This window comes from Thunnus maccoyii, chromosome 12 (genome assembly GCF_910596095.1).
Source record: "Thunnus maccoyii chromosome 12, fThuMac1.1, whole genome shotgun sequence".
Taxonomy (NCBI): domain Eukaryota; kingdom Metazoa; phylum Chordata; class Actinopteri; order Scombriformes; family Scombridae; genus Thunnus; species Thunnus maccoyii.
The window spans coordinates 13,632,720-13,768,665 of record NC_056544.1 but is presented as its reverse complement, the minus strand read 5'-3'; the positions used below and the strand labels follow the sequence as shown (position 1 = coordinate 13,768,665).

The following is a 135,946-nucleotide window of genomic DNA, read 5'->3' as shown; positions in this document are numbered from 1 at the left end:
AACAGAACCGTTCACCAACGCTGGCACCTCTCACCTGTACACTTACATGTAAAGATGTAACTCGGGGTAACCATAGATACCTCCAGGTGTGTGTGTGTGTGTGTACGTGTGTTTTACTAGTCAGCTAAGGTGGTGTGTGTAGCGGTGCTATACCTCACACAGGGAGGGGAGGGGGGAGGGGGGGATTGAGAGCTCTGAATGACAAGAGTTTTGGATGGCTCATGGTCAGTAAAAGTCACCTTTTATTACAATAGGTGTTGATAGACTAGAGATATTGCTGTGAATATAACTTTATGTTTTTGTTTTCTTTGTTAAACCTGTATTTAAATGTATATCTTTCTTGGTTGCATATTGTTTTTTTTTCTGTAACTGAGAGCCCCAATTGTGCACTTTGACAGAATCCTGTTAAATGTAGAATTATATGACGATGATTTCCTTTTTTTTTTTTTTTTTACTGTATCAGTAAATGTTCTTTGCTTTCATGTGACGTATGGAAGAGATAGTAAATGGGCCTGTCAGCTCCTCCTGTTGGCCGCAGCCTGCTATGGTTGTGATATACCAACAAAAACAACAAAGACCACTACAAGAGAGCAATGTTTAGAGTGAGTCACCTTTCCATTTTAGGGTGAAAAATAGGAGTTTGTATGTTTAACCGTCTAATCACGTGCAACTTGACATCATAATTACAGAACAGAAGGTGCTTCCGTCTGTCAGTTACAATAACAAAGACAGGCAGGGGTATTTCGGCTTAAACCATCCTCCAGGCGTTTTCTTAGAAGCATGAGTTTAGTGTGAGGTCTTCAACAGTAACACCGGTTAAACAGAAAACACCCCCAGGCCCACCTACACTCCTTTACAGAATAACTCAGGAGGCCAACAAGGGGAGGCTGATGGGCAATAAAGTGGTAACTTTACAACACAGAGGGAGTTAGATAAATAGTGAGAGAGAGAATCTGAGTGTGTGTGCGTCTGTGATTTCACTGAGTATTTACTCAAAATGGGACACAAATACTGTCCTGTTATGTTGATTTTTAACTATGTAGAGGTTTCATACATTGTTTGCTTTAAGATTATTCATTGTTTTTGTGTCTGTTGATGTTTATGTTTATTTTTCTTGTTGTGGTGAGTTGTGGGACTGTGTGTGATATTGTGACTTCCACATGTAAATGGCATGCCCTGAGTTAAATTCCCAAGAGTTGAGTGTTAAAAGTTGATAGATGGATTTTAATAGGAATGCAGGTATAAGCCAAAGTGGATTTGATTTAATCCCAAAGGTGACTTTGTGGGAAATATGTCCATAGGTAAATTGTGCATGTAAAACGGGTGGGTGGGGGGGCTTTATTAAAGAATGTTGCCCTATGTGCCTTAATAAAAGAATAAACCAGCAGGGGAGTTAAATTGGATCATTTTGATATCAACTTTTATTATCGTATGTATGATGTGATATTTTAACACCACTTTCTCCTCAGATGCTCTTTGTCTAACTGCGAGAGAGCTTTGTGTTGTTTTTTTTTTTTGTAAACTGCAGTATGTTGAGTTGTAATGGTTGACTTGTGTAAGAGAAACATCAATAAAGTTTTTCTTTATGTACCAAATTTTGTGTACTGTCTGGTCTCATCACAAAAAAAGGTTTAAGAGTGGAATAATGTAAAAAATATTTATAGGTATTAGTAGAGTTTAGGGGACAGACTACAGTTTTTTAATTGCACGAGGAAATTGTATCAAGTTTTAACTGTTTATTTATAGATGTACAGTACCAGTTGAGAAAGTGTGTCCAAACTTTTGACCAGTACTGTGTGTATTTTTTGTCTGTTATTTTGTGATTCATTTTACACTTCTCCAGAATGCATTATTATCCCTTTTAAACCAAACATTGCGTTTTCACTCAATGAGGAGAGAAATAAATGATTTAAGATTAAAAACAGCTGTGGCACTGGGTGTGATAGATCAGCACGTTGGTCTTCACACCATAAATATGTGGAGAATTTAAAAGTGATTTATGCTAGCTACATGATTATATGGCCAAGATTGAACCCATTACTGTTGCCACCACCACATAACACAGATTTTTAGTTAACCACCAACACCAAGAGATACAATATAAGGTCTAATTAAAATTGCTGCAATCTGCTCCATATAGCTCATTGAACCTCCTTTTTCATCAATCATGTTGATGATGCTTTGATTAGCTGCTGTGTTGAATAGTATTATATAAAACAAGCCACATTATCTGACACTACCATTGAACTTGTGCTGTAACGAACATTCACACGGTCTTTTTGTCTTGTACTATATTATGGTTTTGGTCTTGTCAAAACCACCAACAGTTTTACAGATATCAAATTGGCACAATGTCAATTCATTCAATTCATGTCAATACATAAATTAATCTTGCCCATAAGGCATTTGGCCCTTGCAGCATATGCTGTTCTTTTTTTTCACACCTGCCAGCTTGTGGCCTTGTGAAGGTTGGTTTACTCTGCTCTCAAAAGCTTTAACTTTACATGTCAAACTGGCCTACTTTTGAATAATATAGCTATGTTGAGATGTACACTGACAAACATCAGACAAGGGACACTGTAGTGAAATATCTCTTGGCAAATGGCAAATTTTATCAATGTAAAAACAAAGTATACACTTTTAAACCTGGCTGGAATGAAGATGAAGCTAAACTCCACACTGCTGCAACAGAGGCCTTAAAACATGGATGGTTGGAAAAGGGATGGGTCTTTGTTTGAGCTTAAGGAAGTACCACATATGCTCTCTGCATCAGTACAATGATTGGGTTACTGATTTCTAAGATGTTGCAAAGTAATTATTATGTATCCTTTTGGAAAATGTTCAGAATAATAAAGTCAGTTTACAGTTCTGAGCGACTCTGATGAAATTTCTGGAAAATTTACTATTAATTGTTTAATTGTGTACATAACAAAAAGTCAACTGCTGTTAATGTGGACTCCATTTAGGGCAGCTAGTGAAGCCTGATGAAGTGTGGAGCTATACAAAACCTAGATGACGGTAAGGCATGAGAGACCTCATCACATTCCTGATTATCTAAAATGTTCTAATCAGAAACTTGTTCCATGTCTTCTCTCATGCTGGCTTTAGTTTGTGGCATACTATCTGACTCTATGATCGACATGTTGTTAGTGCATGTCATAAAAGATAATACTCTCAGGTCTCCAAACATGCAATAGCTACTTTTCATCTCAAAGTAACTGAGAACAGGTTCAACAGGTTCAAATTATTTATCTTCACAGATGACAATAATGTGTTCTTTAAAGCAAGCATATGCATTGCAAAAAAGGAAATTCAAGAAAGTTATAGTATCTTATTTTAGGATGCTTAAACTTTTTTTTCTTATCAAAGACAAATACCCCTGTCAAGCACCTTATGCACTATAGGTTATTAGACTTGTTTCAAGTTCTTAATTTGTCTTAGTAAGTTATTCAGTCTATTTGTCAGCTAGAACTGAAAGGAACAAGTCTGAAAAGTGGATTGCACTGTAATCACATGGTATCCCACATCCCTCATCTATGATGAGAAAACAAGATTTTTAAACTACTTTTAAGGTTAGATCTTGTTGGATAGTGGCTAGATTTTTATGATAGTTTCAAGAAAACCTATTTCGTAATTTTTGCTTATCCCATTAGCAGGTTTTCTTGCTTGATCGAATTTCACTAGTTCAAAGAATATATTGTACTGTTTTTGCAGTGTACATTGTTGCTCTAAAAGAAATCACTTCTGGACCATTGTCACCATTCTGCCATACTCATGTGATGCCTCTAAGGATTTCCACTGAACCAGTTAATGAAAAACTTATGAAGTGTTGATGGTGGAGTAAAACTCATGAATATCTACTTGCTTGCTTGTGTTAACATGCAGGTTGAAAGAGGTGATGGTTTGACAGGGTGCCATCTCCATTCGTGTTTATGGATCAATTATTGTAAAACTGGTTGTGTGTTTGATAATCTCACAATATATATAATACATCTTGTTTCCAGACAACAAAACCACAGAAAGATTAGTGGCATCATCTATTTTGCAGAACAGCGGGCCCTGGTGGTTGTTTTGCTGAAATACAAGTCTAACTATCCACTGTTTAGCTTACTTGTCCACCTCGAGATTTAGCAATTTACTAAACACGAGTGTGTAAAATGAAAATAGCATAATGCAACGGACATGCTGTCACTGAATTAAAACACACGCATCACAAAGAAACGTTGCTCCACAGCACAGGGCTCTCCAGTAAGTCTGCATTTCAAAATAGACTTGAGTCGGTGTTTGGAAATGTGTGCTAACGTTAGCTAACTTAGCAAAAGCAGGGTAGCGGTTGCTAACGTTACAGAGCTGCTGCCGGCTGCATGAACGACAAGCGGCTGTGAGACATAATAGTTTGGCGTAACATTTAATATGTGTCGTTAAGTTAGCTTCACTGAAGGCTTTCATTTTCGCAAACATTGGTCCAGCAGTATGAAACAGTGCTAGGGTGGTAGACAGTCTGCTAACCTGTATTAGCATAACTAGCCGTGGGTATTAGCTACTCAGCTAGCCGGCTAATTCAATGCTAAGTAGCATCCCAATTGGGCAATACGTGCATTGGTATTGGTTACCTAGCCTGTTTTCATTTACACTTTCCTGCTATATTTTTTTTCCTAACAGGTAAACATGTCAGGAATTAAAAGGAAAATAGAAGGCAGTGATCCCGACTATGAGGACATTTCGCTGGTCCAAAATAGTAAGAGAAACAAAGCGGCTGAACATAATGGTAAGTTCATGGTCTGCACCCTGACACAGTCCACCTGCTTTGCATGTTGTGACAGCTAACAAGTAACTGCGCTCAGCTGGTCTTTAATATGTGTTTGTTCTGTGTTCCTACTTTTAACAGCCCGAGATGCAGCCGTGCAGAAGATCGAAACCATCATTAGAGAGCAGTTTTCTTTGGAGATGAAGAACAAAGAGCATGAGATAGATGTGATAAGTCAGGTATGTGGTTAATACTTGTGTCTTATCAAGTTTTTATCATATTATAATTCACTTGTGTTGTATCACATGGAGTACACATAACCTATAATCAAACTTAAAGAGTAAACATTAAAGCAGTTACCAAAGGAGGGCATTTTGGTTTATTGTTTTTTTTTATGTTGTTTTGTAGCGACTCAATGAAGCCCGCAGGATGATGGACAAGTTAAGGGCATGCATAGTGGCCAATTACTATGCCAACGCTGGGTTGTCAAAGCTCCCAGAGGTAATTTCCATATATTCACATTCAAGACAGCTCAAAGTCAGTGGTTTGGTTCGGTATGTTAGCAGCAACCGCTTTTGTTGTGTGTCCTAGCAGGCCTCCAAGAGTGACCCTGCAGTGCTGAACCATCCAGCTATCCGGCGATTTTTGGAGTCCCCATCCCGCTCCTCTTCCCCTCTCAACCAGGGCTCTGATACTCCATCTCTGGCCCACTCGGAATCCGAGTCCCTCTCACAGCATGGGGAAGGAGCTGAGAGGGATGGAGAGGGCGCATGGAGGGAGGACAGCAGCGGGCAGGAACGCAGACCTGGACGCAACACGGGGAAGGTGAGTTAACTGACAGAGATGACAGGGTTGTTGATTATTTGATGAGTGGGAAGTGGGTATCAGCCTTATTTTTTTTTTGTCTTTTGTGAAGCTTTTTATGTTCTTCATTATTTGTTGTAGGATACATTTGGTGTGCCATCGATCTTGGGAGCAGAGCAGAGAGTGACCTACCACACCACAGGAGAAGAGGCATCCAGACTCTATGCAAAGAAGACAATTGTAGTTGGGAATGTGTCCAAGTATGTGACTTCTCAGACTTATATTTTACTTACTCACCCAGTCATTGGATTAACTCAGTATTTTGTAGAGCAGTTATTTCCAGTTTAGAGGTCAGGAGCCGCTCAGGAAGTCATGAGAATGTTTATGAGATAGATAGATAGAAAATTCATCATGTGTCATACAGCAATCGTCAGACAAACAAACAGACAACTGTGATACCAACAAAAAACGACAACAGCACCACCAAAAAAAAACAAACAATAGAGCTCCTCCACCCAATTACAGATCTATACTCAACATATCACCAAAGTGCTCTACATATTATAAGTTACGGCATCCTCACGCACAGAGGTCAAGTTATTTTTGTTTCACAGTTTGTTCAGCAATGCAATATTGGTAGGCACGAATGATCTGTGAGCCCGGTTGGTTCGGAGGGATGGCAGCCTATGTTGTCTGCCTGATAATAACAGCTTCTATACGCTAAATAGGGGATGTGATACATTTCTAAAAATTGCCTGCCCTTTCCTCACCACTTGGGACTTGCAAGTCATCATCAAGCAGTTTTGCAATTGTCCAGCAATCTTACCGGACATATTGCTTTTTTTATGCGGTTTGTTTTCATTATTCACTGACAATGAAAAATACCAGGCAATGGATCAAAAAGTTAAAATACTCTCCACAAAGGAGCGATAGAGGTCCAATATATCTCTATCAACTCTAAACTGTCTCAGTTTACGCATGAAATATAGATGCTGCAAACCCTTCATATAGATAACATCTGTGATAGAATTCCATGACAGTTTTGCATCTAATTATTGTTTCTAAATATTTGTTGTCATCTACCACTTCAATACCTTTCCCATCAACAGTCATTTGTTGGTGGGTGTTGTTATCATTCCTAAAATCAAAAATGATTTCTTCAGTTTTTTTGGTGTTCAAATGAAGAAAACTGGACCTGCACCAACCAACAAACTAATCTACCCACACCTGGTAGCTGGTTTCTTCATCATCTCGAATCAAACCCACGATTGCAGTGTCATCAGCAAATTTTATAGTAACATGGTCAGATGTGTTACCTCTACATTCATTTGTACATTTCTACATTCAGTGTAGAGAGTAAATAAAACTGGGGAAATAGTGCTCCCTTGTGGAGCCCCAGTGTTATTAATAATAGGAGAAGCCATTCACTCTGACACGCTGTGATCGGTCAGTCAGAAAGGATTCTAACCATCTGCTGATGTTACCATTTACTCATTAACTGCAGTAATCTCTCCATTATAATATGGGGTCTGATGGTATTAAATACCGATGGAAAAACCTACAAAAAGAACACGAGCATATCATTTTTGGCCGATCAAGATGACAATAAATATTATGCAGCATATACAAAAGAGCATCCTCTGTATTTCTCCCATTCCTGTATGCAAATTGTAAGGGGTTATGTTCATGTTGCACTTCCCTAATGACATTTAGGTTAAAAACAATCCTCTTGAGGCTCTTCATTACAGTTGATGTGAAAGCATCTGGGTGATAATCATGTAAAACCGACTGTTCTGAACTATGAAGTTTTCCATGCCCTTGAGATATGTATGGTGCGTCATCACATTAGTCTATATTTGTCTTGCGTTAAACACTGATATCACTTGAAGTACATAGTAGCGCAGTGTTTTTCGTCTTAGCTTTTCAGAAAGGAGTTGAGCAATTTGACACTATGTGAAACCTATGAATGTGTTATAAGCCATAAAATGACTTAATCTTTGGGCAGGTATAGTTGTCCTAGAGTTGTTGTTGTAAATGGAGATTTTGCTGCTTACTTCTGTGTCTGTGTTTTCACAGACAAATTAATTTTTATCATCGCAGCCAAATTGTATGAAAGTTCAAAACTCTTTTGAAATATAAGTATGGCACATAAATTACTCAAACTCAAAATGGTGGTTGAATTAATTGCCTGAAGTCAATCAGACTTCAAGGAGAAAAGTTGTGTATAAATGAATTTGTTGACATGTGAAAAGGTTATATGCAAAACTATGTGAACTGTGAACTAGATGGGTTGTTGTTGTTGTTTTGAGTCAAAGCTTCTCCAGAACAGGTATGTCCCTCCCTCAGAAGTTTTGCACCTGTGTGTTTTTAAAGCCGAGCCTTTCAGTTGACTTTGTCATGTTTTTGCATGACTCTGCAATGAAGAGCTCAGCCATAATTCGGGTATGCGACAAGCCCAGTCTTGATACAGGTTGAAAATTACTTTTTACCTAATTTATTTCCTTCTTGGCCCGAGTTGATTGGGATAACTGACAGTTTCTTTGAAACCACTTGGTTCAGTGAACTACAAAGAATATGTTAATTCCAGGAAAGCTTGATTGACAAGGTCCATATATCTCATGTGCACCACATATCTCTGAGAGGTAAATGGGAGAGTCATTTCTCATGTGCTGCAGTGCATCGTTATACATAAAAAAAAAACAGGTTTAAACTTGACACAATCACAGTTAATACAAGATAAAGGGGTTAAGACAAGTTTAAATTCACCGTGACTGCCAAAAGGCAGGTCTGTTGTAAAGAGGTTGAAATGTTTGCATTGAATGTTAATGCATGTTTTTTTCTATAATAATCTCTGTTTTTCTATCATTTTTTCTCTTTTTTCCTCTTCAAAGAGGTTTTAATGAAATACAAAGAAAACCTGTTCTTTAGTGTTTTGCCTTCCCACCTTCCTATCACACATGCCCTAGTTTTATAGAGTTGAACTCTTATTTTTTTAACTTATCTTAAACCACCAAGTCCTAATATATTATTCCTTACATTTTCTCAAACTAACTCTGGCTGTTTTTGCTCTTGGTCTCTCACCCATAGGTACATTCCCCCAGATAAGCGGGAAGAAAATGACCAGTCAACTCATAAATGGATGGTGTACGTCAGAGGCTCCAGGAGGGAACCCAGCATCAACCACTTTGTGAAGAAAATCTGGTTCTTCTTGCATCCCAGCTACAAACCCAATGACCTAGTGGAAGTCAGGTTTGTGCCAGTTTGGTTTTCTGCACATTTGAGACAGACAAGTTGTCAGTAAGCATTCATCCATTAGGTGCCTGTTTTTTGATATAGGTATGGCTCTTCTGTTGTTTTAAAAAATAGCACGTGGGTGCTGTTACCTCAGGCAACAATAGAAGTTAGAGAGGCAGGGACAAACTTGTTTCAGTAAGATTTGTCGTCATGCTGTTATGCCCATAGACACAATGTTTACTTTTAACCTTATATTGTTATTTCATTTATTTCCATGCATCACTTGCCAAACTGAAGGTAGTAAGGAAGTAGAGGAACAATTTTGCATAATAACACCATGATGTGTTATTGTGTTCAATTTCAGGAAAACATTCAGATCAACTTTGTCCTGCAAAACCTTTCTGCTGTTATTCATATTGTGCAACATACTGTTTCTCAGAAGTAAACAGATTATGAAAACCCTTTACTAAACACTGCCCCCTTGTGGGTATTTAATGATCCTCCAGTCTGGTCCCCATTAATCATACCTGGAAAGTGAAAAACAATATTTGTCACTCCGAGTGTTACTTACTCCAGCTGAATCTAGCCGGTAGTTAGTATTTATAGAAACTAAGAAGAGAGATGTTCATTATGCAGACTTTACACACACATTATTAGGTGGGGTCTGTGAGCTCATTTAGCACATAATGAGTCAGACTAGGAGTCAACATCAACATGGCACACCTAAATCATACACACTGTGTAGTCGCTTGAAAAAACATGCGTCTTTAAGGGCTTGCCTGAGCCCTGAGGTGCGTAGGTTGGTGTCGCACAGGTAATTTAGGAATCATATAGAAGGAGAAGAAGAAGATGTCTCATTTTATCCTCTAAAAGTGGCAAAGGATTTAAGTTTGCCCATGGCTTTTGAATAAATGATCTTTTTCATCAGTCAGCAATCCTTATCCTGAGCCGTAGCCTCCTGGCTGTTTCAGCTGACAAGGCGATTACGTTGCCGTAGCAGCACCACATAAGCTCCCCCTGACTGACTCAAGTCTTCATTCCCAGTGAACCCACACAGACCCACTACTCTCTGCTGACTCTCAACACATCCAGAATGTAGATGTAGGAATGGATGAAAGTAAGAAAAAAGAAAATGTGCCACTCATATAGTACACTTGAATAGACACATAATTTGCATGCACATACACATGCTCTTGTACATGTTGGCAGTCAGATCAGTGTCTATTATGAGGGGATGAAAACCTCAAGCTTCAAAGGGGGAGAAGATGAGAGAGGAACCTTCAAGTCATTGATTTTAAGGGATTATTAACTCAGTCTGAGTCAAAAACCAGGGTGGGAGCTTAGTATTTTTCTACAAAGTCATTGTGATGCATCCTCTATACATTTCTCTCCTCCAGATTTGTATTTTAATGAAGTTACATAAGGCTTTTTGTGCCTGTTTTCAGTGAACCTCCCTTTCATTTAACACGTCGTGGTTGGGGTGAATTTCCTGTGAGGATCCAGATCCACTTCAAAGATCCTCGCAACAAACGTATTGACATCATCCACCAGCTAAAGGTCAGACCACATCACAGACCACATCATCCCTCAGCTTGTTTCCCTCTTTAGAATGACACAGTATTTTTCCACACGCAGGTTTCAATGAGTTCTTGTGGACGTCCTGATGTATTTATGATGTATTTTGTGTTTGCGGTTACTTTTGTGATACTATTAGTTATTTATTTACCCTTCAATTTGCTTGTACAATATGTGCACACAAGGACTTTGACCTGCTTAATTAGTGCGGACACATTACAGTAAAGTTAAACAACACAGAATTCAGAAAAGACAGACTGTGATCAGATCATATATGAATATGTTGTATAACAAAAATAAAACACAAGACAAGAAACTACAAGTGTATATTAAAAGCCCGAATAGTTAGCTTTTATAGTTTATTGGACTTAACAAATATTAATGGTGATTTTAACAGCTTTATTCAGTTCACTACCCCTAGTTAAGTTAAAGTCTTTATTTTGACCTCTTTTCTTTTCCTACAGCTGGACAGAACATACACTGGGCTTCAGACACTGGGGGCAGAAACTGTAAGTTATGCTCTTACCCACTCTTTTTCCCGCAGTGACAACTTCTCAGTGCTTTAGTTTGACGATGAGCTATATTTGTTCTAGGTGGTGGATGTGGAGCTCCATAGGAACTCGCTAGGGGATGATTACATCCCTCAGCCGTCTTCCTCCAAGGTGACTCACAGAGCAGCCAGCCCCATGTCGGCCTCCCTTGCCCAGACTTATGGACGCTCCAGTTCTCCCATCTCACATGATTCCGGTTTAGAGAAAGGTACACACACAGAAACATTTGTATTTACATTGTAGACAAAACACCTGCCTGTTGGTGTGTATAATGGACTGGTGAGGAGAACTTCAGATTTTTGTGGAACTTTCCATAGCCAGTAAGCCATCCTGCTTCCTCAGTTACAATATACAGTGTTAATAATTAGTGAATGATAAGCAGGGTTCTCATTTACAAAAACAGTTAATTTAAAGGGGTTTTGGTTGGCAAGTTCATATTCATGAAGATAACCCCCAAATTACTGAGTGTTGATTCAGAAACAACAAAAAATAACTCCTAAGATAGGTTTCTAGTAGAGGTCTTCACAGGTCCAAACTGTTGACTCGATCTGAAACAGACCAGTGAAAAACCTCCTTGTAAATTGATTTTCACAAAAGAGAGTCCAGATTCAAATAGACTCACGGATAATTAGACCCGATCCAAATATGTGGAAGAGCAGAACAGATCCTAATAGAGAGAGAACACCAACACTGGCAGCAGCATGATGTGCTATCAGTTAACAAGCAGCCACAGTTGAAAAAGAGCAGAAGTTTGATACAAATGTCAAGTCTGATTCCAAAAATAAATTGTTTATATGCGTCAAAGACAAATTTATAGAAATAATTGAAAATTTAGAACTGAGCAACAGATAGACTGAAGATAGCTATTTTAACACATTTAATATGAATCAAATTCCAAATAATAATGGTCATTTAATATTAATATTTTTTTACACAGGCTTTTGATTTCTCTAAAATATTTTCCCCCACAGTGAGTATGAAGTACCACATGATCAGAACTGATACAAAGTACGCTCAGATTCATTTATATCCACTCGGGTATTAGACACACAGACCAGAGACCTGTGGCAGTTAAACGAGATTCTACCCAACCCAATGAGACGGAGTATAATTTGGACCAGGTCTCACTCAGATCCCGTATCAGGTCTTGGTTCCTCAGAACAGAGTGGTCCTATGAGGACCTCTAGGTTCTAAGAGTTCTGAGCACAATATGTCAATTTGATCCCAACAACTGTTGCTATTGTTCTTCTCCCAAAACTAAATTAGGCCAGTTTTAACTTGTTTTGCAGTCTTTCTTGAGTAAAAAACCTTGTGCTGAAAGTTAGAATTGGATACATTGTATTCTTACATCTGTAACTCTGACTAAATGTGAATCTGAACTCCAGGTGAGGTTGAAATTGATTATTGGTGATTAATACTCTGACCATCTCCTTCCAGGTTACATCAAAGCAGAGATGGGGAGATCTGCAGGGGGTCATAGCTCAGGCCTCACCGCTGGTGAACGCACCCCAACCAGACCTAAAGCTAGTGACAGGATCACTCTGGGTTCCCATGGCAACTCCGCCTTCCAGCCTATCACAGCGAGCTGTAAGATCATTCCCCAAGGACAGCCACCAAGCCCCGCTGAGTCTCCTGGGAAATCGTTCCAACCAATCACCATGAGCTGTAAAATAGTTTCAGGTAATTGTCTCCACCCAGTGGCCATGTCACAGCGCTTTTTCTTGTCATCACTTTTTATTCTTTCCTCAGGCACAATAAGATATTTTATGAAATTGGTTTGGATAAGTTGCTGTCCTGAATTGAACTGAATGATAAGTTTGCAAAATAACAGCCTACTTTAAAACAAATGTTTGAAAAATGTTTTATTTCATATTTTAATGCAGGTGCAATACCTCCACCACTAAGAACACTTAACTGTCTTGATATTAAACTTTCTCATAGTTCGAATACTCGTTCTGTTGTTCTGTCTCTTGTGTTTTGCACACTTTGTTCCCTCGCGTTGATGCTCATTCTTCACTTAGTTTAGTTATTTGGAGTGCATTCATTTTCAGGAACATGCTGTGCTGTTCAGGAGGGATGAAATGAACAGAATTGAAAGGCATACATTTGTTTTATGGATGGTTTAATTTGGGCCAAATCACCACAAATTCAATCTCCATTAAATTCAGTGAATGTCTACTCGCAGCAATGATGTGATTGATATCACTGGTCAGCTGGTGGCACAAAGGTTACCAAGAGTGAAAAGAATGGAGATCATTTACATGCACACATACACATAACATTTTTCATATATTCAGATTTCAAAGCAAATACATGATCCCCAAGAAAAGTAGGCGATTTAGTTTTATTGTTTCATAAAAGCTTACAAAAGTTGAATCTGTGATTTATTTTTTTAATAATAATTTTTTATGGTTTGTTGTGGTGTTTTAAAGAGTTAATATTAGATTTGCCTAGGCCCTTAAATTTGACAAAATCTTGACAAACCCCAAAGCATTTTCGTACTTGAAGCTTTTTCCTTGTTAATTTGTTATTAACACCCTTGAAGAGAATTATTCATCTAACAGCTGAGCCCATGTACTTTTTTTTTTTTTTTACCCCACAGGATCACCCATCTCCACCCCGAGCCACTCACCGCTGCCTCGCACACCCACCACCTCCACCCCTGTCCACAGCAAGCAGAGCTCTTCCTCAGTGCTCAACAACCCTTATATCATTGTTGACAAGCCAGGCCAGGTGATTGGCATGGCTTCCTCATCTGCCGCCTCCACAGGTACATATCTCCTACTTACTGTCAAAGTGGCGCTTGAAATCGGAAGTGGACCTGCAGCAAAATCGAGAAACAGCGTCTGAGCCGCCCACATAGAATATAAAAATGGCTGTGAAGAATGTACTCTATAGCGGAACAGATGATGAACAATATCCCCTAGACTCCCCCTTTCTCTCTCTCTCTATTTTTGTACTTTTTTTCTTGTTTGTCCTCCTTTTACCCCCTTGTACTTTCTTATCTAGCTCTTTGTACTCCCTCCCTTCTGTCTGTTTTTTTTCCTGAGTCTTTCTATCCCTTTGTCTCTCTTTAGTCCCTGTTTTACACTCATAAAGTATGACGTGTGGTGAGCCAGCAGGATGGTTGCTGGTTGAGAGGTTACCATGGCGACTGAGCTGCTGTGTTTCATGGCCAGATTAGGAGAATGGTGAAAATCGGATGAGACCCCAGACTCAGATCAAATTTTGTGTGTTTGTATTAACCTACAAACAAGGTGTGCAGTTTTCTGCTAAGATGATATTTAGCTGTCGGATAGAGAAAGTTTGTACTCCTATGTGTCAGCATCACCCCAACAAGGAGCAACGGCGTCATCTCACATCACCAAGGCTGTTGCGTTTACTTCCTCACATCAGCAGTGTCAATTCACATTCCACTTAGGTGCTCTTTCCCCTAGATTGCTCACTCTTTCTCGCCCACTCAGTCACTCCCACACTTCCTCCACAAACTCACAGCTCAACCAGATCTGGCAGCAAGGCTGGAGTGTTATCAAGTGATGTTTTGTCAAGCTGGATGAGGTTGATGTGGGTGTTGTGGCTGATTTGCCAATTTCGGGTTAAAACAAATATTGATGCAGTAGATAAGGAACAAAACTGTAGCACTGCTTGGCTCTGTGAGTAAATGCAGGGCAGCTTCAACACCTAGGTGGAGTAACTCGCACCACAATGGCCTTGATGTTTTTGAAAAAGATAGCAGGAACTGCAGTGAGCCATCACCACCGCAGTCCTCTCTTCCATGACTTATTGTGTGTGTTTATGTGCATATTACTCCACAGGAAGCCCCTCAGCCAAACAGTCTGCTGCTCAAGGCACTCGCTCTCCAGCCCCCAAAGTTCACACCGGCACCTTCCTCTCATCAGGGGTGAAGGTGAGTTGGTAGAGTCTTGATGGTGTCATCGTTAACATGAATTCACATGAGCTAAAACATCTCTTTGTACTGATCTGTCCCCCCGCAATGTGACGATAGTTTGTCCCTGTAATATCCGTGTCTTTAACGAAGCAGTGTGGTATTAATAGTAGGCCAGGGTGCTATCTTCAGCAGATGTGAGTGCCTTGGCAAGCTGTTTAAATGGGACATCACTCTGAAGATGGGAGGGGGGTGGGGGGGGCTTTGTGAGAATTGCATGGTTCTGTTTCACTCTTGAACACAAAGTGTCAATACACTGCTGTAATCCTCCCACTCCCACATACTCATCATCCCATCACCATCCACGAAGAATGAAATACAGCTTCTCTTAAAATTTCTGTTTCATCACAGTGACACTCGTCACTGGCCTATATTCTACAGTTTTCTCTGTTGCAGCCTGCTGGTATCTGCTGTAGTACTAAAGGCCAGGGCAGAGGGGACAGATGGGGAATATAAAAACATTTCCATGATAAATAAATGATGATGCTGACTTCAAAAATCTGTTTTAAGCAACAAATCTCTTCACACTCCCCTGCTGTCTGCAGCCTGTTGGAAAATAATAAGGGGATCTTATTTTACAGTCAAAATATATCATATTAATCAGAGAGTAGCATTTACACTAAATACAACAGCTCTAATATCTACAACCTGTTGAGATTTCAAGGCACTGTGGCCTTCCTGTTACTGTTCTTCACTCCATGCGCACTCATTTCTTTTGCAGGTTATTATCAAGCAGGAGCCGGGGGAAGTTTCGACACAGCAGCAGCAGATGGTTTCCACAGTAACCACCCAGCAGCAACCTGCCGCTACAGCAGCGCACCAGTTTGTCGCAGTGAAGGGAGGTCACATGATCTCCATGTCGGCCCAGAAACAGGCAGGAGGGGCCACAGGGGCCACAACTAGCAAGGTCAGTCTCTACTGCATATACCCACACACACTTACACAGAAGCACAACAGTCTTTTACATGTCAATAGTGATATTAATGTGTTATCTAAAGTTAATGTCATTCAAAAACTATATTGGAACTCTTCCCATTTCTAGATGTTGGGCATCCCTGTCAGCTCAACACTTCAGTCTGCAGTCAAACAGGTGGCTATCAGCAGTGGACAGATTCTGGTCGCCAAGGGCAACCCCTCCGTCTCCAAGGTGATGGGTGGCAAGCAGGTTTTGGCTCAGGGAGTTGCAAAAGCTATCGTCAGCGGAGCCAGTAGCATCTCTGGTCAGCAGGCTGCTGCCAAGGCAGCTGGTGGTTCAAGTGGCAAGAGTGGAGGTCAGAGTTCACTCACACACACACACACATACACACACACACACACACACACACACACACACACACACACACACACACACACATTTTGATATTTAATTTATTATTTGAAAAAATCATTGGGTCTCATCCAAGAACATTTTCACATTCTCATCCTGAATGTCTTGTTTTTCTGTGAGATTTGCTCATACCAGTGTTCCAAGTAAGATTCACCAAACTCTCTTAACTGCACAAACTTGTTGTTAATCATTCATTTCAGTCTGATGAATCAGATCTGATTCAAAGTTTCATTCACAAAAATGTTGCCCAAGAGCCAGAAAAAAGTACTTTGCTGAGCTTTACGCCTTGTTGTTAGAAATCAACAGACAAAAACATTATTTGTTTAGCAGTGTCGTTATATTAGGGGACCCAAAACAAAATTGAAACTATTGATACAACTTTCAATGAGGTGTCAGGCTGTCCTGTACAGAAATGACAGAAATAAAGAGTGAATGGTTTGACAAGCTAGATAAAAGAAATATGATAAAAAATGTCTTGCTAAAGCAAATTGGTCCACGACGTAGATGGGAGAAGGTCAGGGGGACATGACAGTCATCGTGTTGATGATGTTTCCCTGTACAACCACCTGTGTATAGACCCTGAAGCAGCTGTTTCTCCTGAACTATAGAAGTTGCCATGCCAAAATATAAGATAAAATCATAGAATATCAGAAAATATGAATATTTATTTAAACAGTTGTTTATTTTAGTTCATACATGTTATTTTAGTTGATTCGGGGAACATATTTAAACCTTAAATTCATTCAGATTAAAGCTGGAGCATGGGACCATTGTCTCCCCCTTCTGGCAGTGACAGTAAAGGGGGGCACTCAGCTGTGACACAGGCATGCAGCACCCTGAATGACAGGCACACAGACAGGATCAGTAAAAATAGATATGTTTTGATGGTCAACCGGCCCAAAAACATATTTTTTGACGACCCACCGGCCCACTGAGATTTGGCCCAATATGCCAGATGGCCAGTACACCACTGGCCACTGTTGCAGCTGTAAAACAGTGGATAAATTGTTTTGAGCGTCACACAACCCCCGTGAAATGACTCATTTTACTATCAGAATTTGATCCATTTGGTCTGATAACATTTGGAAAGTCTAGATGAGCCACACAGTTAATGTCCAGCGCGGGAATGTCATACTCAGCATGAGATTTAAAAACTCCATTTACTGTGAAATACAGAAAGATTTATCTGGCATAGGCTTAATCAGCATTGTGTGAACTTGTTTGGCAAGGGCTTGAATGTAACGGATGTTCATTTATATGTAAAAGTTTCGTTCTGCAGGTTTAAGGCATTGTAATTCATTATAAAAGTCAAAAAAGTATTTCTCCCTTGTGGAAGAAAGTAGACTATCTGTTCATGACTCTAATGACAGCTCTAGATCATGAATAGACCGTGAATGTCGTTTGTACCAAAGAGAAAATTCTCTTGAGAAAACTCGTGAATGCCACAAATTCTGTTAAATTACTCGTACCTGCAATTACAGAGCAAATCTCTTTAAGTGGTTCTTGCATGAGGCCCAAGGGCACAGGACGTGTAGAATACGAAAGGTTTTACTACTACGTATTTGAAAAAAGTCATATTCAGGTGTAAGGCAAGAAAATGTACCAATCTTTTATATCAAGAATTATTTCCAACATTAGTACAATTTATATAATTATTTTTTCTTTCTGTGTATTTTCTTAGTGATGGCTACTCTTCAGCTGCCTGCAAACAATCTGGCTAATCTGGCCAACTTGCCTCCGGGCACCAAGCTCTACCTGACCACCAACAGTAAGAACCCCTCAGGGAAGGGCAAGCTGCTTCTCATCCCACAGGGAGCTATCCTCAGAGCCTCCAGTGCTGGTAAGTTGTGTACCATTTACTTCTTTTGAAACACTGGCTGAAAAAGTGAGACCCAATAGGGATTTAGCGCCCCCCCCCCCACCCCATTCTGCTTCTCAACCTCTTACTTGACACTCTCTTGCCAAGTTCTTGGAAGCCGTGCCATCTTTTAACATGACATTCTGTGACATTTTACATCTAGGTCGCTTAGCAGATGACTGTCAGGTCAAATTTTGCAGTAAAGACAATTTCCATCATTAGGAATTGTTTTCCTCTGCAACAGCAAAACATATAAACTGTGCCAGCATGTTGTGCAGGTTAAGTTGAGCTAACTTTTAGGGGCTCACTTCCTCAAATGCTGCAGACACACAGGTAGAAACTCACTAGCTTAGCAGCATTAAGGCTACAAACAGCCCTGCAACAATAACAGCTACTCAGTCAGTTCAAGTAGGACATCTGTTGTTAATACAGAAATATCAAGCCCTCGAATATAATACAACTCGCGTAAAAATGTTGTTCTCAGGAAAAAAATATTGTATTCAATTGAAGTCTATATGATCTTTTGATGTTTAAGTGAGTGTGGAAAGCCTGAGAACAGTTTAGTGCCTTGCTACTCATAATTTCTTAGCAGTCATGTAAAAATATGAAAATCATATATATCGCTAGGTGTTATAAATGAATTCTCCTTGTGTATCTCTTATGTGGAAGTTTGAGATTAGTAGCTTTGGGAACTGTTTTGGTTCAAAGTAAAACTAATACATGATTGTGTTGGTGACTCAGTATCTGGGGTTAGTGTCCCAGCTGAAAGCCTTTCGCCCTGACATTTTCCTCCACGTCTTAAGTTGAAGTCAGTTGTATTAAAAGTGTTATTGCTCTTTGCTAACATTTGGAAAAAGTAACTTTATGAAACCTACTTTTAAAGTGACAACTTGAAGGCATACTGCTGGCGGTTAAACATCCTGACTACTACATTATCTTCTGCACAATGATTCAGTCACTGTCATCTATTTTTTCTGCAGTATACTTACGGTGCACTGCGAGTGAGAATCCCTCACACTGCACATTTCCTGTCCAATTGTATTGCGCTTAAAGGGACAATTCACCTCAAAATCAAAAATACATATTTTTCCATTTATCTGTAGTGCTATTAACCCATCTAGATTGTTTTGGTGTGAGTTGCTGAGTTTTGGAGATATCGGCCATAGAGATGTCTGCCTTCTCTTGAATACAATGGAACTGGATGGCACTCGGCTTGTGGTGCTCAAAGCACCAAAAAATACATTTGAAAAACTCAACAGCAATGTCTCTTTTTTCTTTTTTTTATTTTCCTTCTACGTCTTGATTTCTGGAAAGAGACATCGCTGTTGACTTTTTCAAAAGTATTTTTTGGTGCTTTGAGCACCACAAGCAGAGTGCTGTACAGTGCCATCCAGTTCCATTGTATTAGAGAGAAGGCAGACATCTCTGTGGCCAAAACTCAGCAACACACACCAAAACAATCTAGATGGATAAATAGCACTTCAGATAAGAGAAAAATATGTAATTTTGATTTGGGGTGAACTGTCCCTTTAAAGAGACTTAGTATACCACTGTGTTATATTATCTAAAATACAAATTTCATCACAGTAAACCAGCATTACTCTGCTTCAAAAAACCATTTGTCTAAGTAGAATATGCTTGTGTTTAATTGAAATTACTCAAATGAATGAATAAGGGATTATCTGTAATTTGGGATAGAGAATAACAGGATTGTTTATCAGATTTGAGACTGATGTGTATGTGGCTGTCTGTAATTTAGGTCAGCAGTCTCAGAGCAGCTCGTCGGCTGGCGCTGGGGGATCTCAGACCTCCTCCTCTTCCTCTTCAAGCAGTCTGCCTTCCAACCTCTCCTACACATCCTATATTCTTAAACAGACCCCGCAGGTGGGTTGAAACACATTTAGATTATAATACAAATCTCACAGACATACTTTTGATGTAAAATGTTCTTCTCTTATGTCTTTTGTGTTGTTGTGGATTCTCATTTTTGTTTGTTAGAGCATCAGTATTTGGTTGCCATTGCGAGTTTTGAGCAGTGTTTGAAGTCTTTTCATCAAAGTCTGTGGGAAACTTGGATGCTTTGCACATCTTCGATCCAATACTCATCGCCACAATTAATGTAAAACCAGCTTTTCGATTTTATGCCCTTATAGCCTTACAGGACTTGTATGAACGGTTACAAATAGGATTTCTTTCCTTGGTGGATTTTTGTATACTAGTACACAGCTAGAGCCTGGCGTGTCCGTAATTAGACACATTCATTACAGCAGCATTGATCCTGCAGCCAGCTTTAGAACAGTGATATCTGTGCAGTTAGCCAGCAGCATAAAATAAAGCAGTCTTAAGAGGTTTCCTTCTAAATTTAATGTTACTATCTGGGCCTTGTTTCCTAATAATGATCAGTCTTTAACGGTTAAAGTTGTTTCCAAGTGTGATTTCTACAAACTTGTTCAAACTTAAACTTGTTCTCCGTCGCCCTAAAAGCTTGATTTAAAGAAGACTGATACAGTATTCTGCAAACAGTATTTTAAGTAAAAGTGGAAACACTTGACACAGTAAAATCATCACACCGTGTACACTATAAAATGTAGTGCACAGCATTAAACAGATTTTATGATTACCTTAGAAGAGAAATCAGGCTCAGAACTGCACCCTGCTTTCAGTTAATGCTGCGTAGGTTTATCTAGCTGGATTTAGACTATGATAACTCTATTCATTTTATCACTGTAATGTTTTGTGGGATCCTCACCTAACCTCCAACCCTTCTTGTCCATTTTCCCCAGGGCACCTTTCTGGTTGGCCAGCCAGCGCAGGGCTCAGGGAAGCAGGGGGGTTCTAGTTCAACAGGTCATGCAGCATCATCTCCAGCAACTGTTACCCAGCAGGCCATCCGGGTGACAGCTGGACAGAAGGCGGCTATCCTGGCTCAGGTCAGTATAGGGAACAAGACTCAGGGCAGAACTTTACTTTAACCTCTACAATGGCTGATACTCGTGGAAGCCGCTGTTGTTAGCACCCTGTACTGTTTGACTAGCCCAGGTTTGAGAGAGTTAAGAGCTGCAAGCACTGCTTGATATTAACTGGCAGGTCTTTGGAGTGTAGATCACAACAGGTTGTCAAAGTCTGGGTATAAAAAATAAATTAGAATTTGGTATTGATTCACTGTGCTTTGATTTTTCTTACAGTTTTAGTTTGTTCATGTGAACTTTTATAAATAGATGGTTGCTCTTTTTCTATGATTGACAGGTGGTGGGAGGCTCCCAGGGTGCACAGGTGAAGTTGTCTGATGGCTCTGTTAAGACGGTAACAGCGGCGGCAGCAGGACACTTGTCCAAGCCGGGGACGACCACATTGAGGATGACAGGAGGAGTCATCACCGCCGCTAGTTCCACCCCCAGCTCTGCCAGTGCTGCGACAGCAGCCAGCCAGCAGCAGGCCAGTTTCACAGTCCTCATATTTTTCTCCTTTATTCTGCCTGACAGCTGCCAAGTCAATCAACAATTACATAGAAATTGATTTAAAATATTTCTTTTATGCTTGCAAACTGGTTTTGTGTTCTAGTATCCCAAGTTTCCAACTATTTGAATTTCTACCCAATTCAATGAATGTTATGTTTAAAAACATCAGATTTGCCAATTAAATTAATACTAAATTGGTTTTAATACTTGGTGATTTAAGTATCGTTTTTATTGTTAAGTGAAGTACATACAGTTCAAAAGGCCTTGAAGTAACTGGCTGTAAAATGCCTTTCAATTAGGAATAATCACAGTTGAAGAATTTTCATTGATTTTACACTTTTATACAAGTCGTGTAAATGTTCCTGTGATGCAGCATTTGATGCTGCAGTATGAACACATTGAAAGTAGGACTGATGAGTGTAGTGTGAGTGCAGTAACAAGGTCAGTGGTGTATTTGTCAGAGAGAGCAGAGTTTAGATGGTGTGTGATGAGCCCCAAGCAGTCCATCAGCAGTGGTCTGGGTTGGGGTGATTACAGCTTCAGAGTCAGTGGCCAGGGCTAATTAACTTGAGAAATGAAAACACACAAAAAGACTTCCTAGAGGTTCCAACACACAAAAACAAATATGTATACAGCATCTAACAAACTGAGAAAAACACTCAGTGATCGGGAGAACACAAAAGAGCAACACATCGCTGTTTTCTCTTTCTGGATTGTTAATTGAATTATGAGGGCTTTCTGTGAAGAGAAATGGACTCTTTGTCTTTGAAAATTCCATAAAACCACTGACCTGATTGGCACAGCTCACTCTGGGAGTTGCACGACACTGGAAAACAAACGTGAGCAGAGCGAGGAGTGAGCAGAGTCTAGTCACAGAGAATTTCATTTAGCAGCGCTCCCGCTCCCTCTCTCCCTTCTAAACATCAGGGTGAATTTGTAAATGGCGTTGTCACATAAATAATTGACATGTCATAAACACTTTCATGTCTTGTCACGTAAGTCCATATGTGAGGAAGAGGATGTGAGATGTGCAGCCCATAAAATATTTTTCGAAGCTGTGGCTTTATAAAGTGTTTAAAAGGAAAATAAGTGGTAAAGAAATGTAGTTGTCAACCACTGTTTTTGAATTAATTTGCACGTTCAGAAATCTTTCATTGGATCATTGGTGATGGTACATGGAAAAGTTGTATACACACTATAGCAGTTTGTTATCAGAGTAGCATCTCATATCAGGACTCCATGTTGATGGACCCACACAGTGTTATCCAAATATTACACCCAGCTGTAAAATTTTAGGCACATCTAATTACTATACATATATACATACTATGTGCTTCTTTTTATTTCCTATTTAACAGCAGGGTTTTATGTGTTTCATGCAGGCTGCTGATGGCGGGAAGTCTGCCTCTCAGCACCACTCTCTCCTGGTGGCAGCCAACCAAGCAGCAGTAATCAGTGCAGCAAAGAGCGCCAGCGCTGCTGCCGGCGGCAGCCTGTCTAAGACTGCTATGGCCACCTTGGTCAAGGGTGCTGGTAACTCGGCCACTATGACAAAAAGTGCTGCTGGTTCAGCTGGTGCTGTAGTAACAGTTGCCAAAGGCATCACCAACATGCCCGTCCTCAGCATGTCCAAGGGTGCAGGGGTGGGGACTGTGGTGGGTGTGCCCAAAAGCAGTGGTACATCATTGGTCAATGCAGCGTCACTGGTCAGCGGGATGGCAGCAGGAGGAGGGAAGACAGGTGCAACTCTCTCAGGTAGGCAGAGAGAAAGCCACTGCATGTGTCAGTTGGTTTGAAATTATGTGCAAGTCATATTATTTGAACAAATATAGTATATGTCCAGTCAGAACCGCTTTTCATCTGGAATGTTTTGATTTTTTTTTCCAGGTATGCTGAAGATCCACTCTGGAGGTTCCAGCTCTCAGCAGACGGTCTTGACCATCCCTGCCAACCAGCTCAAGCAGTTGGGGGTTGGCACTGGTTCTGGAGGGCTGCAGACCATACTCATGCCTGTTGGGAAAGGTAAGTTATCTTTTGTGACAAAAAAGACAACATGTGCATTGCAGATAGAAAACGTTGGGTGCTCAACCTCAAAATGTGAATCATTTCTCAAAGTGGATAAAAGCAGCAGTAAAGATAGTTGAATAAAACATGAAGCTGCATTGAGATTGATTTTTTGACTTTGGACTTTGTTGGTTTGTTATATTTTTATAACAAGTTTCTGAAGAACAAATGTTAAAACAAAACATCTTGTTCTCTCAAATGACTCTAACAGTGTTAGCGTATAGTAGCTTAACTATACACTTTATTTAGTTTGTCCTTCTAATCTGAGTTTATTTTGACAATACATATGACTACTGAGGCACTTAAACACACTGTAGATTCTCTTTTCTCCATTGTAAGGCCCATCTTCTTCTTTCTCATTTTTCATCTAACTATTAAGCCCATTTACCTAATGGGCCATTGATCCATCCTGTGTGTGTGTGTGTGTGTGTGTGTGTGTGTTTTCTTCTGTGTAAAGTGGTGTCTAAAGGCCCAGTCTCCAGTACTCCTTCCTCCTCCTCCTCCTCCTCCACCGCTCCTGGAGCAGCTGGAGCTGGAGCCTCTCCAAGTCCTGCCAGCCAGGCCTCCCCCTCCCTTGCCCTGCCTCTGGCACAAGGTGAGAGGGATCCATCCCCACCCCACCCAGTCTCCCATCTTCTCTCATTCCTTCACAACTTTTATTCACAACCTCAGTTTTCTTTCATTCCGTCAGTCAGGATTGGGTATTAAAAAAAATAACGATGAAAAAGTAAATTTTGTCAGTCGGTGCCAACATATGATACCTATGATTTGCAACTGATAGTATTCAGCACCTTATTTCACTGACTCCTTTTTATACAGTACCAGTCAAAGGTTTGAGCACACATTCCCATTCAGTTGAATGAGAAAATGTGTCCAAACCTTTACCTGGTACTTTATATTTAACAATATATGTTAAACTTCTCAAATGCATCTGTGCTTAACACACAGAACAATAGAATAGTTTTGCAAACATAATGTTAATTATAGATAAAGTTAAATACAGTAGAAAATTAGAATATAATGTAAATAAAGTATTATATGATGTAAATATAAGTAATTAAGCCAGAATCTGACTGGACATTTGGTACCAACAGAGCTTAACAGTTCTTGAAACAGATAGTACTTAAGTACTGAGGTTTACTATGCAGCCCCGGACATGGTACATCCCTAGAGTCATAGGGACCCCAGTCATAATACAATTCTCCTCCTCAGACTAATAATCTAGGTTTAATGAAATGAATCTTTGTCTCACACTTGATTTTCTGCTGTCTCTCTCTTTCTCTCTCTCTCTCTCTGTCTCTCTGCCGCCTCAGTGAAGACAGAGCCAGGTGCTGGCACAGCTGTCACAGCTGGTCCATCACCCCCGGTGACTGCTCCTGTCCCCACGTCTGTCCACGTTTCTACTGCGGCTACCATAGTCAAGCAGGAGCAAGGGGCGGATAATTCTGCACACGACCTCATCAAGTAAGGACAAGTTGTAATGCTCCTTTGACTTACATTAATCGATTCCCAGATAGAAAAACAACATTGTCTGTTAGGAGGAAAGGTGCAAGTGTAGAGACAGATTGTTCTCTGCATCTGCACTGACACAGAGTTTTTACCACCTAATTGCTAACATCTCCATTTTTAACTCGCTGAACTAACTTCTCCCTGATAATTAGTGGAGATTCATTTATTAAAGCCATCACATAAGCACCTGAATATGAATTGCTTTCTCCTCAGCACTGAGCACATAGAGACCATGATGCAGCTGCTGACAGCTGTTGTGAAGAAGTACCCTCTGATTGTGCCAGATAAGAGTAAGTGTGTTTTCCTTTGACCTCCAGTTGGCATGCTTAAAAATCAACTCTATGTATAAAAACAAACTGAAAGCGAATGGATTGTGTTTTGTCAAGCTGTTTAATTTTCCGTCTGCTTGTTTGTTTGTTTAGCTGAAGACTCCCATCCATTCTGCGCCTCTTCGACAGAACAGTATTATTCCTGGAATATCGGAAAGCGCAGGGCATCAGAGGTGACTTTTTGTTGTGTGTGTGTGTGAAATACAGCCCAAGCTACTGACAGGACAGTGGAAATCTACATTAGTTGTGAAAATTATTTTTATTATTTTGTTGGGTAATACAGATCTTTAATGGTTCAAATATCTTTACAATTTCTCTCCATATCATACAAATATTGTGATGCACTTGCTAACTTGTGTCTGTGCTGTGCTTACAAAAAGAACAAGCAGGGTCCTGTATTTTTAAGTGTCATATTGAACACATTTAAGTTCTGTTTCCTGAGATGAAGATTTAATTTAACCCCATTCATATCTCAGAGTGACCTGCTAACAAGCTCTTACGCTCCCGGTTCCAGGGTGAAAGCCTCTGTAATGTCAGTGATAATTTGCATTGTTTGCAGTTTTGTTGTCTGTGTGATCTGTCTTGGTGCTCAGTGCTGGACCCCTGACTCAGCAAGCTTTCTGCTTGCCTCATGTCGTCTGGTCTATCTGGTCAGATGTGTATCTCTTCCTGGTTGTCTCCTCTCATTTCTTCCTAATGGGTTCATCAATAGCTCATACAGACCAACCCATGTCTGTCTGTTCTCTTTCGCTACTACTATAAAAGGCTCTCAGACGAGCCCAGGTGTGGATATTTATATATATGGGTCACTAATTTACTTAGGTGACAGGGCTCAAAGCACATCATTATACAATATGAGGAGAAGGGAAGGTTGTCTGCCTGATAGCTTAAACTGCACTGTCGAGAGTTTGTTTGTGCCTAAATATATGTTCATCAAAGCTTTGCAGTCACAAAACATTATGTGTCTGTTTTAGCTTCAGCGAGCGGTGGCGGTAAAGCGGGTCGTCCAGGACGTGTTGGACCACTCGCCTCGCCTGCAGGCCCTTACTCCCCCAAAAACCAGAGAGGTGGTGCAGTGGTGCCGACAGAGGGGCTACACGCCACCTGACCCCGAACCCCAACGCAAGAATGACGACGAGTCCATCGAGGACATCCTCACACAGATCGACAACGAGCCCGGTCAGTTTCTGTGTGTTTTGGTACATTGCTTCTACATGGGGCATCGTTTACTTTAGCTTGTTTTTGCGATTTCACAGTCGACTCTTTTCTGTTTTCAGCAGCTCAGAATGAATCAATATTTTGCCTTCAGTGTTCCAGGGTGTGCAGAGTGTGGGTGTAGTGCTTCTGCAGTTACCATTTGGTCCAGTAATGTGTTTGCCGTCCACTGGTGTGTGAGGGCAGCTAGCGCACAGCCTCTGTGTTTTTGTTCAGCCATGTTGTTTTATTCACAGGGAGTTCTCATTAATTCTGTCTTTTGTCTGTAAAGGGTGAGAGACGAAGCTGCTTAGCTGAATGAGTCACACATTTGCCTGAGCCAGACAATACAATAATTTGTGTTGTTTGTATTCCTCTCGTCTCCCTCCCTCTCACACAAATATCTTGATTTATAATTGTCTGGTTGTTGGAACTGGTAAAATGAGCCAATATTGTGCAAAAGTAATCTCCTTTAAACACACAGCCACAAATCAAGCAGCTGCTTCAGTCTGAGGGAAATATTGATGCAGTTGCTGTTTCTGCTGCTGCTGCTGCTGCTGTGTGTGAAATGATGTGTTAAATGTGAATTTTTCCACAGAGTGCCCGTCGACTCTGAGTAGCTGCGATGAGCTGATGCTGCGGCTGGAGCAGATGCAAGCTCTGCTGAAGACCGAACCAGAGGAGGCAGACGACGAAATAGTGGACATCGTCACTGTGACTCCACCTTGTCAGAAACTAAAGGTCAAAGAGGAGGAGCAGGAAGCAGACGTGGAGCCCAAGTTCTTCCTGGGTCCCTGTGTGTCCGCCCAGTTTGTCAGTGAAACAGCTCAGCAGGTCAGGAAACTCTCCAGGATGAACTTCAATGTTGTAATTACTAGTATAGTGTGTATAATGATGACTTCTTTGTGTCTTTCAGATCGGGGTAACCTTCCAGCCGGTCGAGGTGGAGAAGAATCTGTTCGCTCCAGTGGTCGAAGCCATGATTCTGAAGGTCGGTCTCTATACAGGCCAAAAAGTAAAAAAGTTGTCTGTTTGCAGTAGCTCATCATTACCTCAACATACCCTTGACTAGAATGATGAATATCCAGTATGCATGAGATGAACACCCTCACAGTATTGCATGTTTCACCTTGTATGTGAGAGAGTGGGTTTCTCTGTGACTAATAGTGTGTGTGTGTGTGTGTGTGTGTGTGTGTGTGTGTGTGTGTGTGTGTGTGTGTGTGTGTGTGTGTGTGTGTGTGTGTGCGCGCACTGCAGGCTACAGAGCAGTTTGCCAGTGACATCCTGAGAGAAGCTCTGGCTGGGGCCTACGCCAAATCCCCTCAGAACAGGTCAGCCTCTGTTTTTTGTTTTTTTTCTCTCCAACATGCAACCTGCTTAGTGCTCCATTTGTACATTCCTGCGTCACATCTAGAGCTTTTCCAAACTACCACTTTGTTACTCAAATTATTCCAAACAACAAAAAAGATCAATAAACTACTTACTGAATATGTATTGTAGAATAATTCTTTCATTTCATTTCATTGTTTCCCATGTTTTACACCATATGGGTTAGACTATGTCAAATCAGACAGTTTTAATATTTGTGTTTAAACTGTTTTTAAAAAAATGTTTAGCATTTTTATTAATTTTAACATGTTCGTATGATTCGTTATATTTTTCTTATTGTGAACAAATGCAATGAAAACACTAAAACCAACAATGAATTGACAGGTATTGTTAATATATCCAAAGCCTGATATTCTCCAAAAATATTAAAAACAACATTCCTTCATTACCACAAACACAGATGCTGTAGATTATTTTGAGTCAACCCCACATACAATGTGTCATAAATACTCACTAGACCACCAAATGTGTATGAATCCACAGCTGAAAATAGTTCCCAAGAAATGCAGTATTTCCTGTTGTTTGAGTGATAAGCCCCAACATGATTACTTCCCAAACATATGATATGTACGTCATGTTTATGCATTCAGCTATGATTGTTTTTATTGTAAACAGTAAAAAGTAGCACTGGTTAATGCTAAATTAATAACATTTTCCAGTTGCTGCAGAGTGTGTTTTGTTCTTTACAAATACATCTGGAATACTGGAAACATCTTTATGACAATCTTACGTCTTATTAGAAATCAGTAAATTACTGTTCTAGCCTGCAAAGTATTTTGTGCCATTTACACAGCAGGGTGCTGAACAGGCATAGTTGAATATTCAACACATTAGTGAAATGATGAACATTCATGAATATTCAGAATACAAGCACTGATGTCCCAAGCTGTCTGAAACATTTTTCTAGTGTGTTGAGCCATCCTCAAATTCCTCATGCTGTTACATGCTGTTGGGGTTTGCAGGGCTCCGAGAGAGATCACAGCCATGAACATCCACCAGGCGGTGTGTAGCGTCCCCACCTGTGACTTCCTCACCAACACACACATGGGTTACCTAGCGAAGGACAACTGAGGCAGAACAAGACTGACTTTGACTGGTAACTGACACATACAGGACTGAGTGCTGAGGACTGTCTGAACTCCTGGCTGTGACAACAGATGATGAGAGAGACTCAACTGGAACTGACATCTCATCTGTGTGAACACAACACTCACACCAGGATTTCATCCTGTTGCCTCAGGTTGTTCAGTTATTACTAATGTACTGTATTCATTAACTTGATCATAGAAGGGCTCAGCTTGCTTCTAATAGCAGCCGCACAGCAGCGGAATAACAAATGTTTCTGATACTCTGGGTATATTGTAACATTTTAGTCCTACTGTGTGGAGAGAAGCGGCACCGTGGGACTCATTTGATTTTGAGAGGCAGTTGTGCTCTCGCTTACCTCATAACAAGATTATTTTAATGATGAAGTGTTTCCTGTCAGACAGCCAGCTAGTCATCGGGGGAAATGAAGCCTGAGTGACTTACAGGGCTAAATAATAACAAAAGACAGCTGTCCCACTGCACCAGTCTTCATCCTGCTGTCTCGTCCCCTGAACTGGGAACAAGATTCAGTTCACCAGCAGAGGTGAATCCACTGATTTACAGGAATTTGGAAACACTAATGAACATAGTATGTGTTATTAGAATCCCCCAGCATTCACATTGATAGTAATGTCTAGAGGGTAGTTTTGGCAACGCAAACACAAATTCCTCCAAAAGTGTCATTGCCATGGCAACCAATATTCCGTCATTATGAACATCCTTTGATGTATTTCAGTTAACCTGGCAGACAAAAACAGCTGGACAAACATGCAAGTAGCCGCCGTTATCTAAGGCTCTCTATGCTCTAAGGCATAAAAGGTAACTGATGCGTGTTTCTTATTTTTAAGTCGCAAACCTGATTCACGAGTCTTTCAGATCACAGATCATCAAATCTATTGAGGGAACCTAGTATTGAGTAAACTGAAATCATAATTTTTCATCAAGAATTCAAGACACCGGTCTCAATATTTATATTCTCTCCTTCATGAACCAGGCTAACCAGTCAAAGTGCTTTTAAGTGATCTGTTTAACAACCATAATGTGTCTGTCATGTAATGTACACAGTGTATATGACCAATATGAAAGATGGTGTTTTCAAATCCTGTTTTATTTTTTTATCCAATATCAATACCTGCGAACAGTAATGCCCTAACAGTAGTGTGTGTGTGTGTGTGTGTGTGTGTGTGTGTGAGAGAGAGAGTGTGAGTGTGTGTGTGTGTGTGTTTGAACTAATTTGTGTGCATACTGGCTGTAGTCATCGCACAAGTTAATGAATTCGGTCATATGCGAATGCTTGTGTGTGTCCTGTCGGCTGATATTGTGTCTGTAATTCCGTTTAATGTGGAGTTTTGCATTATGTTAATGTGTGGAATACTGGATGAGTGGATGTGTTTGGGCTGAGTGGTTGTGACGCCAGTTCAACCAAATTAGTGTAGAAGATACCCAAACATTGTATTTTCATGTTTCAGTGCAAACCAAAAATATAATCAATATTCTTGTAATAAACAAAGAAAAAGTCTGGTTGAAGTAGCAAGCTGTCCCTTTCTCAGCTGTTGTCAGTTTATCGCACAAATACACTCATGTTGAATATGATTGGTTTGTTTTTTGATAAACACAATTAGGAGCAATTGTGGACACTGAGAATCTCTTGACCAACCGGGGATGGTGATGCATACATATTAAGGGTAAAACGGTAAGATTGGCCAATTCCAAAAAAAATATTGTATTTTTTCACTTTACCCTAGTGGTCCCTGCCTATGCAGGTATAGTTTTAATTTTACTCGGCCAGTTTGTAATAGAATGATCCCTATGAAAACTGTTGATAGGGCGGCCTGTGTATTAACTAGAGTAATGGCAACAACGTTTCTGGAAAAATATGTTGCTTCTGAATTTTTAACGATGCTAGTGGCATGGCTCTAATGATGGCTATGTCTCCGGTCAGTCTGCTGCGTTGATTGTGAATAAATTATCTCAGTAATTATTGGATGCATTACCATGAATATTTGTACAAATATTCATGGATGAATGCTACTGACTTTAGCAGTCCTCAAACTTTTCCTCTAGTGCCACCATGAGTTTGGCATTTTTAGTTTTTAGTGAAATATTATTAGTATTATAGTATTATTAGTATTGGATGGATTGGCATTAAATACAGTACAGATAGTTATGCTCCCCTCAGGATGAATTGTATTAAAGGACCAGTGTGTAAGATTTAGTGGCATGTAGCAGGGAGGTTGCAGATTGCAACCAATTGGATATCCCCCCACCCTCCCCTTTCAAGCATGTAGGAGAACCAACAGTGGCCGCAAAAAACGCAAAAGCCCCTCTCTAGAGCCAGTGTTTGGTTTATATGTTCTGGGCTACTGTAGAAACATGGGCTCTGTGGAAGGGGACCTGCTCCCTATGTAAAGATAAAGGGCTCACTCTAAGGTGACGAAAACACAACGATTCTTATTTTCAGGTGATCATACACTAATTAAAACATACCTATGAATATGAATGAATTTCTGCCAAGTCTGTTCCGCTAGATGCGGAAATATTTTTCTGACTAAATGCCTGCAAGACTAACGACATTCCCATCAGCCTCAGCTGTACTTTGTGTTTATTGGTAATTAACGAATGTTATTGTGCTAACAAATTGAACAAGGTGGTGAACATGGTGGACAAACTTGCTAAACATGAGCATTTTTGGATTGTCATTGTGAGCATGTTAGCATGCTGACATTAGCGTTTAGCTTAAAAGTCCAGTGTGTAGAATTTAGTGGCATTTAGCAGAATGGACTTAGCAAAAATGGAATATAATATTCGTACGTATGTTTTATATAAGAATTGTTTTCGTTACCTTGAATAAGCCCTTAAATCAACATAGGGAGTGGGTCCTCTTCCACGGAGCTCACCAGGTTGTGACGCGAGTTTCGCAGCCACCGTAGGTTCTCCTACATGCTTGGAAGAGGAGGGGGAGGGGAGGCATATTCAGTTGGCTACAATCTGCAACCTCACCGCTAGATGCCACTCATTCCTACACACTGGTCCTTTATAAAGTTTCACAGAGCTGCTAGCATGGTTGTGGATTATAATCTCATTTAAATTAGTCTTTTCAGTGCTGTAATTACCATTTATGGTTGTTTTTCATCATTTGAGTGTACTGATCCATTGAGCACTGACTATAAAAGAGAACATCAATTTCCTGTTATGACCTTAATTACACGTGTCAAGCAGCTGGTTTTAACTCAAACTAATTTTTTTTAAAAAGTATGACACTTAAGAGATTTTTAAATATGTACTTTTGCAATGAATATTTTCAGTTAATTGCAATCAGCGGTCTAATCATACAATCCTGTAAATGTAGAATAACATCCAGAACAGTTCTGAAAAAGGTCTGAGAGACATCTGAGAAAAAGCGCTAAAAACCTATATATTCTTTTATTGTCATTTCACTTACATGATATATTTTCTCTTCTTCTTGAACAATAGATTTACAAAATAATAGACTGAACAACACTTTCCAGAACTAATCCAATACTGCAGAAATAAATAACTTATTTTGCTTTTTTGATTGATAAAAGTCAAGCAGATTTCTAGCAACACCAAAGGGGCAACAAATTACTCTAAGCATACACACTTCTTGGAGCAGGCTCAACATTATGAACAATAAAATGACTCACACACACACGAACACACACAGCAGCCAGTTTCTTGTGTGTCTATAACCGCAAAAACAAAACAAGCTTGCTTTAAAACTATTTTTTTTACATGCATATTCATTTCCATAGCAACGGGGAGGGTGTAAAAGGGGGAGCTTCTCTATGTGACTTCTGTTCACTGGGATACTTCCACTTGGGATACTGACGCTGCAGCTCCGCAGGCTTCACAACAATACATTCCCTTGCATAGATTCTGGTGTTGTGGAATGGACTGAAAACATTCCCCTGTTGATTCCTTTCAACTGAACCGGCCAATGTGGAACGGTTGGTGGTGATCTGCACAGCTGTCAGATGTTGAAGACCCTCGATCCACTTTGAAAGACAGCAGAAGGGTTTGGAGGGAGCTTGGTCCTAACCAGATGTTCCTGAGACAAGAGAGAGAAAGAGACAGAGTGATGGATATAAGACGAGCTTTTAAGGTGATCAGAGAGATGAAACCAGAGAGGGCAGCAGCTGTGGTGCTCACACTGGAAACCCATGAAATGAGAGGAGACTGGTTGGGCTGTGCCGTCAAAAAGCATCAAGCCTGCTGTCAGAGTGCTAACAGCCAGACTGTAGTGCAGTTTCCTGCTTAGGGCTGCTCTGTTCTGCTGATAGTAGCTCTTCTCAAACCTTGACCAGATTGTATCTGGGCTGTGCCGAATAAATGGCCCGTAACCCTGAGAAGTCGCCTGAATACTAGTCCCAGTGAGCACCAACTGGGATTTCAACATAGAATTCTAGTTGAAAACTGGGTGATATTCGGTCTGAACATCTTAAGACCTCTTTTTGCCCTCTTTTCAATCAACTAACATGCAGTTACATCAACGTGTCCCACAACACAAACTTATTTAATCTGTTTATGAATTTGTTTAGTTGTAGCTTGACAGAGAAACACAGTGGATTACTATGGATTATTGCACTGGTAGGTGATGCAATCTCAACGCATTTGTTTCATATAATATGTGACAAATATGGAACTATATAGTCAGGGTGGAGCTGAATCCGAATACAGTATTTTGTATATCATAGCATGCATACGTCAGACCTGCAATAAAACATATTTTGCAAGCTTTGTGACAGGGTGGAAAACTTCAAAGTAATATGGCCGAAATTCTCTCTGTGCTCAAAGCTAACAGCACACTTAGTATGCAGCCAAATGAAAAAATTAGGTTTTATACGAATACATTTTGAAAGTTTCATTAGAAATTTGTTTTCCCCGTGTGTTTTGAATGACAGGGTGGATATGTTACGCTTGACAGAGAAGGTTTTGAAAGAAAAATGTATGAAAAAATAAAATCAAACTTCACCAACATTTGAATTCTTTTTCAAACTCTTAAATTATGTCATTTCCACTTAGTGATGTCAGGAACAGTACAGTATTTTGGTGGGATGGGGTGCAACATGAAACTTAGAGCCACACATAAATCATGCTATTTTAACCAAAACATGTTTTTAAAAAGATTGATTAACACATTACCCATTAAGAGTGAAACATTTATGCTCCTAAAAACAAAAAGCTCCAAGATTTATTGAGTGTTACCTCACATGAATATGAGAAATGGTCAGAACAGACATGAGAAAATGACTATAGTTTAACATAAAACAAGTAAAAATATAAAAATTGTAATTTTATAAATTTAATTTTATTCTACTTCATGTTAATAAGTACACTTGAATTAGTGCCTTCAGCCATTGAAAACAGCATTGACAGTTTTATACTGCCTTGTTTTTCCCTTTAAATGTTGGGGACCCAAACTTAACAGTTTTCATGGAATGACTAATGTGTCATTAAAACTGGTCCAGGCTATTTCAGTTTCCTTGCATAGCAGTGGAGTGAGGGAGCTTTTAACAAACAATCAGAGGAGCACAAGTCTTTGGAGGTTGTGAGCTTGCTGTCCCAGCAGTGCTTTGAATGTGACTATACAGCGCTGTGGGAGGCGAGGAAGGCTGTACATGTTGTTCAGCAAGTCAGATTGGTGTGTGCGCAAGTGTATGAGTGTATTCACCTCCCCCCTCCCCCCTCCCACACACACACAAACTCCGTCTTTTCTGTTCTGTGCAGCAGCCAGGTCTGCCTCTCTCCTAAATTAGATTGGTGCCAAAGAAGACTGCAACCCTGTGCAACATCGCACTTTAACAGATAATCCATCAGATGATGTGCTCCAACCCCCCTCCTCCACCTCTCTCCCTCTCCCATTCTCCATCACCTACATTGTCTATCACACGCTGTATCTCATTCCTCTCTGTCCTCGTCTCACTCCCTTTCTTTCTCTTTACCCAAACCCTTCTTAGGCCTTTCCCCCTTGCTCTTAACACAATCCTCTTCTCCCTGCCAGAGCCCTGCCAATTTGGCACAGGACACTCCTCTGTAGTCCCGGGCAGCGTGGGAAAAGGGAAGAGGTCCAAGTGAAAGGAACAGGGAGAAAGCCTGGGGGATGTAGATGGAAGGGGGAAGGAAAGGGGAGAAAGCAAAATAATAGATGAAGGAATCTAGGAGGTGACTAGAGAGAGAAAGAGAAGTGTGAAAAAGAAGGCAACAGGAAAGTAAATTTTTAGGATGCATGGTCCCTGCAGGCTGTCTAAACCTTTTTTTATGCAGTTAGAAGCCTTTGTGAGCAGCATTTCTATTCCTCCACTGTGCATCTGCTGTAGGAAAACAGAGCACTTTCACACATAGTCAGACGTTAAGCATGGCTATCCAAGAGTACGGTCTCAAACCTCTAAGCTGACTATGAAACAACCAAGAATTTGTCATAACAAGAGTCTCCTGCTGAGGTTTCCACTCTGCATGCTAAATGCGCTCCCCATTCAACGGTTTTTGTCTTGCTCATCCCTGACACACACTGCGGATTATACAGGCCGTCCTCGAAAATCTGTCTGCCTTGTGTTGCGGCCGATCGCCAGGCTCTGCTGAGAGTTCAGAGCTGCCGTTTGCTTCAATCATTTAAGCCAGAGTGGCCGGGCTTCAGGTTTAACAGGGGTTTCATTCTCTCATCTGACAGCTGACTACTACCTCTCGCTGGGATGTTTTTAAACAAGAGGTTCGATGAGTTCAAGAAAACACGGCGCTCTCTCTCTCTCTCATCGCAAAAAAGCATCAGCATGTTCTAATCAGACAATTGTCTGCTGCATGTCATAAAATTAGAGACGGCTTTTATCTGTCAAGATGGATTTTCTCTGTCATAGGTGGGGGAGCACACAATTTGACAAATTGATCTGAGCAATAATGAGGTTTTCATGGCTGCCCGACTCTTATATCATCAAGAGCAGATTGATTTTGATTTCAGCCGCTTATTTGGGACGTAACCATTAAATCTTTTAATGATTAGATACAGTCTGTCTTTTTGATTCGGCTCTTTTGCTCCATGCTAAAGGAAGGAGGAAGTTTTGTCTGCTGGTGGTAACACAGTTTTGCAGAATGGCAACGAAAACTGAGAATGCCCTCACAGACAAATACCAGCAAAGTGCTATGACCCAGTGTAATGCATACTGGAGTGGGATGTGTAATGCTTGGTCAGACACCTCAGCGGGGGGGCTGGTGAGTCAATAGTGAGTTGGCAGTGAGTGGGCCGCCAGTGACCGGGGTGGGGGGTGGATTATCTAAGATCAACTTGATTTGCTGCCAGGCCGGTTTGTGTCGCACTGGCGGATTGTGGTACAACTGACAAAACTGCACAATGAACATGTAATGTATGTGTGTGCATGTGATTCTGTACGTGCGTATAATAGTGAACACAGTCCCACAGTGTAACATACTGCCAGCAGCACATCCTTTCTTAATGTGCTGTGAAGTCTCACTCCAACTGGGCCAGTGATATTAATAGAGTCTGTGTCCTGCCATTGACATCTCTCATTTCGACCTCCATCACCATCACACAGCACACTGAGGGACATCACAGCTTAATAGAGCAGTCATTATTGAGAGAATTATGCAAATAATCAGATGATCGTCTTTTATTGATGCATTCATTTCCTTTTCCTGAAACCGTTACTTTAAAATCCCACATTCATCAGCTGAAGGGCGAAATTTTTCATATTTATAGATTCTGGCATTTTGGGGGAGAAGGAGTAGATGCAATTTTAAGGAATTTAAAGTGTTAATTTTTAAAAAAAAAAAATTTTGTGGAAAAACCATATCAGACACACATTATTTTTCCAAGCAGGGTATTTTTTATATGTCTTAATATGTGTCCTGAGGGGATCTTTAACAGGCTAAAGTTGAAGAAGAGATGGCAAACACAGGTTTTCACACCCAAAAACACATCTACCAACCTTTCCGTATGTAGCTTTATGTTGCTACACGGTGCACATACAGACAAACTAGCCTGACCTGGTCCAGCCAGAGCAGCCCCAGCTTTCCACTGGCAGATGGCACAGAGTGGTGTGGGGGCGGGGAAAAAGGGATGCCACTAAACCTCTGGAGATTCCCAAAAACTGCTTCACTAACTGTCATGCAACAGCTGACCAGAGTCACAGCACCCATGGAGGGGAGAGAGGAAAGGTTAAAAATGTCCCCTCACCCAGTTTATCCTACGATAATCTGGAACAACCTGACTGAACTGATGAGAGCAAATCCCCTCGCCTTATTGCAGTTAGTTTTGTTTTCAAATGTCAATCTGAGTGTACATCTGTCTCTTTGTGTGCTTGTCTTTATGTCCCATATGTCCAGAAGCATGAATCTGGGACAAAATGTACAATAGCACGACTATTTTGGTGAGTTTCAACTGTTGTCATTTTGCCCCTGGACAATATCAAGGACATATTTTTATTAATTAATTAATTTTCTATTTTGGGAAAACTCACTTGACAATAAAATTAACATGTATTTTAAAAATAATAGCTCAGTCACATGATAAAGCTGAGTTTGATCTCTAAACCAGACCAAAACAATTTGACCTTGCATTAAAGTTTTGTTTTCAGGTTTGTATGCTTTTTCCACTGAAATGATCATGTGACAGAGGAGCACATTTAATGCTAACCCCAGAACTGATGCTGTAATCGATTTCCTTAAATCAATGAAAATTTTTGGAGAAATCGATATATATAGGATTTAATTTTTGGAGTGCAAGGTATGTCTAAACAAGTACTATTTTGTGGTGATGGAAATAATTTTCCAAAGTATTTCAGAGCAGCCATGATTAGACTATTTTACAACAGACATTTGTCCACAGGTTTGTTTAATTTTCTGACCAAAATGTACCACAGTTGAAAAATTATCCGTTCACTTTTTTTGGCTCATCAAGCCTGCTCTATTCAGGTCAAACTAATGAGTGTAGCACCAGCAGAGTGTTACCTAACACAGTATGTGGCCTGTTTAAAACAGCTGGGTCACTTTGAGCTGTTTTGGGACAGAATGCTGTATCACTTTTCTGAGGCGCCCCAACAGCAACAGGCCGCCTGGGAGATGAGAGAAGATGACTTTTCAGGAGGAGCTTGCTGCAATTCAGACCTGTGGCTCTTTCACTGAACTCTTTGAAGCTGTGTATCACTTGAAAACAAGATTCTTTTAAGATAAGAGCTTTTTAGCCTTGCAGTTACAGTTATGGTACTCTCTGTACTCACATCTCCCTTGCTTGTTCCACTGAGCTCGGTCCTCTCAGGCAGGACGCTCTGCTGGAGGCTGGAGGGGCTGTGTGTAGGGCCGGCTTGCAGGACAGTGGGGATGGGCTGGGGGACAGAGGCAAGCTGTATGTTGGTGCTAGCAGAGGGGATCACATTCTCTCCCTGATGCAGCCCTATGGACCTGTGGACCTCCCCACTGTAGGCAGCCTGGTAGCTGGTCTCAGGGTGGGCATGGGTAGCCTCTGTCCCAGGGCTGGAATATTGAGCCGGAGGATTTTTTCTCGCACTTTTGGCTGGTCTTACCCCCGTCCAGGGCCTGTACTCTTGCCTGGAGGAAGAGAGATGCATCAGTAGGCAGATGAGGGGAGGAGAGTGGATAACAGTCAGTACAGGAAAATGTTTTTACCAGGCTCGGTTTTCAAGTGATGCGGATGGAAACCTAGTGCTAATGATGATCTTGACTTGTCGTTGAGTACTTCTATATAGTGTGCTGTATTACCAAAGACTAACATAAAGGGGCACTCCACCAATTTTACACATGGAGATCAGCTTGTCATGGGAAGTACTACTCATCCTGTGAAAACAGTTGTATAATGTCTTCTGTGGCTCTGGAGGGAGTTTCCTGAAGTCTGATAAAATACCTGTGATGATGTCATCACGGTTGTCTTGGATTGGTTGTCAGACATTTTACAGATTTTACAAACAGCCTGTGTTAAACTAGGGATGTAGAGTTTGAAAGACGAGGGCATTTACCAGGCCAAGAGGATCTAATAAAAGATGCTCTTGAGTTGCATTATTTGAAGTGTAGGATCCAGTTTTTTACAGCTTGACCTAGTGACTACAAGTCCAGATATCTAACCTGCTGCTCTTTTGTAACTTTATGAAAGTACAACACTAAATCACCAGATATTATATAACTCAACTGGCGGGCCTGACCACCCATAGGGTCATTAGAAAAATCTGAGGGGTCACAAGATGATAAACAAGACAAGAAAGAAATCTGAATGTGAACATATTGCACATATATTTAATTTTTTTCTTTGTTTTTTTTTTGTTGCTTTTTTACTGGGATACACTGGACAATTTTACTTCCTCAGGCCCAGATTCAAATGAAACAATGTCACAAGAGATTAATTTGAATCTGCTTATAACTCATAGAAACCTATGAGAGGGCATTGTAAATAAACATTGCTTCTCTTTAAAGGTCCACAGAAGGTTGAGAACCATCGTTCTGAGTCATAATAAAATGCAAAAAAACCAAATATTCATGCATGAGCTCTCCCATGTATGAATGTGAAATATGTAAGAGAATTATTGATGACCCCTATTTCCAGGCTTGCTGGGTCGACCCTGGAAGTCAATGAACTATTAATAAAAACGCATCCAATTAAGCATCAAAGCCCTTTCCCAGTTTTCCTGACTGGTCCAGTACTCAGATGGAGTGGACAGCGACAGGTGCTGAAACAGGTGAAAGACTATATATGACGTATCTTACCTGTAGGAGCTGGTTTTGCTCTCCTCCATCACCTGCTGCTCCCCCCACCTCTGCCCCCTGCCCCGCTCCTCTCTCTCCCCCCGGCCCTCCCCCGGCTGAGCCTGGCTGTGGTGGTAACTGTTCCCGGGGCTGTCCGACACACTGTCCGCCCTGCTCCCCCCGTTACTAATCCAAGGGAAATTATCCTTCCTGGGAATGGGCCAGGGTTTGAAATCCTGCTTGTACTGAGTGACGCTGGGGAAAGGCACGCCGGGCGGGTGGTAGTCCTCCCGGGGCTTGTAACTGGGCTCCTTCCGTGCCCTGAAAGATCCTCGGGTCCCCGGGCCATCTGCGGACGCCTGAGGGGAGCCGGCAGCGCGCGGGTCTGGGGTTGAGTAGTTATTCCCGGGTGCGCGCTCCGAGGCTGAGACCTGCTTGGTGACAGATCGCACCTCATGCTCGGCGATGTCCGAGTAGTTCTGGATGGTCAGCGGGACGGAGAGGTCCGATTTGTCGAACTGGTTCCAGAACCGAGCCAGGCAGCACACTCTGCTGATGCACGGCCAAGCCATAACCCCCCTCACTGTTTGACTTGTGGAGGAAGAGGATGAGAAGAAAGAAAGAAAAGAAAAAAGAAACAATCAAACAAAAAGAAGAGAAAAAAAGATCAAAGGTTACATTCAGACGGAGTGTCGCCCTCCATCCGCGTCCGTTTGTGGGAAGCTGAGAATGTGCAGAGTCCAAGAGTCCATGTCAGCAGCAGAGGAGCACCAGCAGAGATGAACCGGTCTGTCGGGGACCGTCATTGAATATTCTTCTCACGTGGTCTGTGATAGTGCCTCCACTATGCAGAGGAATCTGTGGCAAATTATTCTCCGCATCTCCAGCCGGATCCCGAGAGTCCGCATCGGTCTCATCGGATTCAAAACTGAAGCAGCCTCATTTTTTTTCTCTCTCCCCCCTTCAACACACGCATCCACTTGTACAATTAAAAATCTAGAGCCAGAGATGTGTAATGGCTACTCCACTTGCCATCACTGAAATGAACGCACCTTAATTGTTGCTTGTATGCTGAGGTTACATAATTATGATGCAGCGTCAAAACGTACAACATACAGTACAGGTTGGTACAGATTATACAACATAAACACACTAATTAGCTGAGACCAGCTGGAGAATGTGTGCAGAATATTTTTTCAAATGGCTAAGAGATGTCTCAAGGTTTGCTGTGTGTTGCATCAACCATTTTCATGGTCATGAAGTTCAAAGGAAACCTATATAACTACTACACTCAAAATTAGACTCATTGGTTACTTTTTACTGTAAATCAAACGGCACAACAGATTTCTATATTACGGTCTGCTGCAGAATTTCTAGTAAGTTATTTCTATAAAATGAATAAATGTCACCAGAGAGAAATAATGAAAGACGAGTAAATAACTAAATGAATGATGGCTGAATTCCGTTTAGCTGCTTCAGTTTTAGTGTCCTTGTATTGTGCATCATTGTCACACTGTGATGGTTTACTGGGACACTTGAACAGAACAGACAAATCCTGTGCTTTTCCTACTGTGACAAGTCAAAATGTCTGTTGTGGAAAAGGCCTATTGGTGGGAACAAATATCTTAACACATGTTACTTTCAAGAAAAGCAACGTCGAAACAAGTGCCGAACAAACTGCCCTTAGGCCTTCCTCTCGGTGTATTGCAGATGATGTGTGCAGGGACAAACTCACAGTAATCCCACGTGTGCCTGTTCTGTTTGATCTGTTTGCTCATATAAGACCCTCCATGACATTCCTCGTTAGGGCCTCCAATATGTTTTCCAGGCAGGATTGCGTGCTAATTCGCCCTGTGGAGAGGGGTACAAAGTGTTTGGCTTTGACAAATAGTCAAGTCTTTGTGACTGAGGTTTGCGTTCAGTGACTTATGGCAGTCAAGATTGGTTTCATCAAACTATGACAGCAATCTCAAACTTAACCAAGTTTTAGTTGCATAAAATTAACAATTAGGCTATACCGTTCAAGACGATCAAGATGGCACAACATAAATCTTAAGGATTGTTTTAGAACGCACTGGCAGTAGTGCTCCAACCTATTTTGCCGTCAAGATATAAGGACTTTTGATTTTCACTTCTGGCTCCAGGCACAGTCTCTGTTGGTAGCCAACACTTGGCTTACCCCAGTTAACCTTTCTGGCCCCCCCGTGTCTCAGCCCACTCTGTGCCTGGTCAACAGCAACCTGACACAAAAGTAGAATATGAATATTAGACTCCTATAAGCATATTGTATCACTGAGCCACCAAGTGATCCTCAACATCATAGTGGTGTCTGTCCTTCAAGTGGAATTAGAAGTGGATAAAGAGACTCAGAAGTGCTCCGGTCCTTCTAAGATAACTGCTTGTTTGTCCATAAAAGCCTTACAAAGACTGCAATGGAGAAAAGCTCTTGGTGGCAAAATTACAGAGAATTATGGTTGATTACAGTTCAGTGAGTGAGAAATGAAGGGATATATTGTACATTAAGTTGACGTAGTGGCATTTGATGCACTGAAGGCATAAGAACTCTCCTCTGTGAGACGTTCTCAGAGAAGGAGGCAAGCTTAGCCTCTCACAGGGAAGCTGCAACACCACTTAGGAGGGTTTGACAGAAAAAGCAACTCTTGTTGATAAAGATGAACGAGGGCCTGCTGCCTGAAAATCCTTTTAACCAAAAGTTCAGGTTCTCTCTGCTGTTGTTCACACCAGAAGTTACTTCATCACTGTACTTCCAGTGATAGATAGTGAAGGCTTTGTAGTGTGAGCCAAACGGCGAGCTGCAGTTGACTTTTCAACAACAGAAAACGAAATAGGATGACCGTGGTTAGGTTATCAGTGAATTTGTGGTAGCAGGTTATGAGCATTTGCCAGGAAGTAAAAACCTTTGAAAATAATAATGTGACACTACCATCTGCTGGAGAGACATGACACTACTCTCCTGCACAGTGGAGTGTATATTTTAATGTAAATAAACTGTGGTTGTGTTTATTTCTTTTGCATTATGCATTATCTCCCAAAAAACAGAAATGTTTATGATTTTGCAGTGTGATTTCATTTGTACAACAACTAAGACCAACACTTTCTCTTCCTATACCCTTTAAAACCCCAACAGATAACTGCTACATTTCATCCCAGATCAAATTGAAGAGCAATACAGGAAATAACCAAAGTACAGTTGCTGAGAATTGTGTGTTGACATCAAGGATGGAGCAGCAATTTTAAAAGTATTGGGGCTCTAGGGGTGGGACATGAGCACTGCTACCCCCCGCCTTTGGCCCTCGTTCCAGTGAACAGACCCAAAGCTAATATCCAACTTTGTCTTTTCCTTTTATGATAATTTGTATACGTCTGAATTCAATTACTGTTCCTGTGAAATTTTTATCAGTAAGGTAAAGAAACATATCTCTGCTATTCTGCTACCCTAAAATACTTTGTGATTCTGATCTGACAATTAATTAATTTAAAACAGCTCTTTTCTCAATGAAAAGGGGAAAATTGCCAGGTATTGATGGTCTTTCAGATGAATTTTATATTAATTTTTGGGTCCTTATTCAGAACCCTGTATTTTGTATGTACAGAGAATGTATCGGTCGGAGAGAGATGATCACAACTATGAAACAAGGTATTATTTCCCTTATCCCAAAACCGGATAAAGATACTTAATTAATAAATAATTGGTGGCCTATTACTCCTCTAACTATTGATTATAAAATTTTGGCCATGACTTATGTGAACAGACTAAAGACAGGACTTAATCATATTGTTGCTGAAACACAGTCAGGTTTTATTAAAGGCTGGCATATTAGCAATAATATCAGATTTATCTAAGATTTGTTGGACTATGCAGACTCAGTACATTCAAAAGCTTCTTATTTTAGATTTTTACAAAGCCTTTGATACCATTGAACATAAGTTTCTTATAGAATGTCTTAAGTTTGGGTCAGGAAAAACTTTTATAGAGCTATTGATATGTTTCATAAAGGAATCAATAGCTCTGTGATTAGTAACTTCGACACCTCCCATAGATTTGATATAAAATGCAGTGTTAGACAAGATTACCCTATTTCATCCTTTCTATTTATTTTAGTTGTTGAACTATTATCCCAAAATATTGCACATGACCCAGATTTTAAAGGCATTTCTATATTTAATAAGGAAATAAGAATTTCACAACTAGCTGATGACACAACTCTTTTCCTAAAAGATACAGATCAGTTGCTGAAAGCTATTGATCTAGTTGTACAGTTTTCACTATCTTCAAGTTTGAAGCTCAGTGTATCTAAATGTGAGTTATTGCCCATATATGATTGTGAAGATACATTATTGGAAAATGTTCCTGTAAAGAACGCTGTTAAGTGTTTGGGCATTTATATAACTAAAAACCTTGTAGCCAGACAGCAACTGAACTTTGTTGCTAAATGTCTTTAACATCTGGCTTCAAAGAGACTTTATATACGGCAGGGTTCTTTTATCTAAGGCTGAGGGCCTCTCTCCCTTCGTTTATCCTTCCCTTTCTCTTTTTGTTAATGACCCCACGGCTAATGAAATGAACAATTTATTCTTTGACTTCATTTGGAAAAATAAAACTCACCAACTGGCAGTACTTTCTAACAGTAGGATGGAGAGAGGTCTTGATTGTCTTGTTCATTTCATTGATACTGTAAACACTTTTGAAATTAAATGGCTAAAGAGTTGCCTGGCAAAGCCAAATTCTTTTTGTTTCTTCATCCCCAGCCATATTTTTGATAAAATTTTGTTTTAACATGTAATTACTCACCTAACAAACTCCCTGTTTCTTTATCTAAGTTTCATCAGCAATCACCTCTTGCCTGGAAGTTATGCTTCATCCACCGTTTTTCTCCTCATAAAACTTTCTCATGGAACAATGATAATATAACTATTAGGAATAAATCTCTTTTTTATCCCAAGTGGTTCCAAAGAAATATTATCAACATTTTGTCTATTTTTGATTAACATGGCCTTATACTGTCCTACAATTAAACACAACTTTCCAATTCCTATTAAAGAATACAACTCAGTAATCAAAGTCATTCCTTCTCGATTAATCCATGTTATTAAGAGTCACTTATGTTTCGGAGGAGGAAGCATCCCAGATGCTCCATCTACATTGCTTTTGAATGGTATCAACATATATGACAGGAAATGTAATAATAAACATTTTTATCAAATTCTCAAAGTGAAAACAAAATCACTCCAAGAAGAAAATTTGATTGGAACTCACTTTTGGTAGAAATAAACTGGAAGAAACATTGCTTTAACCTAATAAATTTTGTATTCCTAACAAAGTCAGAGAGGTTCATTTCAAAATTTTGTGTTGTTTATTTGTTTGTGCCTGATATAATATGTACTTTTTTTGTTGAATAAAGTTTTATATAAAAAAAACAACAACTTTTCCCTGGCCTGGCGGATTGGTCAAATGGCTGTGATTGGCTGGATGGCTGTTAAATCAATCTAACTTGACTAACGGGTTTTCGTGTATGGGGAGCTCGTTTCATTACATCAATGACCACCTCAGGAAAAAGTGGGGGGATGGAATTTCTGTGAAAGTGCAGCTGTCACAATACCTGATTGACATGGTCCTTTCTGACCAAAGACTTGCCTTACAAGCTGGACAAGTCTTTTTAGTTTTGCAGTGTGATTAGCCAGCATGATGGGAACAGTATATTTGCAATAAAGTAAAAGATGTTGCTGTAGGTGAATAGGAACTGACATCTTTTTCAAACATGTAGAGCTGAAATACATTGAGGTACATTATCTTAAATTGTGCAGAGTACTGAAGAGAGTCATATAACAGCACAGGTATAGAAAAAGTACACCTCATTCATACAACTCACAACTCATTCATCAACCCATCAACATGAGTTTTGTCAATATTAAACATGTACTAAGTGTGAAAACCCTCTCAGTAAATTGGCAGCCATGATGATGATAATATAGTAAACAGAATATTGTTTTTGCATTAAGTTTGTTTTAGTTATATATTTATTTTTGTTCATTTCGGTTCTTGCATGAGGCCCATTGTTTTATCAATCACTTCCAGTTGAAAGTTTTGGTACTCTGATCACTGTTGATTGTACTGACTGACTGCACCCTGAAGTACAGCAATACATCACTACGGCAAGTTGAGAACTTCACCGAAGCTCAGCAAAACCACAGCAGTATCAGCATAAGTAGGACCTCAGTCAGAGAATAACATGAGGAAGAACAGGTTATTTCATAAGTGTAGCCTACTACATGCACAATAATTTGGCTTCAGGTTTTTCATTGGATCAACTGAATTCTAAATAGGTTTCGGTAAAACTTTAGTGTGGCTGCAAGAGGGGGAGGAGAGCTCAGCTGGGCCGTCCCAGATGAGAAGGCTGTTCAATTCAAAAGGTCACTAGAGAACTCAGCTGAGGAGATCTGAAGTGCAAAAAAAAAGGATTTCACCTCTCCCGTGTAAAAACCTTTTTAGATATGGAGGATTTAGGTCTAAAGTTTGTCCGTCAACATGGAATAAACAGACAGAGTCAAGCAGACCATGTGTCTGTTATTTACAAAGATACTTTATATACTTATGGTGCAAAGTGTCTGAAGCGCATCAAGGACTGGCTCCCAGTGGATTACAAGAATGAAATGATTCAACTTTTCAAACTAGCAGGACCTGTGGTAAGTAGATATTTAGACACACCTCATGAAAAATGCAGGGTTTATTTCTTCCTAGTCCTTATTATTCCACCTTTTTGTGTTGGTATGGTGTATCTTCCACTTACACTGGCAACTTACGACTGGTTTCTAATGAGCTTTTACGGCCTCTATTTACTGGAAAGGAGATATTGCATGTTTGAACTTTGTGTTGTCCCAAATCGGGACAACACAAAGTTTTTTTTGTCTTTTTGAGAAGTTGTCTAAACGAAATAGCTGATTTGAAGTGTTTAGTGAGGTTTTGCTGTGGCAGTTCATTCTCAAGTATGCAAATGTAAATGTACAGGAGACCGGGTATGGTTGTAACACTTTTTGCTTCAGCACCCAATTTTTGAGCTATAGGTCTCAAACTTTTATACAAAGTACCGACATCTGTTTACTACAAATGACATCAATTCAAACCTCTGCAAGAATATCACAGACCTTGTGAGTTGATGTCAAATACATGGTGTTCCTTTGTTACAACCTACCCCACTACCAGGTTATGTTGTAACACATGCTGGGGTAAGTTGGAACAATTAGACAAAAGAAGCAAATACAGAGGCCACACCATATGATATGCTTCAAAAAGAAGTTTATTGAAATAACAGAACAATCCAGAACAACGTCTCTCTCTCTCTGTGACTGACCATAACACAAATCCACTTTCTGTTTGACTACTAAACTAAACTTCCTTAACAGTATGTATGCTTAATGAACACTCTACTACACTGTTTCCACTCCCGCTGAAGTTGTTTCTGTCAATGACCTTTCCAAGGCTGTTGAAGAAATGTTCCACATTTGAGTAGTTAAAACTAGCTCATTGACAGGCTGGGGTTCTGCTTCATAAAGGCCATCTGCTTCTCATCCCATGTTTGTGAGTGTTTGATGTTATATATTACTGCAAGTTGATATGCAAACTTTCTGACCTTAAAGAAAGTGGAAACCTGAGTGCATAGACACAACAAGTTTTTCAATTTGTTTGGCAACTACACTAATATTCAATTCTACTCTGGTCTATAGGTCTGGTGCTTAAGTCAAATAGTCAGCCAACATTTCCTCCTGCACCTCATTGCTACTCCGGTAACCTCCACTAGGAAGATCAGTGGACCCTCGGTTTCTTAGCTTCTGCAGTGTCTTGCAGTATCTGCTCGGTGTTACATGGCAGATCCCATGTGCCTTCACAACTGATCTGACTAACTTGCGCTTTTTTGTGACCCCATCAGATGCTTTTTTGAAACATTGGCAGGCACACCCCTGTCAGTCTTTCTTTTCCAAAATGATTTAAATCAAGAACGTGTTCTTAGTTGTTGGGGATGGTTGTAACACTTTTTAAGGATGTGTTACAACCCAACCCCACCCCAGCCAGCCATTGTTTAGCTAGCTGTGTTAGCATAGTGGTTTGAAATTAGCAGGGGAAAGATGCACATTTTGCCTGAGAAACTGCAATTTAATCTGATATAAGACATATGATTTTATCTGCAATAGTATAAGTACTAAACAAAATATAGTCTTGGTCAAAAAAATTTTTACTTTATTACCTCAAAATCATTTTTTTCTCTATAAAATCTGCATGCACCTGTTTCCAGCTTTGACAACCACCATGTGGGATTGGGGGGGAAGTAGGTAAACACTGATATGATGATATGACTCCTATCTTATCCCTAATTGGTAGAATTGGTGGCGTTACAACTCTCCTCATGTTACAACCATACCCGATCTCCCCTACATGTTTGTGTACCTACACAAACTCAGTTTCACTGTGATTTAATTCTCATTTATTAAGTTGAAGAGTTTTTTTTTCTTGTATTCCAGTTCATTTCGCTGCTGATGATCTCTCTCATCGGTTTTGTCAGCACAGTGTTCAGTGGTCATCTGGGGGAAACTGAGCTTGCAGGCGTGGCATTAGCAGTAGCGGTGAGAAGACACAACTTGTTAGGAGTTGCAGCTACTTTTTAGCCCTTTTCTGTCACTTTTTGCTTCAACCCTGAACTCATGCACCTATCTGTGTTTTGTAATTCATCTGTCTATCTATTACAGCTTGAATCACAGTGACTTTGTGTTTTTGTTTTTGGATGCAGGTTATTAACGTAACTGGTATTTCAGTTGGCACTGGATTGGCATCGGCCTGTGATACACTCATATCTCAGGTACAATCTTGGTCAGGGCTCATTTTTCAATCCAAGTCCAATCTATTATTGTTCTGTGCAGACAATATTCTTTTGTATTGTGTTTGTGCATGATCTCTAGGTGTGGTAGCTATTTAATTACAGTGATCATGTGCACACATCTCATCTGATAGCACAATATTTTCACTCTCAGTGATGCGATGTCAAGTTCATGCCTTGTCCTTTCCTCATCCGGACACATGAGAGATGTAAGATTTAATTCTTTCAGATTTAATTCAGCTCTATGTGCAGTGCACAGCAAACTTCAATATTAAGTAGAAAATAATCACAACATGACATAACACAATGTGCTGTCAACATAAAAATATATAGGCTACAGTATATGCCTACTTGTCAGACTAAGAAAACAGTCAGTGCTTTCCTGTGGAGGGGTCATCCCCAGCGTATTGCCCTTCTTTTATCCTCATCTCTGTTGCACAGCGGTCCGACAAATGGAGCTTTAACTGCGTGGCAACTGACCAGGCACTGGAGCAAATGATCAACCGTGAGGGTGAGTGAAGATGGAATTGTTGGTCTCATGCTTAAGAAAGGGGCTCTCACAATATGGTTGATGATACGACATATGACAACAGAATATGTGGATGCCATGAAAGAGCTTTGTGGCTAAAATGTCCAAGGCTCACAAACCCACCAAGAGCATGGATCCTCCAGAACCAGCCAGGATGAGACAGTCGTACAAAAGACCATGGAAATTGTGGAGGAAAACCAAAACCCCTTTCATCTGGATACACCTGTAGTGTTCCTGAAGAGCTTGTTAACATTGTCGCTGGTTAAGTTGCCTCTGAAAAGGTGGCAAAATGTTTGTCCTGTTTCTTTGAAGATGCTCAACACCAAAGCCAACTGTTCATAGAGCAGTGCCTTGCGAAGTACACAGGAACAAATAGTTTCTGGGAACCAGAGAAAAGAAAATGCTCAGTCACTTTGAAGAAAGTACCTGTATTGCAAAACAAGTCTGGACAGCATCAGATGTTCTTTTCAAGAGACTTCCAGCAGTGTCCATGTAGAACATGTTGTCTCATGAGTTAGTTGCTCTACCACCTGCTTTGTTCTATGATGATGGCAGGATGAGAAGGTACCACTCACCTTATGTAATAGGACCATGTGCACACATCATAGATGACATGGTATTACTTCAGAGTGAATGAATTGGGGTTTCAAACTTTCAATGACCTTATGGAACGCGTTTTCAAAATAATCTTTTCACTGCTATTGGAAGAGGAAAAAATCAATTGTGTTGCCATGGTTTTTGACTGATATGACCACTCAAACTCCATCAAGCAACAAGACAAACAAAAACTTGGAGCAGTTGGAGATGCAGGACCAACACGTGAAATTACAGGAGGTATTTGACAAGCAGTGACAACAAGGCTACGCTTTCTGCTTTTGTTTGCAATTACATAACCAGCTCAGGTCCATGTAGACTCACTGAGGAACAGACGATCATCTTGGCCAGAAGTTTTAAAGATGTGGAAGAAACCAAAGCCATTTGATATTTGATATTTGATCATGACAGCCTGGAGAGCCTAGTCGATTAATGAGTCATCAAGAAGAGGCCGACACCACATACCATCCACCTTGCCAAGACATACACAGGAGTCATCATCATGTGTGATGACACTGATGTTCTTGTGTTGCTCTTGCATTATGCAAGTTGCAGCATGTTTGGCTCAGCTTTGGTCCTAATGCACAAAGCCCATACAGGCAAAGAGAGGTTTGTGCCAATCAATACAATTTTTAAAAAGTTGTGGAAAACCTTGTGCCAATACCTTCCAGTTTGCCATGCATTGACGGTCTGTGATATGACGAGCAGTTTTTTCAAAATAGGAAAAACAACTGCTTTCACAAAACTTCAGAAGCACTTGGATGAGCTGAAAGGCCTAAGTCACTTTGGTTTGACAACAAATCTTGAGAAGTCATTGCCTATAGCCAGACGTTACACACTCATCTTGTATGGCCACAAGAAGAAAGAGAGAGGGGATCAGTGTACCACTCTAGATGAGATGAGATATGTGCTGGCATCCACCTCAGACCTGCCTGCTTCTCATATGCCCCCAGCTGAAGATTCATTTAGGCAGCATCTACTAAGAGCCATGTACCAAACTGCCATTTGGTGCCACTGTCATCACAAAAAAACAGTGCTTTGGAGTCCTGTGGGGAAAAGCTGGAGGTTTACGGAAGGAGTCATGGAAACAACGATGTATGAAAAGGCAGCAGCACCACAAGGAGTGCGAGATCTAACACATCTCTGCTGCAAGGACAAACAATGCAGTCAACAGAAGAAATGTCCTTGTTTTTGCAGCTGGCTTGCCATGCACTGAATTCTGTGCCTGCGACTTTCTAGAGTGTCCGAACAGAATAGTGGATGAAGACATAGTTGTGCCCTAGAACTTAAAATGTTGGGTCACATGGTATATCTATACTGTATATAATTGATTATTCATTTGGTATCCATTCAATGAGAAATTTATTGAACCTGTTACAACACAGAATAACACATCTAAAAATATGTTCCAACATTTTCAAATAAAACTATTAAAAAAACAACAACAGCAAAATAGATGTTTATTTTTCACCTATGACAACATGTTGCAATCAAATATTAAAATTAACAATTTTTAAAAAAATAAAAAACAAGTCGCTATATGAGGCAGACAGTCTGAGACGAGAGACAATGATCAATAATAATATCTATCTATCTATCTATCTATCTATCTATCTATCTATCTATCTAAATCTGAATTATCTACTGTGTAGACGTATGGGAGTGGAAACCTCAAGCGTGTGGGAGTCATTCTCCAAAGAGGTGTTTTGATTCTGCTCCTGGGCTGCTTTCCCTGCTGGGCAATCCTCATCAACACGGAGCCCATCCTACTCGCTGTCAAACAAAGCCCAGACGTTGCACGGTCAGCATCCTTTTCACTGACAGCAGTTTCACATGCTACCACACACACAGTGTACTAACACATACTTCTGCACTCCATGTTTGCTGTCCACAGACTTTCGCAGCAGTATGTGAAGATCTTCATGCCTGCTCTGCCAGTAAGTTTAGTCTGCTCTGCATACTTTAACACACAACTATAATTTGTATTTTTTAAATTTTTTAATTTGCTTTACCCGTATTCACCTCCCTGTCTGCAGGCTGTCTTCATGTATCAGTTGCAGGGGAGGTATCTACAGAATCAGGTACAGTGCACATCTACAGAAACACAATGATAGCTGAAGAATTGTTCAATTACGCTGAACACTGAGTCCATGTTGTGCTTGAACTGGCAGGGTATTATCTGGCCTCAGGTGATAACTGGAGTCATTGGGAATGTTCTCAATGTAATTATCAACTACATCCTCCTCCACACGCTGGATCTGGGTGTTGTGTAAGTGTACCCACCACTATATGAGACTAAATTTTAGAAATGGAAACAGTCAGGTGCACCTGTGTCTTTTTTTATTCTGTTGTCTATTGACCCACAGTGGATCTGCAGCAGCGAATGCTATCTCACAGTCATCTCTGGCTGTCATCCTGTACATTTACATTCGCTGGACGGGGTTACACAAAGCGACATGGTATGGTGAGTTCTAACTTTTTCAGAAATGTCATCTGCTTGGATGATTAACTTTTAATCCTGTGCTGGGATAGCAGAACTGAAAACACTCCTTCCACAACATTTCAGCATCTTTGGAAAATGTTAAGTTACTGTATTTCTAGTACAGTCATAAATAGCTCTGGACTGTAGAGTTCAGAGTTAATTAGAAAACTAAATTTAGTCAAACATTTTCTTTGCTTGTTTAACTCTGTCTACTAGGTTGGTCGCTGGACTGTCTGCAGGAATGGGGTCTGTTCACACAGGTGGCCATTCCCAGCATGCTTATGATCTGTCTCGAGTGGTGGATGTTTGAAATGGGAGGATTCCTGGCTGGTGTGATCAGTGAGGTTGAGCTGGGAGCTCAGTCGGTTGTTTATCAGATAGTCTCTGTTACATTTACGGTAATGATGCAACATTTTTATGTAATTTAGGCTCCATTTTTTGGTAGTTACGTGTTTATTGCTACATATGTTTTCAAACATTTCCTACTTTTTCTTTCATTTCTAAACTGTAGAACATCTTGAGTAGTGGTCATACAGCACTGTAAGTTTTGTGCTTCTACTACATGGATAACTAGATATTATAATGTGAAATGTTGAGGAACTGCGCTGCAACTAATGATTATTTATATAAAACATCTGAAAACAGAGAAAAAAGTCTGTCACAGTTTCCTACAATCCAAGGTGGTGTCTTCAAATTTCCTGGTTTGTTAGACCAACTGTCCAAAACCCAAAGATACTCAATTTACTATCACTAAGAAAATCTGCAGATCCTCACAATGACTAGCTGGAACTGTGGGGAATGTTGTACATTTTTGCTTAAAAAATGAATGAAACAATTAATCGATTATCAAAATAGTTGCAGATTATTTTTCAGTTGATTGATTAATTGACTATTTGTTGCAGATGTAATCATGAACCATTGCCACATTTGTGGTTTGAAATTGTTAAAATGTCACACAATATTTTGTATCCACAGTTCCCAATGGGATTTTCAGTAGCTGCCAGTGTGCACGTTGGGAATGCTCTTGGTGCTGGAAATGTAGATCAGGCTGTTGCGTCTGGAAAGATCGCCATCATCTGTGCATGTAAGAACAAATGCGTCCTTGCAGGCCACCTTCCACCCACAGAAAAACTACTAATAGCACAGTTAATGATTTTACTTGTCATGACAAGCACCACTCAGCTTGTATATTATCTTCTGTGGTGCTGGAGGAAGTGCTCCAATGTCTGAAAAAATAACCCAGATGAGGTCATCAGGGTAATTTCAGGGTAGTACAATTTTTTTTTAACACTGCTTTACAAACTGGAGGAGTGGAGGGAGGGTCTGATGAAAGACACATTATTGGTAGTGTAGAACCAAGTGTTTTTGAATATCTATTGTTATGATTTTGACCTTTAAATCTGTCTCTACCACTTCAGATTGCATAGATGATATTAGATTAAACTTTGTTGTCATTGCAAAAAAAAGAAAGAATGTGAATTGAATATGCATAAAGAGGAGCAGATAAAACTGCAGGAAAGGATTCTATGTCCTCTTTAACAGATTAAAATCATCCATGTAAATGATGTATTTTTAAAATACATTTTGCTCAGATTTGTTAACAGCTGCTGTCTGTGTTCTTCCAACATTTGATCCAGTTGCAGTCTCGTGCTTTGTTGGAATTATTCTTGGATTATGTAAGGATGTGATAGGTTACATCTTTATAACTGAAAAGTGAGTATATTTGTGAATTCATAAAATCTTTTTCCAAGTCTCTGATGTAACTCGCAAATCAGTTTTAATGGCCAGTCAAGTTGGGAGGAAATCAGCACATCAAACTTACAGTTCATAATCCTGTCCTACAATTCAAAATGTATTGTGGCAAAAAAAGTTAATCTTTGTTTGCATCTTTTAGAGAAATTGTTCAGCGGGTTGCTGATGTCATGATCATATATGTGTTCTTCAATCCTGCAGAAGCGATTGCGGTAAGTCATCTGTAGAATTATTATTATGTGGAAGCTAAGTACAGCAGACAGAGACTGATAGCTGTATTTGTTGTGTGCAGGGTGTCACAGGGGGCATTGTACGAGGAGCAGGGAAACCAAAAATTGGGGCCATCTGTAACGTGTTGGGATATTACTGCATCGGCTTTCCTGTTGGACTGTCCCTGATGTTTGCTGGCAAAATGGGCATCGTAGGTGAGGACAGACAAGCTAGTGACAATGCCATGTAACTTTAAGGTCTTTTTTGAAGTAAGTTTGAGAGATTTTTCTTCTCTGTTGCAGGACTGTGGTTGGGGCTTTTCATTTGTGTCACTCTACAATCCATATTCTTTATCATTTTCCTGTGTAAACTAAATTGGAGAAAGGCCTCAGAAGAGGTGAGTGAGCACGCATTGAAATTTCATGAAAAATGAAAAATTTGCTACCATTTTACAGAGAGGGTAAGCATTAAAAAAAAACTATACCGTTGTCTTAGCGTTGACTCATATTTGACAGGAGTGCTATCACATTTTGTACCAAGTGCAATTCTTCCTAACCCTCATGATGTCATAAGGTTTATCTCAGCTTGGGTTTGGAGACACCAATTTCTTAACATGAAGCCTGCGTTACAAACTGCAGTGATGGAGTTTGAAAGATTTGGGCAACAACTTGCTTACGGTAACAGTAGGATCCAGTGTTTTTTGGAGACTGACCCACAATCTACACTAAAAGTCCATGCCAACTGTGAGAAAATGTGAGGAATGTATGTTGTGTTTTCTGGAGGATAAAAAAAATCCCATATTGTCCATTTGTATTTGTTTTAATGACAAAGGTGCATGTCTACAATTTATACTTTGGAAATGGTTTGCAGCCAATAAAATAAACACAATTTGTAGTTAATGAGGCTAAAACTTGCAAAACCACCAGTATGAGAAACCTTGTACACAAACTTCCTGATCTTTTCTGCCGTCTACAGTCACAAGTGGGAAATGACACAATCATGTGTGCATTCATTTCAGTATATTAGTTCATGTCCCTGTAGCTGAACAGAATGTAATTGGTTTGATGTGCATTACAAGCACCTGTCATTATTTAACAGGCGCTGGTGAGAGCAGGAGTCCAGGCTGCAGAAAAGAAAGAAGTTTTAGAAATGAGAAACACGGGTAAATAAGTTCTCCCTTCATTTTTTTTTCTTTTCTTTGCATCCAGGAACTTCTCTGTGCTCAGTTTAGACACCTAACCCGTCTCTCCCCTCTCTGATCAGGACATGCCCTTGCTGCTTGGAGAGAGACCCAGATAAACATCATTTCATCTAATCTGAGTTTTGAAGAGGGAAACTCAAACCTGCAGGTACTCGGTCCAGGCCATGATGGGACAGCCAGTGCTCCAGTACCACAGCCTCTGTTGGTCAGGCAGCTGGTGTTGCGTCGTGGTCTGACGTTGCTGTTCATGGTTCTCATCCTTGTTGGTGGGATCTGCACCAGCGAGCTGCTCATCAAACTACTGAAAAAACCAATATAATATATATGATATACTACTGACTCCTGGCTGCAGTGTGTCTGCAAGTGTCTGGTTACATAACGTGCAACATCATTTTGGCAACATAGCAGACAAAGTAGTAGGCCTGTGCTGAAAATAGACTGTATTAAAGTCTAACTTTGGATTTTTCTATTTAGAAAGTCATATTTTGTTTCTTTCTACAATAAAAATCTGCTTGAAATCTCGATCTACAGCTGCTCTTGTAGATTGAAGTTTGACTTGTTTGAAAAGCAATGTTGATTTAATAGTTACAGTATCTTTTATACATACATAATGTAAAACATAAAACCTGTATTTTCATCAGTATTTTCCCCACAAGGCAAAATCTGTTTTGGTTCCATCATGTGAGGCAAGTTTGTAACGTACAAAACACATTGAAGTTCTGCCAATAGAAGCAGATACTTGTCCAGACTCATTGTTGACAAAACTGTGAATTTGACTTTCTTTTTAAACTTTTTTTTTTAACAATAACATTTCACTGTATGTTGTTTCCCTTAAATCCATCCTTAATATAAAAATCTATTCCATTTTTGGATCATAAACTATAATGGGACGACTATTTCCGTTGTCAACTGTTTTTCTGATTATTTTTTCTTCATTTTCACTTAATCTGTAAAATGTCAAACAGTCCAAAGGCCAAAGAAATTCAGTTAACAGTCTGTAATCCTTAATCAGTGAATCAACTAATTAATTCTAGGAATGCACCGATATGACTTTTTCAGTCCTGATACGATACCTGGGCTTTGGGTATCGGCTGATACTGAGTACCGATCCAATACCAATGTTTAATTAATAAGCTGTATGCCTCACTGTGTGGAAGAGAAAAAAAACAAAAAAAACAAAAAGGTGTAAGAAACTGTTTTGTTGCAGCTATTGGATCTAATTTAAAGTCTCCCTCTACTCAAAATTATCCTTTTGAATGATGTCTGTGCAGAGTTTCACAGTAATCTGTTAAAAGTGGAAATTTTCTCTGTGCTCACTAAAAATCAGATTTTTAGGGGTGGACCTATGAGCAGGATTTGTGACATCACATCCAGGTCGGATGTCAATCCTGGTCCAATATGCAACAAGTGTGATGTGAAAACTTGAAGCCTCCAGTGCACAAACACTGAGAATGGACTTCACGTGAAATAGGAGACATGTTGTGTCCAGCAGGAAAACTTTTGAAATGAAATATATTTGCATATTCACAGATTCTGAATGAGTGAGAAGGAGTAGATTTGATAATTATACTTTTTTTGTGGAAAACCATATCAGACACATGTTATTGTTCCAAGCTGGGTTTTTTGTCTGGAGGGAATCTTTAAAAGCCACTTGAGTCGTCGTTTTTCCAGGCTGTGCTTGAAAGCATCATGAGTATACTGCTCCGCCTTCGTTTGAACAGACTACAAGCACTAGAGAGCATTTAGGAAATATATGCCCCTTCAAATTGACCGTAAAATTACACTGAGCTTTTACACTGCGGTTCACCAGCTTTCCCATTAAGGTTTATCCTGTTGTAGATAAGTCTGCAGTACCTGTATGTGTACCCACAATGCCTGCTGCACCACAGCTTTAATGCAGTAAAACTACAACACGTGGATTTACAGTTGCGAGCTTTTTACTCACTGCAGAGTCTCAACAACACGTCTATGAGCCACTGGCCTTAACGAGGTTAACTCGTAAGTATCGAAATGAAGAATATGTGATTTAAAGTTCATTCTGTGTCTGTGTTAGTGTGAAATGATTTGAACTAGCTGCGGAGAGGGGTCGTATCTAGAGGGTAACCCTAGATTACCCTAAACTTTCGCGATATGTGTGCGTGTTGTTTGTCATTGTACAAAATAATTATGTTTTATGATGTGATAACGCTGTGGTTAAGGTCTGGTTAGGTTTAGGTACAAAACACACATGGTTAGGGTAAGAGAGAGATCATGGTTAGAGTTAAAATGATCACTCTCGCGAGATCTCGCAAATCTGGGGTTATCATCTAGATACGGCCCCCTGCGAGAGTTTGGCAACATAAGTTATGTTCAACCCTGCACGTGCTGTGTTTACAAACTGGTATATTTACTTAATAAAGCTGTATAAGGTGAGGGAGAGTCAGGAGCTCCTTACGACCCTAAAAATTCAGGGGTTTGTGTTTTGTGTTGAGTTGAGTTGATAAATGTATACATGGCCATCGCTTGTGCTGGCACGTAAGCATCAAAACATAGGACCCACCTCAGGCATTAAAGGGTTAACCCATTTGTTCAGTTAGTTAACGGAATTATAACTTTATAACTCTGATCTTTCAGGAGAAAGAAATGTCAATGTCAGGTGGGTTTAAATTTACCAAAATATAACTTAAAGCAGCTGAGCGTTAGTTGTACCTACAGTTGTGAGCAGATGTACAACTGCCGACCGTCCCGGGTGACAGTGAACGCATCCTGTCAATTAGCGACGAAGTGAATCCAGAGAAATATTATGAACTTGAACAAATAACTATAAAATTGATGGTTGTGTTGTTGTGTGTAAAAGTAAAAATGCTAAACGAAACAAAAAAGAGTAGAATTTGTGGGAAACGTTTTCATATTATTTGCAAATGTTTTTATTCATAAACTAAAACTCCTTGAAACTAATCTGAAAATGATTTTCTTTTTCTTTGATTTTAATTCTCAAATGCAGTCTATGATATCCATTGCAAACAGCAAAAACAGTTAAGTTTTTTTGTGTGTGTGGATGTTTTAATAGCATTATTTTTCTTTGTAAACTCTGCGCTATATTGTTTTTAATCCATGCACTGAATTTTTATTCATTTATTCTTACATTTTTTTCCGGTTAATTTTTAAAAAAAAATTAATTTGGTTTTGAGTATTTTGATATTACATATTTACTTTTGCATACTTTTTAGTACTGATGTAATGGTAATTAATTTATCACATAATAACTAAAGATGTTGTGTTTTGTTTATTGTTCCGTGAATGCTTCTACAAATATTATGTATATTTGAGGAATTAAAGCCTGTGAAAGAAAAAGCAAAAACATTTTTTAGAGAGATCAGTGAAAACAGAGATACCAAATCTAATCTGGCAGGAGGGGAAATTTGTTTTGCAGCCAGATGATCCCTTGAACACACAAGTATATAAAACATAATAAAATAAATAGAACAGTAGAACATACAGTACAAATGTGTACAAACACATTTTAAACCAACCAGCAAGATCACATAAAACATCATGCACATATATATCGATTGACACCACTTCATGGTTATGATGTGTAGTATCACCTGAAGCTATATGGGATTTTTGAATTGGAGAAAACCTGCATGCAGAATTCTGCAAAAATATGTAAATTGTACAGCATGCATACAATTCTGGCAGCACCGACGACAAAAACAAGCGACCCAGCTTTAAAATGCCAGAAGAAAATCATAAAAAGGATTCCTCTGAGTCAGTTTATCCTGAGGCATAATATGTATATGTACTGTGATGGTTCCTGGATCAGAGCTTCTGAAAACATAATCACAGTGAAAGCAGTTTAAGTGTTAAATTCTGCTCTAACAATCATTTTTTGTCACATTTACATGTCACACAGAATATGGACCACCTGCCAGATGATAACTCAAGGTACAAAGATGTCGACTACTGGGACGAAAGATACAAGACAGAGCAGTGTTACGATTGGTTGGGCAGCTTCTCCAGATTCCAGCATCTTTTGGAAAAACACATCAAGAAAGAAGACTCCATTCTGATACTCGGTTAGTAGTTTTAAGTTGGCTGGTAGCCTCTTCTCTGTATCTTATCACCACATAATGCTGCATAAACAAAAACAGGACAAAGAGTTCATTATCCAGCCTCGAATCCAGCTGGGGACTTTTGTTGCATGTAAGCCTTTTCTCTCTCTCTCTCTCTCTCTCTCTCGCCACCCATTTCCTGTCACCTCTTCACTGTCTGCTGTCGGCAAAAACGCCTGTCACTACTTATCATTATAACTGTCAGATCATCATCTTGGTTGTCAACGCTGTCGTTACTATTACTGCGTAGAATCATGATACCTGAGTTTTGGTGCCAATGCTTGAGTTTGATACCTGAGGAATTAAAAAATGTTTTGTTTTGTTTTTTTTTTTAATAAAAACCCTTTTCATTTAACAAAATAAATAGATGTGAAAGGTTTTCTAAACACAAACAGCCATTAATGTAAATGGCTCAATGGTGATTGAAATCAGGAACTATCTGATCAAAGACTATGAATCTGACCCGGTATTCACTGCTAACTTTCTCTCAGTTTGTGTTAGTCTGTGTTACAGGCACATTTCAGTCTGTACCAAAAATGTTCAATAACATCCCTACTCTTAAATTCTCTTTAATGAAATCCTCATAACTTTACTGAGGTACAAGATGTCACCAAGAAAAATCCTTCTGGCTTTGTGTGTTGTAGCGATGTTTCTATCACAGACTTATACTAAACATAGTGTATTCTTTCTGTGAATAATATAATAGAGAGTTTGTCATTTATTATTGATAGAATCAACACTTTGGCTTTTGAGTGAAGTGTTCACAAATGTCCACAAGATGTCACTGTTCCATTAAAAATAAATCCACTTCTCTTGCACTCTCACACTACCTGCAGTACCTGGTTTGATGGCCCTGCAGCTTGTGTAAAACATGCTGCAAAAACATTTGAAGTATGTACAAGGTGTTCTGACTGCTGAACATAGAGTCTGTCTGTATGGGATCTGAGGCTGAGTAAATTATGAAACAGTGTTGTCACTGGAAGCACAAATTCTTCAATGCTACCTCTTTGGTTGCTACTTGTTTTAAGTCTGAATTGACCAGTTTATTATTTGCATTTTCAATCAGTAGCATAGTGCGCAGTGATAGACCTTTGCATTACAAACAGCCCTTGAAGTGGTTCTTCATTTGATTGTTTTATTATGTTAGTCGTGATCAAATCACAAAGCTGCACACTTTGAGGTAGTACCATATTTGACAAAGACTAATTTGGACAATTATAAAGTTGTAAACAAGTTGTGTTAATGATTTGTTATCTTGTTTATCATTAGACAGAATAGTACGCTGAAATGTCTGCTGTGAAGTCTCTTGTTTTTAGACTGTTATACCTCCACAGAAGCCTAGAGGGCTATGGTGGTCTACTTCTTTTTCTCATGCGAACCTTGTTTATGCATGCACAGTGTGTGTGTGTGTGTGTGTGTCAGGGGGTTTGTTAAATTTGTGTCAGGGAGTGACAGGAGCTTTCTGCTGTGTGTGTCAGTGTGTGGGGGTAAAAAAAAAAAAAGGGGGGGGGGGGGGGGGGGGGGGGGGGGAGGCGGACTTGCAAGGTTGTCAGAAGTTGGATATTCTTTGCTCGACAAAAAACTCTCTGCTACTGTCTAATTCCTGCACGACTACAATGCCAGTATACATCCAACTTCATTACACCTAGAGGTCTTTCTCTTAACGTGGATGACAATGGTCCGGTGTCCTGCCTGCTTCGAATCACATCCCTGAGTGAGGATATTGACTGACAGGGGGGCATACACATAGTATGCAGCCTCACTTTTTCAATGTGCGTCATAGGCACACTTACAGCAGAGGTGTGAGTGGGCTCTGGAGTCTGATATATGAAATATCCTCCCTGCATTATACTGCAGCAGGCAACACCAGGGCAGACCACTTCCTGCACGTTGATTTATACCCAAAGGAGAGCCATTATATTGCTTGAGAGCTCTCATCTCGGAGGGCATCTCTCTCTCTCTCTCTCTCTCTCTCTCTCTCTCTCTCTCTCTACTCACCAAATCATGGAATCGCACGTTTCTGTCACCAGCACGTGTTGTGGACTTCTTTAACAACACACAGATAGGGATATATAGGGCTATATAGGGAAGCCTACTGTAAAGACGTGTGAACCCTCACGTGTTGTAGACATGAAGAGCTCTTAAAAGCACTTAAATATCATCACGCTTGGACAAACGCCTGCCACGGTCGCACACATTTCCCGGCTACTCTCACTTGTCAAGTCTGTAAATCCAGAGAGACTATTGGCTCGTATAAAATGACACAATGAATTACTGTCACCACAGGGCGACCAGGGCATAACTTGGCAGGGAGATGGGAGAGGAGGGAAGACGTAAAGAGAGATTTGAGGCGCCACGGTGCTGTTGGTGTGTGTGATGAGTGGATAAAGGGGAAAGGAGATGGAAGGGAGGTAAATAACTAATCAGGTTTGGGCTTCTCCATTGTCTCAGATGGAGGTCATTTCCATTATGATCATCTGTACAGCACAGAGAGGAAGAGAGAGGGGAGGGAGGGAAGCGTGGATGAGGAGAACCAGAACACTTTGCTGCATGCTGATGACAGTTTCATTTTCTTTCTCCTATCTCAGTTTGTTTCTACGGTTTCGTATAGTGTGTGCTTTCTCCCCACAACACTTGTTTCCTCTGTGCTTTTCTAATGTCTGGAGAGGCTGGCTTCCCCCATCACCCAGTTTTCCCTCCCCACCTTCTTACTAACCTAGTTCTGCCTTCAGATATTATTCTTTCTTTGTCATGATCTCCCACTCAGCAGCATTAGTCCTCTCATCCAGACTGAAGTTACACACAGTCGCCTCTTACTGTGGATTTGCAATAATCTGAAATCAAACTAGATAATGCAAGCATGCATGATCAAACATTAGTGTCATCCCTACGGTATGAAGGATTTAATCAATAGAGATGGGTGAACTGTATAGTAGTGGCACCATATGATCATAGTTGTACTTCTTTAAAAGACAAGTCTAGTGATCTGGTCTATATTTAGGGAGTCTTGAAAAACTTCTTTCACCTCCTGTCATCTATGTGATATTCTATATTTTTCTTATTCCATGAAAAGATTTAATGTTCCCCTATTACAATGAATATTGGCACTGTAGTTTATTTTTAGTCAAACACACCATCCTGCTGTAAATACTCACTAGCAGATCAAAACTGAGGTGGAAAATGAAAATAGTTCCCAACATACGAGGGGGGGGGGGGGGGGCACAGAATTTCATTAGTACCTTTCTAATCCTCTTGGAAGTGCTCTCCTCTCCTCTCCTTGAGATATGATACACTCATCTCAGAGTTTCTTCCATTCCTGGAAACATTTCATGTTGTCACCGTGTCCAGAGCCTCCTGCGCTTCTTCCTGGATCTCTTCCGCGGTGGCAAAGCTTCTCCTTTTCAGTCCCAATTTTAGTTTCACTAAGTTAAGTTGTAGACATAAGCTACATAGCGGCAAATCCGATAACTACACGCTACTCACATGGTAATGATGGCCTCTTGATGCTGGACATCCTTTATGAAAAAAGTATGCATTTGTGACCTGTTTTGAGAGATTTACATCTTCAGTTGGAAAAAACAGGGTTGGTGCTGAGTGCCATAGACACACATTTCCTTTTAAGTAAAAAATACTTCACTAGATAATGTAATATTTCACTAAACTTTACTTATAACAATCATAACTAAGCAGCATTGTACCTGTTGTCACTTCATCTTGTAGTGTAGTTCTTGTCCTTTACAATTAACCCTCTTTTATGTTCTCAGTTTTTCAGTTTTTCAACATCACACGATTTACATTCACAAAAAGTAAAAAGACAAACTTGGTAAGAGTATTTTTACGAGGATCAGTTTTCTAAAGGAGATTCAGTATTGATCGTTCTGTCTCCTGTGATAAGGTGGTAAAGTCATACACAACAGATGAATAAAAATATCCTTTTCAGAAGCTGCACTGCCCACTCAGACACCCACTTCAACCACAGAGACATGAGGTCAGCCTTGTTTCAGCTTTAAAATCATTCATCATGATGAACTGAAAGCTGACTTTGGTTCTTACCTACAGATTAAAGTACTGTAACATGTTGAATAATGATATCGATAACCAGAAGTAAACATGCACATGCACTGGACACTAACAAAAAACAGAACTATTATTAATATCCCTATTATATAATATTATTTTTAAGGCACTGTGTGTCTAATAAGGCTCCATAATGTGACATAACTGCTCTTTACTGGCCGGGGCTGGCTGCATGGTAAGATAAAGGCTTGGGGTGGTGTGTGTCACAGCATTGCGTCAAGCAGTCTCTGACCCTCCACCTGACCTGTATGTGTGTTCACAACATTACCGAGCATTAGCAATGATCAGCTCGCACACGGTCCAGTTCCCGCCTGCCACACAGCCACAGCTCCTTCTTTTATGGTCTGCTCCAGGCTGCTGCCAATGATGTAATGACCCCACGTCTCTCCGTGGTCAGCGCTCATGCCTCGTTCCCCAAGGCGATGGGGTGATGATGTAATGGCTCTATTTTCCTGCAGTGTGTAGGGTTGAGATGTGTGTATGTGTGTGTGTGAGGTATCCCGGGGGTATCTATCTGCCTTCTACGTTCTTTACATCTCACCATCAGTGCACCTGAGATCATGATACAAAATTTCCACAGACAGATGAAGGACATCTACCTTTCATTGACCACAGGGCTGCTAAAATATGTGCTGATATTGCTGTAATAGTAGAATTTTTATCTGAAGTGCTTGGTCATAAATAAAGGGAAATGGCTGGAATTACTGAAGCTTTCTCAGAAAAAGACACATGCAGAAACACATGCATATTTTCAGATTTTTACTTTCTCATGAACAACTGATCATCTTGTTTATTGGTTTTGTTAACTGTTGGTGAAGTTATGGTTCGCTGCTCAGGGGTAGACTAACCTGTACAGGCTGTCTATTGGTTTGTGTGTGTATGTGAGTGTGTGTGTCTGTGTATGGATGTTAATGTTGGTCTGTCTGTGTGTCTGTCAACTGTCTGAACATCAACTATTCAATGGATTGCAATGAAATTTTGCTAAAACTAAACTAAAATGCATGATTTCCAGAGGATGAACCCTAATGACTTTGGTGAACACGTGACTTTTTATGCCTCAACGCTTGTGACAGTCGTGGCAGAAGGCGTTATGTTTTTTGGTTGTCCGTCCGTCCCATCCTTGTGAACGGGAAATTTGGCACAAATGTCCACTTGGACTCAAGGATGAACTGATTAGAATTTGGTGGTCAAAGGTCAAGGTCACTGACCTCACATAACACGTTTTTGGTCATAACCCAGGAAACTTAATACCTTTTATCAAATTCCTTCAAAGTCCTCACTACAAATATTATGAGTCTGGACAGACATGGATGTAAACTGCAACTTGACTGGCTGGCAGAAGCATACAACCGCAAGGCGGTATTTCTATTATTTTATCATTCATTTTTTATTGAAAGATCAAGAATTCAACAGGTAAAATCAATAAACATAACTGTTTTCTTTGAAATATGACAGCATTCTTCTCAAATGTTAAGACGCTGCTTTTCCTTTTCTTTTATGATAGAAAACTGAATATTTTTGAGTGAGAAGGTTCATTCTTGACCTTGGAAATAGTTTAATGAAACAATCTTAACTCAAGGAAGACTTACTAGCTTTTTCCAGGCCTTTTAACTGTATCTCATGGTCTTCAGCAGCAGAAGGAAACTTCATCTGCTCATGATGACTGTGAGATGTAGTTGAAAGTTCCAGAAAAGCTAGTAAGTAAGAGTTACAATTGTTTTGTCAACATGAATTTCTTAGGGTTTTGGAATGTTTTTGGAGAAAACTAGCAATTTGAGGAATCATCTTGGCTATATTGTGATTGGTGGTATTCTGACATTTTATAGACCAAACATTTACTCGATTAATCAAGAAAATAATCGGCAGATTAATTGATGAATAAAATAACTGTCAGTTGCAGCCCTATATGCATCTACAGTTATAGACTTAAGGGGAATGTTTAACCCTCCCTAAATGTCCTGCATTGCTCCCTCTTTTGAGCTCACCCACTGACATCATCAGCCTGCCACTTCCTGGGTTCCTTCATCTCCTGAGGGTGATGTAAGCAGTGTTTATTGGCGAAGGAATAGCAAAGGACAGTCATCAGTGTGACTGTTGAGTCAGCTGTTGTAACCATGTATGGCCCCAGTATCTTGACTACAATGACATTATGTGTTTTATAAAGAACATTACTACACGCTGGCAACAATTTAACCCCTCTAACGTCTTCCCTCCATCACCCTCTCTGTCAGCTCGCCCCGTCATGCTTGTGCTTTTCTCTCTCCCTCCATCATGTCATTCTATCACCTCACTTCCACCATTTCCTCCTTGCTGTCTCACCTCTCCTTTTCTTCATTATCTATTGCCTCACTTGTGCCTCTCCTGCCCTCTCCCTTTGCCTGCTTGTCAGTATTTGGTATTAAAGACCACCTGGGTGCCCGGAGCCAGTCCAGTTATATATAGCTGGAGCAGAGGTGTTTAGTAGCTGCACTTTTCACTAGCTGTTGGAGGGCTAATATGTTGAGCTACGGCTCATTCAGAAATTGGCATCTCATTAGAGAAGTGCACATTTCTAGAGTAGCTGTCAGTCATGTCTGCTGTTCGATCTTTGTTGTATACTGTAACGTTTCATGCCATTTTTCAATGTGAGAAAAACTCTTGTAGACAGCTGTGTAAAGCTGTGAGTAAAATCTTTCTACACCTGCTGGATGGTTTTGCAGGTCAGATATGCAGTTTCATGTTTGTGTGCTTGTGTATAATGAGATAAAGTTTACCCACGTAAATAAGAGTCTACTGGTTGTGTGTAAATCTGTGCAGGACATGTCAAGCAAGAGGATTTGATTTCACTGTTTACAGGGAGATCTTAGGTGATGATCCTCTCACGTCCCCTTTTTTCCGCAGTGTTAGAAATGTACACACACACACACACACAGATACAGAATGCTGATGGGATGGAAAGTCACTGGCAACACGGAGAGGATAGGGAGCGAGTGAGAGAGATTTGCAGTCAGGAGATACGTCTTAGCAGCTGTCAGAAGATCCACCTGATATCAGATCCACTGTTGCTCATGGGAGTTTCAACCCTCCTTTCTAAACTTGAGTTTCACCATTTTTCCATGTAACCTTTCCCTCGTCCCCCCCCCCCCCCCCCCCCCCGCCCCCATCTCTCCCCCCTCAACTCCACACTTTCCCTGTCCATTTTATCTTCACTTATCCTCCCCTCTATTTTCACCTTCCCTTTCTTCCTTCCTTCATGCCTCTCACTCTTCGCACAGACAAGCACACACATGCACACACTTCCTCCCCGCACTCGGAATAACAACAGCAGTGAGGTTGTGAGGTACAGGCAGCTTTCAGAGGAATAATAGAACCGAGAGACAGGCCTCGGCCATTTCACGCTTGCCCTTCCTCTTATTGATTGCAGCCCTTCCTTCCTGTGGCGGCTGAAGGCGGAGCACGTCTGATCAGATAGGCTTGTATCATCTCTGTCCTCCCCCCTGTCACTGCCCTACTTTGTGCTGGCAGCTTATTCACGGTGGTGTTTAAGGAATCTGTTGGTTTTATGTATTTAACAGTGGCCTAATTCTGCTGTGATTGTGAACAGTCAGATAAACAGATAAGTTTACATGTTAATCAGACTGATGTCATGGTCCTGCATTGACAATACAGTAGGGTTTGGATGTATTGTTCAGCTGCTAGTCAAAACAAAAAGCAGCGAGGAGGTAGTAATGTTGTGTAGTGTTGTTTTTGGATAAAACCGTTTTGTCAGAGCAAGGCAATGCAGTGATAAATGGAGCTGCTCAACAAACAGAGGTAATAGAGGTTGTTTTGTCTGCAGTGTCCTCTGGCCTCAACTAGAGGGAAATTAGCCACACACACACACATATATATGTATACTGTCCATGCACACACAAGTCTGTACATCACCGCACAAACTGCCTTCACCTAGATGTGCTGAAACATCTGCAGCAAATGCAAAACTGCAGCAGACGAGGTGTGTTGTGTGAATGGATGGTGGGTTGAATGAATGAATGAATGGCTGAAGGAGTGAATGACTGAATGAAAGAAGAACATAGGAGGTGGAGGAGGGTGTAGTTTGAGGCACACGGATGCATCCCACCTCCACCCCCCCCCTCGCTCACTGCCTCTTCCCTACCCTCCCCTCTTCTCAGCATCCGGATTGGCTGTTTTTCGGTTTTCAGGGAGCCCTCACCATGCAGCAGTCAGTAAGTCAGTAGGGGCAATCCTCCTTGCATCCCGCCTTCTCCTCCTCTTCGCTCTCCCCTCCCTTCCCCTCCACTTTTTGCCGCTGTAAGGAGTGGTGCTGTTTATGAATGAGCCTCAGAGCCGCAGAATGTGAATGAAGAATAAGAGGGGGAGCGAGCAGATAGGGGTTCAGGCTGAATGAAATGCACCAAAAACAGGGAGGAAAAATGGTGGAAGGGATGCTGAATGAAAATCACAATGGTGGGAGGGAGCGAAGGAGGGGAGAGGAGGAGATGGTGGTGTGGTGGTGGGGGGCGATAGAAATGAAGAGGATGGGAAATTTTATTGGAGAGATAGCCGTGCTCCAATTGCTGTGTCCCTTTAGAGCTATCACTCTGTGTGTGTGTGTGTGTGTGTGTGTGTGTGTGTGTGTGTGTGTGTGTGTGTGATAATGTCCACCCTCATAGGTATGCAGATCAGGGAGGATGTTAGGAAGGAGGATGCCGGGACCAGTGGCTGCTTTGCCAATGGGAATCTCCACTACCTAACACACACACATACGCGCACACATACACAGCGCTTCTCTGCAAGCTGGTGCTCCGTGCTTTGAATAATAACGGGGTTACCCGGGCAACCAGGCTAGGATGATCGATGGGCCTGGCCCTGATAAACAGAGCACAGAGCGAGAGCGCTTGTGTGTGTCTGTGTGTCACAGGGTTTCTGATGTCGCAGTGGGAGTTTCTTTGTTCTGGGACAATTAGAAGATATCTTATTATCAAATCGCTTCCGACCTGTGATTGTGTGTGTGTGTGTGTGTGTATGTGTGTGTGTGTGTACGTAGACTGCACACAGGCTCACAGGATGTGTGTGTTTGTGTTAGCAGCAGTGGAGGTGTGTGGATGTTTGTGTGTGGACGTGAAGCTTTTTCTTTTTCCTTTTTTTTTTTTTTTCAAGCGAATGACTCCCTTTCTCAATGACACTGAACGCCCTTGGTGAAAGGGCTTGTGGGGGCGGACTGTGGGGGTGACCACACAACATCACACACACTACCCTGACTCATTCACTTACGGTAATAATACGGCCATTGGAAGGGGAGAGGCGGCGTGGCTGTTACTCACTCCCACACAGAGTGCAAATTATACAGCTAGCCAATGAGTCCGGCTGGCTACTTGATTTGATTAAATGCGTGCTGCATACAGTGATGTTTTTTTTTACAGGTACTGTTATTGTGAGGTTAAGCCAGTGTGTTGGAAAACATTAAAGAGGTTGGGTGAAGAACAAAGATGTAAAAGATGTGACGGTAGTAAAGAGTGTAGTCAGGAGAGGAGCTTTAGTGAACACATACTGTAAGAAGAGATATGCGTAGAAAACACAATCTAACTGATCTAACTTCTAACTTCAGAAAGTAAATGTGGCATGAGCAGTTTGTGGGGATGTTTTAAATGATACCTCTGTGTTTGTCAGCACATCATAAACAGTGAAAAAACATTAGCCTACACCGTGGACCGTTGAATTATTATTTTAATTTATAAGAAATTGCTATGTATTTCCCACTGGAACATACTGTAAGTACAAATACGAACGATTGAGTGTCACAATATCTAATAAGTTATTCATGAACTTGTTAGGGCTACTTTAAAGGGTCAGTTCACACAAAATGACAAAGAAAGACATTATATCACTTATCTAGCCATTTAGAATACTTTTGGTTTTATTTGGCACAGTTTTGAGATAGAACAGGGAGGAGTACGCTCTACACTTCCTTAATATTAAAAATCCTTGAAGGTGTCAGAAAATGGTGAATGTCGACCACTGTTTCCCAAAGCCCAAGATGACGTCCTCAAATGTCTTCTTTTGACTGACCAGCAGTCCACAACCCAAAGATATTCAGTTTACTGTCACAGAGAACTAAAGAAACCTCAAAACATTCACATTTAAGAAGCTGGAACCAGAGAATTTTAGTATTTTTTCTTTAAAAAAATGTATAAAATGATTAATTGATTATCAAAATAGTTGCTGATTAATCATCTGTTGATCAACTAATTGTTGCATCTCTAGAGTTTTGTTTTCAGTGCTTACAGCATTGAAGCATTGCATTTCAAATTTTAACAACCACATCACTTTCCAGAAGTAATGTCCCCATTAAGTGGTTTTAATTTGACTATTTGAAAGCTCCAGTCCACATCTGAGTGCACATTATCTTTTCTTCCCAACCAGTCCACATACAGCATTGCAGCCAGGCGTGAGTGCCTGCAGATGCGTTTGGAGTGTCAGTGGGTGTTGCTGTGGGTGTGTGTGTGTGTGTACGAACTGAAACATGAAGGCCTCTCACGTCAACAACCATATATAATACACTTTAAAAAAACTGGTACATTAAACTGCATTGGTACAGCATGTGTGAGTGAATTATCTTCATATAGGCTTTCATGAACCTGAAAGTCAATTTGTTTTATGCTACAAGCACAAGATCCTAACAAATCTGTGTGTGTGTGTGTGTCTGTTGAGGCGAGTGAATATATTGGTGATTTGAATTCACACAGCCACCTCTATTTGCACTGCACCCTCCTGCATCACATTACCCTCCCTCCCCTCTCTCTCACCTCTTCTCCCTTCCTCCCTGTCCCTGGCAGAGAGGAGGAGGAGGAAGAAGGAAGAGTGGCTGGTGAGAGTTGCATCTGCAGCCAAAGTCGGCTCTCAAGAGCTGAAGTGTCATCCTGTAGCTCGCTGTGCATTTCTCACAAAGACATTATGTCGACCTCAAAGAAGGGTCGTGTAAGTGCATTTGGAGTCGCACTGCTCATAGGTCATGAATACCAAGAGACAAGCTTCCCTTGCTGTGACAATTGCTGCACAAAAAGTCACTTTCCATTGGCCTTTTGTACAGTTGAATCTGTGATTCCAGCGACAGGCTTTGTCCTAAACAATCAACGTGTTAGATGTGAAAATAACAGCTATTACTCTGTGTAAAGACTTGAAGAAGCTTTGAGAGAGTGACCTGATTTCATGGTGCTCATACAGGGTTGAACAAATGACTAAATGAGCAATACAGATGCAGGATGCAGGGACACTGGAGCACTTATGGACCTGCTGTTAAGCCAAGAGTGACATAGCCTGAGGCACTTCAGTTATGTTTGAACCTGATCAAAATGATCCACTTCAATCATCGATGACTTGAGTATAAAACAGCATATTTTTCCCTTCCTCAATTAGATAATTGGCAAAGATTGGGCAAAATGAGGACACACTTGGATCCAATTGCTCAGCCTATTCAGTCATGGATGCATGTGTGTAAATATGTAGTGCAGCATGAATACAAATTCACCCCTGATCACATAGGACTAGTAAACTGTACATAACTAACTTTGTGCATATAGCAGAATAAACCTTCCAGCCACAGTTTAACAACCTGTGTCCAAGGTTCTGAAAACTGTACTAATCTAATACTGCACACTAATGAACACATATGCAAATGACCAACATTTAGACATTAAATTATACTGTTAACTTAATGTGTAGAACTGTGCAGATGCAGTGCTTTTATCTAAAGGATTTTGTGCCTGTTTGTGTCAGAGAGGGAGAGAGAGAGAGCAGGGAAAGCCCTGTCAGCGAGGTAATGGCACTCTGTGTGCGTCATTGATGTCCCAGTGCATTTAGCTCTCTGCAATGACGCACTGTTGCTGCAAGCCTGCGGTAGTAAGGAAGAGTTATGTACTTCAATCACCTGTGAAGAGGTGTGATGCTGTGCATATTTTGGGGTCTGGATATGAATCTCCAATAGAATGAAGCTCTACAGCAGCAGACACAGATTGACTGGTTTCAGTTAATTTACAGAGTGTACATTGAGATGTAAACAGTGTACTGAATGGACCAATGCCCAGTTTAAATCCACTATCCGAGGCATGCTCATTTTGAAGTCTTCTTTATATGTGCTCTGCTGCAGCACTGTGTGGCCGATATAGTAAACATCAAACACAATACAACTGTGTCCTAATTTCATACCACATACTCTACTATTTCTTAACAGTTTGTACTTCATGCTAAGAAATTGCATAGAAGAAATTAACAGAAGATGGCACAACATGCACCAAAGGATTTCAATCAAGTAGTGACTTCAGAATGCTACTGCCATTAACCTCCGAGGAGAAAGAAAATAGTTTCTCCAAATACTTAAAGCAGCTATAATCAATAGTTTTACATTAATGATGGATTACATGACTATGTGTATGTAAAAGTTATTGCTCATAGTGACAAACCGACAGAGAATTATAACTCAACTCTACAGTCCCACTCAACTCTGCTGAGCATTTTAGTGTCTTTCAGCTCAGTGTTTTGGTTTTATAGCCTCCAACTTTACTGTTTTTGGTACACTCATCAGTGTTGACAAAAAAAAGCCCAAAAAACCTCTGATGAACCTACTTTACACTACTTTCTTAGCACCAAACAGTAGACACACAAAGTTGGTGACTAGTTGAACATTGTGGAGCATTTAGCTGGTTAAGAGCCATATATTTCCTTCAGGATTTAGTCAATACTAAACAGAGCTAAAAGGAAGAGTAAATATTGGCCTTACTTTCATCAGGTGGGCACATACATCACTCTGAATGAATGCTCTGTATCAGCTGAATCCTTAAAAAATGGATAAATTTGCCATATTAACTTAAAAGGTGATTACAATGTTTACAGCTTGTTTGCGCAGCCCCCAAGTGTCCAAAAATCTGTTAAAGCACATTAATACTTCATTTTTAGTTTTTCAACATGTTCCCTGGAGCTTTCTCACCACTCATGAATTTTCTTCAGCTGTGAGTTGCTCCTCTATGTCCTACGTGAGGTGGCTTTGGCATTCACAGCATTTTTAAAATGTCATACTGTAGCAGGAAAGCGCACAGGTGTAACCAATACATTAATCATGACTGCATTAACATTGCACTTGCGTATCTTCCGTGTTATGCCTCCAAATCCCCTCGTCATCCTCCCCTCTAAGACCATTTCTGCGGCAAAGTCATTAAATACACTGATGTTTTTTTTTTGTTTGTTTGTTTGCGTGTGTATGTGTATGTGTGTCCAATAGGATTTTTAGGCGAGTGCTGGCTTTGTATGAGGCACTCTTACGTAATGCTGGTTGTAATGCTGCAGGCACAGACTAACAGACCTGCACCTCCACCTCTGCATCTTTATGTCAGCCTGCATTTCTGTGTGTCTCTTACAGCCCAACTGTCTGTGGATCTGTCTCTCTTTCGCTCCGTCTCTCTACATCCTAGTCTGTGTTACAGTATGTGCTTGAATATCCATCGACATATCTGCTAACGTTTTTGTCTGTCTGTCTTTGTGAGTCTCCGTTTGTCTGTCTCATCGCACTGTTTGTGGACCTAACTCAGTCCAAGTCTTCAATCTTTGCTTTATTTTCTGGCTGTCTGTACATCTTCTCTCTCCATCTCTCACTTCTGATATAGCGTGCATAACAGAGTTAGTTCAGCTTGGTTGTGATATTCTTATGTAATACTCCATTTGCCTTTGCACTCTCCCCTGTTTCAAAGAAACACACACATACATCAGGGATGCACAGTTCTGAATAAAAAGGGAATCACTATTTTATTCATGTAGAATTTAGATTACCGTTTCCTCTCTCAATTTTTAACAGAAACCAGGTTTTAATAAAATGACTGCCTCTGTAATCTCTGTGGGTTTATGGGAGCTTGTCTGGTATGATGACACGCCGTTTAAGGTTCCTTTTTATGTTTGTATAGATTGACAGCAGGGATTTTCTGGTTATATTTTTGTGGTTTTCATAGTACATATTCTATTATGTGGTGACTTTTCAGGTGGTTGTATACTGTAAATTGTGGCGATGTGCAGTTTTGCAACAATCTCACACACACAGCATAGTCTTGTTGAACCAACTCAGGAACGGGAGGAGCGCTTGGTTTAAAGCAAAGGACCTCCCTGCTAATTCAAATACTGCAGGATCATGTAAGAGTGAAATTTCATAATAACATTAAGGTAGGAATCACAATAGGCATTTTCTATGATTAATTGTGCAGCCCTTACACACAAATTCAGGATCATTTGTCATACGATCACCAACATGAGGAGTCAGAGAGGAATCTACGTCCTGCTGTATTGAATGCATCCAACCCCTGACCAATGAGTCTGTAAATGTTGATATGAGATACTACTTCAGTGTTACCGTATAGCCAGAAGTGTCTTTGAGCTGCTATAATCCAATAAACAGATAAAAAGTTACATTTCTCGTTGAACATGACAAAGGTCAAGGAAACAGACCTGGTCGCAGTTACATGAGCCAAAGTTTTGCTCACTGAAATCTGAATGATGATTCCTAGAGAAGAGTTTGCATGGTGGTGTCTGGTTTAAATGCTCTGCAGGCAGTGCTGTGGCACTGTTTTTGGTTTCCTGCTGTGGTTTCTATTGATTAAACTGTTTTAATTACTCCTACAGTTATTAAGAAAAACTTCCGGATTCCTAGAACCTACTTAACGTTATGTTGTTGGCATGCACAGATGTAATAGTAGGTAATTGGAAGTAGATTTGTTCAAACTGATAAAAATGAGTGAATTTCCTTCAAAGTCACCCGGTTATTAAATTTACATGAGCCTTTATGTACTGATTGAACTCTTATTATTAGTGGAATAAAAGGCTCCATGTAAATGCAGCAATGCACTGACCTGCGACCCATGCCATGCTTGATAAGAATCCATGAACGAGTAGCAATGAAACTAATCCCTCGAGAACGATTACTCTCAGTGCTTCTCTGCATTGTCTGTATATATTACTGTGGCTATTGGTGCTTGGATGAACTGACCAGAAAGCAAAATGAGGGCGTTCAGTGAGACAATTTAAAGAATAGGAAGGAAGGAAGGGCGAAAGGAGGTGTGTGTGTGTGTGTGAGAGAGAGAGATTGAATTGATTGGTGGTTAGAAGCGAATCAGTACTCTGGCTCGCTGAAAGCCACCTGTCCCCCCAGTTTCATCACTGCACATCACTGACTTCAACTGGCCTGAGCCTCCTCTGCTCCCTGTGCCGCCGGGCCTGCGGTGCCCTGTTGTTGCAATCATTACCAGAAAAGGCTGTGCAATAATTAGTATATAATTGCAAAAATAAAACGATTTCACATTAATTGATAATAAAAATATTCATTAGTTACTGCCCTGTGTAATGCAAAGTTAATAAACACATACTGTGATAGGAGATTTTATCCTTATGGCCCACCACTTTAATTGGATGTCCGAGTCACAGAGAACACATAAACAAAAGCTAGTAACTGGAGCTTGAAGTATTGACATTTCCCTGTTAGAGTGGAACATAATAATCGAAGCAGACGTGGAACGGTGCTCACGCTGTCTGTCATGGTCAAAGTGCATTGAGCTTTCAGCTTTACGTGCCATTTATCGTGCTTTCCAGCTATCTCACAAAAAGCATTCACTGCAAAAAGAAGCAAGAAGAAGAATGTTAACACATCACTACTTGGCTGCTGTTAAATTACTCTGTTAATTGTGTCTGTGTTTAAGCATTACAGGGTAGTTACTTAAAAGGTACTTTGAGGAGGAGTCTCAGGTTTGGATAGAGGATTATTGTGTCCAGTGGTGCTAGGATTAACTAACGCCATTAGAGCATAACAAACAACTGTGTGTATGCATGGCCTATATTAGCCTGTACAGGGAATCAGAGAGCAGATGGGTCTGCCACGGTTTGTAATGCTCTGTTCACTTAACTTGAGAACCGGGGCCTTGCATAGCCCCTGCCACACACACACACACACACACACACACACACAAACAAACGCACACAAATGAAGAAACCAAGAGCAACAAACCCACGAAGTTTGAGTCCAATGTTCTGTTTATTGCAACACTCTCTGTCGAGACAATTCCTCCCGTCCACACAGTATTAAATCATGTTGGAATCAGTGAGAGTACTGACAGACAAACCCAAACCACCATTGCAGAGTCAGTTCCTCTGCCTGTTGCCATGGCTACCTCCTCCCCAAGACAATATTTATTTAAAAACATAATGTTATGCATTAATTTAACTGTTGAGCTCTAATAGAAAGGTGGTGTTCTTGTTTCTGTGTGTGAGATTAATGAGTGGGAGAGACAACAAGTACCACACAATACAGTATGTCATATACTGTACAGTGTGTGAGCGTTGTAGTGACTCCACTGGGAGATGAAGGGCTTTACATATCACTTTATAATATCAGCTCTGTTCACTAAGCCCTGTAAGTTACTTTTGCTAAACCAAGGTCCTTGATTGCAGACAGAAACGGACAAAAACAGGTTTCAAGCCAGTGACCGTCAACTGTGTCGGCTGAAATGAAAACTGTCACTTGCAAATTTTGCTAGCAGAAGCGAGCTAGCTAATTCGGGTAACATTAGCGGGATCAGTTTGTTGTCTACCTCTGGCTGACCTCTAAATGTTTCCAGCTGACTCATTTTTAAAAGTGATTCTTGTCAAAGGGGTCTTAAATATGTACTTGATCTCAACACACATGATATCGTGTGGAAATACTGAAGCTAAATCCAAAGCAAAAAGTCAGCAGCTGTGTAACATTAAATAGGGAAACAGCTTTGTTCTAACGTTACTCTGTTTGGCTACTTAGCTTATGTGCTTGTTCATATTTTCACTTTTATCATTAAAAGAAGTCTGTTTAGCAAATGTAATGCTATTTCAGGGATCATTGGATGTGGTTGCTGGGACGTAATCGTCCATAAAGGATAGATTCACAATTTTTCAAGCTTCTTAAAACAATAGTAAAGTATGTACATTGAAACAGATTTTGCTCGCTGTAATCATCCCTCCTGTTCATACTGACCATCAGAAGATCCCCTCCTAATGCGCTTACAATGTTAGTGATGGGGGACAAAATCCACAATCCTCGTTTTGAGCATAAATATATGTGAAATTTTATCTGAAGATAATATGAGGCTTCAGCCGTCTGAGTTAGTCGAATAAAGTTAGTAAAAAAAATTCCCTCTTTGTGTCTTGATGGACAGTGTTTTACTGTTTAGCTGCATTGGAAGGATTGTAACAAAAATTTGGCATTAAAAAAAGTAGATAGATGTTATATTTATTTGACTAATTTGGACAGCTGAAGCTTCATATTAGCTTCAAATAAACTTTTAAATACATTTATGTGCAGAAGGAGAGCTGTGGACTTTGTCCCCCATAACTTACACTGAAAGTGTATTATGAATCTCTCAATGGTCAGTATGAACCGGAGGAATGATCACAGCAAGAAAAACGTGTCAATGTTTGTTTGGGCACCTGACTATTGTTTTAGTAGAGACTTGAAAAATTATGAACTTATCCTTCAAAGTCAATAAAAAACAGGACAGAGCTGCTAACTTCATCCTTTGACTTGTACACCCATAAAGTAATGTAGTTAGTAAATGATGTGTTTCTTAGTCTTGTAAGTAACAATGGGTTACTTTGAGGTAGGCAGTTATAATTATAATTCAGGTCTGGTCATGCTAATGATCACATCTTATGTTAGAGCTCTAACTGCCAACAGATGAACAGACAGTTTCATTAATTGCTTACATGTTGGTTTTGTGATTTTTAGTCAAGAAACAGCTGTAAAAAAAAAAATAACAGGCAAAACCCTCCAAACTCTTTGAATGCAGAGTATGGCTTTTACTACAGCACACAGCTTCGGCATGTGGAGAAAGCTTGACAGGCCTGCCGTGCCTAGTTACGGTTGCTAAGCTACGATTGGACAGTCACTGTTAAGGGAAGGGGGTTAGCGAACTGTCAGTTTACCTGCTAATGGGTTCACGAAAAAGAAGGGAAAAAAAAAGAAAGACAGAAACGAAGGAAGGAAGATTGGGAGAAAAGAGAGAGTTGAGCTGCAGATTTTCACAAATCCCACTGTTGGGAGACTTTCCAGACCTTGTGTTCCCATGCAGATTAAATCCAGCACACACACACACACACACACACACACACACACACACACACACACACACACACACACACACACACACACAGAGTACACATATTTAAACTATGTCACCCATCACACATAAACCCGAGCCGGCTGAGAGTGCGACGCATGCTGTCACGCTCTCCTTCAGGTCGGCTGTGTGTCCATACTTGTCCCAGCTGATGAGGTTTCCACAGTCCCTGTAACAAGACATAGCTCTTAGTTTAAAGAGCACAAGTCCCATTTGCCTGCTGTGCTGTGCATAATGCTCGGATAATAAATGCGGTTAATGTCACAGTATGCTGCTTATGAAGCTGATGAGTGCTCAGTCCATGACTATTTGATGATGAGAGAATCTGAGTGTCTCTGGTTTTTACACTGCGCAGTTACACTTTTGAAACACTGACACATCCACCGCGTCATATCTCGTCTTTTGAGTCTTTGTTTTTCTAATTTTTCTCAGTATTCCTCCTTCATGTAGATGATTTACTCTTGTGTGTGTAATCTTGCTGTGTACGTTTCTGTTCCTTTCTTTTTTAAGTTATTAGTAAAATGTCTCGCTTTTCACTTTCCTTAAACTGCTTTTTGACTCTTTCTCCTTTGCACTCTCTCCTGCTGCCTTCTCTTTTTTTTCTTCCTTTAAGAGGCTCCTCACGACTCATGGCAACTACTCTCACACCTCGCATCTCATGTCCTTTTCTTCCTCCTGTGCATGCTTTGGTCTGTTTCTATACCCGTCTACATGTATGTCTTTCTGTCTCTTCCTTTAGCACACAGTCTTTATGCTCTTTATCCATGGCACCGACCTCTCCTCTGGAGTCTGTATCTCAGGTTACATAACACATAGATAGAGGTGGAGAGGAGGAGGGTGGTGGAAGTAAGGAAGAGGGGATGGAGGAGGGGAGGAAGAGACACTGCTACTCTACTGAGAAGCCTGATGTTGGCATCTGTCTGAGCAATTGATGCTTGACATGACACAATCAGGGTCTTTATCTTTTTGAAAATTATAAACTGATCTGTGTGTGTATCTTCAGACTTTGTGGTTATTTGCATTTTATCAACACACTTGTTTTTTATGTAGGTGTTCAGATAATCTTTTCCTCCTCATAAGGCATGTTGTGTTTGTGTAAGCGTGTAGCCTTTGCCGTGAGTCTGGCTCATTTTCATCTTCAGGAGCAGACATCTGGACTGCTCGTCCTCTCCTCCCCCTTCTCCTCCTCCCTCTCTCATCCCCTCATCATCTCATCTCTATCATGATTACACTTTGCCTCGTTGACCTGCGATGATGTAACTACTTTTTGGCAGCAGACTTTGCCCTCACCCAGCATTATATTCTGCATCTTTCTGAGAACTGCCCCCCTCTCCGTCTCTGCCTCGCTCTCTGACCATTTTTAAGGACTTAATCTTGTTCCTAATGCATTTCAATGGCGGTGAGGGGAGGAGTGAACGAGATTGAAGGGGGGAGAGAATTCAGGAATGTTCCCAGATGATTTGGTGCTCCAGCTATGTAACTAAAAGACTTAAAAAAAGAAGAGTGGTGAGAAGTTGTGTGGAATCTGAATGTTGCTCCTGTTAATAAGAAAAGAGATGATGGCTAATTGCATTTAGCCGCTACCACAGCTTCTGTGTCACTTGCTATTGATTAATGAGGATGAAATAAAACTAAATAACCCCACTCCCCTTTCCATTTTTTTCATTTATTATATTCAGAGGTAGAAATTAGATGTTGACAGTCACCCAACATGAAAACATATGTCAGACTCTCACTAATTTGGTATTACAGTGTCCCCCAGCTGAAGCAAACTCTGGATTTGTGTGGAATGACTTGTCGCTCATTGCTTCTGTTTGTTTGTAGCGGGAGGAGGAATGAACTTCTTGCCAAATGCGGCGTTTATTCTTACTTTGTCATCCAGGTATGTTTGGTGACGTAGGAATTGGAGTTGCAACGATTAGTCGATTGACAGAAAATTAATCGGCAACTACATTTTTCAAGCAAAAATGCCAAATGGTCACTGGTTCAAGGCTCTCAAATTTGAGAATTTGTTGCTTTTGTTGGTATTTTGGGATTTAGGACTGTTGGTTTTACAAAATAAGACATTTGATGATGTCACTGTGGACTCCAGGATATTGCATTGGGTATTTTTCACAATTTTCTGATGTGTTATAGACCAACTGATAAATCGATTAATTGTGATAAATTGTGAATGTAATCACTAGTTAATTGTTGGTTGCAGTAGTAGCAATAGGCATTTGTTGACTTTGAGCATGTTCATTCTGTCCCGACGTGTAGATTTAATCAAAAATGTTATTTATCATGTGTGTAAATTGTCTCAGAAGCTGGCAGATGTAAAATATTAATATTAATAGAAAGCAGGGTACTTTTTTTTACTGAGATTTGATTTATGGTAACATTATGATATATTGTACCTTAAATGTTTTTTAGTAATCCAATTTTCTAAACTTATTTAACTATTCTAGCTAAGTGAAATCAATACTTGATTTATCAATTTTGTGTATTTAATCAAAAAATATTATTTGATTCTACTTTTGATTCGCCCAGTCCTGTATAGACGTTTCGTTTTACTTGAATATCAAGGATGTAATCACAAGATTGTCATAGTCCTACAGTAAGTACCACTGTGAGTGAAGATCAGTGTATGATTGACAGTTTAAGAGACAGTTTGCAGGACGCTGTAATCGCTGTAGAAGTGGAATATCACAAATGAGATCTGAGATGTATCTTGACACTAATCTTAAAAACTGGTCTCCAAGTCGCCCATTAATTAAGCATGAATTATACATGATGCACCAAATGTTCAATTTATACTTGACAGTGACACCATTTATCCCAAAATGGAACAAAGGTGTATATACAGTACTCTGGGAAACTGTTACTGAATGTTAAACTTTAATTATGGACCTTTTATATTTGATATACGAGTATTTGATATAATTATGATATAGTGTATACTATATACTCCAATTAGTTTGTAATTTTATCACCTTTTTATTCACTGCAACGTCACAAAGAAACACACACATTGCTTTGTGAACACCTTCCCTGTCGCCACTGTAATCCTACTCCCCAGCAGTCTCAACCTTAACATGACACAGTTCCTGGAGTGGTGTGAGCTCTGTCACAGATCAACCTCCTGGGCCAGGAAATGAGGTCCCATGTCATCAGAGGACTCTCAGTGTGTTGACCTCCACACAGGGACACAGCAGGATGACATCACCCTCTGCTCTGCTCACACATGCTGGCTCGGTTTACTGTTTAGTTTTTGAATCTGATTGTCATTGACTGCTAGACAGCTCTTGGCCTTGGCAACTCATAGTCTTTGCACACATATTCATGAATGACTGTTTGATTGCAGAGAGAAGATTGGCTGTTCAGCTGTTCGCCCACGAATGCTGATTTTAATCTGCATCCATTTGTGTGTGTGTGTGTGTGTGTGTGTGTTTGCACTTGCACATGTGTGAGTGTATTTGTATTACAGGCTTGTTGAGGGCAGGATGGGACTGAAGATGAAGGACTGCTGTTATGCTCTATTATGAAGGAGACTGGTTATTATAAAGCAAAGCTCTTTCATTTACGGACTTTTCAGGGCCAGTCTGAGCATTCATGTTTGTACTTAAGTGAAAAGTACTGTGTGACATACAGATGTAAAAAATGTTCAACATTGGCAGACAAAGTATGAAAAAGTATAACTCATACTCCAGGGATGGTAGTGTCTGTCCACCACTTTGGTTCAGACTGAAATATCTCTACAAATATTGGATGAACTACCATGAAAGTTAAGTACAGACGTTAATGGACTCATAATGACTTTGGTGATCTCTGACTGTTCATGGTTTTAGGCCTAATACCTGCAAATCTAGTGACATTCCCATCAGCCTCAGCTGTACTTGGTGTTTAGTACTAATTAGCAAATGTTAGCGTGCTGACAAACAAAACTTAGATGGTGAACATGGTTAACACTGTACCTGCTAAACACCACCATGTTAGCATTATTGTGAACAGCCTCACGGAGCAGGTAGCATGGCTGTAGACGCTTAATATCGTTAATGTTTTATGGCCCCCTGGTTGCCTGGAACCTTTAGCGGCTCTTTAGGCCCCTTTGCATGCTTCTTACGCTGGGCTCCACAAACATGTTCACCCGCAAACCTCCTCAAGTGTGTAATTGGAACCAGCATGCGGACCCAGCAGATGCCTCTCACAATCTGAAACATCATGGTTTCTGTCCACTGTTCCTTGTCGATGATTGGGTTGTTCGTCTGTTGGACCCTTGACCCAATCACCTCCTCTTCAGTCTCCTTCCAAAACATACAGTTATCAGATGACCAAGTATTTTTAAAGACAAGAAGAACAAAAAAGCAAGTAGGAAACAAACAAACATGCTGTACCATGGTGACATACAGCCACTGTAAAAGTTCCTGCCTTCTCCTACAGTGGCCTTCATGTATGCTCGCTGTAGATTTGTCCACCGCACCTACCAGTGTTGGAGAGCAATGGCAACTTCTGCTCGGACAAGTGTATGACTCGGCGTGTATGTACACAATAATTGTTGCAGGCAGTGTGCACAGACCCGCAGAGGAGATTGTATGTAGGTTTCTGCAGGGAGCATGCTGAGAGCTTTTATTGACTTTTGCATCAACGTGGAGCAGTTGCGGGTATCTTTTGTCTAGAAATGTTCAAATTTGTGCACACCCTGCACAGGTTTCATACAGTTTAAGCAAAATAAAGACATAATTATTTTCATTTGGGTAGTTTTCTAGCTAGTATCTTGGCTACTACATTCAACTAATAAAAGGTGAGTTTCCGTTTGATTATTTAGCAATGGCTGGCAGTTAGCATTAGCTCTGCTCCTCAGGTTCACTTCAGGCACTTTCCCCTCCGGGATTATTTTCCTGTCTCGGTCGCGTTGCCATCACTCTGGCACCGCTGAGCCTTCTGGTAGAAAATATAAGGTCTTGGCATTACTGTCAGTTGCCTTAGAGAGTTGGATTTGTTCAGGTTTCTGTGTTTCTGACAGAGAACCTGCTGTGGTTGGTCAACACCACCTATTGGTAGATTCACTCGACTCAATCCAGAAAATCCCATATTGTTTAATTTAAACAGATTAGCAGCGACGTGCACACACACACACAAACGCTCTGTTTAGTGAGTGTATCCTTATAGCTGTCCTCTTTTCAAAACAGTAACGTTGTGTGTGTGTGTGTGTGTGTGCACTGTGCACAGTAACATTAAATGTTAGCCTATGCATATAATATCAATCTAGATAATGTCACATATCTGGATTTCATACCAAGATCAATGTTGTTTAATCATTACAGCTAAATATTAGCAACCTGAATCAGCTGTATATTTACTGTCTTGAACACACCCCATTCCTCCTGCAAATGAATGACTAGAATCACTCACTCATGAATTCATGATTATATTATGTAACTTTAAATAAATAAACATATTTATTTGTTACATTTTCTTTTCCAAAGTTAGGAAAGCAAAGTCAAGCCTGATGTTGCCTTACACATAAAAGAACGATCCCAGTCTCTTCCACTCAGTGAGGCATACAGCTGATTAATTAAACACTGGTATCGGATCAGTTCTTGGTATCGGCTGATACACAAAGCAGGTATTGGTATTGGGACTGAAAAAGTCAGATCGGTGCATCCCTACCAACAACACAACATGTTGGAATATAGTGGTAGAAATATTGTCTGTATATGTGGTGTGCATATACATATGTCTGTTATTGCATCACTTCTGTTTCAGCTGCTGTATTTCTTGTACTCATGTGCCCATGTGTGATTCAGATGTCTGTTTTCTGGTATTTTAGTAGGGATAATGTACCTCTTTATCAGCTCATGTTCAATGGTTCAGCAAATATTTCATAGCCTGAAAACAGTGGAGCCCCTCTTGCAACCTGCTGTCTATCTGGGCTGTGAGTGTGTGTTGATGCCTGTGTATGTATGTGTGTGTGTGTGTGTGTGTGTGAGTGAGAGAGTCAGGCAGTGGTAGCAGTGGGTCCAGGATCGGTGCCAGGCTCTTAGCCTTAGCTTGGCAGTGCCTTATCAGCACTCTCAAACAAGAGTGTGTGTTTGTGTGTGTGTGTGTTGAGACTTGGGACCTGTGCTGGCTCTCTCATGAAGTATGCAGTTGGAGTCAACGCTGCAGCAGAGATGCCTAATAGAGAAAGCAAGAGAGAGTTAGAGAAAGACTCTGAATACGTCATACCAGCGGCTCACTTCCAGCCTCTCTTCTCCCCTCTTTATCATTGCAATTACTTCTTTTCATGCTCGTCTATCTCAGCCTGCCCTTCTTCCGCATCTCTTCCCTTTCACTCTCTACCCCACCCACTAAATTCCTCCGCTCTTATCCTCATTCATAGCCCCAGCCATTCACATCCCTCGCTCTCCCAAATTTGAAAGTCATTCATACCTCTCTCAATCCCCTGCAGCCTGGAACACAGAAAGAGTTGTTCAGAGTGTCAGCAGCCCTCCTCTCACTGCAGGTAGCCTCAGAGCATCATGGATATTACCACAGTGACATTCACCACTTCCCTTGCAGTTCCTGTTCCTATGACCATATAAGTACTTCCTCTGTGCTGTGTGAGTGACATCACAGTGTTGGTCTGAGTTGAGCAGTTGCTGGAGGCACCAGTGAAAGGTCAGACATCCCCCTCCCCTTGTTGGGAGATACCAACCACATAACTTCCATGTCACTCACACACAGTCTGACTTCTCTTCATGTCCTCCTTCTCACCTCCTCCACTTCTTGTTTCTTGCTTTTTTCTCATGGACAAAGAACACCCAGTTCCTGCCAAACAGGAAGTGGTCCAGATTCAGATTCAGTGAGAACAGACCATTGTGTGTGTTTTCAGTGTGTATATCTCATGCTGCACATTCCGGTCCGGTCCGGTCCAGTTCTCAGTCACTGGAGCAGCAGATGCTTGCAAGACGACCTTCCTTTCCCCATCCTCTCTTAAAAAATTGGAAGATATGAAGACAAAAACTGAATCACAAAATATAACCAAATAGTTTCCTTATGAAGTGTCAGACAAGCTGGTATACTGGATGAATCAAAGTGTGTGTGTGTCTGTCAAAGAGAGATGGAGAGTTGAAAACCAGAGGAGAGGATGAAGCATGCAGCATTAATCACCATCTTGATCCACCAGTCTGTCTCAGAGGCTGACTCACTCTCCGTTAGCAACTTCACTGCTATCAGCGGCTCACTGGTGGCCCGAAAAAAGACCGCAGCCACCATATCATGTCAGTACAAACTACAGTAACTATTTTGGAGCTGAAGCACAGTCAGAAAATCTACAATTCTGAAAAGACTGAACCTTTTTTTTTTTTTCGATCGTATGTAGGGCAATGTGGAATCTGCACAAAGCTGCCATTGTGTTTTGAAGTACTATTTCCACACACATACATTTGTTTCGATATGTTTTGTTGTTGCATCATAAATTGTTAACACCTGCACCATTTCAGTGTAGAGGCAGACAGCAGGTGTAGCCATTTAGCTAGCTTACACAGATGTTAATGGGCTATCAATGAATGTCAGTTAACGACTTAGTTTATGCACTGCCACACTGTATAAACAAGAAAGGTTACGTTTAATGCAGTTAAAACATGAACATAAAATGTTTGTTTTTTTTAGTTAAATTTGTATTCACGGAAACTGACTGACAAGCCTATCAAAGTTGGTATTCACTGGCAGGTTGATCAAGAGCCCAGTATCCTCTTACTGCCAACCAGTTAGTATGGGATTGCATGGACACAGTGTGACCGTGTCGTTATGAAGTTTGGATTTGGGTTTATGGCTTGCCTCCATTTTTGGCATGTATTAGAGCCAGAAAATCCTAACTTTAAGGAGCCATACTATAACTACATTTAATAGTAGTGTGTATATATTAATTTAACCAAGGCCAGAGCTGTGATTTATTCTTTATTAAGCTACAACTTATATTTATTATTAACAATATCTTAACAAGCTAAATGAGGCAAATAATTATTCCGTTGCTTTCTGCAGCTATGATGACGATTGACAAATATTTTCAGCCGTAGGTTCTAATTGCATGACTTACCCAAACTATAAAATGGCTGTATGGTTATTATGCTCTCTGCATACTGGTGTCTATACATTTTAAATTAGACCAATGATGGTTTGGTCAAGAAAGAAACAGCACTCTGTGTAATTTTGACTTTTAAAAGTTGACTGTTAAGCGCTTCTTTCTCTAGATAAAAAAGATGATTATGCTTTATACAAATGTATCTTGCGTGATACTATGTAAACCACTATTAATACGAGTTTCATTAATACAAGAAATGCAATTTAAATCAGAATTGGTTAGAAAAATCACTGTTAGATATTTTCTTCAAATCATTCTGCCTGTACAGTCTACTCTTTAGTTGATAAAGAAATCTGTATTCCAGCAAAACCATTTCATGATAATGTGCAGCACATCCATCTAGAATCAAGTCAAAGATTATACAAACTAAATGTGATGCTGAATGATTGAGGGGGGGCTCAGAGTGTTTCATGACACTGTGTGAGCTCTTGTCAGAGGACACAGAATTTCTAGCAGCGCCGCTGATTCAGACCTCAGAAACGGATCAGACTATGACACAATGACACTGCAGAGAGACATGCCATTTCCTCCTGCAGGGATCAATATGCTTGGTCAGCCATAAAGCTCCCACACTGGGCCTGCCCTCATCTGTAAAACTGGATCCATACTGCATAATCACACCAAGGTCAGACAACAGAGCCATTTACATATAGACGCAGGCACCTTGAACTGACAAACTCGCCTGCCAACCAGGCAGAAAATTAACCAGTCAAGTTTGAGCCACTGTGTGTGTGTGTGTCTGTGTGTGTGTGTGTTTAAAACTTCAGAATACCTGTGCTTTTTCGGCCATTTCATCTTGTCACAGACGTGGTCTTGGTAGGTGGCTAATTGAAAATGCCTACTGCTGTTACCTTCTCTTTCCCCTCTACACAATATCGTGTGTGTGCGTGTCTGTGTGCGCGTGTTTATTTGTGTGTTTGTGTTCTTGTTCACAGCGTGTGTCAGACTATCCACCAACATTCACACTCACCGGGAACACAGATTTTGCCAAGTTTTGGCCTCATTTATATCTTACCTCAAACTAATGTAGAAAAGTCCACACAGTTTTTCCTGAGAGGCTTTCTGACAGGACAAAGTCATTGTAACATCTCTCTTATTATGCTGGTTATCATGAAATCACCTTCAGAGTGTTATGTCATACACTTAGTCTCCCTGACTTTGCCTAATCAGTACTGTTATCATGCGCTGTGTTTTCCTGCTGAGGCAGTCTGCACCAAATCCTTGTTACACGCAGCTACAAGGAAGTATCTGACAGTGACAGTAATGTCTCTGAGTCGTCTTCCTGAGCTTCATAAAGTGTGTTACTGTAGTGGGGAACGTTTGGGGTGTGAAAGAAAAAAGAGCTGCTTTTTTCTCTAACTTGATGTTTACTGTATGTGTGTACAGCGTAAGACACAGCACAGGTGAGGTGGATTTATCACAGATTAAAGGGAGCCGAAAAATGATTCCTGTAAACTTAATTGAGCATGCTTCAGTTTTTTGCTGAATCACGACCTTCCTCTCTGCTGCTACACCACCACCACCACCAGCGACTGACTGACAGGTTAAAACGCTGCCAGTAAAGGAGAACAAACAGTACAGGAGGAGTGTGGTGTTACACACAAAAACACACACAGGAACATACTTTCTTGCTAGAACAGCCTGACGGAAAAATAAATATTGGTACGTCTGTAACTGACTCAGCGTGGCTTTAATGAATATCAAGTGAGAGGGGAAAGCTGTTGACAGACACAGCTGTTAATGCAAGTGTGCAAGCAAACAGACCCGGACACGCTTCTCCAGGGCTCTGCAACTCATGTTGGTAGTATGACCCGAATAGAGCTGTAGATTTTTTTTCTGCTGAAGTGATTAGACAGCAGGTTATTGAAACTGATTGAGGGAGCTGGTAATGGGTTTGACCTTGGGGTGAAATACCAGTTTATTTTCATAATGTGCGCCCCTCTCGTGCCAAATTTATCATACAGTTGGAATACTTGTGCTGCATCCTACCATGAGAAACTGCAAGCATGGTGCTGGCGATTTTCCATATGATGGGTGTGGCACGGTGAAAAGTTACAGTTACCTCAGTGATGTGTTGGAGGTTTGGTCTTCATCCAGACTGTAGCAAGAGACTAATTAAGCTACAGACATACAGACATGAGACAAATTACAGAAAAACCTGATTAAGTGGAGAAGGTTATTGAATGCAAATGACCAGAAGTTGGAGCACTTCCAAGGCTTAGATGGGAATGAAACTCTCTTGGTTGATTCATCAGTGCAAAATATGAGCAACTGTGTTAGAAAAGATTTGGTTCTTTGATTTAAAAAGTCAGAGTTATAACCCTTTGTACATAAAAACATCAGAAGAAAAGTTAACTACAACTCCCAAGATGCATTTCAGTAAGAAATGTCCGGTCCATAAGCCTAAAATTCTTTTACATGTGCAACTATCATTGAGCGGAAGCTAAAGATTATGCTGTGTGGGACATTTTTGGATGAGTTCAGCGACTATGGCAAAGTGCTTCGTTCACAGCTGCAGTGACAAAGTATTTTGAATTTGCATCAGCTCTGATTTTGCACGTCCGACTGGCGGCTGAGGATCATGGGTACGGTAGTATTTTGATCCACCCGCCATGCCAAACTGACAGAAAAAAAACATGATTTCTCAGAAACAAAGTTGAAATAATTGAAACACACAGCGATGACAAAAACCCATAGTATTGTTACATTATCTTGGAGACTCCCATGTTTCTATGTTTAGGGACATTGAGGATGTCATTAAACGAAAAGTTACAGAGGGGGAGATACTTCGAGAACCAGCATCTCCTCAGACTTCACATTTCTATGAGAGGTGACAGAATGATTTGGTGAGTAAGTAGAATATGTGAATCATATGCTATGACGGATCTATGACCAGATCTTAACTCAATAGATTACCTGCAGAAGGTTTTGGTGTGAGATGTAGAATCAACGCTGTTCTGGCAGCGCAACACCTTACTGAGACACTTCATGTATGTTTTTTTCCTTAGTTTGTCATCCATCTGTATTTGTGACTAAGGATGCCAGGATATTGTGATGAGTGTACTTTGATATGCAGCGTGGGGTATTGATGGATCTAAGAGAGTTTTGTGCAGCCACTTCAGTGGGATGAAAACTGGGAGTGAGAGAGATGAGCACAATAGCCACTAGACGTGCTGTATAAATAGTTAATTGTGATCGCAGTTACTGATCTGCTTTTTTCATTGTATCATTATTTATCATTGTAAGGGAGATCATTTGTTGTTATTGTTCCTGGAATTACAACGGCTCACAACATCATCCTCAACAAGGACCTGATCTGCAGTGACACACCTGACTCATGCTGTTAGAGTGTGTGTGTGTGTGTGTGTGTGTGTGTGTGTGTGTGTGTGTGTGTGTGTGTGTGTGTGTGTGTGTGTGTGTGTGTGCCCCTGCTAGTTCTTCAGTTACACAGCAAGGGCAGATCAAATTGCATCATTTGGGCTCTGTACAACACACTCCTTCTGTCAGTTTCTCTCTCTCTCTCCTACTCATGTCACCCCTTTGCTCCTAGCTCGCCCACTTAGTCTGACAGCTGCCCACCCTTCATGGATAGAGCACTTTTTAGTGCTCTATTACTTACGATGGATAGAGCACTTTTTAGTGCTCTATTACTTACGATGGATAGAGCACTAAAAAGTGCTCTATCCATCGTACTTGATGTCCAGACTTTCACCACAGCACAGTAGTTTTTTTTCCGGCATTCGTTTGACCCTGCTGAGGACAGAGAGAGGTGCAACGCAGACAGTTTTGCAGCTTCCACAGTTGAGCGTTTTGTTTTGTTTTTTCTTTTTTTGTTAAGCAGAGGGTGAAGTATAAAGCACTCAGCTTTCCTTTTACAAAAAAAATTATGTGCAGCAAATGCTTGACTCGTGGTATTGTATGAAATCTGGCAGAGAAGGTAACAAGGCATAAATAGTGTTATAAAGAGGGTGGTGGGTGGCTTTCAATAACTGTTAGTTCTGGCTAAAAAGAGAGAAAAGATGGCTCTCTCTTCCCGTTGCTATTTACTAAGCCCCCGTTCCTGGTGCCTGTTGGTGTTTTGGATCCGAGAGAAGCTTTAGGCTCGATGCCACAACAAAGAGGCAGATTCATACAATGGAGTCCTTCCAAAAGTCCTCCATCACTCACACACACATACACATATATACACACAGGCTCACACTCCATCAAACAGTCACACTGTCACGGGCACACGCTTAATTATTCAGTCACTAATTATCTCGTATACCCGATTATGTAACTGAGGTTGCTTTGTGAGTGGAGGGGGGGAGAAGAGACTCGTGAGGAGAAGTTGCCGGAAGAGTCGAGCTTTTGAGAGAATTTCATTTGGCCTCACTGCTGATGCAACTTCACCAGAGCATCTGAAACTGCTTGAAAAACATAAAAATAGAGAATATCTTTATCTGGTGTAAAATGGTGACAGAGAGGGAAAACGCACACTGAAACACACAGCGGCTTGTGTATTAAATATACCTTCATCTTAAGTGGATGCTGGTTGATGATGTATGTACGAAATGTGATAGAGAAAGACATTGAGATTAGGAGAAAGGATTTAGGTGTATATCGAGTGAGAGATTCTCAGCTCCATGGAGACGAGGCTGGTTTCTCTCCTTCCTTTTCTCCTTCAACTCCCCTTTTCTCTCCCTTATCTTGCTCTAGTATTGTGTCGATTCTCCTGTCTGTCTTTTTTCCCCTCTTTTTTTTGGCCACATTTGCTCTGTTCTCAAATGATTTTTCCACTTCTTTCATTGCTTTCTTTGACTCACCATTTCTTTTTGAACTCTTTTCCTTTTCATGACTTCTCTTCCATCCTCACTGTTATTTTTGTTACCCCATGTGTGTCCTCTCTCCTCTGGTAGCTCATCTTCTTCTGTTCTTTCTACCTCTATCTGCTGTACTCTCCTCTCTTCCTGAGTCTTCTCCACTCTCATTCCTCTGTCTCTGTGTTAAGATGAATAAGCTGCACAAAATTATGCATTTTTAATAGGAAACTCAGCTGAAAGTTTTTAAACAGATCAATAAAGGGGTCAGTATGCTTCAAACGAAGAGCTTCAAATAAACCCCCCTCTTCAGCTTTCTGATTTCAGAAGTGGGAGCCGCGTCCAACAATTTTGGTAACTTCCAACAATCCAACAACAATCTGACAAACACTGTCACTTCATGTAGTGGTTAGCCAGGTGTACAGAGGTGGGAAAGTGAGCTCTCAAGCTCTCTTTTTTTCCTATCACAAGTTGTGATAGGAAATGTGAAATGTGTGTTATCTCCATTTATCCAATGCATCATGTCTCAGTCATTTTTTATTATGCCAGGCTTTTTGTCTTGTCTTTGATTGTGGTCATTTGGAACTGCTTTATATACCTTTTGGTTTCTCTATTTTCCTTTAAGATGTGGTCGGCCCATTTAAGCACACTGCAGACTTCAGATACTATAGGTCAAATAGATTTTAAAATAGGTAATTTGCGTGTGTTTGTGTAAATGTCAACAAACAGTTATGCCTAATTAATCAGATAACGGGACCATAACTTAGAGGGAAAATAACAAGATGTAATTGGTTAAAACAAGGCCCAGCGTGATACTGTCTACTGTCATCATTGTCATGGTGCGCACACACAAACACAGACACACGTGCAGGCTTCTTGTGACCTGACATAACCACTCAAAGTCAGACTTTATCACACTTTATGCACAAAACTGCATCAACAGCCGTGGAAAAATTCTTCAGTTTCTCTTGGAAGAAACATGATGGGCTGCTTTGGGCTTGACTGATGTTTTTATTGGAGTTGCTGCCATTTTTGTAGCAGCTTGATAGAAATAAACTTACTTAAAGTCACATTTTCTTTTTTTTTTAAAGGTTAACACACAAGTCAACACATTCAACCATACAAACATATACTTACTTACATCCACATCATTAATGCGTGTAAACACACAAACAAACCCGTCTCCACTTGGGTGCTTTTCATTTGTTGACATTTACAGTTGTTGCAGCTGAACTTTGTGAAGAGTCACCGTGGCATCAGTTTACCTCGGGCTAGCCCGGAGCTCGCAGGGTGAGCGGGGGCAGCGAGCTCGCTGTTGTTGCTAGAGCACATCACCTTTCATCAGCACTGGCCACAGTCCCCATCCTTGATGTGTCTAAATCAATCTGGGATGCTAATACATGCCCTACATGCCTCTGACATCATGGAGTTTCCACTGCTGGGTCTGGCTCTCCTCAGAGATAGCAGCTTTGATATTTCACCCCACTGGCACTCTCACAGGGGTTCCCCACCCACCACCCCTCTTGACCATATATGGACTCTAGAGAGTCGCTGTCTATGCGGAAGGAGGTCATTTGATAGCTCAAAGGTCAAATCTGCAACAGTTAATGTCGAGTAAGAGTCAAGAAACTGAACTGGAAATGAATGGAATGACTATAAAGGAAGCTTTAATCTTACTTGGCGTTTCTGGTGTGCAGATGGGCTGGTGTTGCATTGCAAATTGGGATGCGATTATGTGGTTTTGGACACATTTTTGAACACAGTATGGATATCCAGATATTCTGAGCAGCAGTCTCTTAATGGAAATTAAGATTATGCAAGCATTTCATTTCATGATCAGTTTTGTCTTACATTCACTAACGCACCCTCTCCAGTAATACAACTCCATACTCTTGTGCTATAAATGAGGCAAACACTATGTAGAAGTGTTGAATGGCATTATTCATTGTAGAAGGCAGGTGTCAATTATACTTTTAAAAGAGTTCTGCTATTTGCAAAACTGTCTTTTCTATTTTCATCTTTGTATGACATAAACTTTATGGATTGAATTAAGAACTAACTCTTCAGTGTCAGGAAAATACTTGCTTTTTTCCCTGGTGTTTGGTAGGCTGACCATGTGCAAACAGCAGATGCCATGATATTCCAGTGGATTATCTCAGAGGTTTCCTTTCCTGCGGGGTAAGAAGTCTCCCCACTGTGAGAGTCACATGTTGAGGTTTTTCTTGAATATCAAAGGGTTTGTCAGGTCAGTCATGCAACTTGATACCATTGTTGGATCAAGCATCTCTCAGACAGCAGAAAGGAACCACATCCATGTTTGGCCAACATTCCTCTCTGCATTAGCAGCTCATCGTCTTCTTTTCCTATTTAAAAAAAAAAAAAAAAAATTTATGCAGACTTTCCTGTGTAAATGGACACAGAGAAACAACACTTTACTGATGATTGATGTTCACTGCAGTTTGTTTTTGCTGAGTGCAGTAAGTAAATACCTTATATAGCACCTTTATAGAGCAGATACGTCACAAAGTGCTTCACAGATGAAATACAGCATAAACATGCAAACAGACACAAAACACAATAAAACAAAAATAATTAGAAAATAGAAAAATTACACAGAGGCAAGTCTGAACAAATGAGTCTTGAGCTGCTTTGTAAAGGTGTCCACAGTGTCCACAGATCTTAAGTCCAAAGGGAGAGAGTCCCAAAGTTTAGGAGGCACAACCCCAAAGCAAAGTCAAAGCACAGTCTCATTTATTTTAAGCCTAGATCAAGGAACAACCAGCAAACCCTGATCAGAGGACCTTAGTAGATCTCTAATGTAAACAGGTGCATGACCATGCAGAGCTCTATAGGTGATCACCAGAACTTTGAATTGGCTTCTGAATTTGATGGGGAGCCAGTGAAGAGCAATCAGAATTGGTGTCACATGTGACCTTTTGGAGGACCTGGTCAAGAGTTTAGCAGCAGCTTGTCAGACCACTTGTAAACGATCCAGGGATGTTTTGATGAGGCAGGTGAAAAGAGAGTTACATTAGTTAAGACAGGATGATATAAAAGCATGAATTAACATTTCTATCTCTGCTTGAGACATAATGGGGCCTCAGTTTTGCAATGTCTCTCAGCTGGAAAAAACAAGAGCAAATCAGACAGTTGACATGTTGGTCCAGAGTCAGAGCCTGGTCCATACTGACACCTAGATTTCTTATGATGGATTTAACCAACGAGGCAACAGACCCAAGACCATCCCTTATCCTAGGGACAAGACTAGGAGGGGCAGAGTGGTGTGATACTTTTTAAGACCGGGTCTCAAATTTTCCATCACACACACACACAAACACACGCACACTCACACAGCCAGCAGAAGGAGGTGATATGACACCTCTAACTTTAGTCTGCCGCTCTGGATAATCCAGTTAGGATGTGCTCTCTGGCTATCAGGAGGTTTTTAGCTTCCTCTGCTTCCAGCTGGAGGAAAAAAAACAGACTCCAGGCTCCAGACTGGCCTGGAGTGGTCTGGTATCCTGAATAAACATCAGTCACATAAACACACATGGTTCATACACCCTGGGATCTCCCCACACACATGCAAACACGAAGCACACTCTGTCTGCTTTGGAGTTGCAGCAATGTAGGCCTATTTCTTTGTCTGTGTCTGTGTACGTGTGTGTGTGTGTGTATAAAGATCAGAGGTTGTGGGGGGCACCACCTGATGTCACAGAGACAAAATGGGAGTAGTGTCTTTGATGACAGCCTGGCAACTATAATTATCGTGACAACCCCTAGGAATGAGCCGTCATGTGACACCCCTTCCTCGGAGCCGAGTGCATGGAAAAAGAAAACACACACACATAGCTGTGTCAGCGGGGAGAGCCCTTTGGAAACAATGTCTGGCGTGCTTGGGGATTTGAGAGAGGAGTGCAGCAGTGATTTAACCCACTCTGCAGAGCACCAAACGTGGGCATGAAATGAGACCGCAGACCCTCATTTTTGACCATAAACTGACCAGTGATGCCACCATTTTTCATGATGTCTCTGACCTTTTTTTTAAGATGGAAGGAATCTCCAATGTTCCACAGACTCACAGCTTGTTTGTCAAGTTGCCTCCCCCTCCACACAACATGTATTTCCAAAGCTGCAGCTTGTTTTTGGCACCTATAACGGGAGCTTAAAGTTATCTAAAATAACCTGTTGAGCCTGTGTAATTCAACTCTGATGCATTCTCTCATATTCCAGCCATCCATAAAGAAAGTGCTCAACTATTTGAGTGTGACAAGCAGCACTGACATATTTTCTCCCTTGTTTTGAAGCCAACGTTACTGGGAGAGCCATCAGGGGACAGCACAGCTCCAGCCCTCTGATGTCCGACACACACACACACACACACACACACTTGCATTCACAAGCAGCTAAAACACTCTGATATCACTTGTGGAGTGTATTTAGGAAAATGGGAGTCTACTACTTTGTTTGGCACATGCTTTTCTTTCTCCACAATGTTTTTATGTATCTGTGGCTACGCTTCCTACTCTCCTTGTCACGTTTCTGTCCTTTTCTAACAGCTGCTGCCTTTCAGTTGTTGGATGTATGTCTGTATGTGAGAATTTATGCCTGCTATGATTGTGCAACACAAGTTTTATTCAGCATGAACTGCACACATGCACACAACCAAAATACACACGCATACACACATACATGGAGCTTTTGGAGGCTGGTAATTATGGAAGCAGTAAGGTGATAACAAGCGCCAGCCACACATTTGCAGCAGAGGTGTCAATGCCAACGTGCTGCCGGAAGTCACAGCCCCACCTATCACGTGCTCTCCTTCCCCAGGCAGATACTGTACCATTAAACACAGATGTACATGCACACACGCTAACTTTAATAAGTACAAGATAAAATGACCATTTCTTGCGCTAACGTACATGATCTTGACTTTGTACCTCAACATGGTGCATATGTCTTCCTCCTCCTCTTTCCCTCTTTTTTTTTTTTTGCCTGTCGGCCTCCTCCTCCTCCGCCCACTCCTCCTCTTCCATCTTCACGATCTATGAGTCATCTGATCCTAAAGGTGAGATGCTGCATTCAGTAGATTATTTTCATCTTGTCTTGCTACATGAGAGGCTATCTTCACTTTTCTTTTGTCCTCTTTTATTTCACGGCCAGGCTATCGTCCATCTGTCACCCAGTGACAAGCTACAAGTTGAAACCTTGTTGCTCATGACAAATTTTTTTGCAGTCTAACGCTATGTGGGAATAGGCTGCACCAGCTGAACACACTTTATATGAGCCCCGTGTTGTCCTCTGGAGTGGCAGGTTTGCATCTCTGCTTGGTGCTCATGATTGAACCGCAGCTTGATCAAATAGAGACTGTGTGTGTGCGTGCTGGTCTCTGTCTCATCAATCACAGGAGGTGGCCCCAGTCATGGCAGTCTTTGTCATGATAGCAACTAGCTGTTTAATCCCATGTTGTAGCTATATTGATTACACCATCTCTTACTCATACCAAAAACATATTGGGGATTTGAATCATGAGAGACATATTGGATTTAGTCTCCCCTTCTCTGTTCTTGTTTCCTCATTTCCTCTTCTCCTGTTTTCTCTCCTAACTTGTCCTTTTCCTGTTCTAGCATCAACTCACTCTTCTTTGTCTCTTCTTTCTTTTCCTCCAGGTTGTGGAAACAGCAGTATGAGTGGTGATATGTACAGTGCTGGCTACTGCTCCATCACCAACATAGATTACTCCTCAGTGTGCATCAGTGCTATGAGTGCCAGACACAGCGACTGCCCAGGTATGACCTGGCATCAGATGGACATCCGCCAGCTCTCCTTCCCCAATGAGTCCTTTGATGTCATCCTAGAGAAGGCTACGCTGGATGCCATAATGGTGGAAGAGAAAACCCCCTGGGAGGTGTCCCCTGAGACCGCTGGTTTCATTCACAAGGCTCTCACAGAGGTACTGTTACAAATCTGTGTATCTTCACTCTGGTTAAATAACAGGGATTTGAGATCCTTGTATTTACTGGAAATTGTCACCAGAATTTCCTTTTCCTGGGAGAAATACCTTCAGGAACTGTGGAGTTTTAGAACATGTGTGCATGTTTGCGCTACAATGCAACTGTAACTGAAGTGGATCAACTTTACAGCTGCAGCAGTTTATTTCAAATTAGCTTTCATGCTACAATGGCAGCTGAAAGTTCAGCTGGTAACAAAGTAGAGTACCAGATCTGTAAATGAAAACTACGCAGGTGGTGGAGTGCAGAGTAGCATTCAACAGATGTGCATAAAACCGCCCAAACATCCAACAGCAGTGATCCCCTGCCTCAAACCACTGAAATAACTCACAACTGGTTGCATGCGACAGATTTTCTCTGCCTGCCGCTGCACACAGTAATGAGCTAATAAACTAAGTTTAGCACTGAAAACATGGTCATACGCTCCCATGTAAATCCTCAGATGTTACAAAACTGGTAAGAAGATATGCTGACCATGATTAGCATTGTGTTTTCTTTCACCTCACAGATGGTGTACTTTAAGATGAATTGTGTTTTGTTTTTTTTTTAACCAAAAATATGACCTAACAAATATAAAATATAAGAAAATGAAAATTATCCATGTATTATATTATAATTTGTTGTTCTGTATAAAATCAAACTTCATTTATAGTGAGAAATCCTGTTTATTATGGGCAAAGAGTGATGTATTTCAGGAAAATAATAATTATAGAATCAAGGGAAAACATTCAACCCTAATCTTCACCTAACTCTACCTCACCTTTTTATATACAATATTTTACATTATATATCTTCATTGGTCTAAAACCTATCAGTCCAGTAACTCAAATTCAGGTCTGTGATTAGGTTTAGATGGATGGGGACCCTTAAGGGCTGTCCACACCAAGAACTATAACAATAACTATAACCATAACGATGTGAGAATCCACACTTATGAATAAAATTCTGTAATCAGTGGCGCCAAGCATGCACTGCGCGCTCCACCAGAAGGGTATGGGTTCACAGGTGGGTGGTGATTCAATGTGTTGCTCAGAAGTATTTTGGGACTCTAGTTGCTGTGATTTTCCAGTATTTACAGACCAAACTGCACTGACGGATGGTAGCAGACACTGAAGCGCGATGCTCAAAGGCACATAGACGACTAGCTTTTATTGCGCTGTGGTAGGAACACACGGTATGAGCACAGATCTGGGGCCTAAAAGGGTCGTTAACTTTGTCATTTTTTTACATTATAATGGAGAACAAAGTTCCAGCAACATTGTATAATAAAGAGAGACAACCCTATCTAAAGAAATCACCTCTGGGTGTCAATCTGCGCCAGTGTGTCAGTCCGTGGTGAGAAAGGAGAAAACCCACATTAAAATAGATAGATATAAATAAAATCATCAGTCAGTTTCCAGATTGATATTTATATATTTAAGATGATATATGCAGGTCTTGGAGTTTTACTGGAAATGTCAGGCTTGATGGAGACCTTGTCATGCTGTATGGTTTCGGGGATGGAGTTTGCTGTCAGTGTTTCTATTGTTCATCGAATCGCTCTGAAAGTGATGCCAATGATATCATTCACCACTGTCGTTGTCGTTATAGTTGTGGTGTGGACTCCGCCATCCACTTGAGTTAGAATGATTTTTAAAACTTAAATATTTATAGTTATCGTTAGTTCTTGGTGTTTACGGCCCTTAAGGATATAGCACCCAATTCCTAAAGAACCTGCAGTAAACTCAACCCAGTTTTGTTCAGTTTCAAACATATGTAGGTGACAATAATTGGTTAAACACCTTCCATTAGCTGGAAGCATTGTCTCCAATATGTCTCAAGCCCTTGTAGAGCAATCATATCTGTTGCTGTGTCCTCCAAACATAGTTCTGCACAGTCTTTGCAACAATCTCTGGTTAAAAACAAAAAGTTTGGTTCCTAACATGTCACATACAGCATTACCTTATAAACATTTATATGGTACAGGATTTGGAAGATGTTTTTCTTTTGCATTTATTTTCTTGTACGGTAGTAATACACATAACAAAAAAACCCACTTGAAATATATACTGTATACTGTAGATTGCTCCAATTTCACTGATCTGTCCTCTACCTGTCATTACTGTACAAGCCAGAAGAGTCTCTACACGCCTATAGCATGATGATTTGAATGCATTACAATAGGAGTTTATCTGTAAATGACTTCTTCCTGACGGTGAAATGGGTAATAGTGGCACTTTACATTTCCACTCCATCTCAACAGCCCATCAGTTGACTTGCATGACGTTGAGTGCCCTTCAGCTGCTGACTGCGGCACTAACCACCGCTGTGTCAATGTGACAATGACAATGTTTTGGCCATTAGCCATGCTTGACCTTGACACACTAAGACAAGAGAACACCACTGTCAACTGAAGTACAGTAAGTGACTCCCAAGCTATGAATGGGGAAGAATTACTCATGATGCACTCCTGCTGCATTTGGAGCATTGATAAATTACTTACAATCCAAAGTTTAGTTTGTAATTACAGGTGTAGTCCAGGCATTTTGCTAACTCCAATACACAGACTGAATATATAATTACAGTAAATGCAACAGTGGAAAAGGTCAGAACGTGTGAATCATTTTAATGGAAGCATCTAGAGAGGACTAAGTGCATCTAATATTAATGCAAATTTATACAGAAAATATGAAGGCCCTTTTTAAAATCGTACATAACTGAAAATGCTATGGTACATCTCGGTTGAATATTCCACTAAAACTTTCAATCAGTAGGCTACCAGCCTCATGTTTATTATGATGATGACGATTTGGATTTGGCATCCAGTAATGAAGTAAATGAGTGCTGAAACAATTTGTTTTGATTATAGATGAATTCTTTCATCATTTCTCAGCAAAAATCTCCAGAATTAGCTGGTTCTCATTTCTAAAATGTGATTATTTTATGCTTTTCTCAATTTTTTATAATTGCAAGTTGAATATCTTTGGATTTTGACCTGTAAGGTGGACAAAATAAGCGATTTGAAGATGTCACAGAGAATCTGGGAAATTGTGGTAGCATTTTTTAATATTTTCCTACATTTTAGAGACAAAGCAATCATCTTTCAATTGAAAAATAATCAAGAGATTAAAGGTACCTTGTTGAGTTTTTGACCACTAGTAGCACTGTAGAGAAATGTTTTTATGACTGGTTCTCATTTTGTTTTTCTCATGCATGTGCACATGTGACGCCATACACATTCCTGGCGCAGGAATAATGTCATTCCACTGATGGACGCTTTGTGGAAGTAACGCACAAAGAAACGTAGCAATGTGCGTTGAAGAAGACTGCAAGCTAGCAATGAAGAACGTAAACAATGTAGGCTATAATTTCTATGTTTTCAAAAAGCTGCTTTTCAATTGTTTTATGAAGAAGGAAATACATTCAACTCATTTGTTGTACCTCAGGGATACACACAATGCATTTTGGTCAGTAACACTAAATGTAAACATAACTTTTGTTTGTTTTCAAGAAAACTCCACAGGGTACCTTTAATGAATCATGAAAAATTGTTCTTTGTAGTCCTATGATCAATATCATTTCTATTACTGATGCATCACTGTGTAGTCAAATAGATTTCCTTTTGATGATACATTGCATGTATTTATGACTTCATTCTCACCATCGCTGAAGATGAGGCCTGAAAAGAAAATATCCTATTTAAAGTATCGTTTAATCTCCTCTAAAAACTCAGGTTTTAATGCTATAAACTTAGTAAACAAAGGCATAAACTGTGCATCATACTGGCCAAGTTTTAAGGACAAAAGCAACACACACACATGCAAAAAACAGTAGACCTGGGTGTCTTTCTCTACCAGACGGAAGTATTAAAGAAGGATCACTTTGTTTGGGGGACAGATGGGAGGATTTGACTTCCCTTCAGAAGAAGTGAAGCTGAGCTCAAAAAGCAGGCCTGTTTGAAAGCCATTACAGTAAGAGAGTCGAGTTCCTTCTCACTCGTTGTCACCTGCTTCCCTTCACACCATCTCTTCTTCTCACTTCTTCCTCTCACTCACTTTTCCCCTCATTTCCACTTTCATTTCTCTCACCTGCTCCATGCTTGAGGCTATGCGGAGATGATAATGTGTGATTGTGTTTGTGTGTTCTTTGTGACTGCTTGTGTTGTGCAGATACTGGTATGTATGCGTGTGTGATCGCAGAGATGTCAGTAGTCTTCTGCGCTGGTGTATTTTTGCTCTCTCACTGTGGCTTGTACGGGTACAGCAGTCACGATTCCAGTATATGTATGTGTGTGTTTTGCAGGAATGTGGGAGGTGGGATCAGAGCCTACTTTCATTTCTTACTAAAACATTTTCACAAATTGAAAAAGGTGGACAGACGGAAAGAGATAACAAAAGAGAAAGAAAGGTGTGAACAGCTCGGGAGATGCAGGAAAATGGCTTGAGTGGAGGAGAGAGTGATGAGAAGGGAGGAGATCCCTGAAGACACATCTTTTGTTAAACTCACACACAAGGAAGGAGGGATGGAGGAGAAAATGAGAAAGAGGTGGGTGAGGGAAATGGGGAAAGTGCATGACAGCGAAGAGGAAAGAAAAAAGAGAAGGAGACAGAAAACGAGACTGACAGAAAGCTAATGAGCAGTGCGCTGGTGTGAGACTGATGGAAAGAATGTAGCAAAGGAAGGGAAGAAAAACAAAGAGGGGAGAGGGAAGAGAAAAGATAGAGCATGCTTTAATCTAAAATCTGCTTTTCCTAACAGAATCCTAACCTGCTTAAAAAAAACAAAAAACAAAACAAAGAAATGTACTTGTGACAATCAATGACACTTCATGTCAATAGATTTTTATTACACGAGCATGATGATAAATGATGCACAAATGTATTTAAGTATGCCAAGATAATAAGGTTCAAAGGCAACAACCTACATATAGATCCAAAAGATTGAATGCACCATAAAATTCAGCAGAAATCAGAGCTGAAAAACATCTTAACACAGTCACCACTCGTCTCTATCAAGGACACACATGCCGTTTATAGAATCATGGTACAATAGGTGTAACAACAAATACAGTTTTATTTTTGTTGCTAACATGTGCGCACACACACACACACACACACACACACACACACAAACAAAATCTCACAGTAGAGGCCGTGGTGCACTGAGTTGTGAAATTTATTTCACAGCCTGACACGCTCTTTGAATCACTCTTACTGTTGCTATGGAGACTCTTTAGTTGGATATCATCTCAGACTAACACTTTTAATTGCTAACCTTTAGTCCCGCAGGGATTAAAGTTCTCCGTTGCTACGATAGATTTCCGTCATTTGATGTCTATAGAGGCCATTTATGAGATCAGTTTAGATCTGAGGAGACAAGTGAGAGAGAGAGATATAACCTCCCATTCATTCTCTATCTCGTTTGTGGACTTCAATGTTGTAAAAAAAAAAAAAAAAAGCCACCAAACAGATGTTGTCCCTCTCAAATTGTCACACTCACTGGCCAATGAGATTGTTTACAGACCAGCGTGGAATATCTAAACACAGAGCGTCGCTCAACTTTAGCAAATATTTCTGGGTTATAGTTCAGATCAAACATCGGAACTCCACATTACGGAATAACAACGGTAAGATTCAAATTGTTGTTGAATGTTTAATCAGTGAAAATGAGTTAACATAAACTGTAGACAGATAGATCTTCGATAACTAATTAGCTCTGCATTTTTTTTGTTAAACGACCAAGAGCATTTGTATCAAATTGGCTCTACTTTGTCACGCATCCTCGCTGGTAGAGCTGGCGTAGGCCACTGAAAGCAATGCGCCATTGATTGTTGTAATCTAGCCAGCAAACCACGTAGCCTGTGCAAAGTTAAGGTTTCACCTACCTGACGTCTTGGTCATTGAAATGCCTATAGACAACTTTATAGGTTACATGTAACAGCCTCTGTAGTAACAGCCTATCCTCTGATTATAATAGCCCTTCCTCTCATGTAGCCATGCTTTGGCAAATTTAAGTAGGGCCTGCAGAGTAGTATCATTGTTTCATGTCTTGAAAATTAGCCTTCCCTCTATTTTTACCCTCAAATAGGTATCAGGTGTAGCCAAACTTCAGGCATATGGTTTCACTGCCAAAAAGCAGATAATGTGAAAAGCTCTAGAGACATTTTTTTTTTCAATTGCACTTATTATTCTTTAATGCTGGTGCTGTTTATCTGATGTTGTTTTTTTCTGTTAAGTGATAAGAAGCTCACTTAAGACAAAACATTGTTTTGTTTGGTGTTACAATAAGATAAATAAAAACATACTGACGGGCGACAAATTAAATGAAAAACCGGTACAGGCATGAATGCTTGACCCCTACAGTGAGGGGATTTGGTGGCTCTGTTATGCTGTGGGGGGCATTTTGCTGGCATGGTTGGGGTCCACTTGTCCCCTTAGAGGGAAGGGTCACTGCAAATCAATACAAAGTTGTTCTGAGTGATCATCTTTATCCTATGATGAAACATTTCTGTCCTGATGGGAGTGGTCTCTTCCAGGATGACATTTTTTTTTTTTTGATGATGAAAGCTTTATATTTTAATTACACTGTATATGTAAAGCTCAGCAAGGGGCAAGAGTTGAAAATTAGCAATAGCTATAACCTCTGTGTGCAGCACATCAGTTTCATGCTCTGTATCGGAACTATATTAAATTGCATCATCCCTATCAAATAAAATAAATAAATGCCAACGTTACCCGTTGCATGCAGCACTAGCTGCTCCATTGTTATTACACTCAGTTGATACAAGGGAATGGTTAGAAATACAAACATGTGCAGGGAACAGGTTTCATTACACCAAGAAGACCTGTTAAAACTAGATTTCTGAGAAGAAATGAGAGAATTTGAGGTGAGATATTTACTGTTGTTGTTGTATACTGTATATGACATGTTTTCATTTGCTCTCATGACCCTTGAGCACCTGAAGCAGACCTTTTGGTTGGTTGGTTCATAAAAAGTGGCCAGAGATGGCTTCAGGCACTCCACTGGGCTAATGTATTGGAAAACATATAACTGTGAACCCACCCATCCATAATGGAAGAGAGACTCCTGTCATTACATCATCTTGAGCTGGTTTAATGCAGAGAGAGAGAGAGACGTTCGTTGACATTGATCGGTTGTCCCTGACTCCTGCTGTGGAGTGTTCTCCCCTGCTCCATTACCGGGAAGCTTGGAAGCCTGCCGGGAAGACGACCCCAGGGGAACATTCATATTGAGACACACACATAGATGGCATAGCATTCATGCTCACGCACGCACACACACGCAAACACACACACACACACACACACACACACACACACACCAGCTTAGGTTTATTCATCAGAGTTTGTGAATCGTGTGTGTGTCTTTTTGTCTGCGTTTGTGTCTGTGTTCCCATGTTGGTATGTTTTCATTGCTGTTTGAACCTTTTGTGCCATGGATAAAGTGGATTACACCAATCCACTTTATTCTCTCTCTTTTCACACTCTCTCACTCGCTCGCTCTTTCTATCTCACCTCCTTCTGTCTTGTTAAAGGTGAAGTTTAAAAAATCCTTAAAGAACAAAGTGCAGTTTAGAGGTTTTCACTCAACCTCTGACATTTTTAACATTGACTCAGTCCAATCTGGACTTTTAGTTTCAGTTTAATTCAGGTTTTAGTATATCTGTAAATGTAGGGCTCCATTTTGGTGAATACATTCATGCCTACCTCTGGATGGATTGTAATAACTTTGGTGATCAACTGACTTTTCATCAAGAGGCGACATCAGGTCTTACTTTGGTTAGCTGTACTCAGTAGCAAATCCTAGCATGCTAACAAGCTAAACTACTACAGTTAATATGGTAAATACATGTTAACTGTAGTCATTGAGAGCATGTTAGCATGCTGACATTAGCATTTAGTGCTTTACTCAATAAAGTTGATGCCTGGCGCATCGCATACAGATGCTAAAGGCTTCCTTGTGCGTCGGTATCAGACACCAAGGGGCGAGACAGAGCATCGGTATTTGACACCCTGGGATGATGTTGATATTGCACCTTTAATCTGTTTTGATTTAATTATAGCCCAACTGATACTGGATTTTTGAGGCTATCAGAAATGTAAAATAATCATGGTGGCCATTATTGTTTGCATGAACACATAATGTGAACAAAGGTTTTCGGCAAGAATCTCTTAAATCCTTGAACGGGACACACACTACAGTTGAGGAATAAATTTGTCTCTGATGACAAACTACGTAAAGGTGACACTGTTTCTAAGTGACCCCAAACATATCTTTGGTATTTCTGTACTGCAGTTTCTTGTTACTAGTTGGCAAACATACACGCTAATACCAATATATCAGTGACAAACTAATATCAGCGGATAATATTGGACATACCAATGTATCATCTCTTTACTTGCGATACTCTGATTGGATAGAACTTTATTTGGATTGTATATGTCTATAAAAGTATAGGAAGGAAGACGCCGTCAATCCCAGCAGCCAAAGTGATGCAGTCAGTGAATCAGTAAACTTTAAAACCTGACTAATGTTGAAAGCTGAAGTATATTTTATACATCAGTGCATGTGTGTCCGTGGTTATTTTTATAAGCCATTCCCTCCCTCCTGTGTGAGTTTATGTGTGTGCGCATATACATGCTGTTTAATTGTGTATACTTCTGTGTGTGTGCATCCCCAACTGCAGATTTATGCATGTGTGGCTGTGAACTCATGTTGTTGTGTGTATATTCCCGTGCATGCGTGCTTTTGTGTATATATTGTGTGTGTGTGTGTGTGTGTGTGTGTGTGTGTGTGTGTGTGAGGGTGCTTGCCCAATGAGCCCCCTCTCCTCTCAAGCTCCAGCTGGGGAAAAGTAGAGCAGTGGAGCACACGTGATGGAGAGGGAGCGTGGGTGATTGCAACTCTGGTTGCGCATGTGTAGGAACTTGACGATAGGATCAAAGACAGGGTGTGCGAGTGCATTTGTGTATGCTTTCAGAGCATCTTTTAATTTTTTAATTTTTTTATTTTTTATGTGTACGTTTACTCCTTGTGATGTTTGTGTGTTCAAGCTCCTCTATATGATCTTACAAAATGTAGACGTGTGTGTATGTGTGTGCATGCACTGCATCTACATGTGTCTTTACATGTGTTTTTTTTTTTTTCTTTTTTCTATATGCATATATGCATATGTGTGTGTGTATGTGTGTCAGGGGATGGACTGCTGAGCCGAGGCCTCCCAGCTCTCTAGAGATTTTCCACACAGCTCTGCTTCTGGCATGATTCTCTGCATGTGCTCAGTCACTCTTCCCCACTCACATTGGCTAATGGCTGACCACACACACACACACACAACCACCATAGTAATGCATACATGTGTGTATAATATATTTATTATACCCATATTGTCATATTTAGTGTGTATCATAGACCCTTAAATTAGTTGTTCAACAAGTGTGTGTGTGGAGTAATGTCACTGTGTGTTGGTGTTCTCCCAGTAGTATCTGAAAAATCAAGTTGTTCGCTTTTTCAGGTCTGCTCCCTTTTTTTGGCTGGTGTGAAATGATGTCTGTTTTTAAAAGGCATTCGTGAATAAGTCATTTTTATTTTTCTCTTGTTAATGAAGACTTTAGTGAGGAAAAATGGATTTGCGAGGAAAACTGATGCACTCATGATCTCAGGATATCTGCAGAGCATCAGAATGTAGTATTTGAAAAAAGGTTTTCTCACTCTACTATTATTACTACTATTTGTCTACATATTCTCTCCTGTCTTCTAGTCCTCTCCACACTCGTGCTCGCTCTGTCTTTCTATGGATACTGTTGTTAATCCAGCGTTAAGGTTTGTCCCAGCTGTGAACAGGGATGCCCCCGCAGCCAGACGCAATCCCTCTGTTCCCTTTTACACACATACCCCCTCCCGTCCCCCCCCCCCGCTTTCAATCCCTCTTGCTGACTGTCACTCCATTAATCACACACACACACACACACAAACACACATGGTTTCAAGTTTACAAGACTGTCCACACGAATATAACGTGTCCAGTAATGTCCTGACATGGGTTGGCAGATGCAACTGTGTTAAACATGAGTCACTGCTAAATCTCGTAAATGTGACTGCATGCTTTAATGCACACATCTCATGCGTTAATACACACTTCGTGCACTCACACACACACATTTAGTGCATAGACGTGCACACACAAATGCTTTTCTGTTGTGTCGTCTGTGCACCTGATTGGAGTATTATAGATTTTCTCCCTCTTTTCACAACACATACAATAGAATCTGTGACCAGGAGAGAGATTATAATCTACAGGGACTGCCCTTAAATAGTGTGTGTGTGTGTGTGTGTGCGCGCGTGTGCGTGTGTGTAACCAATAACCAGAGAGAGAGATTGAGAACATGATGTTACACTACATATGTGCACAGTACTGAGGGATATAGTTTAAAGGAGAATTAGACGGCAACAACACGACCCACACAGTAGCAGAACTGAGGAGGAAAGTGAGGTAAATGATGGTCGAATATATTTTAATATGAATCAAAAGGACTTGTTTCCATATGATATGAGAAAGAAATATTAACACAAAGTAAGAAAAACTTAAAAATTTACTTGACAGAAAGCCATAAACACTGAACACACGACATTCGTGTACCTGCGCCGTCGCAAGGGGCAAGCCCAAATCAAGTAAACATGTGATATGCGCACACGCACTCACACAGAAACACGCACACACACACAGAATGTCCTGCCCATGGCTCACCGTTGCCTAGACGACCAGTATCGACTACAGAGCACTGTTCCTATGGAAACAACGGATGCCTAAAGGAGGAAGATCATTAATTGGAATAAGAGAATATAGGAGAGAGGGATGAGGAAGACTAGAGACAAGGGACAGGGAAAGAGACGGAGAGGAGGATAATGAGGAGAGAAAGTGGAGATGAGCAAAGGTGTGGTCAGAAGACCTGCAAAAGACAAACCTCGTACATTAGGAAACAAAGTATTATGAGGATATATCAGTGTTTTTACTGTATCAATTTATCCTTTTAGTGTATCTTCTTTCCGCTAATTGTCGCTGTCCATACAGTAGGACTGTGCATTTGTTTACCCAGGTGTCATAAGATAAGCACAACTTGGCAAGTAGTGCCTAAAAAGTGGGAAATCTATATTTAGAGTGTATGTGTGGAAAATTAATGTCGGCCACAGTAAAGTAGAGTGGAGTACAACCCTTGAAAAAGGTTAGTAGACTACACAAACCTCCCAGGATTGTGGGTGACTGTGTGTTCAAGGATATTTTTATTATATCTTATCACTGTTAGTTCATGCACTCCACTTTGTACAGTACAACACTAGAGCCTCAAAAATATCAGTGAGTGAATCAGCTCCTATCTGACACCAGACTAATGAAAATTGAACATTTTAGGCTTCTAAAGGTATGAGTTGTCATGCCAAGTGTTCCTTGTCTGCCACTGTAGTTTCTGTTCTGTCATGTGGTCCAGGAGGTAGTCTGGAAAAAGGGAAAAATGAGGCACATAAGGAAAGATGTTGGGAATGTTTCAGGTGAACTGCATCTCTGTTTAGCCTTTCTCCAACATTCCTGCTTTATTATTCCTGAGTTTAAGTAGCGCTGAAGTCACGGTGTCACACATAGACATGCACATCTGTTTCCATTTCTGTTTCTATTTTACAGACAGACAGTCTTAACAAAAGCTGCCCACACTGTAAACCTTTAGGTTTGTTCATTTATATTCTTTATACAGGGCACACTGTTTCTTTGTTTGGCTGCAGTATCTGGAAGCTTCTTCAACGGATGCGCTCTCCCTCTCCCTCTCTGCCTCCGTCCGTATCTTCCCTCTCTTTTGTTCTTCGATCACAGAGTGTTAGAATGCAGGAGAATCGATACAGACACTTTTCTCTCATTAAGGCCTTTCAAAGTCAGAGCGGAGGGAGGGAGGGAGGAAGGGGGGGAGGTAAACTGCAATGCTTCGTGTTTATCTTTTACTGTTAAAGTTATCATTCCAGCTGGGGACAGTTGAGGAGGTCAAGTCCACACCGCTGTAAAATCTGCCTACTGTTCAGTATGTGCTGCCTTACATGCGTCATTGTCTGGCTGCGACCAGTTTAATCTGCAATATCAGCATGCAGGGTGTTATGCACTATCTTTGTCTCTAATTACACATTATGGAGAATGTATTCTGTCGTGCATTGTACATTAAAAGATCAAGGACTGAAACAAACATGCAGGCTTATGTTCATGAGAGTGCTATTAGTGCAGAGTGGATAGTAGAGGCAGCGTTGAGGGGAGGTCAGGGAAAACTCTTATCCAGTGGGAAGAAAAATGTCACTCTGACATAACAGGGTCGACCTGTCACAGACCTGGATTTTTTTTCTGTACATCATCAGAATCTGAGAGGCATCATTGTGCATGTATGAGAAAGCATATGTCTGTTTGTGTGTCTGTGCATCAGCATGTGTTCATGCATGTGTTTGCAGGGCCAAGCATTCGCGTGTGTTTGTGTGTACGAGGTGTTTCTGGATAGATAACCCAGCCAACTGACCCAGCCAACTGTGAAATCAGCCTCCCTGCACACAGCAGATCAATCAAGCCTGCAGTTGGGTCACTTTCTGTCCTCTACTGCACTCTGTATTTTCACTGTCCACTGAAAGCTGGTCCAGGTCGATGACTGAGCCTTGTGATCTTCTATCCACCGGCACTCTAGTACCACAGCGGACATATCGAAGACTCGTAAGAAACAGCTTTTCTCTGTTGGCAGAGGCTCACACAACATAAAGCTACTTCCATCTCAAGTGACCAAAATGACCTCCTCACTTTTGAGCTAATGGACAGAGTAGACAGCTAAGGTAACAGCTATTTGCTGCTTAACAGAGTGGATGAAGCAGGAAGAGGGCACTGATTTGGACTCTCGAGGCTTGACCCTCTCGCCAGAAATAGACCTGTTTCCTGCAGGTACAAATAGATCATGTAACTCATGACAAGACCGCGGAGAAAGCCCCTGCAGACTCTGATATCCAAGTTGTTACATGTCCCACTGGTTTCCAACAATTATAATTAAAGGGGATAGTTCGTATTTTTGAAGTGGGGTTATATGAGGTACTTATCCATAGTCAGTGTATTACCTGCAGTAGATTTGAGTCAGCATGCTCCCAGTTTGGAGAAATAGACAAGAATTTTGACACGGAAGCTAAGCAATGTACTGCTGTGGATGGGGCCAGCAGAAAAATGTAATGTACGTAAATGTAATGTAAAATCTACTGCAGATAATACACTGACTATGGATAAGTACCTCATACAACCTCACTTCAAAAATACGAACTATCCCTTTAAGTCACGACTGTTCCTGGTATCACATATTGTTATACCTTGTTATACAAGGATGTTGTTTTTCTCAACATAGTTGAATAATGTTTCCTTTAGGTTTTTGTTTGGTTGTGGAGGTGGAGTTAATTTTGATCCACATTTCATTCAAGGGCGCCAGGATCACTTTCAGTAGGTGTTGCAGAGGATTTTTGGGGATATTTAATCCACAAAATATGTACATTCAGGCTGTAATTGCAGTGTGTTTTATTTTATTCTAAAGTTTCTGGGTGGAGTGGCAGTTTTCCAGCTGTGGAGGGTTTCAAATGATATTATAGCATGACGTGTTTAGAGACAGAAAGGCTCCATTAGTCCAGGGGCCATACACAAAGAATCTTATCTTACCATTAAGACTCCTCCAAAATGGTGCTAAAAGTAGCTACGAGTTTCCTCTTAAGACCTTTTCTGACTGGATTATAGTCAGTGAGCAGGTCAGAAATATACTGGGGAGCCAAACCATGCTTTAGTGCTTTAAAGGCTTAAAGTAGAATTTTTAAGTTGTTTCTGTTTTGCACTGGGAGCCAATGAAGTCATTTAAGTACTGGAGTAATGTGTTGCTTTTTCTGGCTTCTGTATTCTGAAGGAGCTGAGAATCCAGCAAAGAGAGCCTTACAGTAATCTAATCTGGTTGAGATTAATGCATAAACCATCCTCACGGAGTCAACTTGAGATTTAAATCCTCAAATCTAGACAGATTTCAATATTTTAGGTATTTTATACACCATGTCACAGATTTCGTTCATGAAACAAAGTAAAATATTGACCTATCAAGTAGATTTTATCTGTTACACAGGGTCTGTTTTTGCTGGAAGAGCTTTTGTCTCTACAGCATGAAATTCACTTCTAAAGGTGTCTCTAGTTTGTGGTTGTAATGTTTTATGAGGCTGTGATTATCCTAGAGGTTACAATAGGTCATTTTATACAGTGAGGTCAAGTTTCAAAAATGGTCTCACTACAATGAAATGGCTATTATGGGGACTAAAATCATCACACATGAATACAGTTGAGCTCATTAAATCCACAAGAGTCTCAGCTTTCCATTCATGCAATTCCAAGACTGATTAGTGACCCCCATAAGCAGAAACATTCAAATACACCATTTTTAGAATAGGCGAAAATAACATTTATACTGCATGCAAAAAACTGTATGGTTTTTGCCCAAAACCGCATTGGATTAGCATAAAGTGGGCATCTCTGTAAAGGTCAGACTCGTGGATAACCATAGAACCCATTTTTATTCAAATATCTTGAGGTTAGAGGTCAAGGGACCCTTTTGAAAATGGCCATGCCAGTTTTTCACTTGCCAAAATTTAGCCTAACTTGGGGTATTATTTAGCCCCCTTCCTGACAAGCTAGCATGACATGACATGGTTGGTACCAATGGGTTCCTTAGGTCACCTAGGTTCATATTATACCAGTATCTTTACTGTAGCTTCAAAACTGAGGCCACTACAGCCTCTGAAAGACAGTAATATCACCCGCGGACACTGACGTCCTTAGGGAGTGGAAGAGGTTAATGACAGCAGCTGTGCAATTGGCTTTATTGACATTTAATATGAGTGATCACAGAGAAAGTTAGAAGCAACAAAAGGTTGTCATATTCAGTTACAGACAAAACGCATCTGTCACCACATCTAAACAAGCTGAAAACATGTACTTGTGCTTTACATGTACAAAAAAATGTTGGCAGGAAAACTCTAAATGACATTATAAATGTGGCTGCCGAAGAACAGACACTCTGCCTCTGAAATGTTTCCAGTGAACATTGAAGTCCCGACAGATCCGTCCTCTAGACTGCCTCTAACTTCTCTCAGACCTAAGAGCTACTTTTATCGCCAAAGTCCTAAAAACAAATCATAAAGTTAAGACTTGCATGCCCCTTAGTTTGAGGAGTTTGTCCTAACTCTGCCCCTTTGGAGCTACTTTTAGCATTAGGATGTTTTTGTGAATATGGCCCCTAAATTCGTGCAAGGTACTAGCTCATAGGATCATGAATTATGACCTTTAGTGTACTTTCTACCAATGAATCTACATCTCAACAGATTGCATCTGAATATATGCACAATCTAAAGCTGTGCAATCTGCTCCAGGGAACAGGGGAAAAAGCACTTGGTTTAGCACGCCTACTTTAATACCTTAAGAGAAGTGGTAATGGGAAGATGAGGCCAAATGACATCCATGATCATATTTTTTCACCTTTGCTGTATCTAGGCCAGACAGGAAAAGCTGCTGATGTAGTTTTGTGTCACCTAAATGTGTTGACGGAAACTCTGGCAGAGTGTGTCACTGATTTCTGCTCCTTTAGGCCCAATAATCTGACCTGAACCCTTTAACATCTAAACACTGCCTGCTTACCGATGATGGGATTGTTACTAAATTAAGGGCAGCACTTGGTTAACCTTACCACATGCCTGATAATTATTTTTTTTAAACTGTTCTTTTCGTTATTGGATTAAAATTACAAGACTACGTGAGTGTCAGTGTGTTCAACTTCTCTCCTCATCTATCTCAAACACGGCTCACAGCTCATCCCCAGGTGTCTCGCTGTATATCTTTTCATTTTCATCTCATTTATTGAGGATAAATCCATCATCTCTCCTTCTTTTGAAGCCTTCTATCACCTCCCATTCGCCTTTAATCTTATCCATCTCCCCCCTCTGTCTTCTCATTCTCCCATCCCCCTCACCATCGCTGCATGGCACATACCCTCCACTCCAGGCCAAAACATGCTGCCAGATGTGCAGGGATCCCGCTGCTGAACAGCTGGCCGCTACTGCTGGAGACACACACACACACACACACACGCAAACACACATGCACTTGCATGGACACACAATAAAACATCACAATAGACATAGATAAACGTGTTCAGGCACACACACATGACACAGATGTAACCCTGTGCCCTCCAGTGTCACAGCTCCAGATGTGTAGACAGTTGTTTGCTGTACGTCCTCGCGTTTCTTTTGCATTGAAAGGACTCTGATCTCAGGAGCTTGTCTTTGAGTCAGGCAGTGCAGCGTCGCATTAAACTGCTTCTTGACAACCTCCAGATAATTATACATTTATTTAACTGACACCTCCTAGCACGGTAGCTGCCAGCGGCTGTCAGCAGGCTTTTGGCAGACACTGTACTTCACACACACATATTGTATATTTGGAAAAAATGCCATTATGGTTTCTGTGTGCCAACAGAGAACAAATGCATAAATGAAGTCCAAGAAATATAGTAATGTCTGCTATCATCAATAGCCTTCATTTGAACAAAGAAAAGTGATGTATCTGTATATGTCATTCAAATTACTTTGGTATTAATTGTACGTTTCACTTTATTGTAGTTCAAGGCTTCATTAACTCTTCTGAATGTCTCCTTGTACAGATGGTTGGCTTACATTTTTACAACAAGAAATTACATCACTTTAATGATTGCTTGTCACTACTTTATGAAGAGAACTTTTGCCACTATGGACATTTATAAAAATATGAAATCACACTGTCATCAAATCACAAAGGTCAAGATAAATAGATCAGTTTGCTACAAACTGATCACAGATGTTTAGTGTTACTCAGGTTTTTGGATGCTGTTTCGGGGTTACTGTAGTTGTGGGTTTCATTGGACAGAAGCTGAGTTGTGTAATACTCCCAATCAGTTAATTAAATCGCCTCCTTCTGCACCGTCAGACTGAAGTCATCGCATGAAGTCATTGCAAACGTTTTATACAGTCTTCTACAAAAAAAAAAACAGTAATGCCTGAGGCAGTTTGTGACAATTCATAGAGCACATATGCCTCCTTTCCTTTTTCCTCTCCGGGTTTGACCAAGACCAACAGAGTGATAAGTCTTCTATGGTGAAACAGCCACGCTGATCACATCAATGTCTGGAGAATCTCACAGTTTGCAAACTTCAGTTGTTCTAAATCAGGACCTCCAGTATTTGGTGCAAATAATTCAGGACAAATAAGGCTACAACTGTTATTTCAATGTCAGATTTTTCAGGTTATATCTACGGGCTGTAAACGTTAGTTAGGCTGTTTCTGCTTTCTCAGGCAGCAAAAGGTGATTACAGATCGAAATTGAATCTGAGATGTAGTCATTCTTAACTTTAGTTCCTCACAAATATTGATCGATAAACCTACTGTAAAGAAATTTGAAAAGGAAACATTAGATAACAGTCCTCACAACATTGTTGGTGTAACATTAAATATGTATGTGTTGCTCCAAATTTAATGAATAGCAACTGTGTCATAATGAAATCGGAAGCATTAAGTGTTTTTTGGGGGGTTTGCATGCTTTTGCTTCATGTGTATAAAGTTAATTACTCGCTTCCTGTTTGCACATATTTCCTATCAGCTTTGTTTATCTTTCAAACACTTGTGTTTGTGTAGCAGCCATAATGTAGAAAGTCGGACTGAACTCTGTGGTGCAGTTTGTCGGAGCAATCAAGTGAATAAGCCCGAGTCTGTGTGAATATGTGTGCATCTGAATGTGTGTGTGTGTGTGTGTGCATACATCCATCTGTCCTATAGTGCTCCCTGCCAGTTGCTGCCCATATTGTCTGTCAGTGACTGTAGTACACAACATGCTCCAAGGCTCTCTCTGTGACAGCAGTTAAATAGACTAACCCAGCAGGCTGCAGTCCAACTTCAGCCAGGGAAAGATTAGAGAGCTGAGATGGAGATGAGGAGGGGGTGGGTGGTTGTGCGCGAGGAGACATTACAGGAAATCAAATATAGTCCAAAGGCTGGTCAGCCTGTAATTTCTGGGAAACAGCTTTTTGTGCGGACATCTGCAAATGAGTGTGTTATAGTCTTTGGATTTACCTGCCGGCAGCCGGGGCTGCTGCGTTATTTTCTCAGTAACAAACAAATTAAGTTGTTTGCCACTTTCTTCTCTTACTCATATTATTTGTGACTGTCTGCGTTTCTGTTTGAATGACCAGTGGCTGTTCTCTTGAAAAAGGTGATTTTATATAACCTCCCGCAGTGAACTGACACTTGATTCACACATCAAAACATGCAAGCACACACACACACACACACACATGCACAAAAACTCTTGTCCTTTTCTTACGAGGCCTCATTTTTATTCCCTCTGCTGACCTTAAACTGTCAGCACTGCATGCACAACACCACATCTACACTAATCATAATTCTCACCGACACCCTCAGTCCTTAAATATTCCCATGAACAAATACGTCGGGTTAAAATATCCTTTCTCTGAATAATAAAACTCAAATTGGTCCTCACAAAGATAGAAAGACTAGAAAACACACAGAGTGTTACTCAGTTTGGCTGTAGTGCCAGCCATCAGCCATTACATTTCTTATGTAATGTTTGCTGTACACGGCCATCAGATGAGTGAGATGAATGTCAATGAGGCCGATCCCTCCTTTTCTCCAGTGTTCATGATCATCTTCGTTATCACACACTCAAATGCCCAAAATCCCACACTTAATACAGCCCTAAACAGCCTGCACCACTCAGAGAATGTAGTTTAGAGTCACTTAAGTTTTGATGACAAGTGCATTGTACAGTATTAATGCTTGGATAGTACTTGAGGTGTATGCTTGAACCACTTTTGAGCCCCTCTTCATTAGATTCTTTCCATTTCTTCATATTTTCTCTCCCCCTGTTTTTTTTTTCACTTCCCTCCCTTCTATCCTCACCTCCCTCTGCCTCTCCGGCAACAAAATCTCCACCACCCTAACTCCTGAGTCTGTTCCAGGGCCTGTTTCCATAGCAACAAGTTACCATGGAAACTAGGTGACAGTGCAGTGCATCCCATCCTCCTAGTGCCGGCAAGAGGTGTTCGAGAAGGGAAAGTTGTTTTTTTTTTTGGTCTGTCTGTCTGTCTCTGTTTACCGAAATCGAGATGAAACAGTGGATTTTTTTTTTCTTTAAAACATTTTACATCCACAGAGAAACTCTATTCTTTTTGTATAATATGTTGATAAATTGCATTCATGCAATTTTTGAATAAGCTTTAGCAGAGTATCTCAGTCATCTTAAACAGTCTCCATCTATTAAGAGGCTTTGGATGAATAAATCTTCATGTTTAGGTTGTGTTTAAATCAAACACCTTGAACATACATCCTAAAGCTTGATTAAAACACTGTTATTGGCAACATAATTTAGGTTTGTTGCTTGACCTCCTATCTGAAACTCAAATATCTGACTTCATATACTGACCCACTTGGAGGATATGAATGTGTTTGTGTATAATCTGTGATATTTTCATTTTTTTCCCCCCTCTGTCTCTCTCTCCCATCCTATGAAATCTTCAATTCTACATCCCTTTGAGCCTTTGCATTGTGTACAGAGAGATATCCAAGGGCTCAAAATAACTGTACCACTTTCCAAATGATGCAATTATACAGAAACAGCAAAAAACGGACCCAGCTTTTATGTCGTTTCAAATTTAGAAATAGACGAGAAGAAAGAGATAACAGCAGAACGCTCAGAAGACAAAGCTACTCACGTGTAAAGAGAGGGAGGGAGAGGGCTGTTTTTGCTGTCGTACATGTTCAGAGCAGTTAAAACACCGAAGAGTGCCTCCACTTGCTGAAAGCCCCTTCAGGACCACTCGTATGTGGTCAGTTCGTTCTGACCTGTACAATATGGATATGAATATGTGGCACATTTTGGAACAGCTCAGCAGTTTGAGCGTCCCTGTCTGTCTGTTGTGGGTTTTATTTGTAGCCAGATTGTTGCTCCAGTACTTAATTATGAAAAACAACAGCCTGGGGGCACGTTGAATTTTCACAAAACAATCACAGCTTCTTGAATCCAAGTGCTCATCCAGCACCCGATGAGATGGAGAGAGTGAGGAAAGAATGACAGATAAGCAGAGTACAGACAAACAGAAGGTGTGACAGAGTGATGGAGCGACTGTGTTACGCCTGCTGCTGAGGTGGTATGAGTCGCCGCTACTACCAAAATCATGTTTTTACATCGCTGTATTTAGATGTACTATCTTGCAAAATTATGCACACCAATGTGCACAAATGAGTCACCTGAATATGCAGCTCAACACATGTTAGAACTGCACAAATATCCTGCATAAGACATAGTATAGCATGAAAAGTTTATCTTATTTTTCCCAATTAAAGCTGTACTTAATTTAAGAATCTGAGGGGAGCTAAGTGGGCGAGCTTCTGCCCACTCTAATGCTGTAGCCGACCTGGTTTGGGGTGCGTGATTAGACGCTGTTGTTGCAGTCTAAAAGCTGCATATTCTGCCTGCAGGATCGACTGCTGCCACAAAAATAGCTCACAAATAATAGCAACAGTTCACCAGTACTTAGCACGAGTCAGGACACTATTGAGTGTCTGTTGAATTGGATGTAACATTTTATGGTTGGACAAAGCAGCTCACAGCAGTGAGCATTTGATTGTTTACCAAGGTTATTTACTGGATGGGCCAGAAACACTCAAAAGAATTAGGTGGATTTTGTTTTTCGAGGCATTTTTAGACACTCAGCTTGTCGGCTGCTGATGATTTTTAGAGTTGTTTCAGGCTTTGATGTGCAGGGTTACACTCTCGAGCTTTGATGCCGGTGGCAAGATGCAAAGGGATTTGTTCAGTCCCCTTTGGGATTAGCTCAGGGAAAAGCACTCTTGATGTTGTTTGTCATTACTGTCCATAGAAATCAGGCTAACATGCAACTGTGAAGATATGCAGTCAGCTGTACTAAAACCATATATGACAACATGATGCTCACATTGTTCTCCTAAAGAATCTGACTGATGGTTTCGTTTTAGCCCATTTACTATAAATGATGTACGCTTTATATTAATGCTGTTTCTCAAACTGTAATATAACTCATTAATTGTTTTGTTTTTCAGACAGCCTACAATTTCCATTTATATTAGTCAAATATCAACCTCAAGTACAGAAAGAACAGAAGAGTTGTTTTTATACTCTTATGATGTTGGGTGTCTATATTAAACATGGTCAAAGTTCCAAAACTTGAAGTGAACATATGTTAAAATGCTCCCTGAAAGTCAAAAAGCCAGAGTTTCAGCTCACTCTGAATACTTTGTTTGAAAGGTCACCTCTGCTTCCTCCTCGTGATGACATCAGATTGTTCATGCATGCACACAAACGTCTGTATGTTCTGTAGTCTTTGTTGCTAAAGTTGTTCCAGGGGTTGCTCATGTTCTCAGTCTTGAATATGCACAAATGTATTTGAGAAGTTTCTTTTTCGAGTAAAGAACGAGAAAAAGAAGTGAAATCTTAATTGTATTGTTTGTTTGCATAGCCTCATGACCAGCCGAAAGTTGCCAAGCGGCAGCTTCCAGGAGCTGACCAATCAGAACACAGTGGGCTCATTGGGAGGGGGGCATTAAAGAGACAGGAGCTAAAATAGCCTGTTTCAGATGGAGGCTGACCTGAGAGGCTGCATAAAGGACCAGTATAAGACATATAAGGAGCTTTTTGAACTGTAAATTATGCAAAGATATTCCAGTAGAGCCCCAGAATATAAATATAGAAACGTGCATGATATGTCCCCTTTAACTAACATTTGCAAAACTGAAAACCAAAACATCTTTTGAAGGTGTCTGCAAACTGCTAATTTCAAGATAAACTGTCACACAAAAAATAAGGTGCACCACACACATTGTGTGGTGACACATCATTTGACACTTGTAGTACACACTGGATGACCAGACGGACAGAAGTAGTCAATGGACGGTATTAGAGATGGGAACTAATGCAATATAATCTTTGTGGGAGTTTTGACTCACGTCATACTCTGAGTTAAGTGTCCACACCTGTACAAAATCAGAATACAATAACTTGTTCTTAAAAACTTTGCACACCTAAGTTAAATCAACCAACATTTGGAATCGGCTAACTTTTTTCATCTCGCACCGTCAGTCCTGATGCTGCTGTACAACAGTCGAGGAATTCCTCTGACTGTTAAATGTGGATTAAAGCCTCATTGCTGGTGACTCAGTCTCACTCCAGTCACTTCAACATCAACTCCTACAGTTACTGCTACTCTACTCACTGTGGGAGTCCAGTCCAACAAGGTGGAAGTAAGAAAACACTTAAGAGCCACAACAGCCCAGCAGTCTGTCAGTCGATCAGTGTAGGAAATCCACCCCACTCTGCCATGCTCCACCAACTTCATCCACCTATCTAGCCTTCTTGGCATGATATGAATAATCATCCCAGACTTCTTTAATGACACCAGCACAGTGTGATTTGTACTGAAGCTGCCTGCAGTCCCCTGAACTGTTAGAACTTTGGGTTGTACTGTATGGTTTGACATTGCCAGGAGAGCTATCAGTATGAGGTGTCAGAACGGAGCCAACTCTCTTTTGGAGTCTCCCACCCTCCAGGAATTGTTGTTTGCCTCGGGGCAGACTCTGTTCGCTGACTCCCTCATTGGCCACATGCCAGGTACAGTACATCTCACTACAACAGCACTATTGACAGAGAGTATCTGTTAATTGGCTTTTGCATTGTGGTTGTTTTTTTTGGTGTTAGTCTCTCTTGCGTGTGAGCCAATGTTAAAATATTGTGTGTGTGTGTGTGGTGTAGTTGTGCTCTGAGTTAGTGTTATGACCTGCTATAGGGCACATTATATCTTAAAGTTCAACTTAAATCACATTTAATTATCTCTGTTTGCAGTCAAAAATAATAATGTAATAATGTATTGTTAATAGTTTTGTATTATTAGAATGAAGAAAAAAGGTCTTTGGGGAGATGTCATAAATGCTTCTTTTTGACTCAGCTGGCTGGAGGTGGGAGGGTGGGGGTGTTTCGGAGGCTTGTTTGATTGACATTAGCTGGCAGGCTACCGGTGTTACACTGCACAGAACAGAAACAAAGTAAACAAACTGTTGTAGCTACAAGTCATGGACAGACGATGTGTTGTTAACAGGGATTTTGAAGAGCAATGACCAAACCAGCATCTAACGGGACTGAAGTGACATTTGCAGGTAACATTCTCTTTAATGTGCTGCAGATGAGCAGCTAATTAGCCTAGCCTCCTGACTTATGTTAGTGGTAGACTTTTCCCCAGTGAATGTTTGTTTGGTGGCTCATTCAACAAGCTAAGGTGCAGGACAAGGTGTGTGTTCATGTTTGTAAGTTAGATAAGAACAAGAGTAATGTGGGTTGTTGTTCAGAGTCTGTGGCTCCTGTGTTTTGTAGCAGGATGCTGTCAGGCTTGGTGTGACCGTGTGCTCTGCCTATGATCAAACTCCACGTTATTGCTGTATGCAAGATTTGATTTGCTGTTTTGAAATAAGGACTCTAGCTTACGGGGGGTTGCGGAACAATTGAAATTAAAAATCGAAATTATGTAGAACTAGGGGGCACCATCACGGTAACAGATTTAATAGAGGTCTCAAGTAGAAACACCCATGTGGGTGCAATGCGAAGTAACTTTTAAGATGAAATTGGTGGCCTTTCTCTTCAGCTCCACTTATTCCTCCGTCACTTCAGTTTCACTCATTCAACCACCATTTTCTGCTTCTCTCTCTCTCTCTCTCTCTCTCTCTCTCTCTCTCTCTCTCTCTCTCTCTCTCTCTCTCTCTCTCTCTCTCTCTCTCTCTCTCTTTCTCTCTCTCTGTAGTCATCACAGCTTTAATGTGGATCCAGTAGCTCCTCTCCTCCCTCACACACAGTATAGTCACACTACACTGGGCTCGAACCCATCACTTGTTCCCCTGAGTCTGCAGCTATGACTGCTTGACTGTGAAGGCTCTAACACTCGCCTGGTCTTCTTACTGTATAATGAGACAGTAGCTGCGTAGTTAAAGAACAGTTTTATGATCTGGTATTTAATGAGTCTTGGTGTGGCTTTGTGTGAAGAGCTGCTAGCTCTAGAATAAGCAAATTTTTATAATTTTGTAAGTTGTAACAGTAAAAAAAAGCACTGCTGTCTTCACTGCATTGAGGGATTATTGCAGTTTCAGGGACAATATTAAGATTGAAAGACAACCTGAGACTTATTCCAGATTGTTGTACAGTTTGGGATGTTAGGACATATTCTCTGATATCTCTAAATTTAAACAGTTGAATGCACTTTTTTTTCCTTAAATGACCAGTGACTTGCGTGTTTTAGGTTATTCACTATAAATCATGAATATTTTACATAACTGCTGACCACCTTGCAAACTATATTATAGTGTTTTAGACTTTACAGGCAATCACTGCTTTCCATTTATTTTAGTGCAGCATCAAAATCAATTGTCAAACTCCTGAACTGGAGTTCACAAATGTGATAATATTATTAAATGTCTGCATTAATTTTGTCAAAGTTACATTATTATTTGGAGGTAACTCATCGGAGACTTTTAAAACCAGTCTGCCATTTCAACTGCATTATCATGCAACAGCAAAGGTTGATTATTTTTGTTTTAATGCTAAATTACCTAAATTATACTTATTGATCAAAATTTATCAAGTTCTCATTGCTGTAAATGCCAACTTCTGAAAAATAGTCACAGATAAATCACAAATAGTACCTGTAAATATGACCAACTCCTGTCATGTAGTTTGTGTTACACAGCAAGTCATCAAGCACCGAAACATTGATATTTCTTAAAGTTTAGTTTACAGAACACTGCACGGGTCACTGCCTTTATCATTCTGTTATGAACAGAGCCTGTGGTACAGTAAGTCCCGAATGACTCCATGCTGTTCAAAGAAAAGCTTGACACTAATTGGCTCCTTCTGTCTTCTAGCACACACAGGTCCTGGCCACAGAAATATGCACTGTTAAAAATATTTGGGGCTTTGCTTAAAACATTTAGGGATTAAGTTCCCAAAAAGGACTCAAATGGCTCAGATTACTCAGATGGCTGATGTTACATTACTTCTGAATGGAGGACTGTCCACAGGCTCTTTACTCTAACAGGACTGATGAGGCAGCAACAAATTTAAGTGCAGTCATTGTGAGAACATTCAGATAGTGACAAAAGTTAGCATCACTTTTTTGCTTTAGGAAAAATTAACTTAGGCTGCAGATATATTTTATGTATATCAACAGCTCAAAGACATGAGCAGACTCCCAAACTTCAAGAATAAATTAAATTAAGTTGTTTCGGGGTTTTTTTTTTCTATATATCTTTTTTTCAGGTTGTTATGGAAACTGGCCTGCCTACATCCACAGCATTCCTGTGCTGTGCACTAGTGTTTTCTACTTCTCCTTTTTTCTAAAATCCCTCACTGTAAATGTGTGTTACTGTTATCCAGAACAACTCGTATACAGCAAACAAACTGACACTAAAGAACCGTCTGTCTACACTCTTTTCTCATCTTGAGGATTCATGTTGTGGTCTGTGAGGTTTGAAAAGAAATCAGTACAGTGCGTGAACCAGTGAAGGACAGAGTAAATGCACCAGTGTCCTCTAGAAAAACATGATAAATTGACCCATTACTGTTATTTCTCTGACAAGCACCATGTTAAATGAATTGGTTTTCCTCAGTGGGCTCATTGGATCTGAGTCAACCTTTGCTCCTCCGCTCTCTCCCCTCTTCAGAGGGAAACTGAGAAAGGTAAAGACAGTTGAGACAAATGAGTAAATGGGTCTCTCTATAATACCAAGCTGGATCAAAAGCTCCTAGATGATTTTTTTGATTAGTTGAGTCAGAGAGGGAAAGCAAAGAAGACGCACTTGTGCTTTTGTGTAAGATGAGTCACTGGGAGGTCTCTAGTGGGTTGAGACCTGTGGGGGAACAGCCTTTAAGGGCCTGGAACATTGGTCGATACGTTTTCTATCACCAAGTGACACTGAAGTGGCTGGGAAAGATGGAAAACCGAATCTTGTTTTATAAAGTTGTCAAACAGATGAACAAGAATGTTCAATTTGAAAAGATGTTTACAGATCAAAAATGAATTATTTTCCCATGTTCAAATGATAATTTGAATGTGAAAACATGAATAGTTTTAATTTTATTGAAGAAGTGCCAGCTTTAAAGGAAACACTGGGTGCCATTATAATCAATACTACAATGAGGGTTGGACATTTCTTGTAATGTTTACTGATGTTGAAAACAAAGTTCTGTAGGCAAAAAAGCTAAAGAGAGACTAATATAGGTCATCAAGCACCATCAGAGTAACCGTTAATTGTTTGTTCAGAGCTTCCTCAGAAATATTGAAGTGATACAGGTGCCGATATTGTGTAATATCACATTTTATATCTTTCCTGTGCTACTGGCCTACTGAATGAGCTGGACTGTGTTAGTGTGCTGCTGGAACCTCCACCGGGCTAGTCCTGTCCCCCCTTCCCCGTCCCGCGGGAGACCCTTTCAGCAGCCAGGCACACTGGCCCATTTTACTTCTCTGCTTCTCTTGCTGTGTCTCCCTGCTTCTCCAGCTGCTGCCAAACTCTTTATCTCTGGCTCGCCAATAAAAAGGACAGAAAGGCACTTCAAATTATAAGACCTAATTGAGGTAGTTGTTTCTGTTTTGGCTCTTGATATCTCTCTCTGTCGATTGATGTGCTAAAATACTTTAATTTATGTCCAGAGAAGAAGGAGAAGATGTGTGACAGTTTATGGCTATAGCAGCCTAATGCATTAGCAGCTGTTTAGATAGTAAGCTGTAAGTGTTGCTAAAAAGAGAATGGCTACAATAAACTAATTACCCAGCCGCTGCTGATGCAAGTCTACCCACAAGAACTTAATGGATAATTACATATAAGTGCAAGTGAGGGCTTGATAAGTGTAAAAGTGTCCCGGGCTTTAAAAGGTAGCGTCAGATTTAGAGACTGAGAAAACAGAGGCTCAGAGTGAAAGAAAGGGAGTGAGCCAGAAAGAGGGAAACACCCTCCCTCCTTCTACGCTGCCTGCTTCTAAGCCAAACGTGTCACTGTATCAGCCGCTCACGTTTTGCTCTAGTTTCTCTGCGGTTCATATTCCTCTGAGTTTTAACGATTTGTTGAACCGCTCTGAAAAGCAGATGAGTTTATTAATTACACATTCGCTGACTCCGTGCCTTCCCAACCAAGTTTTTCACAAAGTCTGCATCATTTTTTCATCATACTGCATCAAGAATAGCAAAAATTGCTTGATTCATTTTGCTTTTTTTTTTTTTTTTTTTGCATACATATTAAGAGAAGTCTTTACAGAGTTAAACACAAGTAAATGCTCACACACACACACACATACACACACATACACGCACATGCACGCTGGGGAGTATAGTCATGAAAGGCAGTGCAGGGATGCTGGGAGCGTGACAGTGGGCGGGTGTGGGTGTGTGAAGTGTGTCTGTGTCTTTCTCCGCTGGTATGAAAAGTAGTTCAGTAGTTAAAGCAAACCTCTGCCTGGTCCCCAATGGAAAGGGAAAGGCAGAGAGGGTGAGGAGGCAGTGAGAGGGAGTGGGAGAGATAAAGAAGAAAGGAGAGATAAAAGCCAGAGACGGTTATTTTTGATGAAAAGGGGAAGAAAGGGAGGTTTTAATTTTAGCTTGGCGTGCCAGATTGCCACGAGGGGAGAATGTGGTGGCTGAATGCAAAGATGCTGATCGGTTTGACAGAGGTCCACGCACTCGCACGGGCACACAACACACACACAACACACACACACACACACACACACACACACACACACTGATATTACTTCTAACAGCATGGGTACAATTTTGAAAATTTGCCTTAAGACAAGAGTTTCCCTCATTTTAAGGGAAATGACCAAGCCAAAGCTTTCAGTTTTCTTCGAGCTGCGCTTTGTAAACACATCCGCAGTGACCCAGTTTGGAACTGCATTTATTGTTGAAAAATAGTCATTCCTTTTCTTCACTCAACTTTTATGTTCACCTAAAGTCAGCCCACTAATTAGGCTGCTGAGAAAGACTTTTCTGACACTTCTCGGCAGAGTGAAAGAGCCGCAAATCCCGGTGAAATGTTGTATTTCCACTGTAAATATTCAGTGTAGTTTTGTGTTGTTTGAGCCATTTTGCACATCAGCATTATTCAGACTTTCTGGTGTTCTCCTCACCTAATGAAGGCACAAGTTTCGCTGTTCCGCTGCCTGGTGTTTTTGTTTTGAGAGGTGTCCCGTTCTGACCTACATACGTTACCGTGACCAGTGCTAAACTTTAGTCTCCATGGCAACGTGCAGTGCGAGAGGGAGGGATGCGCCTACTTGAAAGGCTGGATGTTGTTGTCTTCCTACGGCAGCCCAAGCCTTCACAGCACACATTGCAGACAAGCTCACACAGCTTGCACTCACATTTACATCAGAATAAATATACAGGAAGATGATTAGAAATCTCCATTTTGAATCAGTGTCAGCTTTTTAGCAATGCAGAGATAATCACAATTTATATGTACACACACACACACACACATACAAGCAATATTTTTGTCTCAGCAAAGCAAGGGTGCATAGATGTTGAGGGAGCAGAGAGAAAAAGGAGGGAAGGTCTCTGATGTATAATTTATCCATGCAGTGGGTGGGCGGAGGAGATGGGGTGTGAGCTGGGTGAGGAGAGGGGAGGACAGGAGGGTAGCGGAGAGGAAATTTGGGGGAGGAAAGGTGGGTGGGCAGAATGGAGGAGGCAGGGGTTGGGAGGGTGGAGGGGCAATCCAACACTGTGCTCCTCTCACGTTTCCCCTGTTATCCATCACTGTGCCAAGTACTGCAAGTCTTCCAAAGGGAATGTGGGTCTGTATAAATTAACGTGTGATCAAAATGATGCATGTTTATGGTGTTGTTTTGTTCTTGTGCATAATGGTGCACATAGACTTATCAAAACCTGCTATTATATGAAATCAATTTTGGAAAGAATTTCAGTTTTTAGTGTCACTTTTTCACATTTCCCTTGATCCTGAGGAAGACGCTTTGCTTGTGCAGCAACAGCCCAGTCGCTCAGGCAGATTCATACTTGTGCATGCACAAAATCAAGCGTCTTCGGGGCAGATGGTGCCTTGTAGCATTTGCACATTTGGCTCTTCGAAGGAAGAAGCTTGGAGAAAGAAGAGGAGAAAGAGAAGAGATAAAACAGGGATGGAGGGATGAAGCAAACAAAGCAGGCTGTTGCGCCCCTGGAGGGAAGAGCAGAAGAGCAGATCTGCTTTGTAAGGAGACCGACGTTGAGACCTCATTCTCTCACCCCCCTCCCCTCCTATCTTTAGTCTCTCTCTCCTCCGTCCTTCCCGCCACGTTCCCCTTACCCACTCTCTTGTTTCCTCGAGACGTTTACACGTTTTTGCCATCCACATGCCTGGCTGCAGGCTATGGGTGAGGTAAAATGAAAAGGAAGAGAGGCAGTGGATTTCAAAATGCACGTTCCTTCAGGGAAGGTGGGGGTCTGCGGAGCTACATGAGACCAGTAAACAACCACAGAGAGGATGGGAGGGAAATTATAAAGTATGATATGAAAATATGACCTAAATAAAAAGTGCACCTCCTCCCTGCTTTTCACTCTGTCCCAGTTCAAGTATGTGTGTGTCCGTGCACGACTGAGAGCTGTATGGACATACCTACCTTCCCATGCGTGTCCGTTTATGTGCACAAGTGTGCGTGCATGTATGTTTTGTCTGTATGTGTGAGTGTGTGCACAGTATCTCTAAAGGAGACAGTAGCTTTTTGTCCGTACAGGTCTGCTGTCCAGAGATAGTACTCTGTTGTTGTCTCTACCCACTGATCAGCTCTGCCTAACCCACAGAGGGAAAAGTGCATGCAAACACACACACACACACACACACACACACACTCACTCAGAGGATCCACCTCTGCTTGCCCCATACCACAGCCTCCTTCATCTGTTCAGAACAGACAAACAAAGACATTGAAAACTTTTTAGTAGCTGTCCTTTTCACAAAGTTTTGGATAGAGGACATTTAATGCCAGGATCAGACTACACAATATTTTGTCTCTTTCTTTGTTTAAGATGGTTAGATTAGGTCATCCTCGTGAATTTGTCGTCATGTGACTTGGCTGACAGACATGGCAGACCAAATCCTGGACTCCAAGGAGTGTATCATGGGTAACATTGTTCCTCCTGACTTGACATTGTGAAGTGTACCAGATGCTTTGTCTTTCACAGTGACACTACACGGGATAAAACGAACTGTTGTCGCACCAACGCTGATTTTCACATTCATTGAGTTAGGCCGTTATTGGGTTTATATTGTGGTGTCTGATCACAGCAAGTTTTTATTTGATGCGTTGGGCGCTTCAGGATTTTATCATTACAAAAGGTTTCTTTTGGTTTCTTCAAATTGAATGTAATTTGTTTTCTGCCATAGCCTTTGTGGCTTTTGTAACTAAATTGCAGCTTTGCAGCATCCATTTTTGGATCATCCTGGCGCGGCTCAACTCAACATCTCCACAGTTGCTCCCTGGCATCTCTCAAGTGTGTTTTATCAGTGGCTAATAATAAGTCAGACCAATACCCCCCCCCCCATGACATTATTGCTGTTCCTCTTATCTAAACAATTCAATCTACCAAATTAAAGACTTATCATAAAATAACCATAAGGAAATATTATGTAATAGTGGATGAAGTTTGCTTATAACAAACACAGAGAAACAAGATAAAGCAGAGAGTCAAACGGTTTCACAGTTTCTCCTGCTTAGATAATTCCTCATGTATAGTTTTTTATTTTGAACATTTCAACCCTAAACTGTCTAAGATGTGGACAGCCATCACAAATCATCTGACATATTGGTTTTGTTGCAAGAGAATTGATAAGGATGACAGTGAGTGTGTTCACTGCCTCAGGAGCTGCAGACATACCTTTTCAATCTCAGATGAACCCCGATTATGTAACCTTAAGGTCCTGCAGAGTGAAATCACAGTGGCAGATGTGGCCACACGCCATCCTGTCCTCATCTGACCACCACAGAGAATCAGTTATCTCATGTACAGTATCTTTAGGCAAACCAGAGCTCAGAGAAGAAGGAATGAATGGAGATAACAAAGGATGAGCTGTTATATTGTGGCTCAGTGAGGACAGGAAGACAAAGCAGTGAATGGGAGAAATTGAGGATACACACCTGGAGGAAGAGAGGCTACAGAGTAGATGAAATGTCATTCTCCTTGGATCGACAGCTTATCTTCTCACAGACTAATGCGGAAAGGTCAGGCAGGGACCTGAATTGACATATACAAAGTTAATATTTCAAAGGTTTAGACAAGTTCATCTGTTTCTCCCAATACAGAGATTGTTTGGGCCATGTCTACCAAACAAAGTCTTATCTGCGTGATCACAAAAGGGCTAGACAATGTTCTGATAATTCGCAGAAAAGCCACATGGAGAAAGGTAAAATTAAAACTTTAGATAAGTGGTTCCCAACAGAGTTTAAGTAACCGGAGCAAGCCTGGAATGAACTTCTATGGTAGTGCAATTAATGTTTTGTTTTTTTTAATGTTGTTTTTTATTTTTTTATTTTATGTAATAAAATTGAAGGGTAGCAAAGTAGTTATCATCATTTCCTCACAGCAAGAAGGTCCTGAGTTTGAATCCACTGGTAGGTGGAATAGATGGATGGACATAAACTGAATAGGTGTGAAGTTGTTCTATGTGTGGAGGATGACCTGATGTCTGAGGGAGATTTGGGAACCACTGCTTTAGATGTTTTTTTAGCTGCACCTAAAGCCAAAAATGCATATGCAGCTTGTCATAATGTGGCATCATCACTTCGATTTGTTGAGTGAAATTAAACATTTTCAGTGTGGTCAGTGTAGCATTTCTGTTGAGCACAATAAATTGGAAGCTGTATGAGAAGGGAGAACACTGGTCATCCATACTAGGACCTAGGTTCAAGCCCCTGTGTCAGCAGTTCATTCACCCTGTGGAGGTGTCTTTGAACACTGACAGGCACTGAATGCTTATCTCCAGGGACACTAATGTGTATCTGACATAGCCATGCTGCTGTATCTCCCTGTGGAGAGAAATCAGGGAAGAAAGATTTAGCAATAGCATAATTCTGGCTGAATATCAGTATTATGATTGGCGTTACAATGTTGGAAAACATCTTAAAATGTCTGTGGGATTACCTGGGATTTCTCATGGGGAATTTAACTCAGATCTCATATTACCTCTTTGTTGTACTACACTCAAGACAGGTCACTTAGACACAAGCTTCTACCACCACACTGAATAATTCAGGAGGGACCATGATGCTGTGTGTGTGTGTGTGTGTGTGTGTGTGTGTGTGTGTGTGTGTGTGTGTGTGTGTGTGTGTGTGTGTGTGAGAAAACCATGTTGTGCATGTGGAGTGTGCATGTTGGGGAATCGTTTCAGTAGAGAGTCAGTGTGTGAAGATGGGCGCTAACAGAGTGGTTTCCTCTCTTCTCTTGGAGAAGCCCTGTGGCCCACTTAGGATCAGCTTACAGATTGTCTGACTGCGAGTGGATGGGCTGAAAACTGACTCGGTGTTTTAGGGATGCTGCTTCCTTACTCCAGTGTTTGGATGTAACACCCAGTGAGTGAGCCCTCAGCCACCTGTTGCTTCAGAAGATAACCACATGAAATACTGTGTGTGTCTTATGTCTAGATGTACTGCAGCATATCTGTATGTCCTGATGAATGACCTCTGTATTTTTTAACTAATACACTCGTTCATCTGTAGAATTGTGAGCACCACATCACATCTGAACAGACCTGCCACTGTTGAGCCTTTATCTTAATAATACCACTACTCTGACGCGTGGGTGGATGATTTACAGTACATAACTGCCGGAGTTGTTGTGGTTGTGCACGTGTTGTTATACATACAGAATGTGTATAAATATGAATCACCATACTCAATGCATCATCTTCCTCTTCTAAGGATTTCCTGTATATACACTCATACCCATGCTGAGTGTAAGAATCTGGGTCAGTAATGTATCCTGCAAAGACGTATAGTGGGAGGGAGTAATACGATGTGTGATTATGTGTAAAATGGTCCAAAACATCACTGAATTTATTTATCGTTCAAGCTGTCCTCTAGCTGCCAACAAAGCTATCAAGCAAGTCACGGTTATAGCTGACTTGTTTACTATACAGTAGTTCAGTGTCGTCTTGGGTTGCAGTGACGTCAGTCCTCCATTCACCTGTGACATAAGGCTCTGGAGTTACACGGCAGAGGCACAGGGTGTGCACCCATACGTCTCAGTGCCATGAATAATGTCTGAAGGGGTGAAGTCAGGATGTTGACTCATTCATTAAAGTCTCTGGAGGGCTCCACCTGAACTTCAACTTTCAGTTCCAGTAATCTGACTGGTGAGGAAACTGATGGTTCTGTTGGGGGTTTTTTCAGGTAAAAGGCAATATGTTCCCCTTTATCATAGTTGCTGTGTTAGTTTCAAACCTGCATTAGCCAATATTTTTGATATTAACATAACACTCAGCACAGAAATCATAGAGAATGAACATCTGTCTCTGTGTAGCCTCTTTTAGCTCATTGTTTTGATTTTACAGTCCACATATTTACTGGGGAGTGGTTCAGTGGTTCAACCTCAACTGTTTCAAGCACAGAATCTCTGATAAACCCCCTGTTCACTATCTGCACAGCGCTAAATGGCTGGCAGACAAAATTAGCAAGTGGCTGCTGGACAATGTAAAAAAACACCTTAAGACAAACATTTTTCCCAAGAAATGGTTTAGACCAAACCAGAAGTAAAGGGAGAGTGAACACTGGGTGTACACCATTCATCAGGTGGCCAGAAACATGATTCCAAATTAGTAATAATGTTGCTCCATGTCTGCTTGATGTGAAAGTAGACAAAATGTTTGCCACGACAACTGTACAAGCCGGTGATATGTGGTGACTGTAGATGTCAATTTGTTTTGGTGGTTTTCTGCTCCATAGTGAACAAAAATTGATTATTACAGCTTTAAGGAATGCTGTCATATTTTGAGAAAGATTACGCTTCTTTGCAGTCTTACCCAGTGACTGATAAGAAGAATATCAAATTAATCAACTAGAGAGAGCGGTCTTCTACTTGTTTAGGCTACTTCAGCACAAACACTCGAGGTAAGGCAACAGTTAGCGTAGCTCTGTCAAAAGCAAATCAATATGCCTTTCAGCAACAGCAACACACTGTTTTATACAGTATAAATGTTGTATCTTGTGTAATTAACAGTGTGGTCTAACAGCACACTGACTGAAAGTCCCATGTAGCACAGGGCAGTTGCCTGCAAACATATTGTGGACTGAATTTCTATACTGGACACAATATCTTCAATATTTTTGGAAATATGCTGTCTCAGATGTAGAGTGTTCCTTTTAAAATAACTGATCTGCAAATGTACTTCTGCACTCATTATTACAAATGCATAAGCAACATGTTGCCCTGAAGAGGTACAGTATTGGCCATTACATTTCTCCCCGATGATTGTGTGTTTTCACACAGCATCCAAGTCCAGAGATTCTGGTTGAGGAACATTTAAGAAGGCAAGGTTTTGAAAAAATATGTAATCCAATGCCTCTACTTTGACCTCTCTGCCATTTTTTATCATATCCTTCCTAAACTACATCCCCCTACCCTCCTTGCTTTATTATCTGTGCATTATGTTGCTAATTTTACCCCATATGGAAGGACCCATCCACCCTTCCTCTCGCTTTTTCTCCGTGTCACAGCTGAGAGTGAATAATTCATGTTCGGGCTGCTTGCTGGTGGAGATGAATCATGTTAGAAGAGCAGGATACACGTGCTCATCTCAGAGCGACTCTTCTCTCCGAGGACCCCAGTACAGTATAGGGGGGAGCCACAGTGCTCTGCCACAGCTTACTGTAGCGACCACAACTACTCTGTCCTGGCTGCATGACAGTACCATCCCAGCTTTCATGACAGTCACACGTGAGCCTGCGCCAGCTCCTATATGCTTTCAAATCCCAGGCATGGAGCCATCCACAGAGACCATGCAAAAACCTCTCACTATACATCCATGTACTGTGTGTATATACAGTATATGACGTAGGACTTCATGAATTAGCTGAGCAAAATGGTATTATAAATGTTATGAAGATTTTGTCACTTCTGTATGTCTCTGCAACAGTTATTTGTTTGTATGTTGATGTTTATAGTTGGTTAACTGATGCCGTAAAACATTTGATGTCCATGTAGTGTTGATTTGTCATTTTAATTAAACTTACAGTTCTCCTACAAGCTTTTTCCAGAGCTAACATACTAATGATCCTTATCAGTGGATGGCTTAATATTTTAAATGTTTTATATTTTCCATAATTGAACATGAAGCATGTCCTATGAAGCAAAGACCAACAAGTCCAAGTATTAAACTTTGTTTTTCAGGTCCTAAGTAAGTCATCACAGAATTAGGGACAGTTACAATGTTGGGCTACCTTATTGCTAGCCACTAATGACAGATAGCTAAACAGGCCAACTGTGGTTCATGTATGTTTGAAAAGTAGTCAACACTAGCTTGTAGCTTATGTTAGCTAAAGCCACAGCTGGCAGAGAACATCATTAGCCTGAACTTACTGTTCCTTGTGAAGCCTCAAATGTCAAAAGAAGTTGGTGAAGAAGTTTTTGCACACCAAGCACGCCATGCTTGAGTTAGTTAGTTGGTGACAAAAGGATTCTGTCGATCAATCAATCAATTAGTTGTTTGGTCTATATAATGTCAGAAAATGGTGAAAAATGTCAATCATTGTTTCCTAAAGCCCAAGGTGACATCTTCAAATGTCTTGTTGTGTCCTCAACCCAAAAATAATTAATTTACTGTCGCAGAGGACTAAAGAAACCAGAAAATATTCACATCTAAGAAGCTGGAATCAGAGAATTTGGACTTTTTTTTTCTTAAAAAATGACTTAAAATGATTAATCAGTTATCAAAATAGTTTGTCATTAATTGAATAGTTGGCAACTAATTGATTAATCAACTAATCGTTGCAGCTCTATGAGATTATTTTTTAATCATTTGGTGTCAATACACTAAAATCCAAGTAAAGTCACATCTCAGGTGTTTTGAATTCGGTCAAGTTTCAAGTATTTTTTGATTTTGTCAAGTCTAGAGATATCAGATTCATGATTTGAGTCTGACACAAATCCATGTCATTTGACTCAAGTCCACACCTCTGAAAATGAGCTATTAGCAGGTTTATATCAACTTGTTCCATTAGATCTACTGTATGCCTGTAATCACACTCTAGCAATGTATTGTGACAATGTGTTGACTCCAGTGACATGCTTGTTGTATCAAAGGGTCAAAAAGTTTTTTGTTCACTGCTCAGTTCTGCAGATTCTGTCTCTTCACTCCCACACACACTTCTGTCTCTGGAGAACCTCCCAGCATGTCTAGCTAAATGTGTCTGTGCATGCCTGTGTTTGTTTCACTTCTCCTCTCTGGTGTGTCCGTGTGTCTACTCCTGTTTGCTTGAGCCCTGCACACATGTATCTCACATGAAGCATCAACACACTAGAATGTTGATGGACCCCCAGAACAACAATTATTCATATGGAGGGAGCCTCATCGTTTTCGTGCTGTCACACCATGTTATCAGACTGCATGGCTGAACAGACAGCACTGCGGACTGAAAAGCTTGGTGGCTTAAGGTCTGCTCCATCTGACAGCGATGCAATGCATATGTGCCTGTTTGTAGAGATGCAGATTTGAGGGATTTAGGTTTTTGACAGATGTATACAAATGACCAGCTATGACGTAGATGGAATTTAATCCAAAGGTATTTCATGAAAAAGCACGGTTTTTTGTAACTCGACTTGGATTTAGTATAGAAGATTGCTTCTCCCACAAAACAGCCATTCCGAAGGGAAAACTATGATTTATCACAACTTTTTCTTTGGCTATGATAGTCACCTAAGAAACTGCTGATTTCTCATAACAGATGGGGCAAAGAAGAGTGGTCAGCCTGTTATACAGGTTTTAAATAAACCCCTAGATTAGTCTTAGTCTGCTCTTCCAAATCTTAATAATAATCATCTGACTGCTGGTGCTTGTTGCCCTGTTGAGCCTGTTCTTAGCATTGTTACCACATCTCAACAATTAACTCCATAAGAACAATGTTATTATACAGGAAATTTGCATTTTGTGAATTTTGTTGTATTCCCAAAATATAGCTAAATGTAACTGATGATGGATGGGAATCTAATGATGCTTACAGTCTCATTTTTCAACGATTTTGGCTTCTCAGGTTTCCGGTAATGATGGTGTTTGCAGGAATTGTAATGGTATGGGTCCTGGGTAATGTTTTCTAATACTCTTCTTCTTCTCTTTATTTGTTCTTCTCGCAGATTAGCCGCTGCTTGAAACCTGGAGGATTGTTTGTCTCCGTTACCTTCGCCCAGCCCTTCTTCAGGAAACGACTCTACGCTCGCACCGAGTACAACTGGTCTATCAAACAGTACAGTTATGGTGAAGGCTTTGAATATTTTGTGTATGTATTGACCAAAGGAGAGGAGCTGAGCCCAGAAGATGCAGCCCTGGAAAAGAAGCTACTGGAGGACAGTAGATCCCCACCTCCAAGAATCACCACAACACAGAAGGATGATAAGGAAGACTTCCTGTCTAATATTGACTTGTAGGCTGAGGCATTGATGGCAAAACTATGTTTTACCCAGCATTTTATACATATAGTATGATTAAGAAAAACAAAGAAGACTTTACCAGAACTGCAGTTATTTTGTAATGTGTTTTTAATTTTGTACTGGTTCATGTGATCATATGGACATCAGTGTTGAATAATTGTTGTGGAATTATTTTACACTGGATTTAGGTGTGGAGGTAACATCGAATAGGGGTGGGAAATATGGATAACATTTTGTATTACAGTAGAATTATTTTTACAACAGCACCATATACTGTATCTTGACAGAGCAGTCCAACCAAAGAGGGATTTTTTTCCATATAGGATTGTCTCATTTGAGGGGCCCGACCCCTCAGTTGGTAGCCACTAGGTTGGTGTATCCTAATATTTTATCAAGTGCAAGAAGGCAACACAATTTAAGGAAAAGCTGCCAGCACACCAAATTTGGTGTAAAATGTAATGTGTTAAATACAGCTACAAGGTTTTAACAACACATTTTTATAATGTCTGACCCTTGATGTCAAAGGGATGTCAAAATGTTACAGCTGTACTAAAAACCTTTTAAGAAATTTGATTCAGAAACAATTCGTTGATGTGATAACTGGATGGGAATGTCTGTTTTATCCAATATTGCCATAAAGGAGTTCTGCTCATTAATTTGCAGTGTTGCATCCAGTGGCCTAATACAACCACAGATATTTACAATCCATGTTGTCATATCTTCCACCATGGACATTGTTATGAAACGTTTTATATAGATTGTTTTAAATGTTTATCGTTTTATAGATTATACAGTCTCAATGTTTTCTGATGGCCAATTTGATGATTTGTAGTTGGGTCATGACGTTCTTTCTGTGCTGCTGTCAGCTTCTGTTCTTGTTAAGTTCATGATAGAAACTTTTATCAGTCATAAACCAATTATACATTAACTGTTCTGTCTCCACATCCTCAGTGTTATGCAATTTGCAAAACAAACCAGCATGTCTAGACAGTGTACATAACAGCAACGCTGGCCTGCATGTATAGTCAGTGTTAAAGTCTAATAATATGTCAATCAGAGTCTCCCCTTCTGTTGGGGTTGTCTGTATCTGTCCCATGTCTGCTTTAGATTCCAGACAAAAGCTGCTAATGGAGGTATGCTGTGTTTGACAGACCTGCCAAGCACACTGACGCTGCGTGTGTCCACATACACATGTACATACACAGGAGTAACAGCTAACCCTGCGTGTTATTTGTTGAGGAAACGAGATGAGTCTTGGGTGCTGTGCTCTCTGCTGCTTAAATATAGACCAGAAAGGGAGAGAGATTCAGGCGTGCAGACAGGCAGGAAGGCTGGTGACTGGAGGGGGGACCACATTAATAAAGTAGAAATCATTTATTTTTAATTCTCCACTGAGATCTAATTACCGCCTATTTTTAAGACTTGGAAAAAAA

The 135,946-nt window shown here is 40.6% G+C and overlaps 4 protein-coding genes across 4 annotated transcripts; 3 read left to right on the top strand and 1 right to left on the bottom strand.

Moving 5' to 3' along the window:
* The first annotated feature begins 4,070 nt into the window (after positions 1–4,070).
* Positions 4,071–30,592, top strand: yeats2 (YEATS domain containing 2). Its single transcript, XM_042428952.1, has 30 exons — positions 4,071–4,248; positions 4,663–4,768; positions 4,889–4,986; positions 5,156–5,248; positions 5,342–5,572; positions 5,693–5,811; positions 8,639–8,800; positions 10,231–10,342; positions 10,825–10,869; positions 10,954–11,119; positions 12,349–12,591; positions 13,514–13,681; positions 14,727–14,818; positions 15,579–15,764; positions 15,900–16,128; positions 17,866–18,024; positions 19,802–19,926; positions 20,826–20,972; positions 21,289–21,477; positions 22,883–23,255; positions 23,388–23,522; positions 24,022–24,159; positions 24,878–25,028; positions 25,287–25,363; positions 25,496–25,575; positions 26,377–26,581; positions 27,195–27,430; positions 27,513–27,587; positions 27,854–27,927; positions 28,948–30,592. The coding sequence occupies exons 2-30, from the start codon at positions 4,669–4,671 to the stop codon at positions 29,054–29,056; spliced, it is 4,317 nt and encodes a 1,438-aa protein (XP_042284886.1). The 5' UTR covers positions 4,071–4,248; positions 4,663–4,668; the 3' UTR covers positions 29,057–30,592.
* A 9,281-nt stretch (positions 30,593–39,873) lies between these two features.
* On the bottom strand, positions 39,874–41,145 carry LOC121908289 (microtubule-associated protein 6 homolog; the record flags this gene model as incomplete). Its single annotated transcript, XM_042428197.1, has 1 exon — positions 39,874–41,145. A coding segment is annotated over exon 1 (492 nt), but the record flags the coding sequence as incomplete, so codon positions are not given.
* A 5,320-nt stretch (positions 41,146–46,465) lies between these two features.
* LOC121908288 (multidrug and toxin extrusion protein 1-like) lies at positions 46,466–56,190 on the top strand. The gene is made up of 16 exons (XM_042428195.1): positions 46,466–46,498; positions 48,329–48,430; positions 48,595–48,663; positions 51,457–51,605; positions 51,699–51,741; positions 51,841–51,885; positions 51,976–52,073; positions 52,171–52,268; positions 52,503–52,684; positions 53,262–53,370; positions 53,924–53,999; positions 54,181–54,250; positions 54,331–54,463; positions 54,551–54,645; positions 55,347–55,410; positions 55,512–56,190. The coding sequence occupies exons 1-16, from the start codon at positions 46,466–46,468 to the stop codon at positions 55,766–55,768; spliced, it is 1,623 nt and encodes a 540-aa protein (XP_042284129.1). The 3' UTR covers positions 55,769–56,190.
* Positions 56,191–57,111: 921 nt separating this feature from the next.
* ece2a (endothelin converting enzyme 2a) lies at positions 57,112–135,441 on the top strand. The gene is made up of 4 exons (XM_042429403.1): positions 57,112–57,447; positions 59,345–59,507; positions 96,346–96,629; positions 134,220–135,441. The coding sequence occupies exons 2-4, from the start codon at positions 59,348–59,350 to the stop codon at positions 134,508–134,510; spliced, it is 735 nt and encodes a 244-aa protein (XP_042285337.1). The 5' UTR covers positions 57,112–57,447; positions 59,345–59,347; the 3' UTR covers positions 134,511–135,441.
* The last annotated feature ends 505 nt before the right edge of the window (positions 135,442–135,946 follow it).

Bases quoted from the DNA above. Each gene is read 5' to 3' on its own strand.
- yeats2 (XM_042428952.1), top strand. From the start codon at position 4,669: ATGTCAGGAATTAAAAGGAAAATAGAAGGCAGTGATCCCGACTATGAG. The intron at 8,801-10,230 runs GTTTGTGCCAGT...GCCTGTTTTCAG, and splicing joins AATGACCTAGTGGAAGTCAG to TGAACCTCCCTTTCATTTAA. The intron at 16,129-17,865 runs GTCAGAGTTCAC...GTATTTTCTTAG, and splicing joins TTCAAGTGGCAAGAGTGGAG to TGATGGCTACTCTTCAGCTG.
- LOC121908288 (XM_042428195.1), top strand. From the start codon at position 46,466: ATGATTCAACTTTTCAAACTAGCAGGACCTGTG. The intron at 48,664-51,456 runs GTACAATCTTGG...TCTACTGTGTAG, and splicing joins GTGATACACTCATATCTCAG to ACGTATGGGAGTGGAAACCT. The intron at 53,371-53,923 runs GTAAGAACAAAT...CATTTGATCCAG, and splicing joins GATCGCCATCATCTGTGCAT to TTGCAGTCTCGTGCTTTGTT.
- ece2a (XM_042429403.1), top strand. From the start codon at position 59,348: ATGGACCACCTGCCAGATGATAACTCAAGGTACAAAGATGTCGACTAC. The intron at 59,508-96,345 runs GTTAGTAGTTTT...CTTTTCCTCCAG, and splicing joins AGACTCCATTCTGATACTCG to GTTGTGGAAACAGCAGTATG. The intron at 96,630-134,219 runs GTACTGTTACAA...TTCTTCTCGCAG, and splicing joins TTCACAAGGCTCTCACAGAG to ATTAGCCGCTGCTTGAAACC.